Source organism: Urocampus carinirostris, chromosome 16 (assembly GCF_059441175.1).
Source record: "Urocampus carinirostris isolate Australia breed hairy pipefish chromosome 16, RoL_Ucar_1.0, whole genome shotgun sequence".
Taxonomy (NCBI): Eukaryota; Metazoa; Chordata; class Actinopteri; order Syngnathiformes; family Syngnathidae; genus Urocampus; species Urocampus carinirostris.
This window is the reverse complement of record NC_142364.1, coordinates 1,934,864-2,079,042: the sequence shown is the minus strand read 5'-3', so window position 1 is coordinate 2,079,042 and position 144,179 is coordinate 1,934,864. Positions and strand designations below refer to the sequence as shown.

At 42.3% G+C, this 144,179-nt stretch overlaps 5 protein-coding genes across 7 annotated transcripts in view; 1 reads left to right on the top strand and 4 right to left on the bottom strand.

Moving 5' to 3' along the window:
• Positions 1–24,870: 24,870 nt before the first annotated feature.
• LOC148349967 (metalloprotease TIKI1-like) lies at positions 24,871–74,279 on the bottom strand. Its single transcript, XM_088319649.1, has 9 exons — positions 72,663–74,279; positions 72,432–72,578; positions 65,419–65,560; positions 64,212–64,772; positions 42,362–42,508; positions 41,041–41,215; positions 31,889–31,979; positions 31,355–31,579; positions 24,871–25,417 (listed from the first exon to the last, which is right to left on the bottom strand). The coding sequence occupies exons 3-9, from the start codon at positions 65,527–65,529 to the stop codon at positions 25,267–25,269; spliced, it is 1,461 nt and encodes a 486-aa protein (XP_088175775.1). The 5' UTR covers positions 65,530–65,560; positions 72,432–72,578; positions 72,663–74,279; the 3' UTR covers positions 24,871–25,266.
• A 1,764-nt stretch (positions 74,280–76,043) lies between these two features.
• On the bottom strand, positions 76,044–85,121 carry LOC148349966 (uncharacterized). The gene is given in 3 exon segments (XM_088319977.1): positions 76,044–76,153; positions 76,156–77,997; positions 84,552–85,121. Coding segments are annotated over 3 exon segments (1,995 nt in total). The 5' UTR covers positions 84,595–85,121.
• A 17,081-nt stretch (positions 85,122–102,202) lies between these two features.
• hook3 (hook microtubule-tethering protein 3) lies at positions 102,203–135,617 on the bottom strand. Of its 3 annotated transcripts, none has more exons than XM_088355817.1 (24): positions 135,473–135,617; positions 130,111–130,196; positions 129,963–130,035; positions 128,162–128,212; positions 127,191–127,323; positions 127,054–127,121; positions 123,882–123,944; positions 121,894–121,977; positions 117,975–118,138; positions 116,903–117,043; positions 115,279–115,366; positions 115,055–115,168; positions 114,869–114,979; positions 113,363–113,447; positions 113,232–113,301; positions 111,136–111,276; positions 109,919–110,006; positions 109,761–109,795; positions 109,056–109,138; positions 107,695–107,795; positions 107,504–107,608; positions 106,897–106,968; positions 106,428–106,564; positions 102,203–104,096 (listed from the first exon to the last, which is right to left on the bottom strand). In XM_088355817.1, the coding sequence occupies exons 1-24, from the start codon at positions 135,527–135,529 to the stop codon at positions 104,081–104,083; spliced, it is 2,166 nt and encodes a 721-aa protein (XP_088211943.1). In that variant the 5' UTR covers positions 135,530–135,617; the 3' UTR covers positions 102,203–104,080. The 3 variants fall into 3 exon arrangements, with proteins under 3 accessions (XP_088211943.1, XP_088211945.1, XP_088211944.1); XM_088355819.1 differs by having other exon boundaries at positions 113,378–113,447; XM_088355818.1 differs by lacking the exon at positions 102,203–104,096 and having other exon boundaries at positions 106,424–106,564.
• Positions 135,618–136,771: 1,154 nt separating this feature from the next.
• rnf170 (ring finger protein 170) lies at positions 136,772–142,302 on the bottom strand. Its single transcript, XM_088355939.1, has 7 exons — positions 142,077–142,302; positions 141,304–141,478; positions 141,154–141,232; positions 138,658–138,772; positions 138,513–138,586; positions 138,313–138,444; positions 136,772–137,489 (listed from the first exon to the last, which is right to left on the bottom strand). The coding sequence occupies exons 2-7, from the start codon at positions 141,441–141,443 to the stop codon at positions 137,220–137,222; spliced, it is 810 nt and encodes a 269-aa protein (XP_088212065.1). The 5' UTR covers positions 141,444–141,478; positions 142,077–142,302; the 3' UTR covers positions 136,772–137,219.
• Positions 142,303–142,782: 480 nt separating this feature from the next.
• Positions 142,783–144,179, top strand: part of gpn3 (GPN-loop GTPase 3) — an 8,632-nt gene continuing 7,235 nt past the window's right edge. The window contains exons 1-2 of the mRNA XM_088319617.1: positions 142,783–142,953; positions 143,104–143,212. Coding sequence (XP_088175743.1) covers positions 142,906–142,953; positions 143,104–143,212 — 157 coding nt within the window. The 5' untranslated portion in view covers positions 142,783–142,905. The remainder of the gene's footprint in view (positions 142,954–143,103; positions 143,213–144,179) is intronic.

Below are 144,179 nucleotides of genomic sequence, written 5' to 3'. Positions count from 1 at the left end.
CAGAGACACTTTAGCCTGCGGGAAGCGGAGAGGAGGCGGACTCGCTATCAACGTGAACACGAGGCGGTGTCACCCTGGGCACAAAGATTTCCGTCTGCTGCAGGATGTCGAACCTTTGGCCTAGCGTGTGACGTCATCCGCTCCGCTGTTGCTAAACTACAACACGGCACCCCGAGGCCATCCTGTTCATCTGTTAATTAATAACAAAAGGATACTGCTGGAAGAGTGAATTTCCCTACGGAGATGAATCAAGTATCTATCCATCTACTTAGTTTGGAGAAAAAAAAATGGTGACTGATTTGAATCCTTTTGATCATAAAAAGTCAAAAATCATAAGCGACCTCGTCTTTAGTAAAAATCGCTGAATCAAAATACGTACGGTGCAAAACCTCACTTCAATATCAAAAGAAACGCGCAACATTTATGAAGAAATACAGCCACCGAAAATCAAATGAGGTTTGAATGGACAAGGACTCACGAACAGATTTTCAACTTTGATGGCAAAAATCGACATTTTGCTCAAGGTAAAGTGGCCGGCGGGACAAATAGTCGATTCAGGAAGGCTCGTGAATATTATCCGCCGGAAAATCATATACTTGTATGAATGCAAGCTTGAGAATGACGCTAATAGTTGGAGTGAGGATAATGGAGAGCGGTGAATGGATTTTGCTGTTTCATATAAAAATAAAATAAAAAAAACTTTCAGGAAAAGAAATCATGCTCGAAAGAAATCAAAGTGTCGTCATCACTTGTCTCGGTTGTTAATGGGGTCACCCGCAATATGTGGAAATTGCCACCCCCCCGCTGGCAAATGGAGTTGACGAAAGATAATGGATCATGACTGCGTGGTTGCTCTCTATTTTGGGTAGAAAGAATGGAAAAAGAGCTGCCTCGCTTGAGACAAATTTATATAAAATATCAGAAGAGGGGTCAGGATAGCTCAAACCACAGACTTCACAACCCATCGGGAGAAGATAGCGGCGAAATCAAAGATCAGACTCAAGTAAGTAATGGTTACTTCCATCTTTTTTTTTTCAGTTAATGACTTCCATATTTTGTATTGTAACTTGTTGTTAAAATCAACCTTTTTGGTTATCATTTTGTTGTAGATCGTGCCTTTGCATAGCATGTCCTTTGCATTATCAGATGTTGAATTGTCTTTTCGTGCTCTCCGTCCACCCTTGCTCGCAACAATACCGGTAGTTCTGCACGGATTGCAGCCGCGCAGGTGCTCTTCATTTTACGTCGAAAGAATGAAAAAAAGAGCTGCCGAGCGGGGCACAAATCTGCGCTTTTCGTTTGCATTATCAGATCAATATAACTCAAGTTGAATTGTCTTTTCGTGCGCTCCGTCCACCCTTGCTCGCAACAATAGTTCATCATGGATTGCAGTCGCGCAGGTGCTCTTCATTCTAGGTCGAAAGAATAAAAAAAAAAAAGCCGCCACGCGCGGCACTAATTTGCTCTCTTCTTGCCTGTTTTCAGCAATCATCAACTGGGGATAATGGATCACGATTAAAAAAAAAGGGGGCATTCCCAGTCTCTACAAAGTATTTAAGTATTTGCCTAAAACACACGAGTTTTGTGGTGGAGGGGGTTCCACAAAAATCTTTGCAATCATGAAAAACGCGTCGGGTCTTTCTCAGCGTTATCTCGAGAAATGCCGGCCCGCGTTCCTAAAATGCTTTTGAAACGATATACTGTTGTTTACCCTATTTGAGCCTCGGTTCTGCAGATAAGGGAGAACTTGACCCGAAACCGCGGGTTCCCTCTCCGTCTCACTTTTCCATCTCCGCGTATTTTCTTTGTTCTCTCGGTTTACGGCAAATTGGATAAAGTCTTGATTTATGCCACGTCTCGGTGACCCGCGCAATCTCTCAGATTGCTTTCGCGGGCTGATTGCGCAGATTTATTGCCCCTGTCCCGAGTCCATATGAATACCGGGCCGCTAAATTCCCCCTTTTCTCCCCGAAGAAGGCACTTAGTCGATTGGTGATCCTTAATCTTCGGGTGACGCGCCGGGATTTGTCCGACGTGCTGCAAAAAACGGGTCTCGTCTTTTACATTTGACAGGACAGTCATCAAACTGGTCAAATAGACGAGATGTCAAAAAAAATTGCATCCAAAAACATCTTGAAGGCGTAGAATAAACCTGGGATTGTCACGAACCAGAACAGGAAACGGGAAGCAGAACCCAATCGCGTAACGTTACTCACAGTTTATTGGCGAGAAGAGGAATGAGCGCACACTCGATCCGGGTATCGTTGGTCGCGGAAGTAGATTGATCGGAATGAGGAAGTGGTCAAGATCAAACAAATCGGGGTGAGAACAAAACAGGAGCAAAACACAGAAAAAAAAACACAGTTTAGCAGGAGTTTTGCAGACGCTCCGACAGCAGGCGACTCACAAGAAAGCGTTTAAGTAGTCAGGGAGCAATCTGTCAAGGCGTTTCAGCTGGTCTCCATGGGCAGGGCCAATTGGGCACCCTGGCAACCGTGACAGAACTTGGCACCACATGGCGGGGACCAATTGGGCGCCATGGCAACTGTGACAGAGATGGACCTGGAATAGACCTCTAACAGACCAAGAATAGACTAGATAAGACCCAGGTCCATAGGAATACCTTTGTCAATCGTTGATCTTTAATCTTTAAATGACACTCTGGATTCGTCAGATGTGGCATCGGTCTCCTGGTCATGATTTTGTAGGACAGAAATCAAACCGGTCAAATAGGCCTTGAAAAGATGTTAAAACGACACCAAAAATTGTATCCAAAAACATGTTTAAGACATACGATAAACCTATAATAGACCTGAGATAGACCTCTAACTGACCAAGAATAGACTAGATAAGACCTAGAATAGACCCAAAGTCCATGTGAAGACCACACCAGTCATTTCTGTGTTTTCTCCTCGAAGAAGGCACTTAGATCTTTCATCTTAAACTGACACTCTGGGATTTGTGGCACATCCAAAAACATCTTTAAGACGTACGGTAAACCTAGAATAGACCTGAGATTAGACCTCTAACTGACCAAGAATAGACTAGACAAGACCTAGAATAGACCCAAGTCCATGTGAAGACCACACCAGTGATTTCTGTGATTTCTCCCCGAAGAAGGCACTAAGATCTTTCATCTTAAACAGACACTCTGGGATTTGTGGGACGTGGCATCGGTATCTCTTTTTTAATCATAAATCCCTAAGCAGAGCCAAAGGTTTATGTTGACTTGATTATAACATTTTAAACATTAAATCTTGTTGAGGTTAACTTGCTTACGTTTGGTCATTTTAGTTATCATAGGGAAGTAATACAACTGGTCAAAAAAACCTGGAAAAGATGTTAAAACCAGACCAAAGACTGCATCCAAAAAGGTCTTTTTCGTCACGTAGAATAGATGTAACATAGACCTAGAATAGACATGACACTGGACTATACGGTTTGAACAACTTTCTAATTTAAAGCATAAAACTGGCAGGTCTTAAGCATGTGCCTCAGGGTCCACACAACCGAGCGGGAACTTCTTTAAACAACAAATTGAAAATTCAGATAAATAACATTCATCCATCACGTTGCGTCAGCCGAGGGTCTCCTGACCGCAACAGTTTTTGTGCCGACAATAGCGGATTTATTCCCACTTCGCTTCTGTTGCCTCTGCTTTTTTTGTTTTGTTTTTTTTCATCCGGCGTTCTCTCCGGAAGCAAACGGGGAATTATTCTCTTTGTTGTTCGCACTTTCGCATCCTGCTTTGGGTATTTGCCGACTCCCTACGCCGACTGCGCCGTCTCGCTTCTGAACTTTTACCTCGTCTCCTTAGTTTCCTCTAAAAACGACCAGTCTCTCCTGAGTTTGTTCACGGCCCAACCTCTACTGTAAGGGGGTCGGTCGGTCGGTCGATCTGTCGGTCCAACCTCTGTAAAGGGCTGGGTCGGTAGGACTTCCCTCAAAGGGTTGGTCGCTTGGTTAATCTGGCCTCAGGGTTTTGTCAGTCGGTCGGTCTGTTTGACTTCAGTCTGACTTCTGGAGTCTTCTGTAGTTGGTTGGTTGGTCTGTCTTTGTTTCAAGTTGTGTTGGTCTGAATTTTGTTCTGGGGTTCGTCAGTCTGACGGTCCGGTTTGGGGTTGGTCAGTCAGGACTCTACTCTTGGTCGTTCACACACCTGCATCCCCGAGGGTATTTAAAAACACCCGTTGGCCAACTCGGACGTCTCGCTGCTGAACTTTTACCTCGTCTGCTCGGCTTCCTCTAACACCGACCCGTTTTTCCTGGGTTTGTTCACAGCCCAACCTCTACTGTAAGGGGGTCAGTCGATCTGTTGGTCCAACCTCTGCGTAAAGGGATTGGTTGGTAAGACTTCCCTCGAGGGGTTGGTCGGCTGGTTAGTCTGGCTTCGGACTTGGGGTCTGGGTTTTGTCAGTCGGTCGGTCTGACTTCTGGGGTCTTTTGGTCGGTTGGGCTTCTGTAGTTGGTTGGTTGGTCTGTCTTTGTTTCGAATTGTGTTGGTCTGAATTGTGTACTGGGGTTGGTCGGTCCGTTGGATCTCTTTGGTTTGGGGTTGGTCAGTCAGGAATACTACTCTTTGTTGTTCACACACCTGCATCCCCGTGCCGGTGTTTAAAAACTCAGACGTCTCTCTGCTGAACTTTTTCCTCGTTGTTTGTTTACTGGACATCGGATAGGAAGGTTGTCTACGCCGATCATCGAATCGCGGAGAGATGGTTCTAAGTTCTGTTTTTGAACGAGGTCAAACGGTCATTACATTGAAATGAGATTCAGGTTGACTTCTTGCGATGGCGTACGCTTGGGAGCGCTCGTTTTGTGTTCTCAAAAGAAAAGCAAATGGCGTTTGGAGGAGTCTGCACATCAAAACTAAGTTATTCAGGGTGAGGGGAGGCGTCGAGTGAAAAGGAGATGACCAGATGGTCACTCTCTGAAATTAAATCAGCAACTCGAGAACTTTGACTGTCGGAAAGAATTATTGCCATCTCTTGCCATTTCACCATTCGTACTTTGCAGCTCTAGTGCGAGGCTAGTTAAAATAAAAACATTCCGTGATTCTTTATCCCATATTGCTGTGAGTGGGGACCGACAGAAGGCACTTTTGTGTTGAGGCAAGTCAGGTGTTGGTCAGTCAATCTTCTGTAGCCATGGGTCAGTCTGTCTTCTGTGGTTAGGTTATTCTGACTTGTGGTTAGGGGTCAGTCAGTCTGTCCGACTTCTGTGGACTAAGGTTAGTCGGTCGGTCGGTTAGTCTGGCTTCTTTGGAATGGGGTTTGTCAGATATATGGTCTGTTTGTCAGTCAGTCTTTCTTCTGTAGTCAGTCTGATCTGAGGTCAGGGTTCAACAGGTTAGTCTGACTTCTGTAGACAGGGGTCTGTCGGTCCGTCAGTCTGGCTTCCTTTGTATGGAGTTTGGTTGGTCAGACTTGTGGTCTGGGATCGGTCAGTCAGTGTGACATCTGTAGTTTGTTGGTTGGTCGGTCTGGCTTCTGTGGTCATGGGTTGGTCATTCGGTCAGTCCGTCTTCCGTGGTTAGGTTATTCTGACTTTTGGTCAGGGGTCAGTCAGTCTGTCCGACTTCTTTGGACAAAGGTCGGTCGGTCGGTCGGTCGGTCGGGTAGTCTGGCTTCTTTGGAATGGGCCTTGCTTAATCAGATTTATGGACTGTTTGTCGGTCTGTCTTTTTTCTGTAGTCGGTCTGATTTCTGAGGTCAGGGTTGAACCGGTTAGTCTGACTTCTGTAAACAAAGGTCGGTCGGTCCGTCAATCTGGCTTCCCTGGTATGGGGTTTGGTTGGTCAGACTTGTGGTTTGGGATCGGTCGGTCAGTCTGACTTCTGTAGTTTGTTGGTCGGTCGTTCTGGCTTCTGTAGTCGGTCTGATTTCTGAGCTCAGGGTTCAACCTGTTAGTCTGACTTCTGTAGACAGGGGTTGGTCAATACATCAGTCTGGCTTCCTTGGTATGGGGTTTGGTTGGTCAGACTTGTGGTCTGGGATCGGTCAGTCAGTCTGACTTCTGTAGTTTGTTGGTCGGTCGGTCGTTCTTGCTTCTGTAGTCGGTCTGATTTCTGAGCTCAGGGTTCAACCGGTTAGTCTGACTTCTGTAGACAGGGGTTGGTCAATACATCAGTCTGGCTTCCTTGGTATGGGGTTTGGTTGGTCAGACTTGTGGTCTGGGATTGGTCAGTCAGTCTGACTGACTTCTGTGTTCTGGGATTTGGTAAGTCGGTCCGACTTCTGTGGTTTGGTCAGTCCGTTGGAAGGTCTGACTTCTGTAATCTGGTGTACCATCTACTCTGATCTGATGAGGTGGATCAGGTCGTTGTTTGCATGGATGGTTGGTTGGTTGTCTGGCTAGAAACTAAGTCAGCGAGCTAAAATCATTGAACTGTCAAAATGAACTGAAGGATAGGAACTTGCCAAGCTGATTTCAGTTGGAAGTGAAAAGTATGATGAAAGTTGACCCACGATAAACGTGATAATCAGGTGTTCCTAAAAAATCAGCACCATTCCCGTCGAGTTCGCTAGAGAGAAGGAAATTGGCCGAGTCGGGCTCCATCCATTAAACATGGGCTTGTCTACTGGCACTAAAAGATTTATATTCCTGATAAGAGAACTTTTAATGAATATGACATTCCCTTCTGCCAAGGTGATTTCATCGGCTGCAACGGTCGGACTAGCAAATGCGCTACTCCCAGAAGGAAGCGGCTTTTTCCAAGGATTACAAATATGCCTCCTTATTTTGGCCAGCGTGCAAATGAGTGAAACAAAAATCCAATGGAAATGAAGATTTATGATAACGGAGTGTCGTTTAATAAACAAGCATTACTCTTCATTTGAAGTGGAGATTGTGCCGCTAGTCAGTTTTGAAAACCGGGATTAGTTGCTTGCTGTAGGAAGAGGTTTCCTCTTTTCGATGGATGCCGAAACAACGTTTTGCCCAAAATACTTACCAAAGGCCTTTCATCCGGAAACCGGAAGCAGAACCCACTCACGTAACGTGACTCACAGTTTATTGGGGAGAAGAGGAATGAGCGCACACTCCATCCGGAGATCGCGGAAGTCGATTGATCGGAACGAGGAAGTGGTCAAAATCAAACCGAGAACAAAACAGGAGCAAAACTCAGGCTAAAACGGAGATTCACAATCTTGGCAAAACAAGAGCAAAAAACACAGGCAAAACGGAGTTTCACAGGGCTTGGCAAAACAAGAGCAAAACCTGGCAAAAACGGGGATTCACAGGGCTTGACGTACCACAACAGAGTTTAGCAGGAGTTTTGCAGACGCTCCGACCAAACGCGACTCATACGACAGCGTTTAAGTATTCAGGGAGCAATCTGTCAACGCGTTTCAGCGGGTGTCCATGGGCGGGGCCAATTGGGCGTCGTGGCAACCGTGAAAGAACCTGGTGCCACACGGTGGGGACCAATTGGGCGCCATGGCAACCGTGACAGTATGAGGTTCCAGCTATATATACTGAACATACAGTACAGTAACCAAAGCCTTAACCCTGCTCACAAGTGCCCTTTGGTGGTTGAGTTACACATCAAACGCAAGTAAAAGAAATAAGGTCCTTAGCATAGACTGACAGACGCATACTTACATAGAAGGGATTTAAATAACAGTCTCAATGTAGCCTAATGTATCAGAGTACAGTTTCCTCCTTCTAAATTGACTCAAGTAAAAAGTACTCCCAGAAGAAGAAATTGTCCCAAAATGTAACGGAGTAAATGTAAAAGCGTTACTAGCCACCTCTTCCTAGAACAAGAATATAATGCAAATTAGGATTTATGATAACGGAGTGTTTATTTCATGTGCAGCGAGTTGGTGCTTTCAAAACAGAACCTGCTGCCTGTAGGAAGGAGTTTTCCTGTTTTTTAACGGCCGCCGAGACGTCTTTCCGCACTAAAGACTCAGGAGAGGTCTTCAACCCGTAAAAGAGACGAAAGGCTTCCTTCAAGCTATCAACCTGGAGAAGGCCGATCGGAGATAGAAACGGGACGGCCCCGCTGCAGTCAAATCACTCTTATAGGGAGAACAACGAACACTCTTCCCTATTGGACTATACTTTCAAAACCGGTTTCTAGCATTAAATAGGAGGATCTATGAGTTTGTTTCTCTCTAATCACTTTTTAGGAATTAAAAAAAAAAGTGCTTCATTTTTATTTGAAAAATATACAACATATAGTCAAAAAAAAAGATTGACCTTGAAGGGATGAGAAAGAGAGAGAGCAACAAGGAGGGATGGGAAAGAGCAAAGGAGAGAGAGAGCAACAGAGATGGATTAACGGAGAGAGGGATGAGGAAAAAGAGCAATGAAGCAAGGGAGGAGAAAGAGAGCGCATCGAAGAAAGCAGGTAAGAGAGAAAGAGGGTAATGAAGAGAGCTGTTGTCAGTCCGTCTGCGAACCTCAGTTAACACGAGGCAAGCCTTTTTCGACCCTGACTCCCACCTGGTTTTGCTCCAGTCTGTCCCCCGGCTTTGACCCCTCTTAGAAACTGACCCCGTCTACTTTTCCGTCCCTGGCCTCGGACTCGCTTCTGACCCAGATCACATTTTTTCTCTCCTGTCCCGGCGACTGACCCGTTTTCCGTTCCCGACACGGAAAATCCACTTCCGTGTTCAGAGCGACCCGGTAATCACCGGATCTTGGGCGCAACTCCTTCTCTTTCTTCCAATAAAGCTTGTGAGAAACGCAACTCAAGTGGGTCCTGTCTCTGTTCTGGTCCTGACAAATATGGCAGATTTGAACCCGTTTTGCAAAGAAGAGTGGGCCAAAATTCCTCCACGACGTTGTGAAAGGCTCATGAGCAATGATGGTAAAGGTTTCCGTTGGGGCTGCCAAAGGGGACAATGACTTTCGTGCCAGATACAGTAGGTTTTTATTTCATCGCTTTACTAAATGGAATCACTAGTGCCTTTTTGTATGTTGTCTGTGTCGGATATCCAAACAGTTTGATGATTTGAAACCTCTTCCAGGATTACATATGCGAAAACAGAAATTGGGAAGGGGGCGATTGAAGTGTGAAGAAGACGTCGGTTTTTCGGTCCACGGGCGAAGGGGACGATTTCATTCGGAGTAATCGGATACGGGGCTCCCGTTGTGAAAAAGACGGCACGTGCGGGAAATCCATGAGAATCGCCGCCGTCGTGCTGCTGTCCTTTCCGATGAAGTGCGAAGGGACGCCCCGCTCTTTCCTTCCGAGACATGCCGTTTGTCTTCGGAGACAGAAAAAAATAGAAAGAGATAGTGGGGGATGAGGCAGTCAGAGGAAGGGAGAGAAAGTAAAAAGAAGTAGGGGAGGTGAAGAGAGAGAAAAGAGTCAGGAGAGAAAGATAAAGGACAGAAAAAGAATAAGAGAACGAGAAAGACACAGAAAAAAGTAGATAGAGGGGCGAGAGATAGAGAGTAAAAGGTGATGGGGAGAATGAGAGAGAAAAACAGAAGGAAAGTGAAGGAAAGAGATGGAGACAGCAAGAGTATGAGAGCAAGAGAGGGAAACATTTAGAAAGAAAAGAATGAGAGAAAAGAAAGACAAAAAGAGAGGGAAAGAGGAAGAATGAGAAAAAGAAAAGAAAGAGAGGCAAAGAAAAAGAGAAAGCATAAGAGAGAAAGGATAAAGAGAAGGAAAAAAAAGAGTGTAGGGAGAGGGGCAAATAATCAGAAAGAAACAGAAAGAAAGAGAAAGAATGAGAAGAGAGAGAGGCACAAGGAGAGAGAGAGAGAGAGAGAGAGGTGGAAAAAATAGGGTTTTGCACGACAACGGGAATCCTGGCGCCACCCGAGCAATTCCGCGACAGGACAGGCGCATCAATCGATTCCAACTTCTGAACCGCTCGACTCAGGAGAAGAGCATCAAAGGCGCTTTCATGTCCAAAATGTCTGGACACACGTTCCGTGTCGTCGTCTCGCCCCAAAAATGTCAACTGAAAGAAAGCGTCCATCTGACGGTGTCAACACGGATAAAAAAAAATCCGCCTAAAAGCATTTGCCCGTCATTTGACGACCCTTCCTTTTGCCCCAAAATTCCCTTTGAAAATGAAAAGAACTCATAAGCCCGTCTGACACCGCTCTTGACCAATCGCAAGCTTTTTCCCTTTTAGCCTTCGATAGCAGGGCAGACATGACGTACTTTGGCGTCAAAACCCCTAGTCGGTCGTGACCGATCCAAACGATGAGTGACACGTCGGTCTGCCGATGAAATTGACAACGTACGAAAGTATAAGCATTTTGACGACGTGTATTCGATTCAGACTGGATTGCAACTCTTACGCGCAAGTGTGCACCATCAGGTATCCACTTCTAGCAGGAAACGTCAAACATGAACAACTCTTTCACAACGTCTAAAAAATGGCAAAAATCTAATACGCGGCGGCCGAAGTTTTAGAACTGTAAACCGGTCGTCTCCAAACGGCCACTTTTGGAAACGCCTTGACATCCCCTTCGATAAAATGTGCAAAATACTAACGTTTCGTTTTTCCGATCGTGATCAAATTAGACCTGGGACCAGGTCTAAGATAAGATGCCCATGCTACACTAGAAAAAAACAAAACAAAAATTGCAATACTGTACATTTCGTTTCATGTGAAGGGGAAAAAAAAGATCCGCCAAGTCATTTCAAAAATGGAAACGCACTTTTTAAAATGTCAACAAATTGAGTGTCGGGGTCAAATCTTTGAATATGATCATGGGAAATTGTGACCATTTTAGCCTTATAACTGATTCATGCCAGTTTGTTTGGTCGTCATGTTACGATCAATAAAAAACATTGATACACTTTTGTCATATAAAAACAGTGTTGAGGCTCCCTCTGCTGAACCAAAGCGGTACTACGACCCTCACCTTCACAATGAAATTGAACGCATCGATTTAACGTCCTTTGTGGCTCATGAATGAGTTGCCAACGCTTTTAATATTCGATTTGTTGTTGCAACACTAATGTCTACTTCAAATCTACGGCCTAATTTGAATATTATCAAAGAGATCTCCACATGTGTATTACAGAGAGAGAGAGAGAGAGGTAAAGGTAGGGAGAGAGAGAAACAGAGAGGGGGATAGGTAGAGAGAAACAAAAAGAGATGATTAGGTAGGGAGAGAGAGTGGGGCTGGTATAGAGAGAGAGAAGTAAAGAGTGAGAGAGAGCGAAAACGAAAGATAGGTATGTAGGGAGAGAGGTAAGGCGAGATAGAGGAGAAGAAATACATATATATCAAGAGATAGGGAGAGAGAGGGGGAGAGAGAGAAACAGATAGGGGGATAGGTTGGGAGAAACAAAAAGACGATTAGGTAGGCCGAGAGAGAGAGTGGGGTTGTTATGGAGAGAGAGAGAGAGGAAGAGAACGAAGGATGGGTATGTAGGGGGAGAGAGGAAGGGAGGTATAGAGGTAAGGAAAGAGAGAGAGAGAGATGATTAAGTAGGGAGAGAAAGAGAAAGAGAAAGAGAGCGAGAGCGAGAGCGAGAGCGAGAGCGAGAGCGAGAGCGAGAGCGATGATTAAGTAGGGAGAGAAGAAATACATATTTATCAAGAGATAGGGACAGAGAGCGGTAGAGAGAGAGGGGGGACAGGTAGGGAGAAACAAAAACAGATGATTAGGTAGGGAGAGACAGAGAGAGAGAACGAAAGATGGGTATGTAAAGAGAGAGGTAGAGGTAGGAGAAGAAATAGAGAGAGAGAGATGATTAGGTAGGGAGAGAGAGAGAGGACGAGAAGAAATACATATTTATCAAGAGATAGGGACTGAAAGAGGTAGAGAGAGAGAGAGGGGGGATAGGTAGGGAGAAACAAAAACTGATGATTAGGTAGAGGGAGGGAGAGAGAGAGAACAAAAGATGGGCATGTAGAGAGCGAGAGGTATAGAGGTAAGGAGAGGTAGAGGTAGGGTGAGAGAGAGAACAGAGGAGGATAAGAAATGCATATTTATCAAGAGACGAGGAGAGAGAGAGGTAGAGAGATGTATATATATTCTTAGTGAAATTGGTGAAGAAAAGCAATTCAAACAATAAGAATTTGTGGATCGGATTCCTCTCTCCAAATCATTCGCATCCTAATTAAGATGCGAGTCGGCTTTGCCCTCCCTCCCGTTTCCAAATGATACGTTTGAAAAGGAAGCAGGAAAAATAGACATAAATTAGCATCAATTGATATCACGTGAAATTATTCATAGCCGCTTGTTTACGCCCAGGCCACAAAGCTCGCATATGTCGACGCCGATTAGCATACGTAAAACATTTTCGCTCGGCTCGGAAATGAGCCGGTTTATCCGACAGCTATCGTACGAATGTGGAAAAAACAAACAATCGAAATTCGCTTTCGTTTTTATGGAGAGTTGTTTAGCATCCGCGGCTAAAGCGATGCTAATAGCTAAAGCGTAGCGAGCCGACCGATACTAATCGCTAACATAAGCAACCGTTCGTTATCGGCTCGTGTTAAATCGGCAACTTTACCGATTCCAAAAATACAAATCGATAATGTGAAGACATTAGCACAAAGTCAATAAACCTGGGTAACGCCGCTCGTGATTCCTTTGTACGCACCATGATAACATTAGCATTAGCATTCAAAGTACTGGCCATATCTGCTTCATTCTTTTGCATTAAAAGCTGAAGTGATGCTAGCTTCTAAAGCAAAGTGAGTTATCGACGCCATCTTGGACAGGCATTCAGGTAGGTTACCCTAGATGTGAAAAATGCTAAAACAGCTGAAGCAGCGAATTCGGTTTGGTTGACTTTGCATTTTCCCACCAAGACATTTCACGATCCCAGTCCAGAACCACATTGAGCGTCAACACAGTCACTACAGAAAATAAGGTAGGTTACCCTTGATGTGAAAACGGTCAAAACCTCAGACCCCACACTCTTGGTTTTGTTTTTGTTGCTGGAAAGACATTCTACATTCCCAGAAATGAACATCGATACTCTTATGGCGCGCAGTCCAATAACATCCAGAAGAATGAATGAAGAGCGGGATCTAACTCGGATTTCTTTGGATTGCGATCGTTAACGTTCCGAAAAAGACACCGCGAGCGATGCCGACAGCTTTTCTCGAGAAATTCCGGAGTGCGGAAAGGCATTGAAATTCTGCAAACCTCCGCACGTTCCGACTCCCGAGCACGGAGTAGACAAGTGGACGAAATTGAGGTTACTGCATGAATCAAAGTCACCCAGGTGACGCGAGGGTGAAACTGAAAGAAAGCGTCCCCCCAGCACAGCCACCGACCTTTCGACTCCATCCGATACGTGCGGAAAACAAAAAGCACCGGAGCAACTATTCAAACTTTTCCCTCCGCCGAGCCTCGGTGGAGTGTCGGCAACACAGGCCAGGAAATCGTGGGTTGCCCCCTGCCCGGTTCAGAGGACACCGCTTTCCAAACCTACTGGGATACGGTACAACCGTGTCGTACGGTAAGTCCACAGACCCGGACCGAAGATACTCACTGTACAGAGTTTATCAACACAGCTCAGGAAATCATGGGATGCAGTCGACCCAGTTTGGAGGATATTGCTGCCAAAAACTACTGGCATGCTGTATACCAAATGTACAGCACCAGATAGGAGAACCCTATGGAGAGTCATCAACACAGCCCATGACATCATAGGATGCTCTTTGTCCAGTCTGGAGGACATTGCTGCCAAAAACTACTGGAATAAAGCATGCTATACTAAATGTACAGCACCAGATAGGAGAACCCTACGGAGAGTCGTCAACACAGCCCATGACATCATGGGATGCTCTTTGCCCAGTCTGGAGGACATTGCCGTTAACACCTATTGGCATACGGTATCACTCAGACAAAAGAACATTCTAAACACAGGCCAGGAAATCGTGGGTTGCCCTCTGCCCAGTTCAGAGAACACCACTTTTCAAACCTACTGGGATACGGTACAACCGTGTCGTACGGTAGGTCCACAGACCGAAGATACTCACTGTACAGTCATCAACACAGCTCAGGAAATCATGGGATGCAGTCAGCCCAGTCTGGAGGACGTTACTGCCAAAAACTACTGGCATAAGGCATGCTATAATAAATGTACAGCACCAGATAGGAGAACCCGACGGAGAGTCATCAACACAGCCCATGACATCGTGGGATGCCCTTTGCCCAGTCTGGAGGACATTGCTGCCAACAGCTACTGGCATGCTATACTAAATGTTCAGCACTAGATAGGAGAACCCTATGGAGTCGTCAACACAGCCCATGACATCATGGGATGCTCTTTGCCCAGTCTGGAGGACATTGCTGCGAACAGCTACTGGCATACGGTATCACGATGAGGTCTGCGGGCAACATTCTCAACACAGCCTAGGAAATCATGGGCCACTGTCCATTCTGGAGGACTTTGCAGACTCACACTACCACAGCAGATACTACGATTTCAGATTTTCTTTTGAGTTGAAAACATTTTTTTTTAAATGATATGAAGAAAAAAAAGATAACAGATGGGGAAAGGGATGTTTCTGAAAGAGCAGTTGAGAAGACCTCTAGATTCTCAAGCAGGGGTCTCAAACTCACAGCCCGGGGGCCAATTGCGCCGCCCAGGATGATAGTTTGAGGCCCGTGCTTTACATGTTAAAGGGACAGTGTGTAGTATTTTCCCACTCGATGTCGCTGCATTCTGTTGTTTGTAGTCTTCCTTTTTTCTTTGCACTACGCATGAGAGCGACATCTGGTGGACAAATACGAAACACTGTTCCTTTAAGAAGAGCCGAATGTTTTTATCAGCTCTGTTTTTGTTGCCGAAGCCCATTCGGGCCAAGCTCATTTGGTTGTGACAACCCCCCAGCAAAAAAGCAACCCAACAATTGTGTTAGCAAAGCTGAAGGGAGAATGGTTCCAACCCGATTCCTCTCTTTTCCTTTCGCGATCCTCCCGACCTTCTCATCTAGAGTCCAAGACAAACAGAGAGCAGGTGACATCCTCAAATTTCATCCCGGGATTTGCGGGCTCCCTTTCTCTCGCAATTTCCACTCTCAAATTGATTTGGCCGGCAGGAAGAGCCCGGGCCCAGGTGCTCGTCATCGCCGAGTGGTCCGGCAGAGTCCCCGGTTCAACCAGAAAGACCGTAAAAAATAAAAAAATAAAAAATGAAATTGTCGGAATGGCATTTGGTAGCAGCATTGGTTGGTTGGTTGGTTTCCTTAAGCCGGCAGGTGGTAGGGTCACCATTTCCTGTGGTGCGTCTTGGGCAAATACGACCTGGTGGCACCCATCTCTCTCCAGTTTCCACCCACTCTCGAACCGGAGACCTTTGGCGTGTTTAACGGATGTGCCAACTTTTAATCGGCAAGACTTCCAATGCTCTCATTTTGTTTAGAAATTTAGAGAACCTTTTGGCTCAGGGGTGTCAAACATGCGACCCCTCGGCAAAATTAGACCTGTTGACAGATTAAATCGGGCGGGAGGGACCATGTTGAGAGAAGCGCACGAGAAAAATGAACTGTTCTTCTAAATACTCGCTAATCCCTTGGAGCTGGATTATTCTCTCTCTCTCTCTCTCTCTCTCTCTCTCTCACACATTCTGTTTATTTCTTACTCTCTTCTTATTGGCCCTCTTTTTTACCTTTCTCCCTTCACTCACGTTTCACTTTTTCTATCCCCCTTTTCGTTTTTTTCCTCTTACCCAAATTTTCTTTCTCCCTTTCCTCTTTTTTCTCTATCCTTCCGTTTCTCTCACTCACTTTTCTTTCTCCTCTCCATTGTCCCTGTATTCTCTCTCGTTCTCTTGTTTCCCCATCTTTGTCTTCCACTTTTTCTTCTCACACATTGTTTTCTTCTCTCTTTATTCTTTTTTACCATCTCCCTTTTCATTCTCTTCTTCACTTTTTCTCCTCTAACTGCTTCAATTTAGTTCCTTTTCCTCCCCACCTCTTTTTCTCCATTCTCTCTTCCTATTTATCATATGTCTTTATTCGTCTTTAATCAACTAGTTTTAAACTTGCGGGCGGCGGGCCATCTGCGACCCACTAGAGCAGGGATTTGGTTCTGGGGATGCATCAGTAAAATACTATTATGCTTTATCATTCAGCCTACAAAATGATCATCTCAGATGACGAGAGATCTTTTCTAAACAAAACATTTATTCCCAAACAATGGACAGAAAATACTTTCATATTTGACATGAAATGTGTCAACTAGTTCATTTCAACTCTTGAGTGAATGTACTTTTACACCTGAACCAACACACCACGCTATACAAACTATTTGAACCGGAGAGCCAGATAACTAGCTTCAAAGCTAAAATGTTAGCCAGATAGCTTGCTAAGGAAAACTTCACATCTTCTTTGTTCATTCGCTTTAAAAAAAATGGAATTGATAAATCAATCAAACGATGAATAAATACATTTAGCGGCAACATGCCCTCGGGAAGAATAGATCACGGCCGCGCAAGTGCAGTTCAAAAAAAGAGCAACCAAGACCGACAAAAGTATATCGTGCCAGCCCTCGCTCGCAGCAATGGTCGACCAGGGATAATGGATTGTGGTTGCAGCAGTGTATTTCATTTTAAGCGGGCCAGAATGGCACATTTTCCCACAATAATGCTTTTTTTGCCCCTGCTCACAGCAATATGCAAAGAGGAATAATGGCTCGCTGAATATTTTTTAAACCTGTAAAAAAATAAGTGGAAAGTAAAACATTTGTACTCCCTAATAATGTGATTTCTTGCGTCTTATTTGCTGCATTTTGATTAATTACAGATCGATTATCCCATGATCTGGAAATCAATATTTAGTTGCTCCGGCACGCCCCCTACCGAATCGAACGGGTGAGACTTCCACTATAAAATCATCTGCAATTTGGGCTTATTTGGTGAACGTGTCCCGGATGGAAATCTGCTTACATGTAAAGCAAAGAACCATGACCCAAATCCCGTCTTCCTCCTCAACATTTCACCCAACATCGTTTTTAAAATGAAGCTTTCGAGCACCGTGGAGATGCATTACTGCGCAAAACCAATGGAACATTTTTTTCCAGTACCTGAAATACCAAAGTGCGCTACTGCCGCCTATCGGTCACAAACTCCATTGCACCAGTCAGATGCCAGACACTATTTGACGACATTGGAAAGGGAAAAGAAGTCTCAGCGAACTTCTAATGGATCTTATTGATTCATATCAGATGCCCGAATCTCATTAAACGGGTAGTTAGGGTCTTATCCGAGGAGACGCAGTATTGATGAGCTCAGCTGGTGGCGCTATACCGCCAGCTCGTAAATACGCTTACGCCTTTAATGAGCGATCCCATAAAGGCTCATTAAAGCAACTTTTAATTGATTCGATTTGAAAAGCTCCGCATCGGCGCCTCTGCGAGGAGCTGGGATAACGGCGATGAGGAAGATGGAGATAGGATAGCCGAAACGCTTCTATAGGACTAAGATCCGCCACCTTACCTTTGGACGAGTGGACAAAATTCGAGTTACTGCATGAATCAAAGTCACCCAGGTGACGCGAGGGTGAAACTGAAAAAAAAGCGTCCCCGCGCAGCCACCCACCTTTCGACTCGATCCAATACGTGTATGAAACAAAAAGTCCAGAGCAACTATTAAAACTTTTACTGTCGTGGAGCCGCGGTGGAGTGTCAACGACACATCCCAGGAAATCGTGGGTTGCCCTCTGCCCGGTTCAGAGGACACCGCTTTCCAAACCTACTGGGATACGGTACAACCGTGTCGTACGGTAGGTCCACAGACCCAACCCGAAGTAAAAATCCACTTGAAATATATTGAGGTCCTCGAGTCCGTCCAATGTCTGCGGACAGGGATTCGAGTACACCAGCAACGGGTTACCCAACAATCTCAGGGACCAACGTTTCACGAAGAGCACTCCAACCTAGGATGTTAAGATTTAAGAACAGAGTTTGGGGAAACTGGAGTCAATAGACCAAAACTAAAGTTTAATAACTCAAATTCTAAAAGCAAAGTAAAGTCCTAATCCCAAAGGGGAGAACCACCAGGAAAAGTATGTGTGCGTCTGCGTGCGGAGAACTTTGGAACAATTGACAAGACGGGATCAAACAATGTCCAACTATTCACGTCTTCAAATTTAAATACAAAAGTCTGAGACTAGGAAGGGGAAGACAGACTAAAACAGTCGGAACCGAACAAGGAACTGACCTGGTGTCAAGACGGCTTGTGATGGACTCCAGAAACCTCTTGGGTGAGACAAACACCGGAGGATCACCAAGAACTCAATGAGACAATTGAGAAACACCTGGACAAACCAAACAAGGTCGGGGTCGCTGATAGGCCAAAACCAGGTTGAGGAGGACCAAAGCAAAGCGAGTAGATGATTGGATGAAGACCCAACAAAAGACCCACCGTGAAGGATTTCAAACACCGATCCGAGAAAATACTCGAAGAAAACCAGGAAAAATGGACGAGAAACCGACCTATCGCGTGGACTGGAGAAACTATTTGGCAGAAACAGAACACCAGGAACTGTTTGAGACACACCTGGACATGGCATACATAATTGAGGTCGCTGATAGGCCAAAACCCAGGAGGGGAGGACCAAAAACATAATTGGACCAGATAGTTAGTGAGATCAAACAAAGATGAACTCAGAACAAAGACACACAGAAGATCACACAAGGACCATTTGGACTTCTTCCAGGTTTGGGGTTGTTGGGTGGAACGCTAGCCCGAAAAACATTCAGAACTTCTCCTAGTGGATAGAAAACTGAGTTACTCAAAGCGACCGCTAGATAGCAGCATTGCACCTTTAATGTCCTGCTCGCTTGATCCACCTCGGAGGTGTATCATCTCCTCTTGGTTTTTGGACTTGAAACTCTCATGTATCCATACAAAACTACCATTTTAGTGACACGCTCACTATGATCCAAGATCCTATCCGTTTTTTGTGCTCTTGGTTTTGATTCCAACTCCAGTATTTGGTCCGATTCCTTCTTCTTATTTGTATGATGCGTTCAAGGGACCTCGAATTTTAACAATCGAGACTTTCACAAAGAGCACATTCCGCCACCTCGTCAATGTATTCACAGCAGAGATATAAGTTCAAGTAAAACGTGAAGATGATGTATGTTAGGGATTAAATATTCAAATGTAGCGTTTACAAATTGTTGGAATGAGTTATCTGACTCCATTCACCAAACACGACCTACATTCACCCATGCGCGCTCGTTTCTTGAGAGAAAAGATGGACAACAGACCGGCATTTCCACAAGGGGGCAGATTGAATTCCTTAAACAATTTAACTCAGTGAACTCTATCGAATATGGCCGAATTAGTGTCGCTCGAGTCTCTGTCAAGCCTCCCCTCTCGATCTCTCCGCTTCTCTTCTCGGACTACGGTTTTTTCCGCAAGCTGGTGTGCCGGCTCCTCCCGTGGGCGTGCCAGGGAAGCCCTCCACTTGGGCTCCATCATCTCGGAGAAGAGCGTCGCGATGTCTGTCCTTGTGCGTCCGGCCTTCTCCGTCAGCACTCACAGGAATTCTGTTATCAAAAATGTGTCTGATGCATTCCACACAGCCTAAACATCTAATGTACCTTGAAGAAGAACAGTCAGTGAATATCTTGCATTAAACTCAATAAATGTAACTTGTATTCAATCGTATCAAATCCTTTATCGTCAAATGTATAAAATCCTTCATGTATTTTTCAAGTTAGTTTTATTTGAAACGTGCCCGTTTTATGGATCGTACTTCGACATACAAGCTTAATTGTTTCCGGGATGGTGCTCGTATGCATATCATGTAAAAAGCAGTGAAAAATAGTGAAAAATACGGGAACAGTATAGAAAATGATGAGAAATTCAGTGAAAATATTTTTCAAAATATGTAAAAAGATCTGAAAAATGATAGAACAAATGTGAAATGTAGGGCAGCACGGCGGGGCAGTGGTTAGCGCTTGTGCGACACAGTTCATGTCATGGGAACCTCCTGCGTGGGTTCAAATCCAGCTCCAGACTTCCTGTGCGGAGTTTGTATGTTCTCCCCGTGCTTGCGTGGGTTTCCTCCGGGCACTCCGGTTTCCTCCCACGTTCCAAAAACATGCATGTCAGGTTGATTGGCCGGTCCAAATTGTCCCTAGGTGGGAATGAGCGAGCGAGTTGTCTGTCCCTGTGTGCCCTGCGATTGGCTGGCAAGCAGTTGAGGGTGTCCCCTGCCCACTGCCCGAAGATGGCTGGGATGGGCTCCAGCACCCCCGCGACCCTACTGAGGATAAGCGGTGCTGCTAATGAGATGAGATGAGTGTTTAAAAGAAGAGTACTGTACTGCGGGATATACTCACGGCATTGGCTCAGGAGGTGAAGCGCTCGTCACAGGTTCGATTACCGGCTCCTACGTATTATATGTCAAAGTGTCCTTGGGCAAGACACTGAACCCCTAATGCCTCTGATGGCAGGTAGTTGCCTTGCATGGCTGACTCCACTCTCAGTATGTGAGCGTGTGAGTGAATGGGTAAGTGTGAAGCACGTTGTAAAGCGCTTTCTTCATTGACTTGAAAATTGCTATAGAAATGCAGACCATTTACCATTTAAGTAACGGCTTCAATGTAGCCTAATGTGGCGGAATAAGAGTACACCTTCTTCCTCACAAATCTAATCAAGAAAGTAGAAAGTAGAGTTCAAAATACTCCTAGAAGTACAAAATGTACGGCATTGGCTCAGGAGGTAGAGGTAGAGCACTTGTCTTGGGATCAAGAGGACGCAGGCTCGATCCCCGGCTCCTCCGTGTTATATGTGGAAGTGTCCCTGGGCAAGACACTGAATCCCTAATGCCCCCAATAAGCAGGTCGGCGCCTTGCATGGCCGACTCCCTATTGGTGTGTGTGTGTGTGTGAATGAGTTAGTGTGAAGCACATTGTAGAGCGCTTTGGGAGCTTTTTGTTTTCCGGATATGAAATGATAAAAAAGGAATAGATAGGTTTCCGACTTCTGAAAAGCATCCGAGTCAACCCGAAATAGGTATAAAACACATATTCGAGGAGGTATGACCATATTCTTTTTGTTGTTGACATTTTTTCCTAACAGTGAAAAAAAAATGCAATTATTAAATTTAGACTAAATGATAGTACAGTGAATACTTCAAATTGGGATGTTTTGGCAGTACTCTGTAGACTTCACCGATGCATTCGGTTGAACTCTTCTTCGACCGTCCACTAAATCTGAGAATCAACAGTTCCCACTGCTGGAGTATATTAAAAAAAAAAAAACGAAACCAAGTATTTTTCTTGTGTAAATATACGAAAGCCGGGGTGCCTTATTTCACGGCGCTCGGCGAAAGCCTGCTATTGACTGATGGAGCGATAATGGCTTTGGAAAATAAACCCCGCTGCTTTCCGTTGACCTTCTCGGGGCTGGCTAAAATCAGACGTTGGGGTAGATTAGTCGTAATTGGAGCGCCCCCCCCCAAAAAAAAAGAGAAGTCGGCATTGGATTAATAACAGGAAGTCATCAAAGTTGTGAAACGCAGGAACATTTCCAAGAGGTATCAATGAAGCTTTTCATCGGCTTTGAAACCAGACTGCAAAAAACTTTATTGTTGTTGGAAACGCCGGACAAAATCCTTAACTCGTTCCGCGCCAGCCTTGCCGAAATGGATCTTTGACGTCTATAGCCGCCGACGGCAGCCTAGCCAAAATTGATCTTTGACATCGATTGCCTTCATCGGCATCCTAGTTTGACTGGAGCTTGGCATCTATTGCCGTCAATGGTAACCTAGCTAAAACGTATCTTTGACATCGATGGCAACCCAGCTTGAATGGATGTTTGACATCTATAGCATCAATGGCAGCCTAGCTAAAATGGATCTTGACATCGACAGCCTTCAATGGCAGCCTATCATGACTGGAGCTTGGCGTCTATTGCCGTCAATGGTCGCCTAGCTAAAACAGATCTTTGACTCAATGGCAGCCTAGCTAAAATGGATCTTTCACATCAAAAGCCTTCAATGGCAGCCTAGTTTGACTGGAGCTTGGCGTCATTTGCTGTCAACGGTCGCCTAGCTAAATTGTATCTTTGACATCAATGGCAACCCAGCTTGAATGGATGTTTGACGTCTATAGCATCAATTGCAGCCTAGCTAAAATGGATCTTTCACATCGATAGCCTTCAATGGCAGCCTAGTTTGACTGGAGCTTGGCGTCATTCGCTGACAATGGTCGCCTAGCTAAAACGTATCTTTGAAATCGATGGCAACCCAGCTTGAATGGATGTTTGACATCTATAGCATCAATGGCAGCCAAGCTCAAACAGATATTTGATGTCCATAACCGCCGATGGCAGTCCGTCTAAAATGGATCTTTTACATTTATAGCCGTTAATGGCAGCCCAGTTTGACTGGATGCCTTGACATCTATGGTCATCAATGGCAGCCTAGCTAAAACGTATTTTTGACATCGATGGCAACCTAGCTTGAATGGAATTTTGACATCTATAACATCATGGCAGCCTAGCTCAAACTGATATTTGATGTCTCTAGCTGCCGATGGCAGCCCATCTAAAATGGATCTATCACATTTGTAGCCTTCAATGGCAGCCTAGCGAAAATGGATCTTTGACATAGATAGCCTTCAATGGCAGCCTATTATGACTGGAGCTTGGCGTCTATTGCCGTCAATGGTAGCCTAGCTAAAACAGATCTTTGATGCCTCTAGCCACTGACGGCAGTCTAGCTAAAAATATATTTGCCATCAATGGCAACCCAGCTTGAATAGATGCTTGACGTCTATAGCATCAATAGCAGACCGTCTAAAATGGATCTTTTACATTTAGAGCCTTCAAAGGCAGCCCAGTTTGACTGGATGTCTTGACGTCCATTGCCATCAATGGCAGCCTAGCTAAAACAGATCTTTGACGTCTCTAGCTGTCAGTAGCAGCCCGGTTATGAGTAAGGGGAGCGATGGACTGAGGTTGACAGGTATGTACTATTTGTGCTATAAAAAGAGAGCTCAAATTATCCAAGCATTTAAAAACAAATAGAATAAAGAACTGCTTTGAGCAAAAACAGCATTTCCCACAATGCCAGTTGACCACGATATATTTGATGTGATGGCTCCATGCCACTACATTCCAGTATCTAGAAGTATTTTTTTGCTCTCTGTCGTAATGCTAGTTGCTAACATTAGCGTTACCGGGTCTAACTGCTATCAGTAGTGTAGCTAGTGCTAGCGGCTAATGCTAACGTCACGCTTGTTATGTATCATATCTTTCAAATTGGTTTAGTATTTGCAGGCTGGCTGCCAACATCGTCGAAGGTGTTGCCGGGCTGCTACGCTTCGAAATATATTAACGCGATATCATGTCAAAGTATATAACGCTCGGATATTTACAGCTAGGTACAGCTACAAAAGTTTGATTTTTTTCTGGAGTACCAAACGGGCTTTCTTTTCCTGTTGAGCCGACGAAGCAATTAACCTTCATTTCCTGCTTTATCGCGCTACATTAAGCGCGTGTAAACACGGCGCTAACACGGCTCTAACACGGAACCAAAACGGCACGACACACCTCAGGCCAGAACGGGAATGGGAAATTTTACAAAAAATGAATAATCATTAGCAAATGAGTAATGGATTTCTACATTACTCTAAAAGTGGGTAGAAAACAAGCCATACTTGTCTTAACGTCTCCTCCAAAACGATGCTAGTCGTAGATCGCTGTGCCGGCTGGTGGCTAAAACTGTCAAATGCATTGACGGGCTGCTTCCTGCCAAAATGTGTCAATTCCTGTATGTATGTATACAGTATATAGTCTTATTAAGTCATGAGTTGTACAAGAAAAAACTACGCAAGTTGATTGCTTTACGAGCTGTCTGTCAAAGTTGTCAAATGTATTGCGTTAATTCCTGTCAAAATAAAAAAAAACAGACCATTTTCTTTACTAAATTTAAAAAAAAAGAATAGATTCACTAAAACATGGGTAGTACAAAAAAATGGACCAAAAATCAAGTCTCAGCCAAAATGATGCAAGTCGTAGATTGCTGTACCAGCTTGCTGCCAAAATTGTCCAACTATTGCAGAGCTGCTACACGTCAAAATCAATTCCTGTAAAACAGAAACTAAAAAAAGAAACAAACAAACAAAATTTTCTTTACAAAACTGAAAAAAAGGAATTTTGTTTAAAGATGGGTGAATTTTGATTTGGATATTTTAGCCCTCCAAAATATGACACCATTTTTGGTTTCAAACTAGAAATTGTAGACAGTATCTAGTTACTGAGTGTAGCAGTAGACCGCCGTGCTGGCTGGCTGCCAAAATGCTCGAACGTGTTGCCGGGCCGCTACGCACCAACATCTTTATTAAAAGAATAAAAAATAAATAAAAAACAAACAAATAAAAAACAAAAGCTGGATGAATTTGATCACAAAACTCGAGAAAAATTGTTTAGCACAAAAATACGAAAACTGGGTATATCTGTGTATTTGAAAAAAGGGTACTTAGTTACCTAGTAGTAGAATGCTGTACCGGCTGGCTACCAGAATTGACATATGAGTTGCCAGGCTGCTACGCAACGCAGTGTCAGCCATTGAATTAAAAAAGGGAAAATGATGTTTTTTCCTGTATTTGACATAAGAAAAGGACGGTATTTAGTGATTGAGTATAGTAGTAGAGTGCTGTACCGGCTGGTTGTCAAAATCCAATAGGAGTTTCCAGGCTGCTACGCACTCCACGAATAAATATTGAATTTAAAAAAGTGAAAATTGTGTCTAACCCTGTCTTTTTTTAAAAGGGCTGTGTTAGGTTCCCAAACACAGATTGCTGTACCGGCCGGCTCCAAAAAGGGTCATACGGGTTCCCGCGCTGCTACGCGCTGCATTGCAGGAAATTGAATGAAAAAAAGTGAGCAACAAGAAAATATCAGTAACGTGTCACTCGGCAGATCACAACTTTAAAATACTTCAATAAAAAAATATTGAATCCCAAAAAGTCTTTAATACAGCAAATATGACTCAAACATTCAAAATAGAATTTCAATGACTGTGGTTCCTTCCCGATTTTGATCCAAAAATATATCCGTGACTTATTTATATTTTCATATCAACGAGGCGTTCTATTCGTTTTATTTAAGAACTCTAAAATACATCTGTATTATTCGACACTATTTACAATTTTTGGCCTTCGATTCTTCAGAAATAGAAGAATAAATTAAAATGTCCCGACGCTCGCTGCGATACGGAAGAGCTGATAACTTCACACCAAAATGTGTGCACGCGCATAGAAAGATATGAGCAGTCTGCCAAATGTTTGAACGTAGCCTCATGGCTAGCGTAGCATCTTTGCTAGCGTAGCATCATCGCTAGCGTAGCATCTTTGCTAGCGTAGCATCGTCCACGCGCAATGGACTAGCGCTAGCTGAGTGCAGAGAAAGCAGGGCGAGAAGCCGCTCGGCGGCGAGGAAGAAGGTAAATCCCGAAGGTGGTAGGGTTCGCCGCCACCAGGGGGCGACACTGACTGGACCGCAGCTCTGTGGAAACAAAAAAGTAGAGTTAGCATTTTTGATTCGAATCCAATGCAGGAATTTGTGTGATGTTGCTCTTGAGCGCCCCCTCTGGATTGACATGAAGAAAAAACATTTTTTTGTTGTATCGCTAGCATAACGGCCGCTAATTGCTAACGCTATGATGCTAAAACAAAGACAATGATAGTGATTTATTTGACTGATCCGTTTTTCTCTAAAACAGGGGTCTCGAACACGTGGCCTGCGAGTTGATAGAGTGTCTCTTGATTTTGTGATTGTTGGTCCGGTCGTCTTTTTGTTTTCACTCGTTTTTTGGTGTCATTTTTACGTCTCATTCATTTTCCATACTTTTCAGGAGGACATATTTTTCAAATTTGAACATTTTTTTCACATGCGTTTTTTTTGTCATTTTGTGGGGTTATTTGTTTGGGGGTTGTTTGTCTCGTTTGGAGATTGTTTGTTTTTTGGTCATTTTTTGCAGCCTTATTTTTCTGTTGTTTTTTTTCGTTTGTTTTCAAATGTTTGAATAATGTGTATTTTTTTCATGATTTTCAGCTTTTTTTTTTAGTTCTGTTCGAGTCAAACTTTTCACTCGCTTTTGTACTTTTTCCTACCTTTCAGTATTTTTGAGTCCTTTTTCAGTTAGCATTGATGATTCATACCGATTTCAGCTTTCATTTCAAACAATCAAGACGTCTTTCAGATGGAAACTTGCAGCCATTTTACCTTCTTTTCAACCGATCATTTTGCCAAATATTATCACCCAGGTTACCCTAGATGCGAACAAGCTGACTCAACACTTTTGCTTTTGTTAACTCAGCATTTTTCCCCAAAAAGACATTGCACTCTCCCAGGCCTGAACCACATTGAATATTAACACCACATTTTACAGGCAGTCGCTAGATGTGAAAACAGCCTCAAAAATCTGACTTGGTATTATTGGTTTTGCTCAATCAGCAGCTTTCCCAGAAAAGACCGTCTACTCTCCCAGACCAGAACATGTTTTGCCAGAATCACAATCTATCACAAGCAATTAGGCAGGTTAGTCTTTTGGTGAAAATGCCAAAAAACGGACTCAGCTTTTTTTGGTTTTGATGACTCAGCCGTATTTCCAGAAAGACATTCACCTCTTCCAGACAGAACAACACTCCGTTTCCACACATGTCTTACAGACAGTTAGAAGTGTCAATCTATTTGTGGAAAAATTCCCCCAACAAATTGACTCGGCACTTTTGGTTTCCAGAAAGACATTCCGCTCTCCTAAATCCACTCTCGCAGGCCAGAACGACATTGAATATCAACACTATACTTTACAGGCAGTCAGGTAGGTTATCTAAGATGTGAAAATGCCCTAAAAAAGCTGTCTCTGCAATTTTGGTGTTTACTGACTCAGTAGCTTTCCCAGAAAGACATGTTACTCTACTCTCGCATGCAGGAACACGTTGGACCAGGATCAAAATATTTTACAAGCAATCAAGTCGGTCACTCAAAAGGTAAATGAGCCGCACAAACTTGCGGGTGGTGCTCTAATAGCGCACAGCTATTCTTGTTTAATGTGAAGCTCTTGTTTAAAACAAAATTCGTTTTATAAAAAAAAAAAGAAAATGCAGTTTTTATGTGGAGCCCTGCTCGTTCTATTTGTTTGGACCGGGACCGCGCCAAGCTGAAAAAAGGGGCGGTTTAGGCAGTTGTTGTTGACGTCGGGAAAAATGGACTCTACTCAATGGTCTGATAAGGAAAATTGTACGATGATGGAGATAACGTGTCATAACAAGCTCAGGAGGAAAAATACTATGGAAAAAATGTGATTTTTTTCCCCTAAGGGCAACTCTAACGATAGCATTACGCTGCTAACTGCTAACGCTATGGAAATATATACCTAGTTGCGTTCTTTGAAGGAAAATGTATAAAAATAGAAAAAAAACTGCTTTAATATTTTGTGGTAATTGAGCCTGATATCAGTATCAGTGACTACTCTAATCAAAAATACCACATGAAAATGTTCAAATTGTCCTTTCCAAGGATGTATTTTCTTGTATTTTAGTTGCGGTTAAACGAACTCTGTCGTGATCCAGTACTTCACCTTCCCCTGGAGGGCAACCCACCGGGTTTGGAACTGAACACACCTCAGCCCAATCACCAAACCAGCCGTCGAGCACACCTGCCTACAGTTCCTGCCTCCCTGCATTTGGGTCCACTGGCGCAAACGTGACAGCTACCAAAGGACCCATTGGGAAGCCTCCATCTTTTCCGTTTCCTTTTTTGATTCGAAGGACTGTCTGCTCGCCCCTGTTCCCTTTTCCGGCGGTGAGACAGTCCTTCAGTCGCTCGTGTTTCTCTCATAGCGGCGAGAAGGTCCCTCGGCTGCTTCCGTTTCCTGTCCCTTGGTCCTTTCTGGCCCCGGCGGCGACAAAGTTCCTGTCCTGGCAGCGAGGTGAAAATCACTTGACTGCTTCTGCTTCTCGTCTCAGAGACCGGAGAAGATCCTTCGGCTGGTGAAAGGAAGGTCCCTCAGTCAGTCGGTTTCCTGTCCTGTTAGCAAGGTAAAGGTCCCTCGGCTGCTTCCGTTTCCTGTCCCTTGGGCCTTTCTGGTCCCGGCGGCGAGAAAGTTCCTGTCCTGGCAGCGAGGTGAGAATCACTTGACTGCTTCTGCTTCTCGTCTCAGGGACCGGAGAAGATCCTTCGGCGGGTGAAAGGAATGTCCCTCAGTCACTCGGTTTCCCGTCCTGTTGGCAAGGAGAGGGTCCCTAGTTCGGTTCCGTTTTCTGTCATGGCAGCGAGGAGAATGTCCCGACGTGGCTTTTGGTCCCTGTCTTGGCGGCAAGAAGGTTCCTGTCCTGGCGACGAGGAAAAGGTCACCTGGATGATTCAGGTCCCTGTTTCAGCGGGGTAGGACACGAACCCTCGGTCGCTCAAGTCCTGGTGGTGAGGAAAGAAGTCCTCGGCAGCTTCCGGACGTGTTGCGGCTGGGACGGACACGGACTTTCAGCTGTCCCCTGTCTCGGTGAAGGTCGCCCGGTTGCTCGGTTTGGAAATGTTCCTCATTGTTTGGGGACCTTATTTGTTTTTGTTCCTGTTTTTTGAAAGTAAATTCCATCCCTTGTTGAGCACACCCGCTTCCAGTTCCTGCTTCCCGTCACTCGGGTCCGCCCTCGAAACCCGACACGGTCTGATCGATCAAATGTTGCGAAAAGAACGGCGACGGGCGCCCGGCAAAAGATTTGGTAAGTATAAGTGACGCCCGTACGGCGTTCTCCCGAAAGGTGAACCAAAACCGGATTCTGGCCCGAAGGGATTCCCAGCCACTTATCGGGTCTCCATAGTAGAGAGCCATATGATACCTTTGCTTTTTTCAGCCGGCGGCGTCGAAGCAGGAAGTGCCGTTTTAAGTTTAGAGCGGTAGGATTTGAAACGGAACGAGACGTTAGGTATTTCAATCCTGAAGGAAAAAGACGCCGCAATCTCAGATTCATTTGAGTGTTCGTAAGCAAGAACAATGACATTGTCAGAGACCAGAACAGGAACCGGGACCCACTTGCGTAACGTTACTCAGTTTTATTGGGGAAAAGAGAAAGGAGCGTACGCTGGATCCAGAGATCGTCGGTCGCGGGGAGGAGGTTGCTCAGCCGCGGAAGTGGGACATCCTTGGCGAGCGACGGCGGCGTCGGGAACGGAAAAAGTCGAAATCAAACAGATCGTGACGGGAGAAAAACAGGAGCAAAAACACAGGACTGGCCAAAAAGGGCTTGCTGTGTAAAAACGGAGATTCGCAGATGGACCGACAAAAGGGGGCTGACTGGACAGAGTTTAAATACTGACAGGAAGCCAATCCGTCAACAAACTTCAGCTGGCGCCCACGGGCGGGGCCAATTGGGTGCCATGGCAACCGTGATAGACATGCTTGATTTATTTGCAAATCTTGGGATGGAAACGTCTTCTTAAAGGACTTTTTGGATGTGAGTTTTTTTTCACGTCTTTTTAACGTCTTGTAAAATGAGTTTTGGGATGATAGGTGGAGGTCCTTTCAACTTCCTTTCACCATCTCGAAGAAGACATTTTTCAATGAAACCTCGACGTCTTCTTCCTTTCGAGACGGAATCTCTTTAACGTCCTTTCGAGATCTTTAAGAAGATGTTTTTCGGGACAGATGTTTTCAACGTCACGAAAAATTGAAATGGAAACATTATTTCAAGTTCTTGAAAACATTTTTTGGGGGATGGACCCTGTGAGTCTTTTCATCGTCTTTTCCGTGTCTCCAAAAAGAGGTTTCGGGACGGAGCCTCTGTGTCATTTTCACCTCCTACAGATGGATTTTCAATGTTTTGAAAAAATACAATCGGTGACGGAATCCTCCAACATTCTTTTCATGCCTCGAAAAAAGACGTTTTGGGATATATTTCCAATGTCTTTTCAAGACTTTTTGGGACAGGACCTTGGCGTCTTCTCAATGTTTTTAGATGAAACCTCCACATCTTTTGAACATGATTTGAAATCTTTTAATGAATTTGGGATGTCTTTTCAACGTCTTCTCAACCTTCTGAAAAAGATAAAACCTTTCAACGTCTCATGTGTGGTCCCTTCTCAAGGTTTCTTCATTTTTCCTCATGTTGAGGTTTTTGAGTTTTCCCTTGCCCTCATGTCGGTTTTAGATCAGGGGATGCTGTCCTAATAGTCTGTAGTTTGCAATAGTCTGTGGTCTGTGCAGCCCTTTGAGACTCTTTGTGTTTAAGGGCCAAACAAATAAACATAACCTGACTTGAGGTTTTTGAGTTTTCCCTTGCCCTCATGTCGGTTTTAGATCAGGGGATGTGTCCTAATAGTCTGTAGTTTGCAATAGTCTGTGGTCTGTGCAGCCCTTTGAGGCTCTTTGTGTTTAAGGGCCAAACCAATAGACAGGACTTGACTTGACAGAGAGAGAGAGTGTGACAGAGAGAAAAAAGAGACAAAATAAGACAAGGAAAGAAGAGAGAAAGAAAGAGAACAAAAGAAGAGGGCAAGTGAGAGAGGAAGAGAGGCAAAGGGAGAGGGAGAAAAAGCACGAGAGAGAGAAAGAGGGAAAGAGCAAGAGAGAGAAGGAAAGAGAGAGCAAGACAGAGAAGAAGAAAGTGAGAACGAGAGGGAGAGAGACTCACGATAAAAAGAGAAGGCCAAAGAATGGAAAAAGAGATAGAGAGACAAAAGGAAAAGAAATAATGGATTAGATAAATCTCTCTCTCTCTCTCTCTCTCTCTCTCTCTCCCTTTCTCTTTAGATATATAGATATATCAATTTAAAAAATATGGTATAAATCAATGAATATAAATGAATCATTTTTCCAAGTTTTAAAAACGAATAAATGACATATAATAACAATATAGTGTTAGTAAATTGTTCCCTTTAAATCAAGAAAATGATCAAATCTAAAGATACAACTAAAAAAACTAAAATGAGACACGTCGTGTCCCTTTAAGAAGGAATCCTGCGATCGTCGCAATAAGTTAGAAGAGGAGTAAATGCAAAAACCCGTTCCTAACTACGGTATATTCCGATGAAGATCCCAGCGCGGCAGAGGCAAGGAAAAATACTATTGAAAAACTGAAATGAGACACGTCGTGTCCCTTTAAGAAGGAATCCTGCGATTGCGCAATAAGATAGAAGAGGAGTAAATGCAAACACCTGTTCCTAACTATATTCCGAGGAAGATACCAGCGCGGCAGAGGCGACGGCATTTAGGCTTAAAAGGCATTCTTGGTGTCTTTTCGACGTCTTGGAAAAGACTTTTTTAGATGGAACTTTGAGATCTTTTTGATGTCTTCAATGTCCTCTCCGCATCTTTTAAACGTTCGGAAAAGGACATTTTCGGACGAAGCGTCTTTTGCCCCGTTTTCTAGGTTTTGTAAAAAGCGTTTTCCGATAAAACCGGGACATTTTCTTCCCGTCCTTTCCAAGCGGACGTCTCCTTACCCGTCTTCTATCCGGACCCACAGGTCATTGAAATGCCGGTGTCTCCGTTTCTTCCGCTCGTCCCTCCTCCTCTTCTTCTTCAGCATCTTCTTCTCGGCTTTGCGGAACAGTTCCAAACTGTCGGGCGGGAGGACGGCGCCATCGGCGAGCTGGCGGAAGAAAGGCTCCGGGAGAGAAGACCCGTGGTCTTGGTCTTCAGGAACCGTCCAATCCGATCTGGATCTTCTAAGTGGTGATCGGTGGAGGAGAACAAACAGGTCATATCGGATTATTCTGCGCTATAAAAATCGTCATACATGAGGCGCAAAGCACTATAAGGCGAATGGAATACAAACTTCAATGAGAGCTACCGTATTTCTTGGCATCTAACCATTTTCTACACTTGGGACTTTGTGCAAAAAATGAAAAAAAAATTCTCCAAACATCGTGCACGACGGGGATAGAAATTCTGTTTTTCGTTTAAAAAAAAAAACCTTTGCCTTATATTCCAGGAAATACGGTCAAAATATGAGGTAGCACGGGCGGCTCACCTACCTGTTGATGGGTTGGCCGGCAGGGGTGTGCTCCACTTGGTAACCGTGACGACGAAGCACATCGATCACGGTGTTGTTACCCAGGAAGTGACCTGCGATGGAAAAGATCGGGGTTCGATTCTCGTCGATACGCAAAATGAACCGTGCTTAGACTAACGCAATCAAAATTTCGGCGTCGTTGCGAGAAAATATATTTTTTTAAATATTCTGTCAATCGGTCGATTCGAATCGCCGAACGCCGAAACAGAACAATAGTGTCGGGAACCCAGAACAGACACAGGACCCAATCGCGTGACGTTCTCACACAAGCTTTTTATTTTACTGGAAATGGGGACTCATGCACGTTAGGAAGCCGGTCTGGTGTGGAACGACAGGAAGCCAGAGACCGACGAGACCGATTCCAATTGCCCGAGTCGCTATTGGACAGATGGGGTCGATACCGGACAGGAAGGGACAAACAGGAAAGAAAACGAATCAGGATATCGAAAATTAACAGGAGAAATTAGACAGGAACGAAAACTGGAGAAAATAACACACAGGACAAAAAAGGGTGGAAGCTAAACTGTAACACAAAATTAAACCGGACAACAATCGACAGGAACAATACCGGACAGGAGATACCAACAGGAAAACAGGACAGAGACAGAACCCACGTCTTGTGGGGCAGAAATTCGTTTGACGGGCTGACAATCGAAGCAAGAGAGCGCTGAGCTTAAATAGACGGAAAGCCAATCTGTTAATGAGCCGCACGGGCGGGGCCGATTGGGCACCATGGCAACCGTGACAAATAGTTGAAATATGTACAGAGCGCGGGTTAAGGGTGTTTTCATTTGTTTGTTACCAAAAAGGAAGGAAACGGAAATAATCCATTATCACAATTTCCGTTTTCTCTCGGGCAATCACGGACATTCCGATACACGGTTTTATCTCCTTTAGTTTGGATGATCGTCATTTCCTACTCTTCTGGATTTAGCCAGTGTAACAAGCCAGAAACGGAGACAGGACCCAATAGCGTTCGTTTTTTACTCAGTTTTTGCTTCCACGATCCGATGATCGTCGGACACGGGTAGCGGTTGGCAGGAACGCGGAAGTGGCACTTCTGTGTCGAGCGAGGGTCATCGTAGGCGGCAAAAAAACTGGTCGCTAGCCGAGACGGGGGAGCGAGGGCGGTAACGGGTCCAGAAAAGAGGTCGGCAACAGGTATCAGGCAGGAGAAAACAGGGCAGAAGAATGTTGGATAGTACAGAGCTTGCCTAGCTGAAAGCATAGGTTTGCAGACGGTCTGACGCAGGTGCCACGAATCAGTAATCATGACAGCCAGGCCCTGTTATTTGTTTATGTCAGGCCAACAGCAAGGTTCCTCTCCTTTAGAGGATTGTGATTCCCTACTCTCCGGATCTACCCAGAAAACTGTTTTTCGTCCCTAGGAGAACATTGCCGGATTCCGCCCGTTTAACTCTGGGGTGACCGAGGAGACGCCGACGCCTGCTTGTAGGACCTCCGGTTGCGACGATCGCAATTCCTTGCTCTCGGAATTCCCGCCGCCGCAGAGTCTCGGGAATCTCCCGGGGGACGAGCACAGGGCGGATTTCCAGGTATTAAGACGCTCCTGGTCTTATCGGTCCGTCTTCGCGAGTCCTTTGTGGACGTGGAGCGGGAGCATTGAAGCTTCAGGTTGCCGTGTCAAGAGGGTCCCCATTCAGGGGACAAAAGCGGGGCCCCGGGCTATTGTCCGGGGCCGCTCGGCCGTGGCGCGGGAGTGGGGCGAGTACGACGAGGGCCGGCCCTTCCATCCAGCCCGATCTTGGTATCTTCATCGGAATATAGTTAGGACGGGTTTTTGCATTTACTCCTCTTCTATCTTATTGCGCAATTGCAGGATACTTTCTTAAAGGGACACAAAAGAAAAGAAGAATAGAATAGAAGAACGTCTCTCATTTCAGGTTTTTTCAATAGAATCTTTAGAGTTGATATTTTTCTTGATTTAAAAGTTACAAACACTATTTAGTTTTTTGTTATTAAATGTAATTTATTCGTTTTTAAAACATGGAAAAATGATTCATTTATGTTCATTCATTTAATAACATATTTTTAAAATTTATATAACTATATATATAATGAGAAAGGGAGAGAGAGAGATAGAGATTTATCGACTCTATTATTTCTTTTCCTTTTCTCTCTCTTTCTCTCTTGTTCCATTCTTTCTCCTTCTCTTTTTATCCTGAGTCTCTCTGCCTCTCGTTCTCACTTTCTCCTTCTCTTTCTATCTTGCTGTCTCTTTCCTTCTCTCTTTTGTCCCCCCCCCTCTCTCTCTCTCTCTTGCTCTCTCTCGTGCTTTTTCTCCCTCTCCCTTTCTTTCTCTCTTTTACCCTCTTCTTTTGTTCTCTTTGTCTCTCTTTTTCCTCCTTCTCTTTTTCTCTCACTTGTCTCTTCTTTCCTTCTTTTTCTTTCTCCGTTCATCTATCTCGCTCTTTCCTCTTTTCTTACATTTTGTCTTTTTCTTTCTTTCTTTTCTTTCCTTTCTCTTCTTTCTCTCTGTCACGCTTTCTCTCTCTCTTTTTTCATTTCCTTCTCTTTCTGTTTCTCTCTCATTCTCACTTTCTCCTCCTCTCTCTATCTTGCTCTGTCTTTCCTTCTCTCTCTTGTTCTTTCCCCCCCTTCTCTCTCTCTCTTTCTCTCTCTCTCGTGCTTTTTCTCCCTCTCCCTTTGCTTCTCTTTCTCTCTCACTTGCCCTCTTCTTTTGTTCTCTTTCTTTGTCTTTATTTTTCCTCTTTCTCTATTTCTCTCACTCATCTCTTCTTTCCTTCATTTTTTCTTTCTCCATTTATCTTTCTTGCTCTTTCTCTCCTCTTTTCTTCCCTTTGGTCTTTCTTTCTCTCTTCTTTCCTTGTCTTATTTTGTCTATTTTTTTCTCTTTGTCACTCACTCTCATGTCTCTCTCTCGTTCTCCCTTTTTCTCTCTCTCACTTTCCACGGTAAGGGGGAGCGAACCGGGGCTTCTCATAACACGACGACGCGTCGGATAAACAAAAGTGACGGGGCCTCTTTTTTCAGGCGTCGCTCATAACACGTGTTCCCGCCGTCGAGCGCTTCCACGGGGCCATTATCCCCGACTGAATGAAGCTCTCTATTCTCGCCGGGGAAAAAGGAGGTGTCTGCTTTCTGGGCTCGAGTCCAAATATTTGGATTGAAAAGTACGCGGCGAGCGAGCGAGAGCGCGGGGAAGGATTTCGGAGAACGCGTCGCGAGCGGATCATACTTTGCGTACAGCTTTCATTTTCGGATCTTCTTCCGTTCCGATATCTTTAGCTGTTCTCCCACGTTAGCTTAGCGTCTACAATCAGGCTCATTTTTCAGCAAAGACAAATATGACTTTGTACGATATGAGGATACAATTCTCTTTTCCCGGAAGAGTCGCTTTGGAGTAAAAGTCTAATATCATACTCATGCTAATATTTTTCTGACCAAAATTCTATCCAGAAAGCAGTACGGGGATTTATTATTGAAACCGTTTTTGTTTTACTAGAAACCCGAGTTAGAATATTTTAAAACCCCAAACTACTTCTTTAAGCAACTCCCAAATACAGATTTATGATGTCAGTTGACAGCTACGTACTAAAAGTTCTGCCCGTAATTCCGTCCAGGATGTCAGGACCAGAACGGAAACAGGACCCAATTGCATTACGTTTCTCACAAGTTTTATTAAAAGAGAGAGGAAGGGCTGCGCCCACCATCCGGAGTTCGCTAGGCGCGGGATGCAAGTCGCTCTGAATGTGAAAGTGGGTCTTCTATGGCGAGCGATGGCGGCGTCAAGGACGGAAAAACGTGGTCAGAAACGGGTCATAAACCCTGACAGGAGAGCAGACACAGTCGGGATCAAAAACAGGTCGTAACTGGAGAAAGACAGGACCAAAAACAGGACAGGGTCGAAAAAGGCTGGCCGTGTAAAAACAGAGATTCGCAGACGGACTGACAACAGGTGACAGATAGGAGTAGGTTTAAATAGTGACAGGGAGCCAATCAGAGTCCGAGGCAGTTGGCGCCAAAGGAGCCGGCACAGGTGATTCCCATGGGTAATCATGGCACAGGAGGCGGTACAGGTAAATATTTTTGATAACTGTTTTTTGTTTTACTAGAAAGCTAAGATCAAAATATCATAAAACCAAATGAAAGAAAAGAACTTTGTATTCCTGAAACTATTTTGCGGGTCATTTGCGGGGAAATATGAGTGGTATATTTTTTTCTTTGATTAAAAACTGAAGCTAAAAATATATAAAAACTAGAAATATAGGCTTCAATATATTAGAATACAGGATTACATTTGTAGTTTTTTCCCATTTTTTTTAAAGTACTACATTGTTAATCCGCTCCCAACTTTATATTTGGTCCTGTTGATTCAGGTGACATTGTATATATTGTATTATTATTATTATAAAATACATCGATTTTACAAGAACGCAACAAGACAATTGACAGTTTTTAATACGTAGATGATAAACGGGCAACATTTTGGACGAAAAAAAGCCCTTTTTGGCAGTTTGTCAAGCCAATCTAAAGTCAAATCGAGAAATACAGTCACGGTTGCCACGGCGCCCAATTGGCCCCGCATGTGTGGCTTTCCGTCTATTTATGCTCAGTGCTCTCATTTTTCCTTTGTCAGTCCGTCAACGAACTTTTGCCCCGCAAGACGCGGGTTTTCAACTCAGTCCTGTTCCTGTTGGTATTTCCTGTCCGGCATTGTTCCTGTTTATTTTGTCCTGTTTAATTTCGGTTTCCGGTTTTGTTTCCGTCTATTTTTGTCCTGTTTATTATTTTCTCCAGTTTTTCGTTCCTGTCTAGTATGTCCTGTTTATTTTCGATATCCTGTTTCATTATCAATCCTGTCCGTCCCATCCTGTCCATTATCGACCCCCTCTGTCCGATATCGACTCGGGCGATTGGTATCGATTTCGTCGGCCTGTGGTTTCCTATCATTTCACGCCAGACTGCTAACGTGCGTGACTCCCCATAAAATAAAAGGCTTGTGTGAGTAACGTCACGCGTTTGGGTCCTGATCCTTTTCTGGTTCTTGACAAATACATCAAATTCTGACAACAAATAAGAATTTTGGACGAAATACCCCAAAAAACAGATTGTCTTTTTACAAGGTAAGACATTTGCCGTGGAATGGAACGACTTTCTAATTTACGAATCTAGAAGGGAACAGTAACAAGGACGTCTGGTTCGGGACGCCCGGCTCTCGGGATGGCCGTTTTTCTCGATGGGTCGGACGGAACCGGAACCCGAAGGCCGTGTTTGGCTTGCGAACCTTAAACTAATAAAAGGAAACGGGAGCCCCTTAAAACTACATATGACTCGCTCATCCACTTAAGAGTACAGAACCTAAGCTAACGTCGGAGAAGCCAAACTAAACCGGCTCCTGTTTATTTAGCGCCGGTTGCCGAGCGCCAGTTGACGCCACGGCTGATGTCAGAATTTCCCAGAGTCTTTGCAAACGCGCCTCTCGGTTCTCCATCTTTCTTTAGCGCCAGATTTGGCTCCCTTTCGCTAAAAGCGGGCTGTTCCAGACGTGATCGGGTTTAGCCGTTTCGAGTCGGATCGAACGTCATCCGAAAAATGGCCACATAGTTTTTGCCTCCAAAATATTTCAAGCCCAATGAAGTCGGACCCAATTTTGGATATGTTTGCCTGAATGGACTTTATCTGTCAGAATTGCCCTACTTGGAACACAGCCCGGACAAGTTGATGGGTGGCCACACTCTTCTTAAACCCCCGACTTCAGTTCAAACTTTGTCAGATCGTTTGCGAGGCGTTGTGTTTCACTCGGTGAGCGTTCCCGTCCGACTTTGTCCCCGTTAAACCTGTTTCCTGCCCGATTCCCGTTTTTTGACCCGTTTCCAAACCCGACTACGCCCATTTTGCCTGCCGCCCGCCTACGAACTGTTTCCTGCCCGATTCCCGTTTTTTGACCCGTTTCCAAACCCGACTACGCCCATTTTGCCTGCCGCCCGCCTACAAACTGTTTCCTGCCCGATTCCCGTTTTTTGACCCGTTTCCAAACCCGACTATGCCCATTTTGCCTGCCGCCCGCCTACGAACTGTTTCCTGCCCGATTCCCGTTTTTTGACCCGTTTCCGAACCCGACTACGCCCGTTTTGCCTGCCTACGACCACTATTACGAACTTTGATCACGTCTCTGCTCCTGCGCCCCGGTAACCCGAGCCGCTTTTCCCTCTTGGACACCGCGATCGCTCGCCAGAGAAGTGCCACTTCCGCGTTCCGAGCGACCCGCTCCCCGCAATCTACGATCACTGGATCGTGGGTGCCAGCTTACGTCTCTTTTCAAATAAAACTAAGAAACTAACGCAATTGGGCTCCCGTCTCCGTTTCTGGTTCATGACATTATCTTAATTTGGGCTTCAATCAACCCCATTTTTGAAAGCTACATTCGCAGAAATTGAGCTAACACGTGTTGTGGAATTTGGATAATAACTCATGATAAGTATGTAGTCATCTGGTGAAGGTCGTGGGATGACGTTGTCCAGGGCAGAAGACCTTCACGAGATATCTTAACTTTATCTGAGAACACTATAAAAGCCAGTGTTGAACGTCTAGAACTTTGATTGTGTCCCGAATGCAATAAAGCGCGTTCCCTTTTTGTCATATCTCCTCTCTGCGTATATTTTGGGGCGACGCCCAATGACCACAACACACGTAGACTATTTTTGTACTAAATGGGGTCCACTGTTAACAGGGTTGAAGCCGACATTGTTATTGGAGACTACATTCAAGCAATTGTAGCCGAAAGACTATTTTTGGACTCGGATGAGGTCCAAATCGAACGGGCTGAACACAAGCTGTTTACTTGTAACCTAAATTTGAGCCGGCGTATGGTACTTCGGACGACATTTTGCCAACTTCGAAAGGGATGAACACAACCTAGTCTAAATATGCACAACTTTATGCTAGCATTACAAAAAAATGTCCATAAAACTGGCATTTGCGGCTCAATTATTTAGCATGAACTGCTAAAGTTGTCAGGATTACTGATGCGAATCACCTGTGCCTGCTCCTTTAATGCAAACTGCCTCAGGCTCTGATTGGCTCCATGTCCCTATTTAAGCCCCCTTTTGTCAGTCCGTCTGCAAATCTTTGTTTTTACACGGCAAGCCCCTTTTCGACCCTGACTCATGCCTGTCCCGTCTTTTGCTCCTGTTTGTCTCCCGTTACGACCTGTTTTGATCTCGACCACGTCTGCTCTCCCGTCCCGAATTACGATCCGTTTCGGATCCTGACCACGTCGGCTCTCCCGTCCCGGCTTACGACTCGTTTCCGACCACGTCTTGCTCTCCCAGTCCCGACCAGTTTTCCGTCCCTGGCACTGCCATTACTCGTGATGGAAGATCCACTTCTGTGTTTGTGGGCGCAGCCCTTCCTCGTTCCTTCAATAAAACTCATGGTAAACGTTACGCGAGTAGGTCCTGTTTCCGTTCTTGTCCTGACCAAAGTGACGATGCTATTTGTTCATAAGGCTAGCTTCTGCTTACAGTTTTTCAAGGTCTTTTTGTTTTTTCCAATACTAAACCAACCGGAGCCGCATTACTTCCCATGGGAAATCCTTTTATTACAATAAAGGGAAAAAATAAGAATAGAAATATGGGATTCGGGATTTGTAGCGGTGGGTCAGGTCTGGATTTTATTGCTACAAGTCTGGCTGTTTATGAGGGGGGGGGGGGGGGGGGGTTCCTCTGCATGAGAAGAACAAGAAACTTAAATTCACGCGGAAAAAAACAAGAAAGTTTCACAAGAAGAAAACAAAAAAAGAAAGTATTATTTCTCGTAGCTTCCCGGACCCTTCGTGATCCAGGGAACCGGCAGAGCGATACCAATGCCGATACCAATGCCGATAAATCCTATGTCAAAATTGCATCAGTCGGCCATTTTGCCCTCGAAGAAGTTTCATTCGTCACTTTAACAGCTGCAGGAAGGAGGGTTTTTTTTCTCCCAGACAATCACAATGACCAAATGACGCTACCTAAAAATATTTGCAATTATGGAGACGCCGGTCGGCGTTCGATCCGATATGCGGTTTCAGGCTATATAAGAACTATAGAATAAATGATAAGCATAAATATTGTTTTTATCTTGTCTTGTAAAATTCTTTCGATTTGATATCATAATTCAGGCAATAGAAAGAAAAAGGAATCCATAGTATGGAGCAGTGAAGGCGCCATAAGGAGCCCTATTGTGGTCTTTGCGTGTGTCCTTTGACCCGTCCCGGGATAATTAAGGACACATTTTACCTCGCTTTTCTCCGGAGTGCGGCTCAGCGGGGGGTTTTGCGGGATCGAACGCGGCCCGGCCCTCCCGGCCCCCGTCTCCACGCCGCCCCCCCCGTCCACGCTGACCCGAGCTGCCCCCATTTGTCTAGAACTGATTGGTGGGATCGCTTTCACTCGCTCTTCGGGGACCGCTCTCCTCTTTCGGCGGGTCTGCTTTTGCTCTGCTGTTTCCTGACGGCAGTTTTTTATAAATCTCAAATTTATGGCCAATAAGAGTCTCCTCTCTCCTCTGCGCCGCATCCACCCGCTACTCCACTCCGCCAGCTCGTCGTACAAAAGATACGTGAAGAATACTTTCACGAGTGAACGCATATTCATTGACCTACCATGGTATTTAATCGTATACACCAAATAGGTCAAATTCAATGAGAGAAGCTCAAGAGAAAAATGAGTTGCATTGCGTCCCAAAAAAATTGCAGTTTTACATAAATGTCCACTGGATGTCGCCACTTGCAAATCGCCAGCTCTAGCTGTATTTGCTGACGACTATTAATCAACCAGAGATCATTGAGATTTCCCAATGTAATCTTACTCAAAATAAAAGTCATGGGCCAGCTATTTAAGGAAATGCCAAAAGTACAAAACGAAAGTGACGGACTTTTAAAGAAGCTTTAGGTCTTTTCTATAATACACACAAAATTTAACAGCGTGGGTCAATTGTGAAATCAATCGTTTAGTGTTGGAATACTGTTTTTGTCATTTTCCAGTCTGCCTGAGTTCAATAAACCGAAAGTAAAAACGATCCATTTAAACTTGAGTAGACACTCAAAATAAGGAGAGAAGACAGTACCCGGACCCGGAGGCCACCCACCTGCTCCGAAGGCAAAGAAGAAACTCTTGTCGGCGTGTTCCTCCAGGAGACTTTTGACCCTCCCGCCCATCCGTTGGTTCCTCTTGTAGATCAGCTCCTGCCGGAAGTAGCTGTCGATTTCCTGCGCCGTTTCCCGCTCGCCCGGCGCCAGCGTGACGTTCTTGAAGTTGGGGACCTGCCGGAGAACCCAACTCGAAAACAGAATTCTACCGATCGTCGGCGGGAGACGCGCCGAGTACGTCGGGAAAGCGTAGCGGCGAGGGAGAGGAAAGGAAAAAATGCGTGCGAGAAAAGAAAGTGGGGGAAAGAGAAAGAGAGAGAGGAAAGTAGGAAGGAGGACTGAGGAAGAAAGGGAAACAATATTAGGGAAAGGAAAAAGAAACAGAGAGTATAGAGAAAGAAAGAAAGAAAGAAAGAAAGAAAGAAAGAAAGAAAGAAAGAAAGAAAGAAAGAAAGAAAGAAAGAAAGAAAGAAAGAAAGAAAGAAAGAAAGAAAGAAAGAAAGAAAGAAAGAAAGAAAGAAAGAAAGAAAGAAAGAAAGAAAGAAAGAGAAAATGAGGAAGAAAGAAAAAAATGCGAGGAAGCAGGAAAGAGAGAAAAATAAAGAGAGAGAGAGAGAGAGAGAGAGAGGTAGTAAGAGAGTGAGAAAGAGAAAGAGAGACAAATGAAGAGACTGAAAGATTGAAGGAGTAGAAGAGAGGGAGGACTCAGAGAGAAAGGAGGAATAAAGGGAAAACATATGAAAGAAAAAGAAAGTATAGAGAAAGAAATAAAGAGAAAAAAAGAGAGTGAAATGAGGAAGAGAGGGAGAATGAAAAAAATGTGAGGGAGGAGGAAAGAGAGAAAAGAGAGAGAGAGAGCAAGAGAGAGAGAGAAAGAGGTAATAAGAGAGTGAGAAAGAGAAAGAGAATAAAATGAAGAGAGTGAAAGATTGAGGGTGAAGAAGAGAGGGAGGACTCAGAAAGGAGTAAGAAAGGGAAAAAATATGAAAGAAAAGGAAAAAGAAACAGAGAGTATAGAGAAAGAAAGAAAGAGTGAAATGAGGAAGAAAGGGAGAAAGAAAAAAATGTGAGGGAGGAGGAAAGAAAGAGAGAAAAATAAAGAGAATGAAAGAGAGACAGAAAGAAAGAAAAAATGAGAGGGAGTGGAGAGAGAGAAAGATAGGAAGAAAGGGAGCAAAAGAAATGGAGAAAAAGAGAAAGAAGAAATAGAAATAAATGAGACGTAAATGAGGGAGAATGGATAAAAAACGACACGGCGATTGTATTTTTCGAGAATGGAGATCGGGTTGGAAGTCAAGGAGAAGAAGACGGGAGACTGACTTGCGAGGCTTCTTGGTTAAAGATAATGGAGTTGAGATCGCCGCAGTTGTAGTGCCTGATCAGGTCTTCGGTGGTGTACGGGACTCGGAGGCTGCCGGCTCGCAAAGACTCTTGCTGGAGCAACGTCTGGTTGAGGGCGAAGATCACCTGAAACGGGAGCAACGTGGTCACTTCGGACGAACGCCACGGGAATGCAAAGTGGAATTGCCGTCGAGCCGGCACCCGTCTATAGTACCTACAACTTCGGAGTGATGTAGCAGAATAGCAACGTTTTATGACAATTTCAAAGAAAAAGTCAAAGGGAGCACTATCTTTATACACTGGAAAACTTCACTCCACTCAGTTCACTCTCGCCCAAAGAACATGCTTTCCAAAATCACCCCAAATCACGAATTCCAATCAAACATGAATCCTCCGTTTCACCTTTACCCATTGTTAGGGAAAAAAACGATATCACAAATGGATCGTTTACCAAATTGTTCGAATGAGTTATCTGGTTTCGTTAACCAAACACAAACTTCATTCTCCTAACAATGCATGCTCTTTTCTTAATTTAGGGAAAATATTGACAAGAGACAGGCATTTCCACCCAGGGGCAGAGTTATTTTCTTTAAGTATTTAACGAAGTGAATTTCACCGAATTTAGCCGAATTATTGTCAAATGAGTCTAATTAGTCTTCGTCGAGCCTCCTTCTCACGATCTCCCATCTCCCGTCTCTCCTTCCGTCTTCCGTCTTTTCACACGTCGGGGCGTCGGCCACCCCCCATGGGCGGGCCAGGAACTCCCCACGTGCCCCCCCTATGGGCCGGGTCAGGTGCCAGCTTCACCACCTCCTCGCCGAAAGGCGCCGCCATGTCTGAAGGATACTCATATCAGCTCAAAACAATGCCAACAAGCGCCCCGCTATCAAAATTCCCCAGCCGAAACTCGGAACGGCGCGACCTGTCCTCCAACTTCAGCCTCCTCTTTGGAAAATCTTCATTGCATTCAATAACTGTCATTTGTAAAATCCCTTCTAGTCAATTCAATCAAATCAAAAATCCTTCACCGTAAACAACTCCCAGTAGGTCCCGGGGGTCGACGATGCTCTGGCTTCATCTAGAGCGCCCTCTTGTGGTTCAGAGTGAAAATGACATGTGAAGTGATATACAGTACCAGTCATAAAAAATACAACTCACTGATATAATTGTGTGTTAAAAATTTCACATATGAGAGTCATTGGAGTATGAGTCTGACTGCGACTTATGGTCGGGAAAATGCGGTATTTAGTGGTACTGCTGCTTTGACCCCCTTATTACAATAGGGGGCGCTGGTGCCTCTTTTTGACAAGCACCATTTAAATTCATGTAACTCTGCAACTGTCGAGCTCAAAGAGAACGTTCCAAAAATTCCTTGAAGACTCAAAGATGGCCATTGGCTGTAACCCTTTCCATCAGAGTAGTTCTCCAAAACACCCACAAGGTGGCAGCAACTTCTCACAATGTCATAACTCTCAGGCATGTGACTACCGTCCAATCACAGGCAAGAAATGACACATACGGAGACGGAGCAAAGCATAGACCACAGGTGTGAAACAGGCGGCCCGCGGGCCGGTTCAGGCCCGCTAAGGGATTGAATCCGGCCTGTGTGAAAACACTCAGGGAAGCGCAAGAGAAAAACAAGCTGCAGGTTAAAATATGTCCACTTGATGTTGCCAAAGCCAGGTGTCTCTCACAAAGACACTGCACTTGTATTTCTTTCTCTCTCTCACTTCCACCCCCTTTCTCCCACTCTGTCTCTGTCTCTTTCACTCTCTGTGTCTCTCTTTTTTCTTCCTTTGTTGCTCTTTGTCTCTTTCTCTCTCTGTGTCTTTTAACCTCTTTTGCTCTAACTTCCTTTTTTCCTTTTCTCTCTTTTCTCTTTCTCTCTTCCTACCCTTCTCGCTTTCTTTTTTCTTTTCTCTCCTTCTGTCTTTCTATTTCTCTTTGGATTTCTTTCTTCCTCTCCCTTTCTTTCCCCCTCTCTCGTGACTTGTCTTTTTATGGCTTTTTTTCTCACACTCTCTTTATTTCCTTTCTTTGTCCCGCCCTCTCTCCTTTTCCCTCCCTCTTTCTCTTATTTCTTTATATCTCTTTTCCTTTCTCTTGAATCTACTCGTCCGGCCGCCGACAGAACGTTTGTTCTATCGTGTGGCCCCCGAGATAAAATGAGTTTGACACCCCTGGCATAAACCGAGTGTCAGCTATGGAAGCTATCAATTTATGAGAAGAGAAAAAAAAGAGAGTAAGAACATGTGTGGAGAACATCTCTGACAGTGACGAAGCCTTCAAAAAGGTCGATAGGAGAAGATAAAGGAAGAATTTTGTCTGGGGCGGATCCATCTCAACCAGAGTCATCCGAAAATTCCAGGCGACCTGTACGAAAACCTCTCTTTAAGAACGGGTCGATCAATGAAGATTCTCTCCGAGGGGTTCCCCTGAAGAACCCCCCTGAGATTCACTTCACATCTTCTTAAGACCACAGAGGCACTTTGCCCGCCATCGCCGCCAAGATTGGACTTTTGTGAGCGTGAAATCGGCCGACGTCGGCTGAAAGGATCCCGGATCGCCGCTTTTGAGGGGTGCGAAGGTCCCCGAACCCCCGACCCCACCCCGCCCCCGTCCTCCGAACCCCGATCGCCTCTGCGCCTGATCTGACAAACGAGCAGAATCGGTGGGAACGGCTCTTCAAAGTGAAGATGTGTGCCGACATGAAGTCGACGCTCGCGCGATTCAGCGTGCGTCCCCTTACGCCGAGGAGGTCCGCCCCGCCGACTCTTTTGTCCCTGTCCCGGCCTCCGAGGTCCTCCGATGACACCTTCCCCTTTCGCGGAAGCCCGGCGAAGCGACCGAGAGAAGGCCGGCAGATGCCGTCTCGATGGACAAAGAAGCCCCTCCGTCGCCCTGTTCTTGCGCCCCATGCCGCTTTCACGGGCCGCTCATCAAAGCGGTCTTCTGCATATGAAAGGAACCCCCCCTTGGTCTTTATGCCACGCAAATTAGCCTATCGCCGCCCCCTCCTCGACCGGCTTTCACAATAACGAGCCCGCATCTGTGCCCCGTCGGCCGAGCGAGCCCCTCGTCTCTTAAATGACGACCGAGGACGGGGTACGGGGGGCTCGGATGAAAAGGACGGCGGCACAAAACAAGGGGCGACTTTCCGAGAAGTTCAGAGACACTGAAGGAGGACAGGTTTTCTTCCTCCGCGTATTTGAATGAACATCCGGGTTGCGAAACGAGATGGCTAAAAACATGCGCTTCAGGTTTTTATTACAAATAAAACCAAGACCATCGATAAAACGGAATGTTCTGGACTTTTGAGTACAGAACAAGGTTTCGTCCCTCCAGATGAAACGAGACACAAGAAAGCGGCCGTGTCACTCGGGTCAGGGTGACGCAACACACTCTTCTGTCCGACAACTTTCACTGGTTTACCCCTGCCGCATCATACGGGTGCCCAGCCCATCCCTTAGAACGTGTCCAAACATCCCACTCATTCCTATCACCAACAACAGCTCTAGCTTCCACTAGATTTAGACCTCTTTCCTGTACCATCCATCCACGTCCATGGCGGCCTTCCTCTCGGTCTCCTTCCATTGACTTCTGCTCTGTAGATCCTCTTCAACATTGGCTCCTCATCCATCCTCTCCATGTGTCCAAACCAACCCAGTACGCTCTTATCCGCACGGTTGCTCAGTTCCACGACGACTCCAGTTCTGTCTCTCAAAATTTCATTTCTCAATCTATCCAATCTTGTCCCTCCTAACATACTCCTCAAACACTTTATCTTAAGAACATTTCATTTCCTTCTCAAATCTGCGTTCAGGCTCCGAGTCTCTGCACCATACAACACAGACGGCACAATCACACTCTCATACGGTCCCCTCTTAACATCCACACTCATACTCTTGTTGCTCATCACTCTCCTCAGAGCACCCAAAATACCACCCACCGATCCGTTATCTTCTGCTTTCCGAGGTATGGCGGCGTGGGAACTAGCCTCGGCAGAGAAGCCCCAGCCTCCCTATCGCCAGCCACTTCCTCCAGCTCATCTGACAGGATCCCGAGGCATTCCCGGGCCAGCCTGGAGACACGGTCTCTCTGGTGTGTCCTGGGTCATCCCTGGGGATTCCTGCCAGTGAGAAACCTCAGGACAACTTCCGAAAGACGTGTCAGTGAGGCATCCTTATCAGATGCCAGAGCCGCTTCCACTGTCTCCTCTCAATGCAGAGGAGCGACGGCCCTTCAATGAGTCCTGCGGTTCTCGACCATAGGTAAGGGTAGGGACAGAGATCGACCGGTAAATGGAGAGCTTCGCCACACAGCTCAGCTCCTTCTTTACCGCGACGGGCCAGTACAAGGTTCGGATGACAACAGACCCTGCACCGATCCGTCCGTCCATCTTTGGTTCCATCCTACCCCCGCTCGTAAACAAGGTCGCACAATATTTGAACCTCCTACTTGGGGCAGGATCCCATCCCCGACTGTGAAGGGGCATACCATCTTTTTATGTGTAAGAACAATGGTCTCTCGGGGGAGCTGATTTTCATCCCAGCCGCCTCACACTCGGCAGAGAACCGCTACTGTAAGAGCTGAATACCACGGCAAAACCCAAACCGGACCCCTTTTATGCCACGGCTGCGCCAGTAGATTTCGTCCTCAACATTAATAAACAGAATCTTTGACTAAAGGCAGCCTTGACGGACACTGACTCCCAATAGAAATGATTCTGACCTACTGCTGGAAATGTGGACCAAACAGCCCGGATAAGACTGTTCAGTACCCTACACTCCTGAGGAAACCTCCACCAGACTCCTGAGACTCCTTTTCCAAGTCCACAAAACACGTCTAGACTGGATAGGCAAACTCCCATGCACCCTGAAGAAGCCTGCAAGGGTGTAGAGGTGGTCCACTGTTCCACAGCCCTGATGAAAACCATACAGAGCCTCCTAAATTCGAGATTTGACTTCCTGACGGACACTCTTCTCCAGTACCCCTGAATAGCCCTTACCAGGGAAATCTGAGAACTGTGATTACCCTGTACCCACTCTTTGGTCCCCCGTTTTAAAAGGGGGACCACAACTCCAGTTTGTAAATCCAGAGGTACTTTCCCCAATGTCCAGGAGATGTTGCAGAGGCGTGTCAACCATGATCATAACGAACTCTGGGCCGATCTCATCCACCCTAGGACCTTGAACCAACTTAATGACTTTGACTCGAAAATATGTAATTACTGTGGTGTTATCAGGTTTTAACCAGGTGGTGATTTTTAAACTAGGCTTATCCAACCACTAAATCGTCATCATAGTTAGAAATTGGTAAGCGATTTCCAGGACCTGTCCACAGGTAACTCAGGTGCTCTTCGGAGCTACCTGGTGCCCACAGGCAACGCGTTGGAACCTGTAATGGTTTTAAATGTCTGAGAATCATTTATATACCAAAATATACCAAAGACATATATACCAAATGGGTTGACCACTAAGGTTAGTGGAAAATTCCAAGGGCACCAGTTTTCACCGCAGTCCTCTACCCGAAATGAAACCAGCAGGTGGTTTGAATCAGAATACCACTAAGAACAATACATAAATATATATTTTTCAGTGACAAAAATGATCAATCATGAAGTAAAAAAACCTTATTTTCTAGACTATAACGCACACCTGCACATTCACGGATCCCTTAACTGTCACAAGGCCAGGAACGGAGACGGGACCCAATAGCGTTCGTTTTACTCAGTTTTTATTAAGAAAGAGCACAGTGCTTGCTTCCACGATTTCATGATCGTCAGACACGGGTAGCAGATGACAGGAACGCGGAAGTGGCAACAGGTATCAGGCAGAAAACAGGGCAAACGGGTCGATGGCCGGGACGGAGGAGCAAAACAGAAACGGGTCCAGAAAAATGTCGGCAACAGCTATCAGGCAGGAAAACAGGGCAGGATAATGTCAGAGAGTACAAAGCTTGCCTAGCTTAGAGCATAGGTTTGCAGACGGTCTGACGGGTTCTTTTCGGAAGACGGAAGTTTAAAAAGAGTCCAACAGCCAATCAGGTTCCGTGGCTTTTGGCGCCAACGGGGCAGCCGCAAGTGCCCCCAATCAGTCATCTTGACATTAACAGCCAGGGTGGTCGAGGCATCGTATCCTGGGGTGCGTCTTGGGCAAGTACAGCCTGGCGCTGCCCATCCTTCTCTGGGCTGATTTTTTGGGTAGGGGATTGCTCGCCCACATCAAACAGTACTGATTCCCACGGTGACCAGTAGCGGGAGAAGGCTCCCGATCCGACTCAAATACAGCACCTTCGTCATCTGGTCCTCGCTTTCGACCGAAGTCTTTGTTTTTGCCGGTTTTGGTGGACCCCGCCCGGACGAGCGGGGGGCACTTTCCCACTCCCGTTTCTTTCATCAGGTCTCATGCCCCCAGATCGCGCCCCCTTCAGTCTCCATAGAGGGACACCCCCCCCCCCCCCCTGGCTGATATCAAAGCAAACACAGCCAACCAAAGTCAATAATCGTCCATTGTCATGGAAATGGGACCTCTTGTGGAGTGGGAGGTCTCGGGGGGGCTTCCACGCAAACGCGATCAGGCCGGCATTCCCACATGTGGAGATTTGAAGTGTTGGCTGCTCGCTCAAAGAAACAAAAAAACAAAAGAGGAGGTCTGGTACTTTCTCCGGGCGATGATGTTTTACTTGTTCTCCAGGTGAGGTGAGGTGAGCTCAAAGGTGGGATCCTCCGGACTAGAAGTCCCTTTGGAGTATAAGTCGCACCCACCGCATCATTCCAAAGGAAAAAACATCAAATCCAACACCAAAAACCTACATGTCATCTTCCATTCATCCATTATCTAGACCACTTATCGTCAGTAGGGTCGCGGGGGTGCTGGAGCCCATCCCAGCTATCTTGGGGCAGTGGGCAGGGGACACCCTCAACTTCTTGCCAGCCAGTTGCAGGGTACACAGGGACAGACAACTCACTCTCTCATTTATATTTAATTTGGAATGTGGGAGGAAACCGGAGTGCCCGGAGAAAACCCACGCAAGCGCGGGGAGAACATGCAAACTCCGCACAGGAGGTTTGATCTCATGACCTCAGAACTGTGTCGCACACGCGCTAAACACTGCGCCGCCGTGCTGTCCCATCTTATCTTGAAAAGCAATATCAAATGAAATGAGAGGTTAGACTCTCGTTACACGTACATGCTCGTGGGTACGCTAAACAAACAAATATCTTCGCTCCAGATCACATACTTTTACCGGTAAACAACTCCTCCAAGACTGCTTCACTACCACAGTGCAGATTTAAAATGATTGACATGGGCCTAGAGCGCCCTCTTGCAGTCTAGTGTGAGAATAACATGTGAAGTGATATCAAGAAGCGATCCTAAAAAATGGAAACTCAATGATAAACGTATAAGTCTCGACCAAACTATGAAAAAAACTGCAACTTACGGTCGCCCCGGGATACAGCATCCTCCCTTACCATGTTTTGACTTCACAGTGTTTGTTTTGGCCCTTTCTTTGCAGCATTTCTTTCGCATTGGCAAAAACTTGTTTGCCCACGTCCTATAAAATGCTGGTCCGCTAAAGGTTACATCACAGCGTCACGAAAATAGAAAAACGCCATTCGCCGAACTACCTCCCACCATACCCTTCCTTTCATTTAGCCCGGCGATATAATACTGTGTTTTTCGTGCAGTTCTTTTGCGTTATGGGCGACCCCCGCCGAAAAGCCGGGTATTACAGGAACCGCAAACAGGAAAGATAGGGATGTGTTTACCTTCAGCTACACGACGCGTTCACAATTGTAAGCTCGGGAATCGAGTGCCGATCGTTGGCTCTGCGGCTTTACGGCAAAAATCCCCTGCATTTTGCACAGCCGCGATTCTAGAGCCACTAGGGGGTGCCAAAGAGCAGTAGGACCGCATCCGGCTCCAAGGAAGCCAATGTGCCTTGACACCAAACCTGGCTAAAGACACCCCCAAAGACCTAAAGTACGACAGTGGCCATTTTCAGGAAATTGACTTTGGCTGTTTCGGATCCTACCAGCCCCATGCGCACAGCAGGGTTTCTTGATAGATAGATAGTTTATTCATCCCTGTAGGGAAATTCTCACTTCCAGCAGTATCTTTGTGTTGAAAATAAAATAACAATAAAATAAAAGAAATAGAAAACATAAATACCCAATATAACGTGTTGATATAGAGTATTAGTGCTACATAAAATACACACTGTCATAAAAATTGGGTTTCATGTGGGCTTTTACTCCTCCGGGTGGAGTTAAAGAGCCTCGTGGCATGAGGAAGAATTCGGCTTTAAAAATCTCTAGCCAGTAGTGACCGATTCAAATGTGGATAGAAACATTAGTTAGCCAATTAAATTCCCAACGTAAATGCACGTGATTTTCTGACCCGTGTTGGAATGAGACCCCAAAATAAGCGTGTGTCATGTCACTGGCACCATTATAACGCCCAAAAATGGATTGACTTCTGGAAAATGAAGTCATACATTGACAACTCTTTCACAATGTCTAAAAATGACAATAACAAATTGAGAGTTTCTATCTTTCGTACGGTAACATCGGAACAATGGAGACGGGTTCCTTACAAGAGCCGTACGTCCCGGACCCCGCTCGGAACGGATTCATGCCATTTTCTGGGGGGGTTCGCGGACGGAATCACGTCGGATTTCTTCTCTCCCACTTGAAAGCAGATGAGAAAAAGAGTGTCCCGGCACGGTCTATTTCCCCTCCCCTGCACGCTACTCTGACGCTAAGCATCCCCTTCTATCAGCGGACCCTCTTAAAGCCTGACCCGAACATTCCTGGGGTCACTAATGACCTCTTTTTCTGTGTCTGTTTGTGTGTTCATCTGCAGGAGATTACCTTTAACTCGGAGTTTGCGGAAACCGCCCGGGACAAAAAGCCTTGACGTCCGCTCAAAGTCCACATTTTTTTGTATCGTAGGTTGGATTCCCGAGAAAATAATCCTCCGTCGTCCCTGCGAACGATCGGGCCACAAAATGACATCTCGCCATCCCATAAAAACAATAAACAAACTAAAAACGCCGGTCAAAATCAATGAATACCAATCAATACAGTTTTCTGTTATCACTTTTATAGATGGCGTTGACTGTAAACGGGTGTTTATATCGTGTGCAACACCTTTTCTCATCGGAGTTTTTCCTTTCCATTATGTATGTTACAGATCAGGGGTTGTTGGAAAGGTGGTTCGTGCGGCCCTTTGAGACTTTTTGCGATGAAGTAAGAGCCAAACAAAAATAGATGTGACTGTCACAAGCCAGGAACGGAGACAGGACCCAATAGCGTTCGTTTCCCTCCGTTTTTATTGAGAAAGAGAGCAGCGCTCGCATCAGCCATCCGATGATCGTCGGTCACGGGTCGAGCGAGGGTCGTCGTTGGTAGCGAGAAAACAGGTCGATGGCCGGGACGGAGGCGCAAGGGCAGTAACGAGTCCAGAAACAGGTCAGCAACAGGTATCAGGCAGGAAAACAGGGCAGGATAATGTCGGAAAGTACAAAGCTTGCCTAACGGAGAGCATAGGTTCGCAGACGGTCTGACGGCTTCCTTTCGGAAGACTGGAGTTTAAAGAGTCCAACGGCCAATCGGGTGCCCCGAATCAGTAATCATGACAGTGACTTGACTCTATTATTTGACATAAATGAAATGAAATGATCTGCATTTCTATAGCGCTTTTCAAGTCAAGACTTCCCAAAGCGCTTTACAATGTGCTCCACATTTCCCAATAGCGGCCTTGCAGCCATGTAAGGCGCTAACCTGCATATTGGGGGTATTAGGGGTTCAGTGTCTTACCCAAGGACACTTCGACATGTAACACGGACGAGCCGGGATTCAAACTGGGATCCCTTGATACCAAGACGAGCGCTCTACCTCCTGCATCCACCATCCGATGATCGACGGTCACGGGTCGAGCGAGGGTCGTCGTTGGCAGCGAGAAAACAGGTCGATGGCCGGGACGGAGGAGCAAGGGCGGTAACGAGTCCAGAAACAGGTCAGCAACAGGTATCAGGCAGGAAAACAGGGCAGGATAATGTCGGAAAGTACAAAGCTTGCCTAGCGGAGAGCATAGGTTCCCAGACGGTCTGACGGCTTCCTTTTGGAAGACGGGAGTTTAAAGAGTCCAACGGCCAATCGGGTGCCCCGAATCAGTAATCATGACAGTGACTTGACTCTATTATTTGACATAAATGAAATGAAATGATCTGCATTTCTATAGCGCTTTTCAAGTCAAGACTTCCCAAAGCGCTTTACAGTGTGCTTCACATTTCCCAATAGCGGCCGTGCAGCCATGTAAGGCGCTAACCTGCATATTGGGGGTATTAGGGGTTCAGTGTCTTACCCAAGGACACTTCGACATGTAACACGGACGAGCCGGGATTCGAACTGGGATCCCTTGTTTCCAAGACGAGCACTCTACCTCCTGCATCCACCATCCAATGATCGACGGTCACGGGTCGAGCGAGGGTAGTCGTCGGGAAATGTATTGCATATTTCGTCTATTCTTTTTCTATGATTATTTCTACATTCATTTTTCGGCAGTCCTTTTGAATTCTACTTTCTTCCTTTTTTAACTCTTTATTCGACGAGATTTGATGATTTCTCTTCTTTTTTGAATGATTTCTTTTTTGACAGCCGTTTTTCTCACTTTATTTTAGAACGACTTTGATTGCGAGTCAGCTTTGCCAAAAGTGTGGCTTGAAGACGCCACGTGTTTTGGGGCCAGAGCGCAACTTTTCTGCCTTTTCAGACTAAACAGGCCAGAAAATGACAGGGACGCTAATAGTTACGTCTGCGGTGTCCCCGTTTAGTGCTGAACTCATCCCGTTCCCGTTATAACTTCCACCAGGGTGTGAACATTGGGGAGGAAAATCAAAACTGTCATCGCCGTCGTGGTTTTTTTTTTTTTTTCTTAAGTCTACGCCTGTCGACCATTTGAAAAAGAATCAAATAATATATATACAGCGGTACCTCTACCTACAAATGTCTCTACAAAAGAAAGTTTCAGGTTACAAAGTACCTGAACGGGAAAATAATGCCTAAATTATTGGCAGCGCTACCAATGGACCCAACAAAAGTGGACGAGGAGAAAAGAAGAGGAAGAGACTTTTTCTCTAGAGAGGTGTGAAAACACACACCGCCGTGCAGGGAAAAGGAAGGAGCCATCGTCCCATCAGCTCAGTTTACAAAAGACATTTTGGCAAAAATTCCACAGTCTCGGAATTTGCAGAAAGGATTCGCACAAAAATCGTTCATTATGATGCTGTCTTTCGCAATTCCCACAAATTGCCAAAAGCCAGGAAAAGCAGATGTCGTTGGATCATTTTTTTAAGAAATACCAGAAAAAAAAAATACAGCTGAGAACCAGTAAACTAAGTGGCCGGTTCAAAGATAAATTATTTTTTGTATCATTTCCTTTATTCTTTGTTTTTTACATGATGTCTCTCTTGTTTTATGATATTTGTGCAGTAATCTCGTTCGATAATGGATCATGACAGCACAGGTGCTGTTCATCTTAGGTAGAAAGAACAGGCAAAAGAGCTGCCACACATGTCACGGCCTCCCTCTCTGTAATAGTCAAGAGAGGATAACGGATCAACAATCAGTTCATTTTAGACAGGCTACAATGGCAAGCTTCAGCGGGCTGAACCGGAAAAAATGGGCTCTTCTTCAACTGGAGATAATGGTTTCTGCCCGCCCAGGTGCTATTTATTTTCAAAGGAACGTACAAAGGTGCCGCACATGACACAAATTTGCTATCCCTGCTTTCAACAGTCGTCATCTGGGGATAATGGATCATCAGTCCGTTGATTTTAGGCCAGGCACAATGCCACCCTACAGAAGGCCGAACTGCAAAAAAATGGTCCCTTTCGGGCGCCTACTCTCAATAATAGTGGACCAAGGATAATGGATCACGGCCACAAAGGGGGTGTTTATTTTATCCGAAAGAACGGGAAAAAAGGACCAGGCATGACACAAATGTACTCTCTCATATAACATTTATAGCCGAGACAGGGAATTTTAAAAAAAACAGCGACAGACTGCTGTCACAGTCTTGTTCCACAGACAGACTGAGGAGATCATTTCTCCCTCATGCCATGAGGCTCTTGAACCCCACCCGGGGGAGTAAAAGCCCACATTAGACCCCACCCCCACATTTGCATATTACCCTATTTTTATGACAATATGTATTTTCCGTAGCACAATTCAAATACTCTATATCAACACGTTATATTGGGTATTTTTGTATTTTGTATCTTTTATTTTATTATTTTATTTTTCAACACAAGGATATTGCTGGACGTGTGAATTTCCCGACAGGGATGAAGAAAGTATCTATCCATCTATCTATTTAGACATATATCTATCTAGACATCTATCCATCTATCTAGACATATATCTATCTATCCATCTATCTAGACATATATCTATCTATCTAGACATATATCTACCTATCCATCTATCTAGACATATATCTATCCATCTATCTATCTATCTAGACATTTATCCATCTATCTATCTAGACATATATCTATCTATCTGGACCTATATCTATCTATCTCTCTGGACATATATCTATCTATCTAGACATATAGCTATCTATCTAGACAGACATATATCTATCTAGACATCTATCTAGACATCTATCTGGACATCTATCTATCTATCTCTCTGGACATATATCTATCTATCTAGACATATATCTATCTATCTAGACATATATCTATCTATCTAGACATATATCTATCTGGACATATATCTATCTAGACATCTATCTAGACATCTATCTAGACATCTATTTATCTATCCCAAACGCACGTACTTGTATATGGAAGTATATGCAAGTGTTACATTGCGATGGTCGCGTGAGATTGGACTGCACGGGAAAACTTCTCATCTGATATAATAATATATCATCAAAGCAAAATGGTGGCCTTTTGGACGGTGACGCCTCATCACACTCCAGTCATAATCACTTTTCCTTTTTTAACCGAAACAGGCTCCCTTAAATAGATATTTGACGCGACCCGCCAAAATAAAAGACGCAAGCCGCAATCTCTCAGCTGCACTCGAGATGGAAAAGAACCAAACTCTGGATTTTTTCTGGAAAGCTCCGTTCCTACACAGTTCTTCTGACTGTAATACGATTTTCGTACTCCTTTTTTCGCTAAAAGCAATTTTGGCAAATGACGACGGCGACCCGTATATTTTTACACACTGTCCCTTGAAAGTTTTGAGAAATAAAATGTGAAATCGAACAAGAGAGAAATCATATTTAAAAGGAAAAAAAAAAACGACAAGAAAATAAATCCAAACGGGTGAGCTTGCCGAAGCTGGAGGGTGAAAAACACTTCTATGAATAAAAACGCAAGCTAGCTCAGTCGTTTAGCGCTCGACTCAGCGTGCCCCGGCCGGGAGAGATTCCCGTAGAACGGGTTTGGCGCGGAGGTCTCCCGGTGTGGCGCGCCGCTGCATAAAACAAGCGCCTCCTGTGTGGCGCTCTCCCGTCCAATTCCACAAAAACCAAGAAAAATGCGCAGGGATTACATACGCGGTTTCTGGTCAGTCGGCGGTTTCAACATTTGACCGCGCGGCCGAACGCGTTTACACCCGCGTGTCTCTTTCACACTTTGAGAGTAGGAGCGACTGATCTTTTCTTTTTTTAAATGAACAAAAAGAAAAAAATGGTCATCTTCCCCTTTATTCCATTGTTTCCTCCTCTAGCCACTGATGTTATCCACCCAGGCTACAGCTTGAAACTAGTTGCTATTGTATTGTTCACTTCTCCTGTTTCCTCCAACGACAGTTAGTTGTACAAGTGAATTTCATCAAGACCTGTAATTCAGGCCTTTTCTTCAACTGTTTTCCACTCTAGCCACTCATGTTAGCCACATGGCTGCAGGCTATGGCTTGTTGCCACTATTTTTAGTCACTCCTGTTTTGTATACCAGAGTCACTCAGCTTCCACAGACTAACATTGCACAGTTTGGGGAAGTGGGCATCTTCCACTTTTTTTCACTGTCTCCTTCTCTAGCCATTCATGAAAGCCACTTGGCTGCAGAGTATGGCTCGGCACCACCCGCTAATGTTATTGTCAGCCGGTTTTGCTTCTTCCTTCAGTTTTACTGGCCATCTACAGCTTGACGCCACTGAGTTCTATGCTGTATGCGTCTTCAACTATTTTTTTTCCACAGTTTCCATCTCTAGCTACTCATATTAGGTACGCAGCTGCAGGTTATGGCTTGTTGTTAGCCACTATTGATAGTCACTCCTGTTTTGTCCATCAGAGTCGCTCGCCTTCCACAGACCAACATTGCGCAGTTCGGTGAAATGGGCATTTTCCATTTTTTTTCCACTGTCTCCTTCTCCAGCCATTCACGTGGGGCCACTTGGCTGCAGAGTATGGTTCAGCACCACCCGCTAATGTTATTCTCAGCCGCTCTTGCGTCTTCCTTCAGCTTCACCGGCCATCTACAGCACGACGCCACTGAGTTCTGTGTGCGTCTTCGACTTTTTGTTCCACAGTTTCCATCTCTAGAGACTCTCGTCAGCCACTTGGCTGCAGGTGACTTTAAAGAGGAAAATTAGCAGCTGTCTACACCAGTGCCATTTAAGTATACAATGGTCGCTGCTTGTGATTCTTTTTTATGCCTTAAAATGCAATCATTTTTTTTAATTTGAAAGTTTTAAGAAATAAAATATGAAAGGGAACCAAAAATCAACCTGCCTGCCTAAAAAAAAATTCAAAAGCTCGCCAAAAAAAACCCAAACAGGTGAGTTTGCAGAAGGGTGAAAGGCGAGCAGTGTGCGGTCAAGTCAGGGGTGGCGGAGGAGAGAGACTTTGGGTGTTCCCCGGGCCGGAATCCAGCCGGGTCGGGCTCCGGGTTTCTGGAGCAGAACCGGAGCGGGAACAAACGCGGCCAGTATGTAAGCGGAGCCTCCTGGACGGGGACGACGCGGCAAATCCGTAAGAAGATTGTGACACCGGAGCACTTCCTGTACAGCGTTTACGCCATTGACATTCTAGAAGAAGAATAACGCCGACGATCGGGAAATCCGACTCAAAGTGCTGTCTGGAAAAGGAAGACATTTTCTCTTTTCTCTTAGCCAACAACTGCAAATCCCAAATTCGAACACACACAACGGTGACAGTAAAAACAGAACCGAAATCAAATATGCTTTATAGCAAGGCATCCATCTTAATCATGTAATTCTCGAGTTTTCCATTGATCTGTTTATTTATCTATGTGTCGATGCCTTTCTTTGACCTACTCTATTTATGTTCTTGACAACTACAGTTTGGATGACTTTCAATCCTACGGTGATGAGTTTTGACGCACAAAAATGCGTTTATTCGAGGAATCGACTCCTTGGCCTGAAGAATTCTCGTGCCGGCGTGACGAGGGGGCCCTATCGTGGCTGCAGAGCCGAAGCTAAGGCTAAGTGGCTAGCAGCGATCGAAGCCTTCGGTACCGTCCCTAATCAAGGGAAATGTGAAATCTCTACCAAATAAGACCGACGAACAACATCAAAACGTACAGGGAGTGCAGTTTGCTGTGTTTTACGGAAACCTGGCTCACGTCTAGCATCCTGGACGCTAACGTGGAGCTACCCGGCTTCAGCGCTGTTAGAGACAGAAACACAAAAGCCTGCGGGAAGCGGAGAGGAGGTGGACTCGCCATCTACGCGAACAGGAGGTGGTGTCACCCTGGGGACAAAGATTTCCATCTGCTGCAGGGACGTCCAACTTTTGGCCTAGCGTGTGACCTCATCCACTCCGCTGTTGCTAAACTACAACACAGCACCCTGAGGCCATCCTGTTCAACTAAAGGATACTGCTGGAGGTGAGAATTTCCCAGAGGGGATGAATGAAGCATCTATCTATCTGTTTCTAATCCATTCACTCCTAAATGGACGGTTCATGGACTGCGTCAATATTGCGCTTTTCAAGGCATCTGAGACCTCCTGAATCGCTTTACAATGTATTTCACACTTACTGCTTGTGATTTATTTGACACGCTGCCAAACTGTCATGATTACCGATGTGATGCTTCAGCCGTGCCCGCTCCTTTGGCGCCAACTGCCTCGGACTCTGATTGGCTCCCTGTCCTTATTTAACCCCATTCCTTTCTATCCCCTGTTGTCAGTCCGTCTGCAAACCTCAGTTCTCTCGAGGCAAGCTTTTTCGACCCTGACTCACTCCTGTTTTTGCTCCCGTCTGTGTCCTGGCTTCGACCTGTTTTTTGATACGTCTACTCTCCTCTCCCGGCTTTCGACCTCTTTTTGTCCTCGACCATGTCTAATCTCCTTTCCTGGTTTACGACTCCTTTCCGATCCCAACCACGTTTTTGCTCTCCTGTCCCGGCGACTGGCCCGTTTTTCCGTTCCCGACACGCCATCGCTCGACACGGAGGATCCACTTCCGCGTTCGGAGCGACCTGCTTCCCGCCTCCGGCGATCACCGGATCGTGGGCGCAACCCTTTCTCTTTCTTCCAATAAAACTAAGAGAAACGTACGCAAGTGGGTCCTGTCTCTGTTCTGGTCCTGACAGACGATCGTCAGCAAAAGTGGGTTGCGAGTGGGTCTTGTGCAAAAACATCCTGTTTCTTCCTTCCATCGGAGGCTTTTATCCGGGTGCGCTCTGCTCTCGGAAATATACGCTACGCGAAGACCAAACAAGAAACGGATGCAAAAAAAAAGGGTCGCTCGGTATCGCGTATCCAGGAACGAAGAATGGACGTGTCGGAAACGTAACCCGGGAGGGAGGAAACGGAGCCGGGTCCCGCCACCTGACACCGGTGGCTCGGAGCGTAAAAAGCCCCGCCCCACACATGCGCAAACAAGCGCGCCTTTTCCCAGACACAAACAATAATAAACAGGCCATTACGGACAAACGGAGATTGTTCTGGGACGCGGATTTTTGCACTTCCTGTCAGCAGAAAAACAGAAAAAGGAACGGAAAATGTACAGAAAGAGCAAAAAGCTTCATCCGCTATCGATTTCCAATCAAGGCCATTCCTTCCTTCTTTCAAATAAAAAGAATCTAATATGGATATTTTCCTCTTAGTTGATATTGCCCAAGACGCACCACGGGAACTGATGCCCCGGCGGGTGGTTAAGCGATCAGTCAACCCCGATTTGACTTCGTTTTGATATCCTTGTTGATGTCGTTTTCTAAATTCGGCCGAGTGTAAAAAAAATCAAGTGAAAAAGAAACGGCAGCGAATCAAATAATCACCGAAATACCGAATGGATCGGAAGATAGTTTTGTTTTTTTTGTCTCGGTTGCCATGGCACCCAATAGGCCCCGCCCGTGTGGCTTCAGCTGCAGCTTGTTGACAGATTGTCTCCCTGTCAGTATTGAAACTCTCTCCCGTCAGTCCCCTTTTGTCGGTCCGTCTACGAATCTCCGTTTTTACACGGCAAGCCCTTTTTCGCCTGTCTCGTTTTTTTGCTCCTGCTTGTCTCCCGCTACGACCTGTTTTGCTCTCCACCACGACTGTTCTCCCGTCCCGAATAACGATCCGTTTTTGATATTGACCACGTCAACTCTCATTTCCCGGCTTCGACCCATTTTCTGATCTCGACTACGTTTTTTCGCTCTCTTGTCCCAGCTTACTAACCTGTTATTTTCTGCTCTCGAAACCGCCATCGCTTGCCACGGGAATACCACTTCCGCGTCTGAGCAAACTACTCCCCGCGACCAGCGATGTTTGGATCGTGTGTGCAATCCATTCCCTTCTTCCCAATAAAACTGTAAGTAACGTTACGCAAATGGGTCCTGTTTCTGTTCTGGTCCTGACATATTTATAATATTGAATTTTTGAATTGACTCCATTTTGAAATCGTCAGTCCTTTTAAAAAGGAGGAACGAAACACACTCAAAAGATAAGATCATGAAACAATTGTAAATAACAACATTTTTCTTTCATTGTATCATATTTTTAGTAGAACTTTTTTTGGCAGATGAATGCATTTAGATATCCATCCATCCATTATCTGGACCGCTTGTCCTCAGTAGGGTCGAGGGGGTTGCTGGAGCCAACCCCAGCCAGGAGGCAGGGGACACCCTGAACCAGTTGCCAGCCAATTAATTCATTCACACCTAGGGAGATTTCGGTTAGGCCAATCATCATGACATGCATGTTTTTGGAATGTGGGAGGAAACCGGAGTGCCCGGAGGAAACCCAGGCAAGCACGGGGAGAACATGCAAACTCCACACAGGAATGTTCGATTTCATGACCTCGGAACCGCTGTGCCGCCGTGCTGCCCTGCATTTATATATTTGATTATAATTATACTATCATTTTACAATATTGTGATTATAATAATAATATATTTAGATATGAAGCGGTGCAGCTAATGAGATGAGATGAGATTTAGATATGATCATAATTTGATTATATATATATGATTTTTTTAAATGTATATATAAATATACTTTTTTTCTATTTTCAATTTTTTATATACTTTGAATATAATATTATATTTTTTCAATATTTTGATTATAATTTTGTTGCGTGAAATATCTATACACGTTTTTTATAATTTCATACTTTGATGATAGCTTTCTGCAGACTTCATATATTTCATTTAAATTGTTATCGTTTGAAAATATATGTATGACCATTCTTGATGAGTCATTTATTTCTATATGTGAACGATAGAAGTCGCAAGTTCGATTCCCGGCTCCTCTGTGTTATATGTCGAAGTGTCCTTGGGCAAGACACTGAATCCCTAATAAGCAGGTGGGCGCCTTGCATGGCTGACTCCCTATTAGTGTGTGAGTGTGTGTGTGAATGGGTAAGTGTGAAGCACATTGTAAAGCACATTGTAAAGCGCTTTCTTCATTGACACGCAATAGAAATGCAGACAATTTACCATTTAAGTAACGGCTTCAATGTAGCGGAATAAGAGTACACCTTTCTTCCTCACAAATCTACTCAAGAAAGTAGAAAGTAGAGTGATTTAGAAGTACAAAATGTCCCAGAACTTACTCAAGTGGATGCAACAGTGGGACGGCATTAGCTCGGGAGGTAAAAATGGAGCGCTCGTCTTGGGATCAAGAGATCGCAGGTCCGATTCCCGGCTCCTCCGTGTTATATGTGGAAGTGTCCTTGGGCAAGACACTAAATCCCTAATGCCCCTGACAGCAAGTAGGCGCTTTGCATGGCTGACTCCCTATCGGTGTGTGAGTGTGTGTGTGAATGGGTAAGTGTGAAGCACATTGTAAAGCTCTTCATTGACTTGAAAAGCCCTATAGATATGCAGAACAATTCCCATTTACCATATTCTTGCAGGACATTATACTGTATTTATAGAATAATAGTCGCCAAATATATACGTACATACAGTATATTGACAGTATTCCCTTTTTTTGCAGACGACGGATGTACTTTCACTCGAATTTGATGACGTATATATATATATATATTTTTTTTTTTCAGGCGTAAACGAGCTCACCTCCCTGACTTTTGGCAGGGTATTTCTCGGTGCCCCGCTAAGCAAACTCCAGACACGCGTCCAGTTTCTACGGCACGCTGTGCAAAGAAATGTCTGTTTGCGTCCAAAGCCAGCCGGGAAGAAAAAAAGAAAAAACCTTCGCTTCTGCGAGTATTGAAATCTAAAATGGAAGTCGCGACCGTTTCCACAAAAATGGTCTCCCGGTGAAAAGGAGAAGCAAATGTTTGTGTGCATAAAACGCTCATTAGCGTCATTAGCATGCTCATTTCAATGCGATTGTTGCCGCTCGCTCCTCTTTTGTGGCGCGTCTTGAGGTTTTTACAAGCCAATTGGGACCGAGACCCCGGGGACCATTGTTACGACAACGCTAAGGCTAATCGCCCGTCCCCATTAGCATGTGACCTGCTTCAAATTTCAGGGAGAGAGAAGGTGCCGATCCTTTGGCTCGGAAAAGAAATAAACCATTCCGTATCGGGGTCCGCGGATCCCTCCAACCGCTCGGGAAGCGTTTTTATGGACAGCCTTCTCCGCTGTTGACGGTGCCTATACTTGGCGCCAATCCATTTCTTGATGTTGCCAACCTAGTTCTTTGTCTGACCCCCTGGACTGTGCCCTGGAGAATGATCTTGGTCAGTCCTGACGTGACCCTACCACTCAAGTTTTCCTCAACAGTTCTTGAGCTAAGTAGCTAATGCCTAGAGTTTTCCTGTAGCATGGCTTCTCCATGGCCTGGATTTTCCTTTTCAGTCTCAAGCGTAGAGAAAGATGGAAGTAACCAGCGCTTGATCTTTGCTTTCGCTTCGATGTTCTTGTCCCTCCAGATGGGTTTGAGCTACCCTGGCCATGATTTCTGGTTCTGACTCTTCTTCTGATAGGACAGCTCCGAGATATTTCAATTTGGTGACAGGTTCTAGCTCTCTGTGGTTGATGGTGATGTTTGTGGAGGTACCTTGGGGGTTATTGGTCATTCATTTCCATCATGAACTGGCTTGACGCTTTGTACGACCAGATTTCTAAATCCCTGTTCTTCTCCGCCGAACACCTTTTTGAAATCCACAAAGACGTGACAGAGGTTGTTGAAACTTGCTCGGATGAGAACCGTATCCTGTGGTGCTTCTTCTGTCCCTGAATTCCGCCTGTTCTTGGGTTAGGATGTTTTCAGCTCCTGGTTTCAGTCTGTTGAGTCGGACCTTTAGCATGACTCGACGGCTGATGAGACTGATGCTTCCGGAGTTGGAGTATAGTGGATGGTTTCCTTTCTCTGGTAGCATCAACCCCAGCCATTTTGTTTAAGCAAATAGCCCCGTCCTGTTTGCCAGATCCTTTGTCAAAATATCTATAGTAGAGGTAAGATCTCAAGTCTGAGGCTAAAAAGTCAATCATTACTTTGGGTTTGGGCCAGGACAAAAATGTGAATATTTAGGATTGGTCCGGGCTTAGTCCCTTAAATCAAGTTAATGTGTCAGACTCGGGCCTTAATGCCCGCAAGTCGAGTCGGGCTGTTTTTTCTTAGGGCTGATCTTTTGCCTAGTCTATCGTTAGTTTGCCACCATATGACTAAAATAGTGAAGAGATCAAATTGATTGCGTTTTCCGATTTCATCAACATCACAAGCGGTCTAGCGGTTGGGATTTCTGTGCAGTCACTGCTTTGATTCGGGTTCGATTCCCACTGCGTCGAACAGACCTACTAAATATGCCATACCAAACCAACAAGAACCTACAGGGACCAAACATGCCAAAAACAAATGAAAAAAAGAAATAAAACAAGACCATACCAAACCTACCCTACCAAAACCAAAGCAAACCTACCGTATGAACCCAAACCCACCAAAACCAAAACCAACCTCATCAAACCTACCATACCAACAACATCATCATTGCAGCCCCTATCAATCTCCATATGTTGCCTGTGCGAGTACGTGAAATGATTAAACCCTTCCTTTTTCATCTTTTGGGAGGTTTGGGTTGCCATTTGGACTGTGTTTGAAACAGTCATTTTCTTACTTTCACCGTTTTCATCCTAGAATAAAAGAAAACCGCAAGCACGCACGTAAAATCACTCTCCTCCCCTTCATCACCCCCACTTCCTTGCCTCAAGCATAATGCGCCCGACGGAAAAGTAATATAAAAGCAGATAATAGAGGCTCTTTGAACCGTGTTTGGCATTGTTGACACATAACTAATAGAGAACGTTTGAGGGACGACGCTCCCCACGTTTGTCCTCCTACAGAAACCATGTCATTTTCCACAATCAAACATATCTGAGGGAGCGCCAAATAGTTGCCGACCCCCCCCCCCCCACCCCGGTCAGCCCGACCTTCGCCCCCGCTCACCTGGGAGAAATTGAGTCCGTTGAGGGGATGGCACTGCTCCTCCACCTTCTCCACCGCCCCCGTCCTCTTCCTCATCCTGTCGGCCTCCTGGGCCAGGTAGAGGTCCAGGACCGGGACCCCCCGGGTCTTGATATCGGCCTCGGTCAGCGAGTTGACCATCAGCATGACCCAAACGGGCCTCTTGCGTTCCCAGTTCCCGGCGATGGCGTTGAAGAGGTAGTCGGCGTAGAGCCCCTTCCCTCTCTGGTCCGGGGTCATCCAGGACGGCATCATCAGCTTGACGTAGTCCAGGTGGCGCTTGAGGCGCCGGTAGATGTCCCTCGGGAGGAGGTCCTGCAGGTTTTGGCCCCTCGGCAGCAACTGGCAGCTGGCCAGGGCCGAGACGGTGTAGGGGTCGGTCAGGTCCAGTTCGAAGTAGACCACGTTGCTGTCCTGGAAGGCCTGCTTGGAGTTCTCGGGGATGAAGTCCCAAACCCGGGTGTAGGGAACGTGGATGGTGCCGTACAAGTAGGAGGGAGGCTCTCCGCGGATGGTCCACAAGAAGGAGTTCAGGTCGCTTTGCTGCGGGGGGGGGGGGAGTCCGGCTTTATTTCAAGGGACACTGTGTCATGTTCTCTACCAGTCTCTTCATCTATCGCTTTTTTTTCTTCCCTTTACCGTCTCTCGTTCCTTTCTATGTACCTCTCTCATTTTCTCCCTCTTTGTCCCTATCTATCGGTCTCTTTTCTATTCTCCCCTCATTTTCTCTAGATCCCTAACTCTGTCCCCATCTTTATCTATGCCCCTTTTCTCCCGATGAGGTCTCACTCCCTCTCCTTTTCTCTATCCATCTATCTCAAACTTTCTTCTCCTTTTCTTTATCCATCTCCCCCTCAACTTCTCTGACTTTCCATTTTCTCCCCCTCATTTTCCTTCTCAATACCTCCACTGCTGTCCCTTTTTCTTTAACTCGTGTTTTCTATCCCATTTTCTTTCCCTACCTATCTCCCCTTTCTCTAACCCCCAACCCCTTTTTCCTTCTCTGCATTCCATTTAACCCTAAACCCCTCGCGCCCTAATCCCCCCTTTTCACTCCTCTTCCTCTGTATTCTTCTCTCTATAGTTCTATTCATCTTTCTATATTCCCTCCTTCCCTCTTTATCACTTCTTTTCTGCATATCTGTTTCATTTCCATTCTCTCTCTTTCAAGTTTGACGTTTGCACTTACTTTCTTGTTGAGTCGACAGTCGCCGGAGTCGGTCGGGATCCTCCAGGGGTCTGCCCGGACCAGCAGAACCAAGAACGGGAGGATCAGCGCTCTCGGGAGTCCGCTGCGCATCTTCGCGGACCCCCTCCCTGCCCCTCCGAACCTGATACCCCCCAACCCCAAAAAAACTCGAAGTCAGAAGTCAAATTCAAATGAAAGAGAAAAAAAAGTTCTTCCCAAGCCAAGAAAGAAAAAAAAAAAGAAGTGTCCCGAACTACTCCGAGTGGGACAGGCGTCCGCGGCTCCGAGCGTGCATGCTCGACCGCGGCGCTGCTCAGTCCGTCTTCACTTGTTCTGGATTTCTTTCCCCCCCCTCCTCTCTTTGGTCACGTCACGCACGTCACATCGTGGTCTGTTTCCGCGCGTGGCCCCCACGCAGCAGCCGGGCGAGAGAACACCAGGGACTAAAAAAAAAAGTCGGACGATTCGCACTTCGAGTGGTTTTTGGATCGGCGGACGCGCGCATGCGCACCTCGGCGCCATCGACCCCCTGCCGCCCGCGAAGAGTCGTTCGGGAACGAAACAGCTTCACGGGCAGCGGAGTCTTCGAAGCTCGAAATCGGCTCTCTCGCTCTTTTTAATCTTTCTCTATTTCTTTTTCTCTCCATTTATCCATCTTTCTCTTTAATTCTTTTCTACTTTCTCCCAGTCTCTTTCTCTATTTTGATTCCTTCATCTCTCTCTCTCTCTTTTGCTCTACATTTCTTTACTTCTTGCCTTCTCACTTTTTCTCTCAGTTTTTTAATCTCACTCCCTCCATTCGTTTCTCTATTTTTCTTTCTTTCCATCTTCCTATCTCCTTATTTATCTTGTTCTTTTTTTCTTTGTCTTTCTCCTAATCATTAATTCTATTTCTCTCCATTTTTTTCTTATTCTTTTCCTAAAAATCTTTTTAAATTTCTTTCTTTCTATCCATCCATCTTTCTCCCCTTCTCTATTTCTTACTTTCTCCCATCAGTTTATCTCACTCTCTTTATTTTACTACCTTCCTCACTCCCTTTTTAATCCTACTCCATTTCTTTTTCTCTGTATTTGTCCATCTTTCTCTCCAATTGTTTTCTACTTTCTCACAGTCCCTCGATTTTGATTTCTTCACCTCTCCCTCCCCATTTTACCGCCATCCTCCCTCTCTTTTGCTCTACATTTTTACTTCTTGCCTTCTCACTTTTTTATCTTACCTCTCCATTTGTTTCGCTTTTTCTTTCTTTCTATCTTCCTCTCTCTCTACTTATTTATCTTGTTCTTTATTTCTTTGTCTTTCTCCTAATCTTTGTTTCTAATTCTCTCAATTTCTTTATCCCAATCTGTTTAAATTTCTTTCTTTCTATCCATCCATCTTTCTCCCTTCCTCTATTTCGTTCTTACTTTCTCCCTGTTCATCTAGCTCTTTCTCTATTGTACGACCTCTCTCTCTCTGTGTATATATATCCCTCTTTCTCCTTATCCATCTTACATTCTCAGTCTTTTCCCTTCTATTTGTACCATCACCCCTCTCTCCTTTCCCTTACTTTCTATCTTCCAGTTTCATTCTACCCACCTCTGTCTATTTCTTTCCCTCCATTTTTTCACCCTACTTGAAGCTGACTTAAGGAAAAGTGCAGACTTCCCCTTTTCAAAGAAAAGTGAGAAAAACTACAAGCAGCCTCCATTTCCCAAAGCGTGAGAGCGCCATTAACATGTTAAATAGCGAAGGGAGGCGGACACGCCATTCGAAATGGTCGAATTCAAGGTTTCCTATTTGAAGGGAAAGGCTTCCAACATTGAAACACAAACATGCACTATCGTAGCGAGGAATTCAAGCATTTTTAAATCGCTTTTGAGAACTAAAAAGGTCTTCGAAAATGATAGGACCGGGTAACCAGGACCATTTGCTTAGAACGCCCTCATGCGGCCACTTATTCCGTTGCAGTCAATATAGTAAAGCCATCGGAATTTGAGAAAAACAAGTCAATGCATACATAAAATAAACAAATATAGCTCGTAATTCCTATATTTTCTAATTGAAAGATCCTTTTGCACGTTTCACGTAGGAAAATAGATCGTTTATTCTACTGTAATCCTTCTGTAGTGAAAAAAAATTGCGAGTTAAATGGGAACCAATAAGAAATCCAAAATAGTGAAAAATATAAACACAGACATTAAACTAAAAAAAACCGCGTTAAAGATAAAAATAGTCCTTTTTTAATACTGATAGTAGATATTAACAAATATATACTAGAAAAAAAGGCATAAATACATACTATATACATTACATACTTACACGTATATTTTTTCCCCCAAAAAATTATTATTTCGCAAGATTTGACATAAAAGCTTGCGGGTGTAGACTGTAAAAATTGAGTTTATTGTTTTCACTCCGTCTTATTTTCATTATTATTATTATTATTATGTGCCATTGCTAATAGTTTCTATTTTTCCCCATCTTAAATAAATCTATATACATTTCTTTTCTTCAACAATGGCAGCTCTATACTGCAAAATATCGTAGCAGTTTGATTTTTTCCTTTTCTTTTTTGAATATTCTTGCTCCGCAGGCCGTTATTTTGACTGCCTTGAAATGTCTGAATTGGGCAGAAACGGGAGGGATTTTGTTTTCAGGGTCCCTGGCAAAAACCTGGAGCCAATTAGAGCTAATATCGTCCCGATCCAATTGGGCCCGTCCGGAAAATGATCGGTGGCCCCCGCGTCCAGCTCCGCCAGCTCCAATTTAGCCCGGACCACTTTCAAAGTGCGGGCCTCCAAAATCTTCTCCTTCCAATCAAGGGGATTATTGTTTCGACTCAATATCGACCGAGCTATAGATTACATAACAACAATCCGCCCCCCATGAATCCATATAGAGCGGAAGTGAACGACTGAGCGTTTCCAGTCAAAGACTGTTCGTCTTACCGCAAAATGGGTTGAAAGCCGGCAACGCAGGGGCGTTACCACAGGGGTTCTGGGGTGGGCAGACGGACACGCCCAGCCCACCCAGAGAAAAGGACATCGAGGCATATGAGGGCGCGCGCTCTCCCGTTCATATCCGATTGCGTACGTCGGCGGACACTCCCGCGCGCGGGACGACATGGAAGTCGCCTCTCGTTTTGGAAAATGAAAGAATTAGTGACAGAGAGAGTGAGTGTTTCTGCTAGCTTTCATTTATTTGAAACAATGGATAACACATCAGTGGGTTCAAACAAAAAACTCCCTTTTCAGCGAAGATGTATGTTGCATATGAAACATCCCGTTGCTCATTTTCTGGATACAGTCCGAGTCCTCCGGGTGAAAATGACCCGCCGTCACCAAAGCCCTAATAGAAGAAGATCAGTTACGTTTTAAACATCGAATTCCATATCGCCCGAAGATCAAACTTCCATCATCTCTCGATATGTGTTGTACAGTTCTCCCTGTTCACCTTTATTTCTATAACAATAAGAATTCAGTTGATTGAATTTTGTTATAAAGAGCCGATCATTAAGAAAGGAGTTTGTTATTCTTATATCTTCATTCCAATGACTTTTTCCTCCCTCGGACAATTGAAGACAAAACAGTGCGATAGGATGCAAAATAGGAAAAGGAAAACTTCTGCTTACGATTGATCAAAGACTCAACTCAAATATTGTAACATTTGTTTTTGTGAAAAGAATGACCTCTGATTGGATTTTCTACTTTATTTGAGCTCGGTTTTTCTATACAGATGACATGCGAAAGGGAATCAAAATTTTGTTTCTATTCTTGGAGCCAATCTAGAAGAAGCCATAATGAAGCGCACCCACGTGACCTTCTATCGGTCTCTCGGGAGCCACCCGGGCAACAGAGTGAGCTACACATATTTTGACTCTTCCTGCAACTATATCTACAAACAGCCTCCTAGTTTTCTTTCGTTTAAAGAAACGCGTTCACTTTGCCGCTGTTGGTGAGAAACCCAATTTTGGTTACTTGTATGTCAAGTACATTGAAGACAAAGTTGACTTTGACTACAGCTGCGCCAAAATTGAGGGAAACCATGTCACCGCTCCGTGTCATATACTTTCAACACCTCAGCTGGAGGAGCGTAAGGAAAACTCAAAAAGGGATTCTTTTTCTGGAAAGGAACAAAACACTGAGAAGACATTTCTGGGAGTGTCTGGATTGAGCGCTTAGAAGACAGAAAAGAAAGCAAATTCTCGCCGGCTCCGTTTTTCTCCGCCCGGTTGCGACTTTGATAATTAGAAAGAGGAGTGTTGAAATAACAAAGAGTGAACATCTGGCACCGATACCAACTGCCACTTGCATTTTCGCGCCTTGTTTGTGTTCTTTAGTTCTGTCTAAAGTGTCAAGACCTGTTTTTTTTTTAGCCAGGAAGATTGATTGAACACATACTGGAAAACTCAAGTTTGAAAAAAAAAAAAGATGAGAATATAGAAAAACAAGCCCCCCGCCCCTGCCCCAGAAAAAAAAAAGTTGTAGATGTAAAAACACGTGAACTTTATTATGTGAGCGGTGTCGTCAGCAAACTTGATGTTTTTGCCTATTTATCACTCGCACAAGTTTCAGATCGTCAGAAGAATTCGGATATCACGCAGAGAATAAACAACCGATTCCATTTATTAAGGCACAAAAAAAACAAAAACCGATCTGGCCCTATGTGAAAAAGTCATTGCCCCACCACCTGCACTGCGGTTGGCCTGACAAAAACACACACATCAGGTTTGATCAATACGTCTAGACTAGATTGATCTAGATATCGTTTTGTATTACAGCAATTTTTGACAACTGTGAACATTTGAAATGTACCGTAAATTCCGGACTATAAGCCGCTACTTTTTTCCCAAATGTTCAACCCTGCGGCTTATTCAGCGATGCGGCCAATTGATGTATTTTTCTTCTAACAGCCGCCAGCGGCGCTCGAGTACAAAAGGTAAGATTTAGACCGATGGAATATATGCGAGTGTGCTGCTAGCGTGTTTTTGAATAAAGGAGCGTAGGCCGACATCGATATGGCAAAGTCTCTTTCCCATACTGGGGAAGACGACTTTAATAACGTTGCTTATAAGGAGGAAGATGAGCACAGTTTACGGTGATTTTTACAAATACCGTATTTTTTTTTAACAGACCCGTTTCCTTGTGTTGCGAGCGTGTTCCTAGTAGCCTTTTGCTACTCTTCACAGACACGGTTTGGGATGAAAGTTATAATATTATTATTAAAGCTTTGAAAACTCTCAGTGTACCGTCTTTCTTTGTAAATATGTGTAACGATGGATAAAATGTATTTGCAACTGTATATTTTTGTAAAGTATTTATTTTAGAGACTTATTCTGATATGTTTTCCACGGGCGAATCAAAAAGAAGGGGCGAATACAACAGGGGGCTGATGGGAAGTGGAGTAAAGGTGAGATGTGTTTGTGGATGCAGCGGACGATAGTGGATATATATTTTTCCCACCCTTACCTTTGGAAATACCTTTTTTTCATTTGGATTATTTTCAACGGGACCCGGACTCTGCAGGTCTGCGTCATATTTTAACTACCGGTATCATTTTACGTTCAATTTGCCGGCTGTTGTTTTTGGACTGTGTACTTAGGGCTAGGACCTTAGCTTGGCCTTTTGGCTGAGAGTAAGTGTCCCGGCTCCTAGGCTTTGTAGCGTATTATGAACTGACCGGTAACGGATAATGGATAATGAATAATGAAGATAGAACAATAACCCTTAAAAACCCCAAAAACCCCCATTCAATTAGAATTGCGGGACTCAAAGTCGGGTTTGAGTTAATTTCGTGATTGTGTTACATGTTTGAATGTGGGCGCATGTGGCTTATATGCAGGTGCGGCTTGTGTAGGTACAAAAGCGGTTATCCTCTCAAAATGTGGTGGGTGCGGCTTATAATCAGGTGCGCTCTATAGTCCGGAATTTACGGTAGGTTCTTTCATGAGTGTATTTCATTCTTGGAATCCATCGATTACTTACATTTCTGTAATTTTTTTCTGATATTTTGGGTTACTCAAAGTGCAAAATGGTTTCAATTTTATTCGTGTAGAGTGAAAACAAATCAATGCTACTAGAATTTAGTCGAACAATAGATTGTTATCAATTCATTTTGCGCATGATGTTACATTCTTTTTGGTAATATACTGACAGAAAGAACCCCCCAAAAAGTGGTCCTTTTTTATTCTTTCCTTTTCCTATTTTACTTTTCTTTTTTTTGGCTTTAATCAATTTTTAAGCTTTTTTACTTCCGTGTTCTTTTTATCCCTTTCCCCCCCAACTTTCCAATTTCATCCCTTTTTGCCCGCCCTCCCTTTTCAACCCATTTCACGCATAATATGAAATGATAATTGACATAACGTGGATTAAAGCAACAATCTGAAGAGCAGTCGGCGAGCCCGAGGAGTGGTTTTTTTTTAGCGAGCTGAGCCGAAAAAGCCGCTTCTCTCAAAAGAGCCGCAAAAGACGCCAATTCCAGGTCACGTCGCGAACGCACGCTTACGTTTCAAAAATACACTGCCTAAAATTTAACGGACATATTAAATGAGTTGTTGGATTTTCTCGCTTTCTAAATATGGTTAAAGCGCCGTATTTGCAGTTTCTTTCTACACGACCTTTTATTTAGACAGCTGGTGATAATATGATTCTGTGACCATGGCGCTGGGATGCAAGACAATGAAATGTACATTCAAAGTCATGTTGTTTTGATTAGAGGGAAAGAGAGTGTACACCATGAGGGTTCATTCAAACACATTCAGATTTCAAATACATCTTGAAAATGCTCATCTCAACAAATACTAACACGTGCATCCGCAATTATGATTGTCTCTATAGTCATTGATAAAAACGGAGGGAAAAAGATGAGGCATGGCACTCCGGGATCAACCCCTTCGCCCTATTTGAGGTACGCGATTGTGACTTTTCCATCCATCTCTTGCAATTAATATTGTCCAGATAGCTCCCCGACGGCGTCCGGGATTACAACCATTTACTTTTTTCAATTAGGCTTAAAAACTTGAAGTAATCCTCACCACAATCACGTAGAAATGATGTGAAATATTCCAGGCGCCGCGGATTTCGAGAAATTCACCTCATCCTCAAAGTAGACAGTTTGAACTCGTATCCCTTAGAGTTGTGACGTCACCAGAGGACGACAGCAACCGAAACAATGGCGGAGCCTATTGAAAAAAAAAAAGGAGCCCATTGTAGTCAGAGAATGCATAGCGCTCATTTCAGCTCAGAGTGATTGGAAATTTGCTTACCGTGTCGCTGGGGGAGACCATTGACAGAGTTGCGTGCTTTGATCATCAAAAGCTGCGTGCTGTAAATTGTTTTACCTCCGCCTCCGTTGGAAGTAGGTGACGGTGACTTTTCCTTTCGTGTTTTTCACCGCATGTCTTGCAAGGAATAAAATACTGTTCGGATAGCTTTCCGTTAGCATCCGAGCTGCCGAAGACTTCCAGTTTTGTTTGGTCCAGGTCACCTTCCTTAGCAGCCGGCTAGCCCGCTGTGCCCAATGTTTTTTTCCCCCGGCTGGGTCGGCGTTTGTTGACGTCATCGTTTTTTGTCGTCGGCTACCGGTTATCCTGGCCGCTCGCTACTCGTTTTTGGTAGCCCGGCCTCTCTTTTTTCCACCAAACAGTCCCAGTTAGCCCTTTCTGGCAGTCGGCTAGCCCGCCGTGTCCCGACCGGAACTGGCAAAATATCGCTTAAAACACTCAGAACCTTTTTGACGAATCGACACGTAAACCAATATGCCGAGTGGCCTGCTCGGGTGCCGGTGTTCCTCAAGTGACGTCACAGCTCCGGAAGTCAAAGATGAAACGGACCGTCTTCATAATGTATTAGTTTGGAAAATAATTAGAGTAGGACAATGGCATATAAATGGACGATGCAAAAATTGTACTATTTTCTCACATATATGTCTTAGAATGGCAGTAACCCTTTAAAAGAGAACATTACAAAAAAAGAGAACGTAATAAATAAAAGATAAATAGGCAGAATAAAACACAAGAGTCCTTGCTGTTGCAGCAGAGCGTGCGCCAAATGAGCAATATACAGCACCTGGTATTTCCTAGGGGTCTACCATCAGAGTACAAACCAGGCCCTAACCCCGCTAAGCTTCCCGATATCAGGCGTCGCTATGGCCGTAAACGAGTCACTAGCCAATAAAGGCAAGGCAAAGTTTGCGAGCGGTGAGCGCACGACTGCGTTAGGCTGCTGTATACGCCACACGGCCGGCCATCGAAACAAACGCGACAGCTAGCAGCTTTAGCAGCTCGTTACATTGAAAAGAAATGAGTCGACTGAACCGGACTCGGAGAAAAGTCAGAAAAGCGAAAAGAAAAGCCGATTACCGGCGGGTGTTCTGTGGATCGTCACCAGAGAAAGCAATGGCGAGGCTGCATATCCGGTCTACAGCTACGGTTAGACTGACAACTGTCTTAAACCACCCCTGCCGAGCCTGTATCTCACCGATCCGTTACCCGTGGAAAAATGACCTGGAGCTACAACGCGTAGGGAAACAGTTACATTAACGAGACCTTGCTGAAGACACGGTGACCCGATGCTAACGAGCAGCTCGTCAGTTGCTCTCTAAATTGCTTTCTTACTCGGAGGGTAAAAGCCCCCCAATTTCCTTAATAGTTTTGTTGAATCAGTCAAGTACAAATGTGTTGAAATTTGTAAATAGTTGGTATTTGTTACAGTCGTATACTTTTGGTCAGTTAGTGATCTCCAAGTAAGTTTGCATGTGACAAGAGTCAAGTTCTCACAAAAACAAAAAAAAGCATAGAAGCGCACACATACAGATGAGACATAATAATGACATCAAAAGTAATCAAATCAGCAAATTAGCTGGTAGGTTTCTTTAATAAGTAAGAAAACGATATCAAGCGGACTGACCGATGCTATTTTGCCCAACACACGCGTGATCCAGAGTTCTGGCTGGACTTGAGAACCTTAGACCGCAAGCTGAGCAGGCAAACGGCTTCTCGCCAGTGTGGCTTCTCTCGTGTCTTATTAAGACTTTCTTCCAGGCGAATTTTAGAGGGCAAAATGAGCAGGAAAAGGGCTTCTCGCCAGTGTGGGTTGCCTCGTGGCAATTTAAGCTTTCTTTACAGCGGAAATTTTGAGCGCAAAACGAGCATGAAAAAGGCTTTTCGTCGCTGTGTTTTTTGGTGTGTCTTTCTAAGCTTTTCTTCCAGGTGAATTTTTGAGAGCAAACAGAGCAAGAAAAAGGTTTTTCACCGGTGTGGATTCTTGTGTGGTCTTCCACGTCTTTCATCCGGCGGAATGTTTTAGAACAGATTGAGCAGGAAAAAGGCTTCTCGCCAGTGTGGGTTCTTGCGTGTCTTTTTAAGCTGTCCTTCCAGGCGAATGTTTTAGAGCAAACTGAGCAGGAATAAAGCTTTTCACCAGTGTGGGTCCTTGCGTGGTAACTTAAGCTTTTATTCGAGGCAAATTTTTTAGAGCAAACTGAGCAGGAATAAGGCTTTTCACCAGTGTGGGTTCTTTCGTGGTAGTTTAAGCTTTCTTTATAGCGGAAATTTTGAGCGCAAACTGAGCAGGAAAACGGCTTCTCGCCAGTGTGGGTTGTTGCGTGTCTTTTTAAGCTTTGTTTCAAGGTGAATTTTTTAGCGCAAACTGAGCAGGAAAAAGGCTTTTCGCCAGTGTGCGTTTTAATGTGATAATTGAGGCTTTCTTTAAAGCAGAATTTTTGAGTGCAAAGCGAGCAGGAAAAAGGCTTTTCGCCGGTGTGGATTTTAGAGTGGTATTCCATGAGCTTCTTCCGGCTGAATTTCTTAGCACAAAATGAGCAGGAAAAAGGCTTCTCGCCAGTGTGGGTTCTTGCGTGGTACTTTAAGCTTTCTTTACATCGGAAATTTTGAGCGCAAACAGAGCAGGAAAAGGGTTTCTCGCCGGTGTGGATTCTTGTGTGGTTTTCCCAGCGACTCTTTTGGTAGAATTTTTTGGCGCAAAATGAGCAGGAAAACGGCATCTCGCCAGTGTGGGTTCTTACGTGTGTTATTAAGGTTTTCTTCCAGACGAATTTTTGAGAGCAAACTGAGCAGGAAAAAGGCTTCTCGCCAGTGTGGATTCTTGCGTGGTAATTTAAGCTTGCTTTATAGCGGAAATTTTTAGCACAAACCGAGCAGGAAAAAGGCTTCTCGCCGGTGTGGGTTGTTGCGTGTTTTTTTAAACCTTGCCTAGAGGTGAATTTTTTGGCGCAAACTGAGCAGGAAAAATGGTTCTCCCCAGTGTGGGTTCTTGCGTGGTAATTTAAACTTTCTTTACAGCGAAAATTTTTAGCGCAAACGGAGCAGGAAAAAGGCTTCTCGCCAGTGTGCTTTCTTGTGTGTCTGTCTAAGCTTTTCCTCCAGGCGAATTTTTGAGGGCAAATGGAGCAGGAAAAAGGCTTTTCGCCGGTATGGACTCTTGTGTGGTCTTCCAAGGCTTTCTTCCGGCTGAATTTTTTAGCGCAAACTGAGCAGGAAAAAGGCTTCTCGCCAGTGTGGGCTGTTACGTGTTTTCTTAAACCTTGCTTAGAGGCGAATTTTTTATCGCAAATTGAGCAGGAATATTGGTTCTCCCCAGTGTGGGTTCTGGCGTGGTAATTTAAACTTTCTTTACAGCGAAAATTTTTAGTGCAAACTGAGCAGGAAAAAGGCTTCTCGCCAGTGTGCTTTCTTGTGTGTCTTTCTAAGCTTTTCCTCCAGGCGAATTTTTGAGGGCAAAGTGAGCAGGAATAAGACTTTTCGCCGGTATGGACTCTTGTGTGGTCTTCCAGGGCTTTCTTCCGGCTGAAACTTTTAGCGCAAACCGAGCAGGAAAAAGGTTTCTCGCCTGTGTGGATTCTTGTGTGTTCTTCAAAGCGATTCTTCTGGTCGAATGTTTTAGCACAAAATGAGCAGGAAAAATGCTTCTCGCCAGTGTGGGTTCTTGCATGGTAATTTAGGCCTTCTTTACAGCTGAATTTTTTGGCGCAAACTGAGCAGGAAAAAGGCTTCTCGCCAGTGTGGGTTCTTTCGTGTCTTTTTAAGCTTTCCTTCCAGGCAAATTTTTGAGGGCAAACGGAGCAGGAAAAAGGCTTTTCGCCGGTGTGGACTCTTGTGTGGTCTTTCAACTCTTTCTTCCGGCCGAATTTTTTAGCGCAAACTGAGCAGGAAAAATGGTTCACGCCAGTGTGAACTCTTGTGTGGTAATTTAAGCTTTCTTTACAGCGGAAAGTTTTAGCGCAAACGGAGCAGGAAAAAGGCTTCTCGCCAGTGTGGTTTCTTGCGTGTCTTTCTAAGCTTTTCCTCCAGGCGAATTTTTGAGGGCAAACGGAGCAGGAAAAAGGCTTTTCGCCGGTGTGGACTCTTGCGTGGTCTTCCAAGTCTTTCTTCCGGCTGAATTTTTTAGCGCAAATCGAGCAGGAAAAAGGCTTCTCGCCGGTGTGGGTTGTTGCGTGTCTTTTTAAGCCTTGCTTCGAGGCAAATTTTTTATCGCAAACTGAGCAGGAAAAAGGGCTCTCGTCAGTGTGGGTTCTTGCGTGGTAATTTAAGTTTTCTTTACAGCGGAAATTTTCACCGCAAACCGAGCAGGAGAAAGGTTTCTCGCCGGTGTGGATTCTTGTGTGGGCTTCCAAGCGTTTCTTCAAGTAGAATTGTTTTGCGCAAAATGAGCAGGAAAAAGGCTTCTCGCCAGTGTGGCTTCTTACGTGGTAATTTAAGTTTTCTTTACAGCGGAAATTTTCACCGCAAACCGAGCAGGAAAAAGGCTTCTCGCCAGTGTGGATTCTTGTGTGGTCTTCCCAGCGACTCTTCTGGTAGAATATTTTAGCGCAAAATGAGCAGGAAAAATGCTTCTCGACAGTGTGGGTTCTTGCGTGGTAATTTAAGCTTTCTTTACAGCGGAAATTTTGAGAGCAAACTGAGCAGGAAAAAGGCTTCTCGTCAGTGTGGGTTCTTGCGTGGTAATTTAAGCCTTCTTTACAGCGGAAATCTTTAGCGCAAACGGAGCAGGAAAAAGGCTTCTCGCCAGTGTGGTTTCTCGTGTGTCTTTTTAAGCTTTCCTTCCAGGCGAATTTTTCAGAGCAAAGTGAGCAAGAAAAAGGCTTTTCGCCGGTGTGGACTCTTGTGTGGTCTTCCATGTCCTTCTTCTGGCTGAATTTTTTTGTGCAAAATGAGCAGGAGAAAGGCTTCTCGCCAGAGTGGGTTCTTGCATGTCTGTTTAAGCTTTCCTTCCAAGCGAATTTTTTAGCGCAAACTGAGCAGGAAAAAGGCTTCGCGCCAGTGTGGATTCTCATATGAGACTTCAAAAGACGCACTAGTCGAAAGGTTTTCCCACACTCGAAACACTTGTGATCGCCTTCTGACTGTTTGTCGCCATCAGTGTCGGATTTGTCGTCATCAGAGCTGCAGCTTAGAGGCTCCTGCCAATTGTTTTCTTCGTGTTTAACTTGATTCTCGGCGGTTAATGAGGTCTCCGTCACGGGCAACTCTGTCAAAGGTTCCTCCTCTTTAACACAAACAAGCTCCACATCCTCCTCCTCCTTTTTAATGCCGGGAAACTCTGGCTCCTGCGGCACAGGAAGAAGCAATTCTTCACTGACATCTGTGGGACACAGGACACACGTGGTGTTATATCGTCCAAAATACACCACAAAATACCAAAATAGACAAATGACAAAACGTATAAATATATGAATAGAGGGGATTTATCAAATGTTGGTGGGGCGGTACGTGAAAGCGCGACTGAGAATGCGCTCACTGTCTATCGTCTTGACGTTCATTTTCAGGTGAAGCAGTTTTTGAAGTAATGATGAAAAGGTTACTAGACAAGAATCAACTATGGAATATATTTACAAACGAGTTAGAACTGAAGCGACTATTATATCCCTCCAAGAGGACCTCATTGAACAAAATTGAAATGATATATATGGTACAGATGATGTGAAAAGTGCGTTTGACGTATTTTTGGAAATATTTACCAACAAGTCTAACAAAAACGGTCCAATCAGACAAACTAACAAGAAGAAATCTGTAAAGCATCCATGGATAACTAAGGGTTTATACAATGCCTGTAAGAAGAAAAACACCATATATAGAACATTGATCAAACTAAGAATGGAGGAAGCCGAATCCAGATATAAAAAGTATAAAAACAAATAGACATGAATAAAAGTGAGCGTAATAACAAAAGTAATCATAAAAGGTATTAGGGAAATATGAAATAGTATAAAAAGGAAAGAATGCAAGTCATGTTTTATTGATAGGAACAGTGAAAATTATAATTGAAATCAAATTGTGGAGAATTTCAATTGTTTTTTTTTGTAAATGTTGGACCAGAGCTAGCTGCAAATATCCCACAGTGTAGTAGTTAGCAATTTGAGTCACCGATACAAATTAACTCTAAAACCATGTTTTTGTCTGGGGTGACGGAATCAGAAATTTTAGACGTGGTTAACAACTGTAAAAGCAAAAGGTCCATGGATTGTTTTTACATCGATATGGTACTGGTTAGGCAAATTATACATAGCATTGTCAAACCATTGACCTACATATGTAATCTATCATTTCTAACAGGCAAATTTCCAAATTAAATGAAAATAGCAAAAGTCATACCAATATACAAAAATGGAAACAAGCACATTTTTACAAACTATAGACGGGTATATCTCTGCTTCCTCAGTTCTCTAAAATATTAGTAAAACTTTACAATAATAGACTAGAACAATTTGTAGATAAACATCAATTGATTCATGAAAGTCAATATGGTTTTACAGCAAACAGATCAGCAACAATGGCTATTATTGATGCAGTAGAAGAAATGACCCATAGCAAAGTAAAGAAGAGATACGCAGTTGAGGTATTTATTGACTTAAAAAAAGCATTAGATACCATTAATCGTAATATACTATTGAAATAACTGGAAAAATATGGCATCGGGGGCGTGGCTTTGCAATGGATTCAAAGCTATTTGACGGTGAGGAAGCAATACGTGAAAATGGGAGAGTTGACATCTGAATACTTGGACATCCTGGGTCCAAAGTTTCTTAATTTATATATTAACAATATTTTTAATGTTTCAAAACTTAAAATTAGTAATATTTGCAGACGACCACATTCTATATTGAAATGATCATTATATTGATGTAGTAACCTGTATTAATCGTGAATTAACCTAAAAGTATGGATGGATATAAATAAATTATCTTTTAATTGAAATAAAACTAAAGTAATATTCTTTGATAATCGCAACGCAAATCCAAATTTAGAAGTATAAATGAATGGTGCTGCAATAGACACTGTATCAGAAATGAAGTTTTTAGGGGTCATAATAAACAATCAATTAAGCTGGAAAACACATCAGACACATACAAACTAAGGTACCTAAAAATATTGTAATAATTAATAAAGCCAAATTCCTTTTAAACGATAATGCATTGTATTCATTACATTAAACACGGGGTAGGATATCGAGATCATCCTAATATTTTATTCCTGCAGTCCAAATTATTAAAATTGGATGATTTTGTCAAATATTTCACTTCCAAACTGCTATTTAAGGTCAACAAAAACAGAGCCAGGAAACACCCAAAAAGGGGGAAGTTATAACTTAAGGGGTTGTGGTAAATTCAAAATCCCACCGGTGAGAACCACCAGGAAAGGTATATGTGCGTCTGTGTGCGGAGTCAAACTTTGAAACAATTTACAAGACGAGGTCAAACAATGTCCAACTATTCACATGTTCAAATTTAAATACAAAAAACATTACTGGCAGAATACAGAAATGAAGAAAATGGGGTATATGACTGATACTGGAGATTGGAAATATTGTGTAGCAAATGGATGGTTTACAACTATAGTTAACATTGTTATTGTTACTACTATAATATCATAACTGTTATTGCCATTGTTGTTATTATCATTGGTGTCTCAATGATAATTAGTGACTAGTGGCATTTTAACGTAAATAGACGGGTACTACGATGATTAGTATAGAACGCGTGACTATTGTTATTATAATTATTGATATCCGACCTATGTAATATGTATATCCGTGAGATTTTGTTATATTAGACACAAAAGAGGAGCTATCTGTAAAATGTAATTCATAAAGAAGATGACGAGGTAGGGAAAATAAGCGTCTGCTTCTTACTAGCCCTTTTCGAACATGTTATGTTAACATCATTTTTGTTGTCCAGTCATTGCTTTTGTCCTGTTTTTATTTTCTAATGTTCAAAATAAAGTTTTTCATTCATTCATTCAAGTCGTGTCACATTTATTCGCGACGCCTTCGAACACAAAAAGTCTCTTGGTGACAACATCCCCTGATGTGAAACCAAATCAAGTCCAGTAAAAATATTGGTTCCATAGTCGCTTACATCGGTAACTGATTATGAATGAAACTGAAGTGTCCTCCTCAGTGGAAACTTGATTTCATAGTCATCAATAACGTGGTGAGAAATATCAGTTTATTCATGTCGACGGTGCTACCAAATACTAGAAATGTTCTGTAGTTTACGACGCCGGTTTTTAGCAAACTACAAAAATCGAGGCCAATAAATCAAAAAATAAGCAAATAACAAGCAGCCCCTTCCCCTAACTCCTAAATAAAAACTCTGAATAACCCCAAACCCTGTTTGAGATACAGACTTGTGACTTCTGGGGTAACATCCTGTGACGTCAGAATGTCAGCACAATGATTTTAAAAATAGCTTCAGACGTTTCTCATAACTTTTATTATTAAGAATAGTAGTAATAACGCTTAGATTTGTCGAATACCTATTCAGTAACACATCACAAAGTGGAGGTATTCCTCTGTCGTTGGATCCCAAAGGCAAAAAATACAATTGGTTTAAAGTGTGTCGTTGCAAACAGGATAGGCAGGTGTAACAGGACCCAGGTGGATGGTCTTGCTCCAGCTGCTGTTACACATTTGTTTTATATATTTGGTTTTTTTTGGGTTGTTGTTTGACACCATCTGCATGATAAATGTCAGTCTCACACGACACCGTTTCATTGTTGACATTAAGGATCATTTATTGAGCAAGTCTCACTAAATCACGTGAGGTCCCGCGAGACTTGAATGAATGAATGAAAACTTTTATTTCGAACATGAAAATAAAAACAGGACAAAAACAATGAGTCAACAACAAACTAATGTCACATAACATGTTCGAAAAGGGGTAGTCAGAAGCAGATGCTTATTTTTCCTACCCCTTGATCTTCCCTATTCAGATTCAGATTCAGATCTACTTTATTGTCATTCTAGTACACATGTATACAGAACGAAATGTCGATGCATCTGACCCCCACAGTTTCCTTGAATGTACAGATATAAATAATGTTGTATTGTATTTTGGCTACGTATAGTATTTTACCATAGTGCCGATAGTGCAAGAAGAGTAGCTAACCAGATGCGCAAAATGGGCAGTCAGGTTAACAAGTCAGGTACACAGTAACATTAACACTGTAACAATAACGCTGTAATTACAATAGTGCAGAGAGCAATGTGCAAGGAGTGGCAAGCTATAAAAAAAACTGCCAGTAGTGCAAAAGTCAGATTAGCAGCCGTTTAGATTTAAGTTAACTATATGTTTGATTGACCATTTAACAGTCTAATGGCCAGGGGGACTAGACTATTGCGGAGCCTGGTGGTCCTGCACCGCACACTGCAGTACCTCTTCCCAGAGGCTAGCAGAGTGAACAGTCCATGATGGGGGTGAGAGGGGTCCCCGGTAATGTTTTTAGCATGGGATAGGCAGTGCTTCTGGCCAATGTCCTGAATGGAGGGAAGTGTAGTCCCGATTATTTTCTCTGCTGTCCTCGTTACCCTCCTCACACTACCCCAGTCGGTAGCGCTGCAGCCTCCACACCACACAGAGATACAGCTGGTCAGGATACTCTCTATGGTGCCCCTGTAGAATGTAATGAGGGAGGGTGGGGGCAGGTGGGCTCTCCTCATCCTCCGCAGGAAGTACAGGCGCTGCTGTGCCCTCTTAACCAGTGATGCAGTGTTTACGGACCAGGTGAGTTTGTTTGTAATGTACATACTTTAATAATTTTACAAATCCTCCTTTCCTCTTATGTCTAATATAACAAAATCTCACGAACATACTTATTACATAGGTCGGATATCAATAATTATAATAATTACAATAATCACATATTTTATACACTCATCTTCGCAATACCCATCCCTCAACGTCATAATGCGCCTAGTTACCAAATGTCACTACGGCACCAATGATAACATTATAAATAAACATAATATTTATAATAACAGTTCTGATATAATAATAGCAACAAAAACAACAAGTTAACCATAGTTTTAAACGCAGTATTTCCAATCTCCCTCATATCCCATTTTCTTCATCCCTGTATTTCGCCAGTAATGCTTTTTTGTATTTAAATTTGAACACATGGATAGTTCGACGTTGTTTGATCTCATCTTGTAAATTATTCCAAAGTTTGACTCCACACACAGACACACACATACTTTTCCTGGTTGTTCTCACCTTTGGGGTTTTTAATTTATTACAGCCCCTCAAGTTATAATTTCCCTTTTCGAGTGAATAGTTTTTGTATGTTTTCTGGCACTATGTTTTTGTTGACCTTAAATAAAGATTGTGAAGTAAAACATTTTATTAAATCATCCAATTTTAATAATTTGGACTGCATGAATAAAATATTGGTATGATCCCGATATCCTACCCTGTGTATGGTTCTTATTGCACGTTTTTGAAGGATAAAAAGGGGCTGTAGTGAACTTTTGTAGTTATTGCCCCAGACTTCTGCACAATATGTTAAATATAGCAGAACTAGAGAACAATATAATAAATACAATGCATTATAATTTAAAAGAAATTTGGCTTTATTAATTATTGAAATGCTTTTAGATACCTTAGTTTGTATGTGTCTGATGTGTGTTTTCCAGCTTAATTTATTGTCTATTGTGACCCCTAAAAACTTCATTTCTGATACAATGTCTATTGCAACCCCATCCATTTTTACTTCTAAATCTTGATTTGCCTTACGATTACCAAATAATATTACTTTGGTTTTATTTCAATTTAAAGATAATTTATTTGAATCCATCCATACCTTTAGGTTAATTAGTTCACGATGAATACAGGGAGACTTTGCCCAAGCACCCTTCTCTGACCTGGACTAGTTTACAGGCTGGGGGCGTCGCTGCTGTCATGCACTTTCCGGACAAATTTTCAACATGTTACCTAGTGTTTACTATGTTTGTGTACTGTAATGCTAAATGTAATTCACACTGGTCATCCTGAAAGGGGGATGACCACTTGTGAGGTCCCTTCTCAAGGTTTCTCTTTTTCCTCACGCTGAGGTTTTGAGTCGTTCCTTGCCCGCATGTTGGTTTAAGATCAGGTAATGGTGTCATTGTAATCCTGTGCAGTCCTTTGAGACATTTTTGTGATTATGGGCTAAATAAATACATGTTAATTGACTTTGCCATCTAGTGGTGATATACTGGTATTTCTCTTACTTTTTCTGCTACACAAAACTCAATACCCTGAAAAATAATAACACACTTCCCATAACAGTCAAATACGCATTACACAACATGAATCCCAATATACAACATTTTAACTCGTCAGCAACCCTCGTTGCGCCACAAAGGAAAGTCAGATTTAAATTAAAATTGTTTACACCGCGTGATCCAATGCAACCAGGGTTTTATTCACCAGGAAAAAATCACTTTACATATGGTTATTATAGAACATCAAATAAAGGCTATTCGTGTACAATTAGTTGTGACAGTGGCTAGCATAGCCTACATTGATTCGTATCCGGTGTGGATGACTTTAGCATCCGCGTTCACAAACGCATTTTCTAGAATACGGTCACGCTTTAATGGTTACATAAACTCGCTTTATTACTTTAATAAACTCATCATGTAGATTCTATATTATAGAATACGATCGCTTTTGTAGGAAGCGCAGCCACGCGAGGGAATGGAGTTCCAGGGGAGTCGGATTTCTGCAGTAGCCAAGATGGCCGCTCTTCTTAAAATACAGGATGGAGCTATTATGTATGACCCTGTACTCTCCCAATTGCATTTTACGTACAAGAAGAGAAAATAGGATGTCAAGAATATGATACGAAAGGCAACAAAGTAGAAAGTAAATAACCAACCTGCGTTGTTCAACATAACTTGAAGCGGCTGACAAACAGCCATTTTGTACCGGTAACTCGATATCGTCTTTGGGACTTGGAAGCTCCTTTTGGAACAATCCTTTCCCCCTCTAGCCCTTTTTAAACTCCAAATGGATTTTCTTCCATGTCTAAAGGCGCCTCTTTACGCGAATAAATCAGATATTGGTAGCGAATTCTCCTCCAACAGAGTCTCGTCGTGTGCTTCGTGTCCGCACTGATGAGCGGAGGGAGGAAACAGACGCTAGGGAACCGCCTAAAACCAGAACACTGATGGCAATTTCAGCTTTTTGACAGGACCGGCTCTCTCGGCTCGACTCACTCAAAAGAGTCGATTCTTTCAGTTCCCGAACGCTGCGCCCTGTTTTGTCCGTTTTTAACGATTCTTGACGAGGAGCCATTTTAGGTTAAGAGCTTTCGCGGTGCCGAGATCCCAGGTGCGATTCCCGGCTCCTCCGTGTTATATGTCGAAGTGTCCTTGGGCAAGACAAAATCCCTCATGCACCAATAACATACCCGTCAACCTCCACCGCTCCATGCCAGTACAAACTGTTGTATTTTCCCGTACAAAATAATCGTACACCATATTTTTTTCCGGAATGATGCATGATGGGAAATCACCAGGTGGCAGACGCATGCGCACAGTAGCATCAAACCGCTCGCTTCGTTTGCAACAAAAAAACAATACCGAGATAGAGGCTTCCACGGCGAAGTCTTTTGACTTGATTGATTTGCTGCTTTGTGATAGTCTGTGTTTACCGGATGGTACCCATCATTGACGAATTGGCGTTTTTCTGTAGATTTCCTTGTACGTCGTACTCGTCTTAAAATGCATAAAAAACCTACTTTGTACGGCAAAACCGTACAGGTAGACAGGTATGGAATAAGCAGGTAGGCGCCTTGCATGGCTGGTATTGGTGTGTGAGTGTGAATGGTTAAGTGTGAAGCACATTGTAAAGCACTTTGGGAGGTCTTCATTGACTTGAAAAGCGCTATAGAAATGCAGACCATTTACCGTGAGTGTCTGGCTGGTTGACGGTGGCAGTTTTCTCCTCCCGAGTCTCGCCGTGTGCTTCGTTTCCGCAGTGATGAGCGGAACTATGAATCAGACGCTAGGAGGCGCACAAAACCAGGACAGTGATGGCAATTTTAGCTCTTTTTGAGAGAACCGGCTCTCTAGGCTAGACTCACTTAAGGGCCGATTCTTTTAGTTCCCGAACGCTGCGCCCTGTTTGTTCCTGTGTTAAACGATTCTTCGGGGGCTGCTGTTCATCTTAGAAATTCCCTATTTCCCTTAACTGACTTCAGCACATATTTAAGCAATAAACAAACTAAAGGCTAAATCTCAATATATCATGCAAAAAATTTCACTGGCACATTTCTAAGTGTCACTGCTCCATTGAATCAGGCACTTCCCAAAGTGAAGCAAGCCACAACCGAGTCAATTGAACATGCGAGGCCAAAAGATTTTTATTCGCTGAAAAGTAGATGATAAGGGACTGAAAATCCATAAACATGCATGGGTTAATTCATCTCATCTCCTCAACTGCTGTTGTAGAATTCAACATTGGAGAATTTGTCGGTTCGATAGATAAGTAGATAAGGGAACAGATAAACAGAAGCCAGCGTGGAGGGAGAGACGTTTATTGCAACGAAGTTTCTCTCAGCGAGCTGTTTACAAGACAATGGTTTTAAAGCAGTAGTGACGTTTACGCTTGATTGAATACACCCCAAAAGGCGGTCCCGTATCCCGAATGAGTACGTGACTGTTCCTTGCACGCCGTCTGGCAACGGTATCTTCAAGGTTACGCGACCTTTTACCCACAAGCAAGTCCTCCTAAGTTTCTACATGTGTGCAAGTGCAAATGCAAGTGTATTTGCCACAACATAATCCCCCCTTTTTTTTTTTTTCCTTTGAATGGAAATTAAAATTGAAAAGGAATACAGAGTAGTGGCAAATTATTACCAATCGTAGATATCAATACAGGACAGAGTTTACGCGAATCGAAAATAAAATAAAATTCTGGCGGTCAGCCTGCTGTGATTACTCTAACTTTCATTGTTCATGTTTCATTAAATAAAAAAAGAAAAAACCCCTAACACTCCAAACATCTGACCTATGCACTAACCCCCCTTTCATTTATCTTTATCCGTACATACTGTATTATACACGTGGACCGTCGACGGTTGATCGGTACGTGATAAAGGTAAATGAATAATTAAACTGATCAGCGATAACAAATTTTGGTAACAGCCGTCGATACATTTCAAGATGAGTGCATGACTGGATAGTGATAACATCGGCCTTTGGCCTGACCCCTGTGAACAATTTGAAGACCATGCACTGTCGTATTCGTCAACGGGTGTCGTGAAGTCAGATGTTGGAGTGAGTGTTATCCCAGCAGGCATCACGCTCAGTTTCCATGCAGCCAAAAACCCGGAAGCGACGATGACCATCCCAGGCAGCAGCTTGTTCCCCGGCAGTGTGACATACCAACAAAAGAATCGCAATTAGAAACCAATATATTTGTTGCTGTTATTCCTAGTGCTACTTGATATTGTTATTAGTGTAGATTATCATTTGTGTCTCTTTCCGCAGATGCTCCATTATTTAATGTAATGTAGACTGACTATTAACGTTGCCAAATAAAATTCAAGGTTTTGAATTTAGTTGAGTCATCTGTTCTTCCTCACTCAGGAATAGGCTTGGATATTTAATCACTAACTGTGCTCATTGAGCTTCTTGCCACTCAAGTATTAGCTACTACTGTCATTTGTTCTCCAAAAGTCTTAAGAATTCCTCTTCTAAGAATAGGTATGGCACAGAAACACAACAAATACATAATTATTACGATAGTTAGCACGAAAATTTCTCCCCTTTGCTAACATACTACCCCAGTACCCAAATGTATACGAGAACCAATCAAAAGAGATACTGTTCTTTTCAGTATTTACTGTCACGTCATTGCTCAACTCACGAATTTTTGACAGTGCTTTTGTGAAGCTTCCTGCTTCGGATGTATTTAAAGGTATATACGTACAGCCTTCCTCCTTTATCATATGACACACGCCTCCTTTACTGGCTAAGAGAAAATCGAGGGCCTGATGATTCTGCCAGGCCATCCTAGATGTCTCATGTAATTGCTCTCCTACTGCACTAAAGGCCTCGTTAATGTAATTAATAAACGTTGTTGGTTGTAATAAATGTAGTTAATCCATTTTGCGTTCTTATTCTGAGTTATCCAGATAAACACCGACTCTAATCCAGACTTAATTTCATTGCTAGCTATAAATTACTCTGGAATTACTCTCGGTTTTTCGATGTTATTTAGCCATACCCGTCCACCCGGAACATATGTTTTCTTTACTCCGGCCAATTGTCAACAAAGATATTTCATTCAATTACCTTTTCCCCTTTTCATTTCTTCCTTTTCTCATTTGTATGTCCCTCTCTTGTTTTTCCCTCAACGCCTACTTTCTTTTCGCCTTTTTATTTCTTCCTTCGCTAACTCTCATCTTTCTGTATTTGTAACTTCCTTACTTGCTCTGCCAACAATCCATTTTCTACATAACTTTACCTTCTCCTACGCCCTCTAACACATGCTTTTTAGCCCACTAGTTTAATGGGAAATTGACATATTACCATCTCACTTAATCTTTCAATTTATTTATTTATTTTTTCCAAACCAATTAAATCTACTATCCTAGCTCCACCTACTTCATTTGAAAACGACGTGCATTGATCTACAACGAATCATCTTACTCATTTGTATTCCACTCAATGAATATTTCCTCCATATTCAATGAAAAAAAAGTATTTACTCACGCTTTTCCACTATTCTCGTCCAACAATGCTTTTCATTCTCAAATTACTCCATCTAATTCACTCAATTGGATTTTTCCTCATCTTCACATTCCTTTATTTTCCAATTTTTAACTGAAAACGAAACATTTTTATTCATTTTCTGTCACTATTCCATCTTTCTATGGTGTGGTTCTGGCATTACCTCTATGAATCTGAAATAACTCAAACATAGTTTTTCTAAACTTACCACTCCTAAATTTATCGTTTTCCAATTGAAAAAACAGAAAAAATTTGGACCGTAAAAAATATTTATTGGAACCCCTTAGGCCCCTATGCGTTATGTTGTATACCCTTAGCGTCAAACACTGATTTCCCAAAAAACGAACATTTTCGATTCCTGACGCGATGTGCTCTCGGTTCCCCCCAAAAACAATATTTTTAAACGGTCTTACTGTTGATAACAAAACGTTTCTGTCGTTGCATTGTGCACTTAAATTCGCTTCCTTTTTCTTCTTTGTTAAAAACGCACGCGCTCTCGTCCGCGGCAATTTTCCTTCGTATTTTTCTATTTTTTCTTTTCAGTTACGTGGGCCGCTTAAACGCTAGTACAAACAAACATATAAGACAAAGAAAAAAGAGAATACAGGAAAGGATACAAACATTTACACATTGAACAAACATAAAACATATGACAAGACAAATGGCCCTCAAAAATTTAAGTTGTTTAGTCAAATTAAGTCAGTGCACATTGAGACCATGCGCCTACACAACTACCGAGTTAGGGTTACGGTTTTCCTCTTCTACACAATATCCCGAATTTCACGTACTGGCCGTGCACTCATTATTGGCTGTCGGCGTTGTAACCTCACTCTTTAGTGCCGTCGCCGTGGGTGTAGGTTTCTCTGGACTTTGGTGTGTCAGTACCCTTCTCGCCTGTATCGTCACATTAAGATTTAGCCTATTATTATTATTTAGTATTATTATTTAGTCTATTATTAACTTTAGTCTGTACTGTCGTTAACATATTTGGTTTCTGGTAGTCCGTCGGCACTCTGACTGGTTGCACGTTTCTCTTTCGCCTGACTTATCCCATGATACTCGGAATTTCAGTAATTCAAACTTGTCTTCTATCGCGAAATGCACTATTCATACACGTCCTTCTACTCAATCAAGGAAGCAAGGTTTAGGGCGCTTTGAGGAGAGGGATGACTGAGAATGGGCGCCAAGAGTGGACTGAGAGTGTGATCGTGGCCACTGTGTTGTGCGGTGCAGAGTCGATTCAGTTTTATTAAGACGACAGCAGTGTGTGTGTGTGTGTGTGTGTGTGTCGTCGTATCGATACTAATAACTACAAGGAGTGGAATGGAACTATGACGACTATAACATGAAACCAAACGAGACGTCACGCTCTATAGAGAATTTACCAACCTATTTCATCATCGCCTACAATCAGCTTAAAATTTTTCCAACATTCTGCTTCTTAAAAGAACCTAAAAAAAAATCAGTCATTAAAAGCGCAATTAACCACCAGTCTCTCGTCCCAAAAACAATAGTTTTAAGTCAATGGTGGGCAAACTTTTGTCGTCACGGCCCGGGGACACATCCAATTTTTCTCATTTACAATTATGATGTTGTATTTCATTATATTTAATTCCTGTTTATTTATTTTGTGTAATGGTTGCACATCAAACTGAAATATTAGCGTTTGTTCCTTGTTATTTTTCCATTGTTCCTTACAAAACCGCTCCCCAGTTCCCAAAGGTACGACGGTGATCGTTTGGGTACACCATTTTTCAGATCTTTCCACAAACACTATTTATGTCTGGACTTGGGCTTGGCTATTCTAACACATTTATATTGTTAGTTTTAAAACATAGAATTTTAGATTTTGTTTACGTACGAACCCCTACTGAACACCAGCATACCTTCAGGGCAATTGCAGTTGACTCAACAAGGTCCGTTTGCTTTCGGAACGGACTAATCCCGTTTCAATCCAATTGATTCAAATTGATAATGTGTTTCGATTTACAATTGTTTCATCATTCCATATTTACCGCTAGAACCAATTAAACGTATAAGTAGAGGTACAACTGTGTTATTGTAGTTGTGCAAGTATTTAGTATTTCTGTCATGTCCAGCATGGTCGCTGTGGCGACCGTCTAATTTGCATGTGTCCTTCTTAAGGGCTTGCCCGTTCTGAGTAAAGGACTGTTTTATGAGTATTCCTAGTTTGAGTTCCTGTTTGCCTGTAAGCCTGTTTTTGTTTTGTTTTGTCCCTGGGTGTTGGACAATTTTGCTAAATAAAGTAACTGGTTGTTACGCGATTGAATTCTGGTCCGCTCTGCACTTAACTCAACCATTCCTGCAGTAGTATCTTATAATATTTACTAAATAAGATTAAATAAGATTTTCGATGTTGGTTGTAGTACACTTCAGGCTATATTTTTGCAGGATTTCTTTAGCAGCGCTAGTATTAATGCTGTTGTAGTTTTGTGGCAGTATTCTTGCAGAATTTCTGTAGTTGGTCTTTTTAGAATTATATCCGTACCATATACTATGTCCTGGTTTTCAAGCTCTATATTCCGTTTTCTAGTAATTTCATAAAATTTCTGTAGTAGGATTTAAATTAACCCTAGAGGTTTAATTCTGACCCAATTGTGGAAAAATGTATCTGATAATGTTACTTCCGGCGCCGTCACGAATGGCAGCCGCTCCAGCAGCTTCCGTGTTATTTTCGCTACCTTTGTGATTTATTTATTTGTTTATTTATTTTGCTTACTTTATCAGTGCCTTGCAACACTTGGATTACTTTCTATCCTATGGATATGATTTCCAACTCGCAAAAATACGTACATTAAACAACACCACCTTCATTGGACATTACCGAATCTTACTGCATTATGTGTTCTGTGTAGCACTATTTAGTAACTCTATATAACATGCTAAAGTGGGCATTTGCACGTCACATTGGGTTTTCGTATATTGTATTCATTTGGCTTTATTATTTTACTGTTCTCAGCTCAGGGATGCTGCTGGAAATGTGAATTTCCCTCAGGGGATGAATAAAGTATCTATCTATCTATCTATCTATCTATCTATCTGATTAAATCGTTCACCCCTGTGTTCAGCATCTTTTTCTATAATAAAATTTTATGTATTGCGTGGTACGTATCTTCTTATTCTAAAGCAAAAATACTGTTGTATGTCTTGCACAATGCTGACAACTTTTTTTGCACTACAATGACTATTTTTCACCAAATGCATATTTACACAGACCTCAACTGTATGTAACATTTTAAATGCACATTCTTGTGCACATATTGTATTAATTATAACTATAACCTTATCTTTTCCGTTCCTTTACCTAACTTGAAGATGGAGTGTCATGCCAAATGTAATTGTCAGTTACAATGTGTGCACCCGTTTTGTAACTATGTCCGTAAAGTTATATTCCTTCTTATCATAAATGATGCGCATATATGTAGTGCCTTCCAATACCCTGAGGAACTCCCTAACACTACATAATGTGTTGTTTTTCATACTTTTGTCGCAAGTTTTTCATACCCAATTTTCAGCAAATTATCCTTATTTAAATAACTTATGTTGTATGTTTGTCTTAGTGTTCCTTTTTCTTTTCTTTCAGAATTAAAGCAAAACAATATACTAGGTTAACTTTTTTGTGGAATTCAGGGGCACTTAGAGTCTCGTTAAGTTTTATCGTGCTCACGTACTGAGATGTTTTAGTGCAAACAGGCGGCCCGCGACCTTGGCGTTATCAGCACCAGGGGGGGTTGAATCCGGCCCGCGACAACACTTAGTGAAGCGTAAGAGAAACACAAGCTGTAGGCTGAAATATGTCAACTTGATGTGGCTCTCACAAACGCTGTACTTGTTTGATCTGAGGGTCCAGGGTTCAAGCCCACCCTCTCTTTTTTTCTCATTTTCTTTCTCTCTAATGTACTAGTCTGGCCAAAATTCAGTGTGGAATCCATTGTCCTAAAAAACTGCCAACTCGAACTCAATGTCAAAAATTTCTAATTGTCTTTTCATCCCTCTGTAATCATAATCTCTTATTGTTGATTCGATATAAAGCAATACCTACTTGTCACTTATGAATTATCTTGTTGAATCGTATTTATTTTATATTACTATCTTTTTTTTTTATTCCGCGCAACAATCTTCGTTTTTACTTAATTGTCTTAGTTCCCTTTGTTTTTCATTTTCTTTTTTTTTTTTAAAAGAAATATTTCATTTAGTGACTGGACTAGCTTCAGCTACGTTATTAATGATTTCTAGTCTCCAATTTTTTCCCCGTGATACTATATCGTCATCTTCAAAACTTCTTTCAATTTTTTTATAATTCGAAATCATTCATACCACTGGTAATCTATCTACAACCTTTTTATGTATTACGCCTCTTTTGAATATGTCCGTTTATAACCAACGAAAAGATGGACACTAAAATTATGGATGGTTTCCAGTCGTCTTCTTTGTTTTACTCGCCTCTGCTCTAGCAAAACTACACGTCTTAAAAATTCTTACCCTTTTTACATTCGCATATTCAACGAGAGATGATTAATTTTGTTACTTAAACATTCTTTTTAAACTATTCTGTATAATTATCTAGTATACACTCAGTGTTCTCATTTCACCCTGTTCCTGTGTCCCAGATGCATCATCCATGTTGGGGACGCAACCTTTTTCTGTAAATTGACATTATCATTTAATTCCTCTTTAACAAAGATTCTTGGTTTTGCTGTATGAGATTTTATTTTTCTGCACGCCGATCTTAGCTAACGAGATCTCGTCGCTTCGAGATTACGTCATTGTTGTTGGTAATTGGTTAAGTCCGTCTTTTTCATTGGACAAAACGGCTTTTTTCCTTCAATTTATTGAAGAGAGCCTTTTCGTTCTCAATTAAGGTTTTTTCCTGCGAGTTTTTATTAGAAATGTCTTGATAGTGAACCTAAATCGTTTAATTAGCTTTTTTATAAAGTATTTAGCAATTTATATCCAAAACAGGGATTGCTGGTGTGACTACGCGATTGTAAACTGGAGTTACTGGAGTTTTCCATAACATAACATGAGCATCACCTAGAGGCAGTGAAAAATAGTGCTTATGTGGGTACTGTGACCCCCCTTAATTATCCTGTTAAGCACTTTTATTTTGGTTGCACTCCACAGTGCAAAGACTTCTTGCGGTCAATTTATACACACTGTCCCTTTAAAAAATTTCGAGTGCATGTTTCTCATGAAACCATATTCTAAAAATTATATTTTACACATTTTGTCATCTCTCACATTTTTCCTTTTTTCCTGTAATATTTTTAATTTTGGTACTTTAGAGCTTATCTACCTCAGGGCCAGTGAGCCCTTCATGAGGGAAAATGTACTTGTACTTTCCAAATCACCAACCGTTTTGGCATGTTATACAGTAGTGTCACACTTAACCGGGCCGCTGTCTCTAGGATGCGTCATGGTCTGCAACGTCGCTTTTTGGATCTCCGGTTGCACTTTCGGAACCGCAATTTCCATTCGCCGCTGCGATTTCTCGAGCTCTGCTCCTAGTAACAATCATATCAGACAATTTATTATCACACACAGCTTTGTCACCCACATCTTGTTTTCCTAATTTGAACGTTACTGTCCTGTTGATCTTGCTTGGTCTCGTTGACGGTGGCAGCAGGGGTCAGCAATAAATGATTGGTGAAAAATCAATGCCACCAACTGCGAAAAATCAATGGAATGGTTGCCCAAATTCACAAATCCATCCACTGCAAAATTCAAATAATTAGCAACCATTGCGAGCCCGCGACCCACCAACTGCGAAACCATTCGGGCCCCCTGCTAGTCGACTGCGCCAACAAACGTGCAAATCCTCCCGCCGCGCGAGCATCCCGCATGCGGTCAAGGGCACATACACGCACAATCGGGACAGTGCATGTATACGCGTAAGCTACCGTGTTTCCCCCATTATAAGACCCACCCTGAATATAAGGCCCAGCTTTTTATGAGAAATGAAATTCAACCTTGTCAACAAATTGCCTAGAAGCCCAACTTTTTTTGTTTTCTAACAACCGCTTCTGGGACAGCAAATTTGTTTCCCACATCGTTTCATCTAATGAAAATCTCTAACATTTTCACTCTCTCCGATGTTTCTATGTTGTACACATTTTTGTTCATAAATGAATGTGTAATAAATAGCAAAACCTCTTATTACTAAGGTGTCTTACTGCGCATGATAATGTTGGCGTGAATGTTCTATCATTCACTGTTCATCTAACATCAGTTAGTGTTCCGACAATTCGCATATTAATTTAGGAGGAATCGACAAATTATAATTATAAAACAAGCCCCAACATGACGGTAGCTGATGTGATCACCAATAACTCAGAAGATATTTTTTGTACTAAAAGTAAAGATTAAAGGACCAGTTTGTTCGACCATATTGACACGGCTAGTATACCATTAAATTACCAATTAATGGCTAGAAATCCAATAAATACCCATTAATTGGCCTTGCCGCAAAAAAAATTAATTTTAATTTTTTCGCACTTAAATATTAATTTTTTTCCAAAAATCAATTAATGATGACCCCCGGGTGGCAGCGTGAGCCCTCGACCTGGACTGCGGCCAGCGTTGCCCTCACGACGGTATACGGTCCCTCACGCCTCGGATGGTTCCTCTTTCGTCGACCTTGATGTACACGAGATCCCCTGGGACGTCTTTTCAAATGGTTGTTCGACCTTGGACTCCTGTCTCTTAACCAGCTAGTAGACGACAGCCGTCAATTGTCACATTCAATCTCTCAGTTCAGTTTGTAGTTGCTCAAGTGGCCCAGATGCGGTGCTGGTCTGCCTGTTACAGGGATGTGATTTGACCAAAGTGAAATTACCTGAAAATTAGGTGGGGGTCTGGGGGGCGCGGGCCCCCAACTGGGTCCAGGGCAGTGCCTCGGTGGGGGGACAAGTGGGGCGAAGTCCCCCCCGGAGCTCATGGGTTTTCCGTGTTTTTAAGTACTTTCAATGCATTCAGATGACAAAGAAATAGACAAAACAACAACATCAATTTTCAATGTAGTTCGAACTATCCCATATAAAATTACAGTTTAAGTCAACTCAAAATCAGTCACATTAAAAAACATTGGACTACCTTTGCTTTTAAAAACTATCACTGAGAATACCATCATATCTAACTCATGTGATTACTAAGTTAACACATAAATCATGTTGAAGAGTTCAATTTCGTGAACAAATAATTGTATCATGACCAAATGAAAAGTAACTCATTAGAACATACCTCTAATGTCTTTGTTATGGCAGAAGAGTTTATCTATAAATGAAAGTACTGTAGTGGGTTGTACCTAATTCACTTACGGAACCATCGTTTAATGTGTAGTTTTTGTAAGATGCCCTTCACGACCTTTTGAACAAACAAATTTATCTGATATAAAGTCAAAGGTATTCCCCTGTTACCTATTCTCCATGCCTCTGGAGACACAATCACCGATTTCCTGGAAAGCAGATTCAAAATACAATTTTAGCAGTATTTCTGTGTTAAAAATAAAATAATTCACAATCCAAACGTATCAATATTCCTCAGATTTGTAAACACTACGTCAATCAACAAGATTCTAGCGTGATTCAAAGCAGACTTGTGTTGTTAGTTTATCACCGTCGACGGCCTTGGCCGTCTGGCTCAGTCCATTGTGACGTTCACTCGCAGTCTGCCGCCGGAATGTTTTCGTGAGCTTATCAGTACCAAACTGACCTTGGTGCTCAGCTGTCTACCCCTTTCTCCTCGTAACTGGCTGCAATCAGCACTGTTTGAGGACAGCCTGGACGTGCTCCAGTGTCCCCACGACCCTTCCGTAGACAAGGGCGCAGACATGAGTGAACGGATGAGTGAACGTCTTTGTTTGTTCTTTGCTCGTTTTTCTGTCCATCTTCAGCCCTTTTCAACGATCGTCTGACTTCTGAATCCTGTTAAATCGGTCATGTTTACAAACTCGGATGTTTAGTCTAGGTTAAATGACTGAATGAATGAATGAAGACATCACCTTAGCAATTAAATTCTTAAATTTTTCATGGTCTTCCTCAAGATTGAGTAATCTGCTCTTCATTGTATTTTGAAAAAGCTTGCCATATACTGATTACGTTTATCGGAACAAGATCTCACAAATCAAAAGGCCACACGCAAACGGAGCACTTGACTTGACGAATTAAGTAATCCCTCCATTTTTTTATTTTTATGACACCACTTAACATAACGTTACATAAAGTAAAGGGAAAACAATACACACGGTTGAGCTCAACTCACACGGAGATAGACAGAGTGGTGGGGGTAAGGAGGGGGGTAAAAAACAAAAAACAAAAAAGACAAAAAGAACCAACGGTTTGCGCTAATAACCCACAAAAACCAAGAAGCAGTCACTCCATCATTCATCCATGCATCCATAACTCCACACCCAACGCCAAACAAAAGAAAAAACAAAAAAGACAAAAACAACAAAAGTTCTCCTCCGCACAGCGTCGTCCTAGCCCTTAAACAGTTAACTATAAATCACCCGCGTACAAAATAAGATATTTTGTTTCCTTTTTTACAAAAATACAGAATATAATTTGCATAAACAGTCAAATAAATATTACATTTCAAAAGGGTCTTCAACAAACGTTTAGGACACTTTTACTTGTATTTATTTTATTATATAATTACCTCTTTTTAATATTAAATATAAAAGCAGTAACGTTTGCTCATTGGTAACATTTTTTTAATGACTGTTATTATTTAAATAAAGAGAAATCACATTTAAGCAAGCGATGTTATCTGCCATTGAAATAAAAATCACTCAGCGAAGCCCACGACCCTGAGATTAAGAATCTCATGCTCTACCGACTGAGCTAGCCGGGCGGGGGAGAACACACATCCACAGACAGAAAGACACACGCACAATTCTCGCTAGCTGGCACACACCAACATTCCCAAATGAGACATCTCCCACACTTAAAACATGTCATCAATTCCCACACATTCTTTGTATCGCCTGTTCTATGCGAAAGTATTTTAATAATAAAACATCGATTACTGCTCATTTTTTAGCGTCGGTCTAACAAAATCAGATTTTAGAAAATGGCGATCTTTCATGCACCACACTTCTTGTTAAATGCAAGGTCACATGTCGGACTCCCAAATCATAAATCCACTAGGGAAACAAATAAATATTTCCCGTATTAACAATATATAAATCGTCTATTTTGAACTGTCACTAGCCAATGACGACGTCTTATCACAGCTTTACACAGATCTCAAGACAATCATAAATATAAAAAACCTGACGCCGCCGCCCATCTTTTATCCAGATAAAATTAGCCTTGTTATGTTTTACACGCAGCCAGTCCCATAAAAACAGGATTATCTGAGCTCATAATTCCCGTTCGGACAAAAAATCTCAACTCAGTTTACATATCTCATCCGTCCTAACTTGGGGGCCAGACTTTAAGACGGAAATCCACGTGCACGTTTTCTCATAATTTAGCTCCAACAGTGGCTCCCGTACTTCCCACGAATCCCGGACGAGCAAACTGAAATAAGGAAGAGAAAAAAAACTTTCCTTACCTCAGTCGCCCGCTCGAGACCATTCCATTGAGAAGTCCTTTCCCTTTTCCGTTTATCTATTTGCCAGATCATCACGTTGGGCGCCATTGATTTGTTGTAGAATTCAACATTGGAGAATTTGTCGGTTCGATAGATAAGTAGATAAGGGAACAGATAAACAGAAGCCAGCGTGGAGGGAGAGACGTTTATTGCAACGAAGTTTCTCTCAGCGAGCTGTTTACAAGACAATGGTTTTAAAGCAGTAGTGACGTTTACGCTTGATTGAATACACCCCAAAAGGCGGTCCCGTATCCCGAATGAGTACGTGACTGTTCCTTGCACGCCGTCTGGCAACGGTATCTTCAAGGTTACGCGACCTTTTACCCACAAGCAAGTCCTCCTAAGTTTCTACATGTGTGCAAGTGCAAATGCAAGTGTATTTGCCACAACACTGCATCGCTTATCCTCAGTAGGGTCGCGGGGGTGCCGAAGCCCATCCCAGCAATCATCGGACAGTGGGCAGGGGACACCCTGAATTGGTCCCCAGCCAATCGCAGGGCACACAGGGACGGACAACTCACTCGCTCAATCACACCTAGGGACAATTTGGACCAGCCAATCCACCTGAAATGCATGTCTTTGGAATGTGGGAGGAAACCGGAGTGTCCAGAGAAAACCCACGCAAACACAGGGAGAACATACAAACTCCGCACAGGAAGTCCGGTAGCTGGATTTGAATCTACACAGGAGGTTCCCAAGACCTCAGAACTGTGCCGCACACGCGCTAACCACTGCGCTGCCGTGCTGCCCCTAGGTTGATTCACTTTAGCAAAAATAATGATATCCAAATGTTCTCCACGTTATACAAGCTACAGCCTAAGCATTAATTGTTCTCCATTGTGCATTGTTTAGATTTTTTCAACTGTTCTTTCGAATGGGTCACACTGCGGCACTTGTATCCAGACGATGTCATCAGTCATGCCCAGGTACGCAGCCAGACTGGCAGTGTTGATATAGCCGTTGTTTGAAATGGTACTTTGTCTCCATCTTGCGGTGGAATGTTTTTACCATTTTTTTTAAAAGGGGAAAACCGTGTTTCTGTGATGGCATCGTATCACCGTAGCATGTTAAAGGAAACCGTACTCATTATAGCAAAACCATAGTACTTGGCAGGTATGGCCTCTCGCAAGAGTGGTTTCTCCTGTGTCTTTTTAAGCTTTCCTTCCAGACGAATTTTTGAGAGCAAAGTGAGCAGGAAAAAGGCTTTTCGCCGGTGTGGACTCTTGTGTGGTCTTTCATGTCCTTCTTCTGGCTGAATTTTTTAGCGCAAAACGAGCAGGCGAAAGGCTTCTCGCCAGAGTGGGTTCTTGTATGTCTGTTTAAGCTTTCCTTCCAGGTGAATGTTTTAGTGCAAAATAAGCATGCGAAAGGCTTTTCACCGGTGTGGATTCTCATGTGAGACTTCAAAAAACGCTCGAGTCGAAAGGTTTTCCCACACACAAAACACTTGTGATCGCCTTCTGACCGTTTGTTGCCATCAGATGTGCAGCTTAGAGGCTCCTGCCAATTGTTTTCTTCATGTTCAACTTGATTCTCGGCGGTTAATGAGGTCTCGGTCACGGGCCACTCCGTCGAAGCTTCTTCCTCTTTAACACAAACAGGCCTGACATCCTCCTCCTCCCTCTTAATGCCGGGAAACTCTGGCTCCAGCGGCACAGGAAGAAGCAATTCTTCACCGACATCTGTGGGACACAGGACTCACGTGGTGTTATACCGTACAAAATACCATAATAAAGAAATGACAAAACGTATTAATATACGAATAGAGGGGATTTATTTAGAATTTGAATAGAATAGACCTTTATTGTCACAACAAAACTGGGTGTGGCACTCCACAATGAGGATAAAAGAACATAGAAGATAAAGGAACAAATAAGATAAGGTTATAATTTAATACACTCTTAAACCAGTCCAGCATAATATAGCATACCTCACCCAAGGCCCTATTTGTTGCTTATGCCAACAGCGACTCACTCTTACAATTTCAATAAAGTTTACAGACATCACAAACAACCTTTACAGACATATTTTCACATACTATCATTCTCACACTGTGTTCCCAGTATCTACATCTCACCTGCAAAATAGATGATAAATGCAAGTCTCACACGACACCGTTTCATTGTAAACATTAAGGATCATTTATTGAGCAAGTCTCACTAAATCACGTGAGGTCCCGCGAGACTTGGCCCCAGCACCCCTCTCTGACCTGAGAGACTTTGCCATCTAGTGGTGATGTACTGGTACTTCTCTTATCTTTTCTGAAAACTGACAATACCCTGCACAATAATAGTACACTTCCCATAACAGTAAAATACAGATTAAGCAACGTTAATCCCAAAGTATAACATTTAAACTAGTCAGCGACCCTTGTTGCGCCACACAGTAAAGTCAGATAAAAAAAATGTTTCTACCGCGGGATCCAATGCAACCAGGGTTTCATTCACAATAAAGATACATTACAAATGGCTATTACAGTACCTCAAATAAAGATTATTTGTGTACAATTAGTTGTAATGGTGGCTAGCATAGCGTACATTGATTCGTCTCCGTTGGTGGCGACTTTTACATCGGCGTTAACAAAACGCATTTTCTAGATTACGATCGCACTTCATTGATTTAATTAACTCGCTTTATTGATTTAATAAACTCTGCATTCAATATTATATATAAAATACGATCACTTTTGACGGAAGAGCAGCCACGCGAGGGAGGTGGGGGGTGTTCCAGGGGAGTCAGATTTCGGCACAACAGTAGCCAAGATGGCCGCTCATCTTTGAATACAGAATGGAGCTGTTGTTACCCTTAATCCTCCGATTTACGTACAAGAAGAGAAAATAGGATATCAAGAATATGATACGAAAGGTTAAGAAATAGGAAGTAAAATACCAACCTGCACTGTTGAACATAACTCGAAGCGGCTGACAAACAGCCATTTTGTACCGGTAACTCGATATCGTCTTTGGGACTTGGAAGCTCCCCTTTCAACAATCCTTTCCCTCTCTAGCCCTTTTTAAACTCCTGACTAATTTTCTTCCATGTCCAAAGGCACCTCTTTATGCGAATAAATTAGTCAAATAATGGTGGCGAATTCTCCTCCTCCAGAGTCTCGTCGAGCGGAGGGAGGAAACAGACGCTAGGGAACCGCCTAAAACCAGAACACTGATGGCAATTTCAGCTCTTTTTGAGAGGATCGGCTCTCTCGGCTCGACTCACTAAAAAGAGCCGATTCTTTCCGTTCCCGAACGCTGCGCCCTGTTTTGTTCAGGCTTTTAACGATTCTTGACGAGCCATTTTAGGTTGAGAGCTTTCGGGGTGCCGAGATCGCAAGGTTCCATTCCCGGCTCCTCCGCGTTATATGTCAAAGTGTCCTTGTGCAAGACACTGAATCCCTAATGCCCCCAATAAGCAGGTCGGCGCCTTGCATGGCTGCACGGCCGCTATTGGTGTGTGAGTGTGAAGCACATTGTAAAACGCTTTGGGAGGTCTTCATTGACTTCAAAAACGCTATATAAATGTAGACCATTTACCATTTAACGTGGGTGCCTGTCTGCTTAACGGTGGCGAAGTTTTCTCTTCCCGAGTCTCGCCGTGTGCTTGGTTTCTGCAGTTATGAGCGAAACCAGGAATCAGACGCGAGGGAACCGTTCAAAACCAGAACAGTGATGGCGATTTCAGTCGCAGGGTTGTTCCCCCCCCCCCCCCCCCCCGTTTTTAATGATGTATGGCCAAGAATAAGGCAGCATGGCGGAACAGTGGTTAGCGCGTGTGCGGCACAGTTCTAAGGTCATGAGATCGAACCACCTGTGTGGAGTTTGCATGTTCTCCCCGTGCTTGCGTGGGTTTCCTCCCACATTCCAGAAACATGCATGTCAGGTTAAATGGCGGGTCCAAATTGCCCCTAGGTGTGCTAGTGTGTTCCTGTGTGGTCTGCAACTGGCTGGCAACCGGTTCAGGGTGTCCCCTGCCCACTGCCCGAAGATGGCTGGGATGGGCTCCAGCACCCCCTGTAACCCTACTGAGGATAAGCGGCGCAGATAATGGATGGACGGTATTTGCAGGATTGTAGGGAGGATCACGACACGTTCTAGGGATAATTAGAAAAAAGAAGGTCTTTTGTAATGCCCCAAATACTGTTTTTTTTTTCCAAACGAACTTATAAAAAACAATCACGCCATATTTGAAAACAAGCTTTATTTACAATGTTTCCTCCAATTGTTACAGTACAGGAAGCGCATTATCAGATAGATGCTATCCATCTAGCCATTTGCCCCCGGATTTAAAAACAAAACCTTTACAAAACACAGAGCGGAAGACCTGATTTATATACATTGTAGGTTGGTTTGTATACAAGACCTTAAAAAAAGATGAGATATTTTGTATACAGGTTGCAGTCGACAAATACCAAAAGGGGTAAGGGTTTTTTTTTTTCACGCGGCAAAGCACCAATTGTTCTGTTAGCAAACTAAAAGAAAGAGAGGAGAACCATCACAAATGAAAAGAAAATGTGCCTACAAAGAAGAAAATGAAGAAATTGGCGTCATTCCAACTTTGCCAAAACAGAGCCATTTTGGAACATAAACAATGATAAAATACAAGTTGGATTGACTCAATTCTATTTCATCAAGTGGTAGCAATAAATAAATAAATACATATAGTAAGCAGACTATACATTTACTGTAGGTGGCAGTGTGTAATGAGTCACTACTAGAGGTGGTTGTGGCAAGCCATAGGCCGATATGGCTGACAGGGGTGGCGAGAGAAGAAAACCGTTGAAAACGAGCAATGCAAATGAAGGATTGTAAAACCTTCAAGTCATTTCTGATTGTTTGATGTGCAACCACTTGACAAAATAAAATGGAGTACAATCGATGCATTGTTGCCATTTGCTCTTAAGGGTATACAGAAAATCTCCATTCAGATTTCCGTAAAATATTTTTTTTTGTACCCGATAACGTTATAATATTTGTAAAATTGCAACAGTTTTACACACGGAATCATGTTCAAAGTTTTTTTTTTTAATCCATTGGACTGCAATAGGTTATCATTAAGACCGTTTCAATAAACTCACACAATATGAAAAATCAATACAAAGAGTTAGAGGAAATTCAAAACAGAGTTCAAAATGTTCTGATTAAAAAGAAGTTTAAGACCTCAAACTGGCGCAAAAAAAATCAAGCCATCCCTGTTTTTGTAGAGGACAAATGGTTCAAAGTCATTTATTGTTATTACATAGTAGTAACACTGTTGTAATAACACTAAATGGCAATCACCTTTTAATATGAGGACACGCCATCAGGTTTCAAAAAGAGCCACGTTTTCGTGACTCCACCCCCGTCTTCGTATAAGACAATTTTTTTAAAAGTACTTATTGTAACAGCATCGTTATAACAACACATGGTCTTTGTTATGAAAAACAAAAACAAATTGCCACAACGTTAGGTTAACAAAAAAGAATCTTATTTAAAAAAAAAAAATCACCGGTAACCAAGGCACTCTTTGTAACATGCATCCTTAATCGTGATACCCGGAAACAAACAACGGAAACGAGCGTTAAAAAGCTGCACAAAATGTAGAGAATTGACCAAGAAAAAGGGAGAAACGTTGCTTTAAGGTTTTCATTAGTCTCCATTTTTCACAGATAATATGCGGATAATAACTTTTGGCTCAACACTGGACGACGTAACTATATACACGAATATCACGTCACAAAATACTTAGAAAAATACTTCAAAGTGGAAGTGGGACTTCGATGTGGGGTATAAAAGTCTGCTTATCTGGTAAAAGGAGTATTTGGTAGGGTTTTTTAGGTGGGTTTTCTTCTCAAATACTGATCATAAGTTAGAAAAAGTTACAGTAACAGAGGCGATGAACAAAAAAGTGAGAAAGGAGAGGAAAATGAAGTGGAGTAAAAGAGTTCCCCCTGCTGGTGGGTGTGCAGATCGGAAGGTTGTTAGTGCGTATGAGTTAACTCACTGTCAAGGCAAAGTCATGCAAAGGGTCGGCGGGCGAGGGGTCTTCATGCAGCGGAGCGCGGGTCCCGTCGGGTCGGTCATGCCGGGACGTTGCTGGGCGAAGAGAACGGGAGGTGTCGGTTATCGCTAGCGGTTTTTCTTTTTTAATTAAACGTTGAATAGAAGGAGTCGTTTTAGCCCTGAAATTTGGGATTCGCGTCAGGCTGCAAATCAAGTTACCGTATTTTCTGGACTATAAGTCGCACCTGCCAAAAGATGCGGAATTAAGAAGGAATAAAACAGATATTCGTCGCAGGTGAAGTACAAGTCACATTTTTGGGGACAATGTATGAAATCGAATCACACACAAAAAAACCTACACGTCGTCTTAAAAGGCAATTTCTGGGTCAGTACCATATGAAGTGATTCGGATATCGCTAAAATAAAGAACATGCATAACAAACTTTCAGCTTCACTCCAAATGACCACATTTGATGTCGCATTCCTCCTTAACTTCAACTGGGGAGCCATTCTTGCGGTTTGGTGTGAAAATGGCATGTGATATGATATACAGTACAGGTGGAGTCGCACCCCAAACTAGACAAAAAAAAACCAAAAACCTGCGGCTTATAGTCCAGAAAATACACGATTGGTCATGATCAGGCCGGACTTTTGAGGCCCCATCTTTCCTCTATGCGACCCAGACGTGACGTGGGGAAAATGACTTCTGTTTTGCATATCTATGCAACTGGAAACAGGAAGTCCCCTCCAAACCCAAAATGCGGTGTTCGTGATCAAGGTGAAAGGCATCTCGAAAACAGAAAATGATGTTACTAATATCTTATTATGAGCTTGTAAGTGTTAAAAGTAGCCACCAAAATTATTGAATACACTGATGTCAGTGATTTCTCATGCTACTTAGAAAAAGTATTTCCAAGAAAATCTCAATGACCTCGTGAGATCTTTTCACAACTAGGCGTTTTACGGGGCGAGCTGGTGCCCACAGATTTGACAAAGTAAGAGCATGGATTAGCTGCATTATCAATTAGCGGTGTCAAGATGACATCCCGGGGGGCACGTTTCGGACCTTCAGCTATTCGTTAGAGGCCCCGCAGAATACCACGTATTAAAAAAAAAGATTTGCTTTGATGGGCAGGGCACCTGTATGATGCCGCAGGGGTAAACCAGCGAAAGCTGTCGGGCCCTGCTGTTAGACAGAAGAGTGTGTTGCGTCACCCTGACCCGAGTGACACGGCCGCTTTCTGGTGTCCCGTTTCGTCTGGAGGGACGAAAACACGACCGACTTGGATGCCGAGGTGCCTAACTTGTTTGGGTGTTTGTGCAATTGGGTTGGCCATGGTCCAAAAATGTTTGTGTGTGTTTTTTGCTATTTTTTTCCCCTTTTTTATTTTCTTTGTTTTGTATGTGTTTGTCTTGCTGTCAGTCACCCCTCTTGAAGGATATGACCAAGGTAGATAGAGATAGATAGATATTGCGTGAAGTTAGAAAGTTTTGGGGGGGTTCTGCTAAAAAAATAAATGAATAAAATATGGACTCTGGTAACCGAGTAAAAAAGCAGGTCTAAATGACCGTTTCATTTGGAATATTTTTACATTTGTTCTCCACGTGGCCTTAAAAGAAAAAACTTGACGCATAAAAAAATCTTCCCACGTCACATCCGGGTCAACGCAGACAGACGAGTTAACGATGTTAACATTTGAAAGTTGGGGAGTAAAAGCGAGAAAAAATGAGGACAAAGCCATTCCAAATGCAAATGATACAGAATTATAAAGGCATTTGTAAGATGCGCACTGATTATTATACTGACACGGAGACCAAATAAGGTAACAGCATGAATCGTTAGCATTGTAAATCATTGGTGTCCAAATGACGGTCTGGGGTCCATTTGTGTCCAGGACAACCCTTTATAAGAAGTCTGAAACATAAGTTAAAACCTTTATATCCAAAACTGTAGCAGTTTTTGGCCGTTTCTTTTAAAAAATGGATTCTGGTTTCAGTACAAACACAAAGAAAACAGTCAATCAAAATAGAATCAGAAATGATCTAGGTGCCCGTCTTCTTCATGTTTTTAGCACGTGGCCTAAAGATTTTCAACCCTCCTTTAAATATAATAAAACGAATCTTCCCACGTCACGTAAAGAAGAGAAATGTACAATTGAAAAAGGGAAAGGACTATTCTTTCTTACGATTCTGCTTCTGGGTGATACACGTGTTCCAAATATTGACTTCTAGGAGCTCTCTTTGGAACGGGATCAACGAACAAGAGGTCCTTTCGTCCTGGAAATTTGCCGACACGATTCGATAAAACGCTTCGGTAAAAAGCGGAATCGCGGATTTGTCAGGAAGAACGAAAAGGAGCGAAAGGGGCGGCTCGGGAGCCGAGTCGGGTGGATTTGGCGGCGGGGCGTTCCCCGGTTTCTCTACCTGGCGGTAGCCGGCTGGACATGGCCCGGGTAGGAGCGTCGGGAAGTGGTGGCCTGCCTCTGGCGGGCCAGGAAGGACTGACTGGAAACCGTGTTGGCTAGTCGGTCTTCGGCGGCCTTCTTCTGGAAAGTCATTCCCTGGAAAGACAAGCGGGGTTTATACTTAAGCACGACTATAGAAGCCCAAAGGATACCCCTTGGCAAATACAGGTAGCCTACGACCATATTGTCTATTGCAGAAATGGTCGTTTGGGCTTCCGTAGAGGTAAGATGGCGGCCAAACAAGTTAGCTTCTTCAAAGTTGCGTCACATATTGAATCATTTTTTTAAATATACAAGTCTTCATGTTTATGAGATAGGATTCGTGTTTTCACTTAGATTTTAATGAAAATCGTTTTATTCGACTGAATGGAGTAATTTTACTATATATTGCACACTGGGGTTTTCATTTCAAAGAATTTTACCCTTACCATATTGTACCAGGCTGACACAATCAGTTTCTCCTCGTGATCCCTCTGGCTCTTTGTCTTATCCATCTCTTTCTATTGTGGAAAAAAAGAAGAGAGCAACCATTGGTTTTAAAGGGACAGCGTGTATTATTTGAACACAAGATGTGGCTGTATTGTGCAGTGCGACTAAAGGAGACTCAAAGTGACCGAAACGCAACGTTTTGCATCTTTTTTTTCCGCTCAGCATTTTGCAAAGAACAAAAAAGAAAAGATAAGAAGAGGAATAAAAGAGAAAAGAAAGCAAGAAAAAAAAGTATATAAGAGAAAAATGAGGAAAACAAGTAGAAAGAAGCAAAAAAAGATAAGGAAAAAAGAAGAAAAGCGACGAAAGGAAACAAAGGAAAGAAAAAGAAAAAAAATAATAAAAAAGGCTAGGTTTTGGTCTTTAGAGCTCCCCGTAGCAGCAAGACGGTTTACAATAATGTCAGCTTCACCAAGTTGTCCCTTATGTTATGTCAAACAAATGCAAATTCCTCCACCTATGAGTATAAAAGTAAATGCACATTTATATGATAATTCATGCATTTTTTTTTTTAATAACTCAATGTAAAGCCTGACTGACAAATACCTCCAAGGAATGCAACATGCGCTCCTTTTCCTGCAGCTGGTTCTTCAAAGCTTGGACTTCCGGACCGGAACCCTGATTCTGCTTGGGATCCAAGGTACGAATCACCTGAGAAAAACAAAAAAGACCCACGCGGTTTTCACCAGGTGTTCTCGTATGGCGATTGTCCATGGTTCCGAAAATGAAATCCTCACGCTCTTGGCTTTCTCCAAGTATTTCTTATAGCGCTCCTCCATTTGTTTCATCTCCTCGTCTTTCTTCTTCAAGGCCTCCTCCAGTTCATCCACACGTTGAGCTGAGGTGACACGTCATAAAGCATGTTCCAATAGAGAAGAAATACGAATTTCGGGGCAAAATTCAAACACTTTTTGAAAGCCGCTTTTCCGATTTATCCGGTACCGTTCAAAGAAAAAGTCCGGTGTGAATGGTATGCGTTTCACAGAGCCACAAATGACCTGCAATGGACAATGCCGTACAAACTTAAGTAAGCTGCTGTTCATCATCAGGAAGACGGAATGCAATGGCAAAGCGAAGCCGCTGGAGCTGAAGCGCTCGTTTGATTGGCAACCGTTTCAAACATTTACAAGCACTCCGCCCAAATTTCAATCACTTTTCAAACCTTGAAAATACTCAAAGTTGCATTTTCAAGGATTTCAAGCAACCGTACAAACCCTGGGATTAAAACCGTGGGCAACAATCGCTAATGCGTGGGTCTAAAACCCCAAACGTTTTGGGACCCGTAAGATGGTTTGTGAATTTCAAGCTAGCTAATTAGCAAAGAAGGGCTTCATTTTTCCACGCTTACGTTTTGAGATTGATGTACATCTGTCCCGGAATAGGATTGGCTAGCTACTTCCTTGTTTGACCGAAGCGGTGCCCCCTGTCATGATTGGCCCATCGCCCTCACCGGTGCTCCCTCGTTTGGCTCCGGCTTCTGCTCGTTTCCCGATGAGTCCCCCCCCTATTTAAACTCGGGACTCTCGTTCACTCCTGGTCGGTCTGTCAGTGAACCTCCGCACTTGCAAGGCAAGCATTTTTGACTCTGGATCCCATCCTGTATCCTATCCGGTATCCTGTATTGATCCAGTTTGACTTCTCTGACAGCCCACTAAGGACAGCCAAGGTGCCTGCGGACCTATTCTGAAAATAGCAGTGCCAGGTCAATGTTTTTTTCAGGGAAAATGATTTTCATTTAGTGGTTGACGGAGTTTATATAACCGATCAATGAACCGTTTAAAAAAACATGGTAATAACATGATAAGTTGTAGTTTATTCCCCCCAAAAAAAGAGTGCTCTTTCCACTTCTTAGTGACAAAAAGTAGCTCTCAGCTTGAAAAAGATTGGAGACCCGGGTTTAAATGAAAGCTGATTTTTTTTTGTATGAAAACTTGTTGGCGACCTTTTTGAGCACATCACCCAAAATCCGGACGCTTTTCGATCCTCGAAAAACAGGACATTCGATTCAAAAATCTTCAATGATTTCGAGCAACTGTACGAACCACGGGAGCGGATGCAGCGCTCGCAACCAAATGCAAAAACGGCGCTCTAAACTCACAGCTGGTCGTATATTTGGGCTCCAGATCGTCGATGATGGCGTTCTTCTTGAGTAGCTCGTTGTTGACTTCTTGAAGCTTCTCCCTAATGAGTAAAATAGAGCTTATGTTAGAAGATCATATTGTTATCGATCGGATTGTTTTTTATTGTCATTGATATCTGCGTTGTGTGAGGCTTTTAATAGAATGACATATTATAAAATAATACCCCTTTTTTCATTTTTTGGGAAACTCTTTTTGACATTGGAAATATTCTACAGGGACAAAAAAAGGTTTAAAAAAGATAAAGGAGGATATATTGTTTCACATGACAGTGATAAAATATAATTCAGTATAATGTGGTCAAAAAAAATCTATAATAATCATCAAATATTGAAATATGAAAATCAATTAAAACAACATATTATATAATACACATTATTATAATACAATCTTGTACATTATAATACAAAGTATGAATATGAGAAATGAACACACACAAAATATGTAAATAAATATATAATATGACATTTTTGTAAATTATGGTATAAAATAGTACATTTTAAAGAAACAAGACAATAATATCATGTAAAAAAATACACAATTCCAAAATAAAACGTATAAAATATGTGTATGATATAATCTACTGAAAGTTGTGTTGATTACGGACATTGCCACGCATCCCAATTTGGAAAACAGTGCGGTGAAGCTGTAAAACCACCACTTACATGTGCTCGGCATATTTTTTCTTCATGATTGAAGACTGAAACGGAAAAAGAAATCCGGTTACAAAACACAAAGTCTACAAATTCAGTCGGAATATTTCATGATCTTCGAAATTCGGCAAGGAAAATATGTGCAACGAGAAGATCAAAACGTGACGTACGTCATCGGCTTTGGAGCCTTGCTCCTGAAGATTTTTCTGCAGCTCTTCGATTTGACTCTGTTCCTCCATCAAGCGCTGATTGGTCAGCCTGCAAACACGCCGAACGCGGAGAGCGGTTACACCACTGAGGAGATCATTTCTTCCTCATGCCATGAGGCTCTTTAACTCCACCCGGGGGAGTAGAAGCCCACATGAAACCCCACTCCCACTTTTGCATATTACCCTATTTCTATGCCAGTGTAGCACTTTTTAAATACTCTATAGCAACATGTTATATTGGGTATTTCTGTATTCTATATCTTTTATCTTATTATTTTTTTTTTTCAACACAAGGATACTGCTGGATGTGGGAATTTCTCTACCCGGATGAATGAAGTATCTATCTATCTAGACATCAATCAACGTAGTGCGGCTCCTCTGTGAACGCGACAAGCGTCCCACTTGTGCGGAAGAGGAAGTGACGTCGAACGCGATGCTGCTGTTGTTTGCGGAAGTACTCCTGGATGGTCTCGCCGTTACGGATCGAGCGAGTTCAAAGTAGTTGCGCTACCCGAGGCTGAACGGGTATGAATTTGATTAAAAACATCACTTTCCCACCATTGTACGTTTCACCACAATGTGTTGATCTCGTTGCTGCGGGGAAGATCGAGGAAAGCGAGAGTATTGATGAGTGAATCGATGGTTCGCTAGTGGAGGAAACTGAAAAACGAATTCAGACACGTTTTTACCCATGTGTTTTACTTTGTAATCATCCGTTATCCTCAGTAGGGTCGCGGGGGTGCAGTGGGCAGGGGGACACCCTGAACCGGTTGCCAGCCAGTCGCAGGGCACAAAAGAGACTGACAACTCACTCGCTCATTCCAACCTAGGGACAATTTGGACCGGCCAATTAATCCGGTAGCTGGTCTTGAACCCTGAACCTCCACATCGAGGGGCCGCACGCTAACCACCCATCTGCCGTGCCGCCCTACTTGGTAAATAAACCACAATGAAACTCAGTTTTCACTCCCGCTGCACTTTGAAATACGTACACTTGTATGCTTGCCTGTGTTGGTGTAAGGGGGCGGAGCAGAGGGCACCCACACCCAATAGTCAGGTGCGCCATATGCATGCGTTAAATACAGAAATAGAACCAGCTACGGAGACAGCCCCTTTTAAAACAGTGCCCCTTATCTTATGGAAATACGGTAATAAAAATGTGTATGTTCTTCACTGACCTGTTTTCCGTCTCCAGTTCACTTTTCCTTCGGTTGGAATCTTCCAGCAAACTCTGTAGAAGTGCGATTTTCTCGTTATCCGAGCCCTCTTGAGCCAGCTTCAGCATTTTGTTCTCGTGCTGAAGGCGAATTAAATGCTCCCTGCGTGAGAAGACATTAAAATGAGATGAGTGGTGGTCATCTCACCCTGGTAACTAAGCAACCATCCTGCTCGATAAGAATAAAACCTTTAGCAACAACAGCTAATGGGATCTGTTGACAAGGAGAAAAGAGGATATCGAGAAACGAAGCCCTCTCGGAAAGCGGCAATCGGGCTAGACAGATCAGTGTGTGATGATGTGCGATAATTCCCCACTAGAGGTCACTGTAGCTTACAATAGTGCTGAAGCATGTGTACTCGAAGAAGACGCAGACTACAGATATTGGAATTTAAGGACATTAAAGCTGATGTAAATGACCGCCAAGACAAAAAGAAAACAGGTGAGCTGGGTACACCTGGAGCACCTGAATAGAGCCAAAAGCTGGAGTTAGTCAAAGGTGGTGTAGGTGGCTAAACTTGGCAGTTAGCGGGAGAAGGTACACAAAAAGTCAGTAAATGATTTTACACAGAGCAGCTAACAATAAACATTCCAGATAACCATAACTTACAGCAAAAAGGCACGCATGAGTGGCTAGAGAAGGAAAAGTGGGGAGCACAAAAGTTACAGAATTCTGCGACATTACAAAGCCTACTTCCATATTTTCTTGCGCGAGTAAGGATTAACTTGAGGGAGCGACAGAAAAAAATAGAGCACTTGGAGCAAATGAAAAGATCAAATGGCAAGAGTTGGTCAGAGCGGGTGTATGAAGCTAGTGGGAAAAGCTTCTAGAAAGACTAGTAAGAATTAGACCTAAGATTTATGGCCCGAGCCCAAGCCCGAACCCGAGGCATTTTCGGGCCGGGTCGGGCCTGAAATGTCAGTCATACGGTCGGGTCCTGCTTTTTTTTTTTTTTTTTAATTAATTAATAATTATAAATATATGTTCATTAAAAATATATACTTAAACTATGTATGGATACTAGACCAAGGAATACTTGTTATAAAATAAATAATTTGGATAAAACGGAGAAGGAGCTGTAATCGCTATTTAACGGAGCCAGAGCATGCTCTGTGCACGTGACGTGAATGTTGTCCTTGTAGTGGGTTGTACATAATTCACCCACGGAACCATTGTTTAGTTAACGAGTTCCTAGGGGGACTCCTAATTCGGCCGGTTCTAGCGACTCCCGTGTTTGTTTTATTATTGCAAGTTTACATGTCATTAAAGCAGCTCCCGTTGGCACCTTTGTTTGGCACTCCGCCTACGACTCCCGTCTCTGCTCGCTACATTCCTCTTAATAATCTTCCCCTCCGCAAATTCGCATGATTTTGGCCTGGTATCCCCGATATGGAGTCGGACCAACAAGAAGTGAAGGATAAACTAAAGAGAGGAAAACTGACGAGGAAAACACACTCTGGTAAGAGTGAACTGTGGAGCACTTTCAAATTGATAGTCGAAAATGATACAGAGACTTGCGTTGGCTTCGCTGAGTGTCAGTTTGACACTCAGCGAAGCCAACGCTAGAATCTTAAGGACGTACTGCTGCTGTGGATTATGGCCCAATGATCAAGTCGTCAAAATGACGGACGCCCTTAAATGTTTTCGCTACCTCTAAAAAAAACCGTCAATGACAGATTGTCGCTTAATGTAACATCTGCAGTGCAGACACAGAAATATAAAAGATGTAAATGTTTATACAGTTTTATTTAACTTAGGCCTAGATGTTGTAACAAAAGGCAGAGTTTAATTTGTTATCATAAATCACCCCTCCTTATAAATAAAATATGTAATTTCGGGCTCCTCTCGGGCCGGGCCAGCAAATCCAGTTAATTAGTCGGGCTCGGTCCGGGTCGGGTTTAATACCCCTCGGGCCTGCGTCGGGCTCGGGTGCTTTTTTTTGGCCCGATCTTACCTCTAGTAAGAATACAGAGACTCCTCGCAACTTCGCACTTCGATTATTGTTGCTTAGCGGATTTTGCAAAATGAAGGTGATGAAGTCGCAGGTCTCAACGTACCGAATCTCGGGCGTGGTGATCTCAGCCGCCAAGGAATCCGAGCCGTCGGCGCTGGCTAGCGGGAAAAGACCTGCGTGAAAAGCGCGGCTGGTTACGGCCGATTCGGGCGCCGAGCGTTTTGAGCAGCGTACCCGGTGTCAGCTGACCCTCTTGTGCTTGGACGCAATGCAGCTCTTCGATGGTCTCCTTCAGGGAGTCTCTCTCGGTTCGCATACGCTATGGGAAGGAAACAAATGGGATTTTTGGGCAAACGGTTGAATTGTAAATAGTACCCTAGACCCTGGGATATAGTGTGCCTGCTTTACAACCTTTTCACTCTGCGGTGTGGCATAACATGTTGTTTCAGCACCTCTTTACTCCATTTTCAGCGATCAATTATTTTCCGCGTCCGAAAACGTATACAATTCAGACTTTGCAGTATTTGTGCAACCGACAAGTCTTCGAGATGTTTGTCTAACATGGGTCGACACCGTAAAAACATTCTTCTGCTATTGGTTTGCATCACAGAGTCCTTAAATTGCCGATACCCTGTTAGCTAAACTACATCCCACGATGCCTTTCTACTGTATTCATACGCTATGAGTCCCAAGACGAGCAGTGATGCGGAAGGGAGAAGCAAAAACACAATTACCATGGAAACTAAGCTTGAAATTATGAAGATAAAAGGAGGCAGACGCATCAGTCACGTCTCTAAGGATAACGGCTGTGACCAATCGACAGTTGGGACTATTACTCGAAATAGTAAAGGATTTTAAACATTTTTACTATAAAGGATTTTATACGATTGACTCAGTTTAATACAAGATTTTCACCGAGTGGGCTTTAGTTCAATGACAGGGCAGGCTTTTCGAAATGCATAATATTTTGTCTAGTTCTGTTGATAAGAGGACGAGTGAGTGTGCTAACACAGAATGTTCAAGACATAAAGGCGCTATGTTGTGAGAACGTTGGGCGCAAAATAACAGTTTGGCACGCCCATGGGAGGAGCAGAGACGCCATCTTGCGGGGAGACGTGGCCAATAAGAGAAAGCTAAAGGACTTGAGAAGGAGGCTCCACACAGACACCAACGTCACTTCAGCCGTTTTCGATAAAATACACTTAGTTAAACTGTTGGGGAAAATAAGTCTGCCCCCGTGTGAAAATGTCGGCTTTCCTGTTCATTTTTCCCTCAAGAAACGAGCGCGCATAAATTGTTGGGTGAATGTAGGTTGTGTTTGATTAATGGAGTCAGATAATTAATTCGAACAATGAGGTAAACGGTACACTTTGGTCATTAATTCCCAAGAATAAGGTGGTGTTTAGGGCAAGTACAATTTGAGTTAGGCTTCTCTTCCCCCCTCTGCATCCACCTACTACAAGCCGTAGTCACGTCACACCAAAGGTAAATAACGTTTCAGTTTTCCTTTACATGAGTATTTATTTATTATGTTACTTCATATTACGCATGTATATTAAATCATACTTTTTATTTTTGTCATTTCTATCTTTATATCTGGGGGACAGAGGGTTCGGAGCTAAAAACTATAAGTGTCTATCCCCCACTATATTTAAATTTCCCTTTGCGATTCCCATCTCAGAAGGGATTCATGTCATATCCTGGGGTTCTACTCTAGATTCATTCTTAAACTATACGTACGTCTTTTTCTTTCTGCAGAGAATCGACTTTCTCTTTGACACGTTTGTACTCAAACTCCATCTTGTCAGCCTTTTTCGATTCTTCCGACAGTCTGTTCTGAAGTTCCACCACCTGCACAGAGCCAGGATATTGTGCAGGTTACAAATATATATCCATGATTATATTATATATGCAAGACTGACTAACCTGTCTTTTGTACGTCTCCAACTGACCCTTAGTAGCATTTGCCTTTCGGAGATCTTCTTCTAAACTGATGTTAGTCTGCATTAACACTGTGTTCTTCTCCTCCAAAAGCTTACTCTGAAATAGATGGAAAAGGGGAAAAATAATTTCTTCATTGCCATTGACGACCATATAGGTCGCAGTTCCCTTTTTTTTTTCCATTATTTTTTTTTTTCTGTAAAAGATACCTGTCTCCTGAGGAGTCCCATGTCCTCAAGTTTCTTCTTGTAGTGTTCTACTGTTCCCTCAAGCTTTGACACTTTGTCCGATGAATGCCTGTTGGGAATAGATTGTCAGGGGTGTCCAAACTACAGCCCGGGGGCCAATTGGGGGTTCAGGAACCTATGGCTTGCGAGCCATATATACCTCTTTTCCTGAGTAAATATGGCTCAGAGACAAAATTATACATATGCAAATCTCAATTAGAGAGATGAGTCTAGTGTGTGCATAGCTGACGTAGCACTAATACTACCAATAGTTTGGTCCAGTATATAAAAAGCATACTCCTCACTACAGTTTACGGTCAAGGTGTCACGCCAACAAACCCCGTTTTGGCTGTATGAAAGGAATCCTTTAAATGGAAGCTCATTAAACAATTTAAGTTCACTGTTCAGACCATTAATGATGGAAAAAAAAAAACTGAAAAACTAAACAGCCAAAAACGGCAGCCAATCGCACGGACCAATTTGATTGGGTGAGCAGCAGGGGTAGGTGGACCTATTCACAAAGCGCACAAACTCAATTTTCTCTGCCCGAGGCCCGTATGCACCATGGGTAAATCTTTCAGTATCCTGGTTTGCAGTAATCTGTGACATTTTTTTTACAAAAGACTCTGCTTGCACCTTGTTTTGAAACCAATATTAATGAAAGAAAGAAATGTTGAAATGGGCCTTAATAATCTTGAAAAACTGTGGGAGACAAGTTTAAAGTTGTATATTTGTGGATGTGCGACACAGGCCGTGGCATCAGTCTTATTTCACACATTTTATCAAATCACCTAACGTCACGCAGTAAAATAAAATACTTTGGGACATTAGATTTTGTCAGGAGAGCAGTGTTAGGGAAACTATAGTTTGAATCTGCCTTTGTATGATTTTATCTTCAAAAGTACCTTAATGACACCAAAGATTATATCCAGGTGCCGTTTATATTCTTGCAACAATTGTATCCTCTTGGGGCCCGCTAACTATAAATCAAAATGTCCTTCGCTTTAATGCCGGGAAGCCTGCTCAGGAGTTCACCTCCCTTTCCACATTCATTTATTTTCGGAGAGACGCATTTTACCTTTTGTGTTAGAAAGTTTCACTTTCCTTACTGCTCATCAATTATGCTCACACGCCATCTAGCGACCAGCATCATTCACTTCATTTAAACATGCGATTTCTGTCTAAACCAATCAGAATATTTTCTTGTATTCCTGTGACCTCACTTAAGCCAATCAGATGTGTTGCTCTATGACTGTGCTTTCCAATAAATGCGTCTCTGGTCATAGAGGGAGGGTGGTTCCTTCCTGAGACGATATTGGAAGCAGATCTTGGGAGTGCGCGCCTCTGATGGAGGGGCTATCAAAAACCTAAATCTCTGACTCTGAGCGTGTTCTTTTCTCTATCCAAATACAATCTCAAGTTTTGACCTTGACAAGCAGCAATTTGTCTTAAAATATAAGTTGCAGCTCTGTCTCAATAAATAAAGAAATAAATTAAATAAAAAAAATGTTGCCTTTATGGCTGTTTGGGTCGAAAAGGTTCCCAACCCCGGTTAGACACTCCATCAAATCTTAAACATATAAACTAAATAATAGAGAAAAGCAACCTGAGCACGTCCATCTCGTCCTTCAGCGACTGAGCTTCATCGGCCAAAGACGTGAGCTCTTCGTTCTGCGACCTCACATCCAAGAGTTCTTTTTCGAGCTCCTCGCAACGGATGCGGTAGTCATCTTTTGCCGCTTCCAACCTGGAAAAGAAGCGTTATATAAACTTATGACTCTCTTTACGAGGGGTGCACGATTAGTGTTTTTTTCCTACTGACAAGATAACCGATAAAATCCTGCTTCAGTAGAACAAGAAGCATTTTTACTGCATAGATTGTTTAGAAAAAAAAAATCATGTGATTTCGGTTTACAAAATATGGTTCACAGATCCCTTCACTGCCTATGTTGTTTGGGAACAACTGAGGACGCGACTCTGGACAGCTTTCTCCACTGCTGATGGTGACCAGCAAAAAAAGGTTTAGCACCAAGCCTTCTGCAGAAAATCTGCCCAGCGCCTTGTCGCAATGTGACTGAGCGACAGGGTGTAAAAACGCAGTGCTGCCATTGCAAGCAATTAAAAAAAATTGGCTCGTAGCAGAAAAATGCTTTGGTAGACACAAATTGCGCGTTAAAATAACCCCCTGGAAACCATTGAAGAAGAACCGGCATCCTGTCATTGCAGCCATCACAAAAGTAGCAGTACTGTTATTCAATACTGTAATTTACCAATTCACTAATATGAGTATTACATTTAATTAAATTTAAAACTCATATCTGTGATTTCATCCATCTACTTGTCGATTCAATATCTTAAAATAGTACAGCATCGGCATCAGAATAAGACTAGTTATTTTTTGTCTAATTAAGTGACTAGCAGGAGTTTTTTTTTTATCAAATCCTGCCTCTTCTATCATGCTTTGTGTTTTTTTGCTGTGTCATTGCCTTTTATAACTAGTGTATATACGGTTCAAAAGTATCCAGGTACACATTCATCAGAGATCTAGCATCTTGATTTTGCTCTAAAAATTGACCAGATCAACGAATTTATGCATAAGACTGTCCATCCACCAGGGTCTCCCAAAGTTTTATGGGGAACACTTCTTTTTTTGGATACCTTTTATGGTAAGTGCTCACCTGAATGTTTCTTCCTGGAGCTGCTCCAATTGAGTCTGTAGCTGGAGGTGCCTGCGTCCAGCTGGGCTGTTGATGTCCTCGATGGAGTCCGAATGGTTGAGTCTTTCCATTAGGAGCTGGTTTTCTGCAAGCAAGCTGCTCTTTTCCTCCTGGAGGGCTGCTACCTGAAGAGAAAATCATTGCGGTTACATGTAAATACATTATGATATAAACAATGCTGGGGCTGAGCCATTAGTCTTACTTCTGGACAAAATCATGACCTAGTCACTAGAGCAGGGTTCGGGAAACTATGGCTCGGGAGCAAGATAGGCCTCTTATCATGAGTACATATGGCTCGGAGATTAAATGCTCCTTACGCAAATTTCCGCTGTAAACTTCCGATTCGGAAAAGACCACAGTAGAGTTTGGTGCGTGCATAGCTGAAGCAACGCTGATAACATGAAATGTTCAGTCCAGTAAAAAGGGAACAATCTTACCTACAGTGTACGGTAAAGGTGTCACACCAACAGACCCCGTTTTGGCTTTACATCCCTCACAAATTCTTTATACGAGAGATCATTAAAAAAATGTATGGTTACCTGTTGGGACACCATGATTAAAAACCCACAGAACAAAGTGTAATGACCCAAAACGCTCGCCAATCGCACAGACCAATCTGATTGGATGAGCAGTAGGGGTGGGTGGAGCTATGCACACAGCGCACTTCTCTCTACCCGGCAATCGTCTGCACCGAACGTAAATAGGTTTGCAGTATTTTGTGATATTTCTTCAAAATAATTAAGCATGCATCGTGTTTTGAAACTATTATTGAAGAAAAAAATGGAGTTCAAAATGATACCTCAATGATCTTTAGGAAAGGTCATTTAAAAAAAGTATGGTTAACTGTTGAGACACTATGATTAAAAACTCACAGAACAAACTGTAACTACCCAAAACGCTGGAGCAGTGGGGGTGAGTGGAGCTCTGCACACAGCGCACTTCTCTCTACCCGACATCGTCTGCACCGAACGTAAATAGGTTTGCAGTATTTTGTGAATTTTTTTTCAAAATAATTCAGCTTGCATCGTGTTTTGAAACTACTATTGAAGAAAAAAAGTTTAAAATGATACCTCAATGATCTTTAGTAATTGATGGAGGAAGAAAAGTTTAAAAAGGTATATTTGTTGATATAAGAAGAAGGCTCTGGCATTATTCTGATTTCATCAATTTTATCAAATCATCTTACGTCCCAGATAGAAATAAAATGCGCTGAAAAATGAGCTTATATCATGAGAGTGGGTTTGCCGGTTTTGTTGAATTTCAAGGTATATGGTGTGGTTCTCTCAGGAATGTGTTTAAAATATATTTGCTTTTATTGCTCTGGGTCAAAAAGGTTCCCGGCCCCTGCACCCGAACAATATTTTTTCAAAGACGTTTTTAGCGCCAAGCATGCCCGGATGGACTCCGATGAAATCAAACACGGATCCAAAAAGGAACATGCGGCTAAAAATTCATATGCCGTTTTAGGTAACGTCGCTTGAAGAGCGAGATCCCCTGGCTCAAAGAGGGTCGCTTCAATGCAATAGAAAATAGGATGATTATCAATCTGGTAACGAGGCAAAAACACAGCAAATCCTCAAAATCGACAAGGGGGTTACACATAAAGTTTGATGTTGTCTTCTCTGTGTGATAAGACAGGCTATCAAACTCCACACCAAGCAGAGCACCGGACGGGATCTAATTTTAGTCCATCGCAACTTTGCGGCACGTCCCGAAATATACATTTAGTTTAATATGTACAGCCATATTCAACTAACAGTAAACATGAGTAGTTTTGGAAGAGGAAATCACGCAATAAGGTAAAATATTAACCAAAATATATATTAAAAAAACAAAACAACATATTTGTATAGACAAATATAAATTTTAAAAAAATCTGTTAATACGTATCAAAAAGTAGATATTAAAACAAATAAGTCAAATGTATTTATTTTTATTAAAAAAAAAATGAATTCATATGTATGAATAATTAATGAAATGCTTTGTATAAACAAACATTTAAATAAATCCATACTTGGATAAAGAAGGAAATGATTTTTATAAACGGATACATACTTGAAAAATTAATAAGTATTTATTAATGTTAACAAATACATATTAAAGTAGATTCCAATTAGAACAAAAAAAATATTTTTGTAAAAAGATATTTAAATGCATTTATTTGTAAAAACAAAGAATTCAATAAGTACAATTTTTTGTTTTTATCAAATGAATAAATAATATTGGGCATTTCTGTAAATGAATACAGAGTTGAAGAAAGAAAAAAACACAAGCAAATGTACTTTTAAAAATGCCTATAAAAAGAAAAAATTACTACTTGGTCAGGTCAAATGAAAAATGTATTCTATATATTTTTAAGTTACAAGAAATAATTACCCAATACAATGCAGAGTATAAAAAACTGATAATAAGCACTTGATGTGGATATATGTTTGTCTTCTATTCTAGGCCTAAGACATGACAATTCTAAAGGCAAGCAATTAGAATTGGAGCGCTGACACAGGACACAAAGCTGCACTTTTGCTCAGCGTTCCTGGATTCCGTGGCGTGCATTATTATACGCAAACGAGCACGGACATCAAACATACAACACGGCAAGCGGAGAAAAGAAAAAGGAGTTCAAAATAACTCCGGGACTCTTGTTATTATCATTAGACACACCACACAAAATCAAGTTTGAATTTACCCTTTCTTCCAGGTCATTTAACTCTAACCTCAGTCTATCCCGCTCCTCCTGGACCTGGAGGGCCTTTGAAGCAAGGCACAAAGCATATTGAAATCGTCAGGAATAGAAAAGAAACGCAAAGCACAAAGAGACGAGATCGTTCTTTAAACCGGGAATGGGTAAACCATGGCGCGCGGGCCACATGCGGACAGTCGGCCTTTTTTAACCGGCCCGCAAAACCAAAATGCTCAAAATAGAATTGCACGATATGTCATAGTAAAGTACTACAAATAAAACATGTTTTTGCTGCCAACTTTGTTCCCAATGTGTCTACAACAAAAATACTACTACACGTTGACGAAAATAATACTAAAGTTAATATAAAACTTAAAATCAAATTTAGACAGGGACCTAGTATATTATTCAACTTTCACTCTGAAAATGAAAACTAAAAGAATACTACAAAAATACTACTACAGTAGTACTTTAATACAAAAATTCCACTACAGTAATATTGCAACAGAAATACTACTATAGAAAGAGTACAAAATACTGCAGAAATGCAACAAAATGATTCCTATGGAAATACTTCAAAAATACTTCTAATGGAACACTAAAAAAATACTATAACAGAAATATACTACTACAGAAATAACAGAAATAATCCGAAAATACAGTTACAGCAAGACTACAAAAATAAAACAGATGCACTACAAAAATTCTGCAAAGGAAAAACTAAAGAACTCCCACTAAGGAAATGCTATGCAAATACTACAAAACTACAGTAATTATAAAAAAAGGACTACAGCAATACCACAAAAATCTGACCACACAAACACAACAAAAGTATTTAAAACACACTACTACAAGTAATACTACAAAACCAAAGATGTAGTAAGTGCTTAAAACAGGGATCTAATACATTATTTCGCTTTAATTGTGAGCTTTTCAAAACCAATTAAGTGAAACAAATCGATTTTAAAAGCAATATAACATGTAAATGTCTGCATGTATATTCATTCATGAATAAGAAAATTGGATATGGGCCAAATAGGTCTAACTCCAATAGTTGCCCACCCACTGCTTTATGCCGTCCCTGGAGCTGGCGGGAGATATGACCGTACAATCAAATAAATCCATTAAAACATGGTATAAAGAAGAGAGAATATATCTTCAAGAAAAAAAAAACTACAATTGGCATTCCATGACACTAACCTGCATATCGAGTTCACGACACCTCTGAGAAATCTCTTCCTTTGTGGCCAAAGCTTCGTTCAGCTCCTCAACAGACTTCTTCAACTGAAAACAAAGAAAGCGTTCATTTCATTTCCAAAAACCTTATAACATATGTAGAGTTACGTTCCTAGGAGGCCTGCCTGTTATTAGTTCAAATCGAATTGCTTTTATTGTGGTTAATTTCAACGTTGTGAAAGGCTCTCCAAGGTAAACATGTAATAAAGACTTCCAAGAGAAAATTAAAGATGATGTCACAGCATCATAAAATGCAAACATGCTATTGGACGGACTCACTCCCACAATGCTTTTTTTATTTTTTGTTCAGTTCAGAATCTCCTGTACTACTGTTAAAAGATAATAACTCTGAAATTGTTTAATTGATGTTGAAAATGTCAGGAAAAAATGTTAAAACTTCATATTGTCACATCATATTGTCATATATAACAAAATTGTGAATATGCTTGTTTGATGTTGAGATTGTCGTGTTTGTTTGCTGCTGTTGGTGTCTGTGGATTTGTTCAGACCTAAAAAACAATCGATTTTGGACTGGACGGATGTTATATAACGAAATTGTGAATATGCTTGATTGCTGTTAAGATTATCGAGAAGGGTTGTTCAAACCTCACATTGTTTGTTTGCTGTTATTAGTGTCAATAAATTTGTTCAAACCAAAAACAAAAAAAAAACTTGATCTTAATTGCTATTAAAAGTGTTGTTCAAACCTCATATTGTTAGAATATGATATAATGAAATTGTGAATGTATTTAATTGCTGTTAAAAGTGTCAATAAAATTGTTCAAAAAAAATAAAAATAAATAAAAACCTCAAGCTAGTGTGATATAACACTGTATGTTGTGTACTGTACTGTATTTATTCGCTCTGGGTCACAATGATACTAAATGGAGAAGCAAAAACAAGACAACCATTAAAAGGAACCTCGCGGTGATTTAGAAATACAAAGAGGACACACGCATCACCCTCGCTAAGAAATACGACCATAAACAATCAACTATCGGGATTATTTTTAGGGATGATGAGACAACAAGACGTTTTTCAGTAACTGGAAAACAAAAGAAAACAGAACAAAGGAGATAAAAATGAGGAAACAAAAGAAGAAAGGAGATAAGAAAAAGGAGAAAATAGAAGAAAAAAAAACAAGTCAAAAGAAATAACAATCATGGGGACAAAACACAAGAAGGAAATAATGAAACAAAAATGTGAAAAGAATTTTTTTTAAAAAGCGGAGAAAAACATTTTTTTTTTAAAAATCAAGGAAAAGGGGAGAAAAAAAGAAAAGGATTTTTGGAGGGTGTCTAAGATTGCTTGATTTGAATAATTTGCAAATATATCAAGTCAATCTTTTTGGCACCCTCTCAAATTTGGATTTAATTAATGCTCTTTTCAGATCATTTTAGTAATTTTTTTTTTTTTTTTTTAAATGGAAAGCTTATGTAAAAAAATAGGGCGTGCAACATTTCCAAAAGTTAACAACTTGGGTTGTAGGGGCACCACTTCTTGTGGTGTGTCTTGGGCAAGTACAGCCTGGTGGCACCCTTCCCTTTCCAGGCCATTAAATGTTTGCACCCGGTCTTTTGTCATTTCAATAAAACGTGAAAAAAACACTTTAACATTGGCGGAAACTCAGGAAAGTATAACTTGATTCAGGTTTTGGACATGTTCAATAATGATTTACTTTCGGCACTTGGGATTGATGTGGTTCATTATGGTTCCAAGCGATGCGCATAGACTTTTTGTTAGAGGGGACGTTGGTGGTATTCCTGGCCTCTACTGTACTGCTCATTAACATAACAGGTTTTCAAAAACAGCTTACACTGAACAACAAAGAGACATCCGACCGCCGAGTCAATAATCCGGGCCAGACATTTCCTCAAGCAGATTCTCGTCTAATCGACACGCGTGATCGGCAACGGCGCGACGCATTCAAAGACAACGTAGGATTCGCATACCTGTCTGTCGAGATCCGCGTAGGAGTCGTTCCCTCCCCTCACCGGAGTCTCTTTACTCATCAGCTGAGGAAAAAAAAAAGAAAAAAAGGGTTATAGACTTGTTCTCAAACGCTGCTCTGAACCCGGGTGACCCGATCAGAATTCTGGGTGTCATGTTTGATCCTAATCCAGGGATGTCCACTCATTTTAGCTCGGGGGGCCACATGGCAGATCAAAACTCTCACGGGGGCCGGATTGGTAGAGAAAGAAAGAGAGAACAGAGACAGAGCCAGAACAGAGAGAGGAGAACAAGAGACAGAATAGAAGGCATTGAGAGAGAGAACGAGAGAAATGAAATGAAATGATCTGCATTTCAAGAGCGCTTTTCAAGTCAATGACTTCCCAAAGCGCTTTACATTGTGCTTCACATTTCCCAATAGCGGCCGTGATACGTGCAGCGTGTAAGGCGCTAACCTGTTTATTGGGGGTATTGGGGTTTCAGTGTCTTACCCAAGGACACTTCGACATGTAACACGGACAGGCCAGGATTCGAACTGGGATCCCTTAATCCTAAAACGATCGCTCTACCTCCTGAGCTACTGCCGCCCCCGAGAGTGAAAGGATAAAGAGAAATGTCTCCGAGGAACTAGCATGAAAAGTTAGCAGATGCTCCTGAATGCGGCAGCGAGACTTTTGACAAGGATAAAAACTTTGCCCATACAGTCTCAATTTTAGCGGATTTGCACTGGCTCCCAATCCGTATGCGATGTGACTTTAAAGGTGGCGTATGTAACTTCAAAAATATTCCAATGGCTCACGCCATCTTCTGGCTGAAATCGTCACGGCATCTCCTTTTGTCGCACAAGTATGTGACATTCTTAGACGCGCTCCTGGCCTCAAGCCGAAAGCGCTCGAGGCCGGGACACCGATAACAAAAGTAAGGTAAAAGCAGATAGGAGAAGTGCAAAAACGTATATAAAGGCTCTTTGAACTCAGCGGGGCCTGGTTAACACATACTTAATAGAAGATGTTTAATTTAAAACTTTAAGGACACCTTAAACTATGCAACCCACCTTAAAAGTTCTCTCAATAACATACAAAAGTTTGTCCCCTCTTATCTTTCGGATTTATTTTCCCCTGTGCTCCTGCTTGAAAACCATGCTTGGAAAATGCCGGTCTACCCAAGAGCCAAGAAGAAATCTGCAGGCTAGAAAACGTTTTCCATTTGGCCTCCGGTGCTGTAGGATGCTTCTTCCCCTGACATAAGATCAGCTACCTCAGTGGAAATGTGTTAATCACATCAAATCTCTCGCTTTTGATTAATGCTAGGGTTGGGACGATATGCTCTGGTCACGATCCGATTGTATCAAGATACGAAGGTGCAGATTGGATGTATATCACGATCCTTGATAATTGCAATCCCACAAGTATAGCCATTCATTACAATTTCCGAATGCGATTTAATTTCTATGCTAAAAAAAGGAACAAGCAAAAAACAGACGTAGCATAATATTGTGCTTTCAATCTGAAAATTAAAACATGCGATCGAAACAACACAAAACGACTACAACAGTAATACTATAATACCACAGAAATACTACAACTAAATCACTAAAAAATACTAAATAAATACGATAAAAATACTAGTATGGAAATACTACAAAGTTACTCCTGAAATAATAAGACAATACTACTATGGCAATACTTCAAAAATACTTTTACAGAAATACATCCAAAAATACTACTAACATAGTATCATAATATCAAAATACTACTATAGAAATATTACAACAGAAATACTAATAAATTCAGCTTCAGTAAAAATCCCAAAATACGTAACAAATACTATGAAAATACTTACGAAAAATGGGGAAAAAAGCAAGGAAAACAGAAAAAGTCCAGAAAAAGAAAGAGAAAAGACGTTTTTTGGGGATCTCTTTGATCGGTCTTGTGTTGCATTCAAATAATGTTCAAATCTATCAAGGCAATCATTTTTGTCAACACTGTACTTCCAAGTGTGATATAGTTCTGTATTGTGCAACAGACTCAATAAATCACCCAAAATGTTAGTATTATGTGACGAAAGATAGCTTTTGAAAAAAGGAAATCTCACGTGACGTTTTTGGGCCGTACAACCTTTGCAAAAGTACATTAGTCAATTTATAAGCAAAATAGTAAATAAATATTGCCGTAAACTCAGCCAAGTGTAACTCCATGTCAGGTTTTGGACATGTTCGCTCATGATTCGTGTGCTGCACTTGGGATTCATGTTGCTCACTATTTGTTTCAAGCGATGCTCACTCATTTTGTGGGAACGCTAAGACTCGTGGAACATTCGAAAAAACATTGATTATTACATGTTTATTGAGAATATTGACTATATCTTGTGTATTGTTGCCAAGGTAACATCTACCTTGTGCAGTTTGCTGTGTTTTACGGAAACGTGGCTCAAGTCTAGCATCCTGGACGTTAAGGTGAAGCTACCCAGAGCTATCCGGCTTCAGCGCTGTTAGACAGACACTTTAGCTTGCGGGAATATCTATCTACGTGAACAGGAGGTGGTGTAACCCTGGGCACAAAGATTTCCCTCTGCCGCAGGGACGTCGAACTTTTGGCCTAATAATAATAATAATAATAATAATAATTTCCTTGTATTGTCATTCTGTGTAACAATGTACACAGAACGAAATGTCGATTGCACCTGACCCGTTGTAGCGAGCCGATGCAGCCGCAGCCAACAGAGGGCGCCGCCGACCACTTTTTAAGTCTTAGGAATGACTCGGCCGGGGCGCGAACCACCGACCTCCCAGTCTCAAAGCGGGCGCCTTACCATCTAGGCTAGCGTGTGACGTCACTGTTGCTAAACTACAACACAGCTCCCGAGGCCATCCTGTTCATCTGTTCATAAACAACAAAAGGCTACTGCTGGAAGTGTGAATTTCGCTACGGGGATGAATCAAGTATCTATCTATTTTGGCCTGGTCATCCTGGGAGGAGAATTACCTCTCTTGTGGCCCTTTCTCAGGGTTTCTTATTTTCCTCGTGCTGAGTGTTTCATTGCACGCGTGCAGGTTTCATTTCCCATGTTGTGACTGTGGCGTGTCTAGTCCTTTGAGACTTTTAGTTGTTAAAGGAGTCAGACATAAAAGCGATCGGACAAGGGATGACGGTGGAAGGTTACAGCCCGCCGTACCTCTTGGATGGCCGTCATGACGACGTGCTGGACCGATTCCTCCATCATCATAATGGTTTGGATGTATTCTGAGTGATACACGGAAACAGCGTCAGCTGTAAGAACCTCAGGAATATCCTTGGCGATTTTGTGTTCACCTTGCTTCTGTTCGCAGTTGACGGCGCAGCCTAGAATGAGTTGGAGCATTCTCCCGAGTTCTGCCGGGTCCGAGTGCTCGCCGATGAGACTGACGTTGGGTAGCGTAAAGTCGTTGATGTGTTGGCCTAGAATCTGCAGACGGGAGATCGGATCGACATTGTTATTTTTCCCCGTGTTCATCAAATACATCATATCCACTACACAGCATCATCTCCAAACGGAAGAGCAGCTTCAGCGACAGACTGCTGTCACAGTCTTGCTCCACGGACAGACTGAGGAGATCATTTCTTCCTCATGCCAAGAGGCTCTTTAACTCCACCCGGGGGAGTAAAAGCCCACATGAAACCCCACCCCTACATTGCATATTACCCTATTTTTATTACAGTGTGTATTTAATGTAGCACTATTTAAATACTCTATATCAAAACGTTACATTTGGGTATTTACGTATTATATTCCTTTCATTTTATTATTGTTCTATGTTCAACACAAGGATACTGCTGGAAGTGTGAATTTTCCTACGGGGACAAATAAAGTATCTATCTTTCTAAATACAACGTTACGATGAATTCAAAATCAACAACTTCAATAAACAATTGAGCAAACAGAAAGGAAAAAGGGAAACAAAATACAAATCCGGAGCTTATTTCTGTACCCGTCCCCTTGACAGTCCAAACACTTATTTTTAATTTTATTTAGTCTTATATGCTGTTGTATTGCTTCTCCTTTATTATCAGCTGTAAAAGACTTTGGTACACGGGAGGATAGTTGTAAAGGGCTGAATAAATGAAGTACATTTACTTTTCACATTATTCAAATCATGTAACCGGGGAATTCATTTTTTTGCGTCGTTCTTGGTCTTCTTTCTGTAAATCTGTCAAGTAATATCACAAAATGTTGCTGATCAATAATCCAATTGATCTCATTTTCTTGAAATAAGCCACATAAAAAACAAAAACAATTTTCTTACCTCCTGGTTGAACTCCAAGATGCCTTTGAGAACTTTCTTTAGATTGCTGATCTGAAACAAACCAAACATAATCACATTCTTTCAAAGTCCCGGTGTGTTTCATATAGCGACTCCTGGTGGTTGAAAATACTCATGTCATTAAAGTAAAGCACAGGTATTTCAAACATGAGTTTAGGTTTTAGAAAAAAAAATTGTAATTACATTTCACAACCTGAAGAAACAGACATGTTTGGCCACCATTTTACAATTAGGAAACCCTGAATAACATTTTTGGGTGATGGTCCGAGGATAAGGGAATCTATCATTCGTTTCCACCGCTTCATTCTCAAGCCACTTATATTAGCCACTTGGCTGAAGGCTATGGCTCTCCGCGAGCTGCTATTGTCATCGGTGGCTGTTCCGTTTAAATAAAGCGTACATCGTCTTTCAGTTTTTGATGATTGTTTTTTTTTTATCACGGTTTCCCCCTCTAGCTTTTCCAAATTGACTTTTGGCCGCAAGCTATGACTTGAGTGAGCTGCTCTTGCTTCATCCTTCAGTGTTACTAGTTTCCACAGCAGGTCACGCAAGCGAATGTCGTGGAGTTCCACGATTTAGGTTCCAGGTACTCGACGATATTTGCTCCTGCAATTTGTATCTGGCATTTTTTAGTAGCTTTCCTTGCTAGCTGCCAAAGTTAACCGCTTACACCAACTCCTGTTAACCACACTTTTCAGCCACTTCAATTGGATCCAGCGCTTTCAGTCTTTTGTTGTCGCGGGTGGGGGTTAACAGCAGCGTTCATATCCAATGACTTTGTAACTCGGTCTTATTCCTGCTAGTTGCCCCAATGTATCCACAATTATCCCACATTTTTTGGGCTAGCGCTTTCCTAATTTTCCAGATCAATGCACGTTCGGTAGGGCAGACCAGTCTTCCTATGACATGAAGTATGATACAAATCCCTCGCAAGGCGGCATTTTTGTGCAATATACAAGTTTTGTTTGAATTTCCAATCTTGTACGTGCATCATGAACTTGCCAAAAAGGCAGCCATGATGACCCGGGGCCATACACGCGTAAAAAATGTCCATATTCTGTACAGCTTATTTGAATAAATACTTGATCCCTGCAGTCATTTGATTGTTATGAACCTTCAAATTTTAAAGAAGTTACATTTAAAGCCCAATGTGTCGTATTTGGGCGGCACAGCGGCTAGGTGGGTAGCGCGCAGCCCCACGGTCCCGAGGTCCAGGGTTCAAGTCCAGCTACTGCAGGCTCCCTGTGTGGAGTTTGTATGTTCTCCCCGTGCCTGGGTGGGTTTTCCTCCCACATTCCAAAAACATGCATGTCAGGTTAATTGGTCGTTCCGAATTGCCCCTAGGTGTGAATGAGCGGGTGAGGTGTCCATCTCTGTGTGCCCTACGACTGGCTGGAGACCGGTTCAGGGTTTCCAATGCCCACTGACGAGCCCCTGCGACCCTACTGCGGATAATGGATGGATATGTAGCATTTGACCACTAAATGTCCCAGTGTTGTCCGGTACCTGCGAGGGCCAGTGATGCGTGACAGCAGAATGACAGACGAACATAGTGCCGATTTCAGTGGAAATTCCACGGTGTAAAAGAAATACAAATGTCTCGACCTATGATTTGTTTATAAAAATTAACAGTGGTATGATAGTTCGTGCATTTTGCCTAGTGTTCAAATCAATGTTTTTTTCACAGTTTTTCCAGGAGGCATTTAATAGTACACGCTGTCGCTTTAAGGCTTCAAATCTAAATTCACACAAATCTACCAAACACAATGAATATAGAACTTACTTTTAACCTCCAGTTGTCCCCCACATCTGGCTTGATTCGACTAATCCACGCATCATTGAAATACACTTCATCTCTACAAAAGGAAAGAGAAGTGAATAAAGATATAGTCAAAAAAGAGAATGCGGTAATACAAGAAATATCGACTTACATTTTCTGCAGAACCTGAGCCATAACAACACCGCTTGTCATGTCCTCCACCGTCTTGCATTGAGCCTCCACACCGAATGTTTGGACCTAAACAAACAAATACAATTTGTTTTTCAAAATAGGATATTTCATAGTTATATGATGACTTGGTGTAAAGTACCCATGTGTAATATCCAGCCACTAGATGGCACTGTGGTGTCTGGTAAGAGCAAGGGCCAGTGATACGCAACACATCCACCCACTACTCTAATGTACCAACTTACATCACAACAAAGCTAAATTCGATTATATTTTTCCTTTATGTGTATATTTATCCAAAATGCTATTGAATCTTTTGCAAGCATATTACACATATGTAGTATTTATAATGTACTATTTAGTTATTTAGATGTTCTGACATAGATATTGGTCCTCACTTTACAAAGCCCACCAAATAGTTTGCATACTTTTTTTTTTTTTTACATATCGTATTTTCCGGCCTATAAGTCGCAGTTGTTCCTATAATTTGGCCGGGGGTGGGACCTATACTCCGGTGAGACTTGGATGTGAAATCATGAAAACATATCATTAAGTTTTACATTTTTATTACTGGTACTGTATATCACTTCACATGTTATTTTCACAGGAAACAGCAAGAGGACACTCTAGGCCTGTGTTGATCATTTCAACCTTGCATGCAATGTGGTAGCGATAACAGGAAGCAGCTTTTTGTCCACCTTCCGAGTGGGGGGAGTCGTTTTCCCGGTCATTTTGACACCCAGGATAAATATTTCATTGGATTAAGTGATTTTGAGTGACCCTGTTAGTTTAGTATGCATGTAGTTATCTTAATAACTAGGAATCTTTTACGTCGTTACAGATGTATTCGAGCGGGTCTAGGATATGCATGTACATTAAAAATTGGATGATTCAGAAAATTTTTCACTGCACAATTGCTATTTAAGGTCAACAAAAACATAGTGCCAGAAAACATCCATAAATGATTCATTCGTAAAGAGGGAAATTATGACTTAAGGGGCTGTCGTAAATTCATCATCCCAAAGATGAGAACCACCAGGAAAAGTATGTGTGTGTCTGTGTGCGGAGTCAAACTTTGGAACGATTTACAAGACGAGATCAAACAATGTCCAACTATTCACATTTTCAAATTTAAATACAAAAAACATTACTGGCAGAATACAGAAATGAAGAAAATGGGGTATGAGTGATACTGGAGATTGGAAATATTGCGTCTCAAACTATGGTCAACTTTGTTGTTATTGTTGCTTATGTTATATCATAACTGTTATTATTTCTATTGTTGTTACTATCATTGGTGTATTTAATAGGGAAGATGAAGGGGTAGGGAATCCAAGCATTTGCTTCTTACTACCCCTTTCGAACATATTATGTCACATTATTTTGTTCTCGAGTTATTGTTCCGTTTTCATTTTAATGTTCGAAATAAAGTTTTCATTCATTCATGTACGTGTAACTTTCGTATACCGTACACTTATTCAGCCTGTTGTTCTCCATTTGATTATAATTGTAAATTACCTTTTGAGATGACATTTTGTGTTGGATTTTATCGAATGAATTTCCCCAAAATGCGACTTATAGAGCACGTGCGACTTATACAGGTCTTTTCCTTCTTCGTGAGGCTGATGCGACTTAAACTCCGGAAGGGACTTATAGTCCGGAAAAATACAGTATATGACGTGACTACAGCTAAGCTGAAAAGCCTTCAACTCATCAAAAACTGGTCACGCGAGAGGATCTGGCAGGAAAATATTTCAAGACCGAGTCCAGGCGACACCCTTTCATTACATAACCCAGTTCAGCAGGAAATTGGGAAAAAAAGGAAATAAAACACCAAAACAACACATGGAAAACCAGGAAAGCCCTGTGAGGAACTTCTTCACAAAGCCTTGCCACTTGAGCACGAAACATTCTTTTGGATTGACGGCGCCTGCTGTGAAATAAACCGAGTGCGTGACGGCAAAACTTATTTCTATATATGAGTGTTGATGTCATAGATCACTTTGTTTTTTACACTTTAAAATCATGGGTCTCAAACTCCATGGAGTCGCTGGCCCGAATGGGGTTTTCCACAAAAACAGCGCTGATAAAAAACATTCCGTTGTTCTTTAAGGGACAGTGTTTTATATTTGTCCACTAGATGTCACTGTCATGTGTAGTGCAGGCAAAAAAAAGAAAGACAAATAGAAGGGAAACTATTTTTAAAAGGAATAACAAATAAGAAAGAAGAATATTTTTTCATTTTTCTTTTCATTCTTTTCCTGAGTTTCACTATTTAATTTCTCTTTTTTTCTTTTCTCTTCTTTTTTTATTTTATTTTTTTACGTAGCTTTTTTGTTGATTCTTACTTTTTGTCTTATTTCGTTTTCCCCCCATTTTTCTCTTTTGTCCCTTTTTTCTATTTTTTTTCTTTCCTTATCTTATTTATTTTCTTCTCAAAAGTAATAAGGTGCGTTTCGATCACCGAGTCTCCATATTTGGTCCCCTTCCGCTGTGCTTTTAGCACTAGTTATCAGCGGCACAACAAAATCCAGCGACATCTAGTGGGCAAATAATACACACTGTCCCTTTAACCCTCATATGAAGGCGGGGGCCTCAAACCATCATCCTGGGGGTCGCGAGTTTAAACCCCTGCTCTGGTGAATTTAGCTTTCTAAAAAAAGAAGTCAGAGTCATCTTTAAGCATTCAAAAACCTCTCCAAGTATACAAGGAATGTATGCACGAGACAAAAATGAGAGTCATCAACACAGCCCAGTAAATCATTGGCTGCTCACGGCCCAGTCACTGCCCAGCGTAAGCACACAAGACTGATTTCTTTATTATTATTTTTGCACAATGTTGCTGCTAATGTCATTGCTAATGTTGTTGAACTATTTTTTGATGTACTTATAACTTAGGCCAGTCAACAAGCCCCACTTTGCATAGTGAGTATTGCCTATTTATAGTAATATTATACATTTTTTTCTTATTTCTTGCTTTCTGGTTTCTTATGACTTGTCTATCATGGAATGCCATTTGTAATCCTGTTGTAAAGAATGTACACGACGTTCCCATCAATAACCGATAAGAAATTTCTATTCTACTCTATTTTTTTTTTAAAAAACAATCGGAAGTGTGTCTGTTCAACAGTCAAACAAATCAAAAATTTAATGAAGTGTCGCGAACTTTCTGATACTAATTCTCCTTTGAACTCATAAAACACAAGGAATCTATTTTAAAATTCATATAAGAAGCGTTCGACTGTAATTACAGTACATGCCGATGACATAACTTGAGCGACTCAATCGATGACACATACATGAAAAATGACAGTGACAAATTAACACTGGCAGAACCTAATTTGTGTGTAATTGCCAAACAAAGCAACTGTATGTCACGACAGATATTTGTACTACTAACCATGCATACAGTGTGTGTTCAGAAAACATGACATTTCACTACTCTGCTGCGCTGTATTATGTTGATAGCGGTATTACATGTGCGCACATATACGTATGAGAACTATACAGTACGATGTATTTTTGTTCATTTCATTTTCCTCGTTGTTCTCGTTCACTAAGTTGAAAATTAATTTGAAAAAGAAAACTTGGGCATGGAACGTACAAGATAAAAAAAAAAATCACATTCATCTTTCTAAATCTGCCATACAATAATACGTTTCATAGAATTTATTTTTCTAAATGCATTCAAAGGAAACGTGTGTCATATTTATTGCCTCCTATTGGTACAAAAACAAACATTCTGTTTTAAAACAACGACATTGATTTGAATAATAGTCAAAAATACATGAACTATCATACCAACGTTAATTTTTATACATGAAAAATCAATTAGCGGTCGAGAAATTCTTATTTCTTTTACACAGTGGAATCCACAATTAGGTCGATGTCATGTTTGTTTGGCATCCTGAAGCTCTGTGGCACTGGCTCCTCGCTCGCACCAGTAAACATAGCTACATTTAGTGCTCAAATATGAAGCGCTGGGGCTTTAAAGTGAGAATACACACAGTATGGATTGAACATGGTTTCTGTTTTGGACTATTTACTAAATACAGCACATGAGTGTATTATTCCCTGCTAATCTAGTACAGTAGACCACGGGATCAAATGTTCCCGCCTTATGACGTTTTCCGCTTACAATGTGATGTTTGGCCTCTCATTACATTTTCCCCACTATATGACATAAACTACCAATGACTTTGCAAGTCCAAAAAACATACCAAATTCAAGCAAAAACATGAGAACCATGGAAACAAAGCTTGTGGAAATACTGAGAAAGCCCACGGATCGCTACCATCGACGATCGGGGGGAAATGATTAAGAATCCACCCTGTACTCCACTAAACCTTCTCTCGTCACAGAAAAGCTAAGTTATAAGATTATTCTATTTTTAATATTAGCAAAGACTTCATAGGATGCTAGTTCCATATTTTGACGATAATTGCGCGATGTTATTCAATGTTTTGACTATTACACCATTGTCGTTATCAGCCAATCATGTTGCTCTTCTTTCATATCCAAACCTTTCAAGGCTGATTTGTTTGTAACTTTGAATATTTAATAATAAGAGGGGTCTCGGAGGAGGACTTTAGGACGGAATGAAATTCTCTTATCTGAAAGCCCCTCTCCCGGTGCTCCTTGCAAGTTTAAAATCCATTGAAGTCTTCTCTCCTTATTGTGAGAGTCTATTCAAGTCTAAAGTTAACCATAAATACTAAATAAAATGATCCTTTGAATTTGTGTATATATCAGACATTAGTCGTACTTACTAAATAGTATTTGATTACTTTTATGAGAATTAATATTGGTTTCTAAATCCTACTATACGATATTTTCACTCTGCGATCCCCAACTCGGAAGGGAATAACGTCGTACCCCGGAGGTCTACTAGAATCATGCTATGGTATTCTGAAATGATGCCATCAAAACAAATGATTTCAATTAAAAAAAAGATAGATTTTTCTAATTATGAGTCACAACCACGGTTACTAATGAATAACTGAAATATTTAAGCCAAAAAAGTCCAATGATGAGCGATCGATCCCAGACACAGATTTTTGGAGGAATTTCTTACTTGTTTTTGTCATGAAACTAGGCAAAGGAATCGGCACCCGGCCAGGAAACGATAAATCGGCTAATGTGCACCACATAAGCGACGCAAACGGTGCAAAAAAAGAACAAAAAAACAGCTGTCTAGCTGCATACGTAAGCGAGTTCGTGTCATGTTTTCCCTGCAGACGCCCACCGTTAGCTTGAATGCTAACGTTAGCATTCTATGCTAAACTAGCTAGCTAGCCTTCGGAGGGGGGAAAAGGGAGGAAAAAAAACAAAAGTCGATGTCTTACCCATGTTAAAAGGCTTTCACAAAGTTCCATTCGATCTAAGGTGCCCGTTGTAGACATTGTTAATAAAAGGAGACGGAAAAATGATGAGAAATAGAGCGTAAAGTTCCTAGCGACATCAGACGCTTCCGAGGTCGCCTCTTTATCGGGTGTCTCACAATCCGACACCGGCGCCTACTGAGGTGGGCGGAGCTTGTGTGTAGTCATATTTTTGCTGTTTTTATTTTTTATTTTTATTAGGATGTTTGTCTTAGAAATATTAGCATGTATTTTCAAAATGAAAACAATGGAAGTATTCTCAAATAAAGAATTTTTTTCGCTGGTTTCACATTCCGACACTGGCGTCTGCCTGGGTGGGCGGGGCTTGTATGCATTTATATTTTTGTTCTTTTTTAAATACATTTTGTTATTTCTTTAAAATTATGATCTTTGACTTAGAAATATGTGCATGTATTTTCAAAATAAAAACAATGGAAGTATTCTCAAAAAAAGAAAAACATTCTCGCTGGCTTCACATTCCGACATCGGGGTCTGCCGGGGTGGGCGGAGCTTGTGTGCACTCATTTTTGCTCTTTTTAAAATATATTTTAATTTCTTAATTTAAAAAAATGACTTGCATTTATTTCTAGATATTTCAACCGCTTTTGAAAAAGAAAAACATGGGCTATCCACAAAAGCAAAGAAAAAAGCGTGCTTGTTCCACATTCCCTTGTGTGTACTGTACAGTAGTCATATTTTTTTTATCTTTTATTAATTCTAATTTTTATCATGGAATTTGTCTCGAGAAAAAAATGTATTTGATAAGAAATGCATTTGTATTTGTTTGAATAGAAAAACAATTACATCTGGTGGAATCAAAACAAACAGGTTCTCGGGTATCTCACAATCAGGAGGTGAGATTTGTGTGTAATCATATTTTGCCCCTTTTTCTTTTTTATTGTACATTGTGTTTCATGGAATATGTATATTAGTTTAGAGATATTGTGTCGTTTTTATAAACTTGAAATGCGCAAAAACTTTCATGTGTCACAATCTGACTGGGGTCAACCTGGGTGGGTGGAGCTTGTGTAGATTCATGTTTGCTCTTTTATGTTTTGCTGAATATTTTATTTGTTTAGAATTGTTTTGTGTCTGTTAAAAGAGAAAAACTTGGGGGGGTATCTGCGAAAAAAAAAGGTTTACGACATCTTAAAATCTGACATTCAACAAAGCGGGCAGAGCTTGTGGGTATTCTGATTTTTGCTTCCCCCCCCCAAATTAAAATGCTTGTTTGAGAAGGTGTCACAAATAAATGATTTCACATAGCTCAAGCATCATTTATTCATCAAATATAGGTTACAAAACAAACTAGTTTACCAGTATACAATCAGTAAGCGTCGGCCCACAGCAACATAACAAAAAAAAACTGCTAAAAGGGTATTTATCCGCATAGAACGTGCGCATTATATTCCGTGTTATAATATGGCTGCATGTATTCAACGTTTTTGACTTACAATGTTTAGGTTGAGCTGAGAAAAAGCAAAACCAAATTTTATACCGATTTTGAACAAAAAAATTCGAAGTGCACGTTATACACGAATAAATACAGTCATCCTTATTTTACAGGAATTGGATATTGGACAAAATCAACAAAGGCATGCTGAAAGAGTAATGGGTGGTAGAAAAACCAAGCGAGCCATAAAGCATTCTTGCTGAATAGAGGCCCAAACTCGTATTTATTCTCGTTTTGTGGATTAAGGGAAATGAAGACCTAACCGTTGAGTCTCTGCGTGACCACCTCCCTGTACATGATGGAGATGTAGACAAAGAGGAGAAGGATGACAAAGAAGTCATCCATGAAGCCCAGCAGACCGAAGAGCGCCTCGGGGAGGATGTCGAGCGGCGAGGCCAAGTAGGTGAGCGCCCCCACCAGGCACAAAATGATACGGATTCGGAACATCCAGAAGAGGCCGCCCATGGAGAACATCTCCCGGAAAGCGTGGCGGAGGAGGGTGGGCACGTCGCGGAGACGGTCCATCAACTGAGGAATAAATGGGAAGACCGGGACGTTGTTTGCAGTGGATTTCAAAATTTGGGGCTGGGAAATTGATCACATTATTTAAAGGGAAAAATTATAATAAAGAAAAATAACAAAAAACATTTTTAAAACCTAAATAGATTAAAGTGAATGTTAAAACTTTTTTATAATTAATTTACAACTTTTTTTCTACTGTGATTTTCTTATGCTAATGGTCATAAATTAGGATGGGCAATTGATCAAATTATTTGAAGTAATTAAATACATAAAAAATAAAAACTCAAATGAATGCGCAAGCTACGAGTCCTTGCATTGATGCCGGTTTAAAATCAGACCAGCCGGCAGAGATGTGAAGCGGCGTTGTTGCTGTGATAGACTTTTTGGACAAATTTCAACAGATTACCAACGTTTTCTTTTGTTAATGTGGAATATGTTTTGTGCACCGTTACCCGATGCTAAATCTATTCCACTCTGGTCATCCTGCAAGGGGGGGGGATTAGCACTGTTGAGGCCCCTTCCCAAGGTTTCTTATTTTCCTCGTGCTGAGGTTTTGAGTTTTTCCTTGCCCGCATGTTGGTTTAAGATCAGGGGATGGTGTCATTGTAATACCGTGCAGTCCTTTGAGACATCTTGTGATTAAGGGAGTCACAAATAAATGGGACTTGACCAATTTCTCCTTCCCTGAATTCTTTTTTTTTTTTTAAATCAATAAAACGGTTTTTAAATAAATGTGTATTTGATTGGGATCATTCTTTAAAATGCATTCGTGTCGTAGTTGTCTAGTCCAACAGATCAAATGCAAATGTTCACTTGGGGTCCAACTCACGGATCTGGGCTGTCCCGAAAAGCGACGGTTATAATCGTTGATGTCTCTTAAAATAAGTTGAGGTTCGGCCTCGCCGTCCTGGACCCTCTGAGGAGCCGTTTGCTCGTGGAACAGCGGGAAAAGCAACGTAACCTGGACACAAAAGCGAGTTTTGCATTTAAAGAAAATAATAAAAGGAAAGAAAAATCATTCAGTCTTACCATCTGTCTGCATATGGGACAGTTAATGGCGCCCAACCAGGCGCCGTACCTCCAGTATGCTATAAGACAGGAACCTACAAGGGGAGAATACACTTGGTATTTGATCCGATGAAATGAAAATTCAAACTCGTTTAATTCATCGTACCACAAAACAGATGTCCGCAATTGGTCTCCACAGGTAGAACAGCTTGTTGTAAACATACGGGGCAAGACATATCTCTGTAATATTGCTGCCTGGGTTCCGGCTGGGGATTCTCTTCCTGGGAAACACGACATTGAATGAGGCAATACAACCATTCTTCTTGAAACTAGGGCTGAAACAATTGCTCCATAATAAACCAAAACAAAAATACAGAGAGCACTCGCTACATCGAGCTTCGGGTATTGCTGGTTCACTTTTTCGCCGATTTGGAAATGAACCGATTTTGTCATTAATATCATTGTATGGTGCATCGTGTTCAGCGGGGACTATATTTGCCATTTTAATCTTGCGTGTACATGAATGCCTATTTGATATTTTAGATCTTGTGTAAATCGCGAATATAGTCGTTTATGAAACAAATTTTTCCCCATAGAGGTGTTGGGTATAAATGAAAGTCAAATGTAGCTTCCATTTTCAGTTGCAGGAAGTTCTTCCCATTACAATTGACCACTGAGGAACACTACCTTCATATTATGGGCCATCATAAATGTCCGTTATTGAAATGTATTCCTTGCACTAATACACGTTTTACAGTATCCTGTTCAAGTGTAGCATGCACCTGTCCTCTCATGTGCGACCCGTAGAGGGTGTTGACGCTTCATCGGATAATGACCTACAAATCAATGACGGGGAGAAGAAGAAATGCGATGCCAAAGTGAAACCAGCGCAGAGCAGAGTCAACGTCATTTTTAAGCAAACTTGGTGAAAAACATTTTGTGCAATTTGAAACATTTACAAGCGTTTTACCCAAAATTCAAGCATTTTTTAATCCTTGAATACACAACATTAAAATTCAAACATTTTTTAAGACTTCAAGCAAACCAGGGTTCCTAAAGCTTGAATGTAACGTTAAGCTTTTGGAACATTAAGGACTCTTTTTGATGCGTTTTGAAATCAAATTCAAGACCAACTCCACAAAATAAACCAAATTCAGACAAACAAATGTTCATATTTCTAAGACTTTCGAAAATTGTTTTTTGGCCATTTTAATGCAAATTAAAGCCTTGTTTTAGCATAATGAATTCAATGCCTTTGAAAAATTTTCAAGGGTGCACGGCAAATGTACACGTACCCTTCATTTTTGATTGAAAATCAGTATAAAAAGGTTTTCACTTTTTCTAAGCTAAACTTGGCCATTTCAAGTGACAAACATTTTTGAATCCGTGCAGCCATTATTAAAATAATCTACTGACAACGTCAGTTCTTTTTTTATTTTAATTTTATGTCCTCCCGAGGTTGATCTATCATCAGTTAGTCCCTCGTCATGCTTTTTTGCATTTATTTACATCTTTAAAGATTTTTTTTCCCGTTTTCCGCCATTCTTTAACATTCGTCTCTGGCACCGTGAATAAAAATTGTGTGATAAAGAGAGAAAATCAAATATCTTTTCATATGTCATCTATGTCACTGGTAATCCAGTGCAGAGTTTTTCAACCTATTTAAAGCCAAGGCACATTTCTTTCATTGAAAAAAATCCCGCAGACAACCACCAGTCGATGCCAGTGCATCCGCGGTAAGAGTAAGTCTAAATGAAATAACTTTCGCTAGAACGCAAAGGCAAACAAATAGGATTATTTACCGCGACACTGTCCCACAAGTATTTACTGTTGTTGAAAAACAATGATCTAGTAGTTAGGATTAAGTGTTTTCCCCGCCATGTCGCTGGTTTGATTCCTGTTGTATCGGCGATAGTTGGTCGTAGAAAACCCCTCACCAAAGCTTGTGTGTTATTTTGGAGGTTAAAAAAGGGTGTTATAAATGAAAATGATCTGCATTTCTATAGCGCTTTTCAAGTCAATGAAGACCTCCCAAAGTGCTTTACAATGTGCTTCACACTTTTCCCTTTTACACACTAACTAACCGATCGCAGCATTAGCCACTGAAAACGAGTGCTAAAAGCAAAACGGATGTGGACAATATACGAAGACTCAAAGGGACCAACACGTACCTTATTGCGTTTGAAAAGAGAAATAAGAAAATAAAGAAAGAAAGACATCAAAAGAGAAAATAAGTCCTGAATAGGACAAAAAGAAGAAAAAAATGAAAAAAATAAATAAGACAAAAAGAAAATTCAATTTTCATTTTTGTCCTTTTTCTTTTTAAGTCCATTCTTTCCTTTCTTACCTATTTCTTTTACTCAATTTTCTTATTTTACTTCCTTTTCCTCTGCTTTTCTTTTTATTACCGTTATCCTTTTTTGCCTCATTTTCTTATTCTTTCCTCCTATTTTTTATTCCTTTTTCCCTCAATAACTATCATTCAAACTTTAACTGTACAACAAATACAAATGAATATTTCTATTGCAACGGTTTCCGAACCAAAGTCAAGGGAGTCAAACAAACAAACAGAAATGTAACAAAAATACAGATGTAACAAAAACGGTATATTAAAATTATTAAAAAAATAAATAAAAGTAAAATCAAATCAAAGTTGCTCAACCTGCTCAGTCTGTAGCTGCTGTCGGACGGCTCGCACATGCTCCTGATTTTCCGGGTGAATATTCTGTCGCTGATCCTCTCTGAAACGTCATCGATGAAATCCAATGCGGTTATCAGCATCGACGTTCATTCTGATCCATTTTTTTCTTACCTGCAAAGCAGCGTGAGGATTCCAGCCAGGACAGTGACGGTGAGGACCACCACAAACAGAACTTGGTTGCTCACACCTTCTATGAGGGTGTCCTCATCCTGGATGAGGTAGTCCACGTCCCCGCACGGATTGTCCTCCATCACCCACGATCATGACATAATCACAAACTCCATGACTGGATTAAAAAGGTAAACCATAAACGTTACAGAATTGTCAACGCCGCTCAGAAAATCATGTGTTGCTCTGCCAAACCTGCTGAAAACATTAGGGACTATTCCCTTAAACAAAGACTAACTAGCTCAGAGACAGTTTTTTCCCTTGAAAGAAATATCCACAATACGGCGACTTTAAGTGGTTAACTAATACATGCTGTCCCTTTAAAGAAAAAAGGTGGAAAAGAAGTCTTATTGAAAAGGTGGGCAAAAAAGTGAAATCGAAAACTGAGCAAAACGAAACCAAGTACAGCAGTAGTGGATATTTACCCTGCACAATAACTCTTTGTTCAAAATGACGAAATGAATGAGAAAAGAATCAATTAATGACTGAAACAATAAAGTTGCTATTAATTAAGAAACCATACAATCATCGTGAGTTTATCCTGGAGTGTCACGTTGATTCTCGTTGTAAACAATGCGCTCCACAAGAACAATTCCATTAAATTCAAATTAGCTTTTGTATAAACGAGCATAATGCACTTTATGAAGACCTTTTATTGATCGCATTTGTTTGCACCGGATCACTTTATTATAAACAATTTTTAGCATTCAACTCACTTGCGGAAACTCTTGAAGGAGCCGATTTGTGCTGACGTTAAGTCCTAATATTGTCAAACATTGCCTTTCAATAAATGCAAGGCGTCATGAAGTTAAGATGTGTTAAATAGAGGCATTTCTTAATATTGTTAACATAAACCAGCTGAATTATTTCGATTTGTTAGCAAAAGTAGCTAGCTAAGCAAAAAGCGTCCTGAGTCTTCGCGATGATGTTCCTCGAAGGAGATTTTCTACTTCTGAGACGCCTGTTTATGACGTCAACGCGTTATTATTTATTTATCTTAAAAAATGTCGGTGTTTTAACGATTTTGCCCTAGTTTGTGTGTTTTTTTTTCTTTTCAAAAACATCTCTATAATACATGAATTTCTTACTGGGATTACATTTTGTATTCAACTGTGCTAAATTAGTCATTGTGCATTTTTAGCACTTCCGGGACGCAAATTGCGTAAAACGTCATCGCTCGACTGTTTAGAAATAGAATAAAAATAAATTGCGCGTCAAAATGCACCGTTTTTATCGTCAAACAATTAGTATGCATACCTTGTATTGGTATTTCATCTTTATAAGTGTATTCTACGCCATCTAAAGTATAATTACGGTCTAAAATGATTATTTTCCAAATCCCAAATTCCTTAAAACGTTTCTGTATATCGCTGCAGCCCTGTCAGTTCACAGTTATACCGCTAGGAGCAGAACCTTTCCTCAACAACAATACAAAATGTATTAATCGTTGCGAAGAAGTGCCGGGCCCCCAGTCTTACAGAAAATGTAGTTTCTTTAATAAGATACATCTTTTTCGAAAGTTTGTATTCATTTACTTGTGGCAAAATGCCTCGTTATGCACAGATAGTGATGGGCCCTGCGGGTAGCGGGAAGGTACGTCAACCTGCAATATTGATTTAAAAGCTATTTTGATGTATATATTCGTACTGACGTCATATTTGGCGTGTTAGCTGGTTAGCTAGCACACAACAATATCAATCGCCTGTGGCTTATTTTGTTTTGATTTTGTTTGTTTTTTGCCAGAGCACATACTGCGCTACGATGATTCAACACTTTGAGTCCTTGAACCGTTCTGTTCAAGTGGTCAACTTGGATCCCGCGGCAGAGCATTTTCATTATCCTGTGATGGCAGGTAAGACAACCTCTATAGTATATTGGTTGGAGAGATGCTATAGTATAGAGTCTATAGCATCTCTCCAATACAGGGGCGTTCAAACTCTTTCGAGCTCGGGGGGCCATGTGATCGAAAAAAAGACAGAGACGAAGAAGAGAGGGAGAGAAAGTGAGAAAAAGAAAGAGAGAAAGACATGGATGGTGATAAAGTTAAGATAAAGGGAGAGGGATAGAAAGAGTGTGAGAAAAAAATTGGAAAAGTGGGAGAGTGAAAGTAAAAAGGTGAGCGAGAGATGGAAAGAAAAAACAAATAAAGGAGAGAGGAAAAAAAAGATGAGTAGGAAGGGAATAGAGTAGAATAGAATATACCTTTATTATCATTGTTACCAAATGGGTTGAACATATTGTGACAACGAAATTGGACGTGGCACTCCAGTTCACATTTTACAGTGAGGATAAAAAACAAAAATGAAAAAGGCTAATTTAAACAATATTTACACAAGAGAGTGTGGGAATGTTGCGTGTTTACATATAGTTTTGGCATGGTATTAATTGGTGCAATATGCGGTAGGTAGTGCAAAATAGGCAACATTGTGCAATGTGAGCATAGGCATGAATACAATTTGAAATCTGTATGAGGTAGTGTGTTTGCAAGATTTTCAGATTTTTTGTGCGGTCTGTGTTAAGGGTGGTGATGGCTCTGGGGAAGAATTTATCTCTGAGTCTGTTTGTTTTTGAGCAGGCAATGTCCCTCAGACTGGGTAGAGAGCAACCAACCCTCTGAAGTGTTTTCCTGAGAGCTTGACTAAGAAAGAGTGGGAGAGAAAAGGAAAGTGAGTAGAAAAAAAAGCGGGAGAGGGAAAAATGCACAGACATAGAGAGAGATTGATGGTAAAATAGAGAGGAGAGAAAAAAGGAGAGAGAGACTAAATGTGATCCAAAAAAAGAGTACACCCACAGTTGCTTTGTGAGTGACGCCTGGCTTT

Excerpts from the sequence above, each read along its gene's own strand:
- rnf170 (XM_088355939.1), bottom strand. The coding sequence starts at position 141,443 with ATGGAGGACAATCCGTGCGGGGACGTGGACTACCTCATCCAGGATGAG. Across the intron at positions 138,587-138,657 it reads TTGCGGACATCTGTTTTGTG|GTTCCTGTCTTATAGCATAC; the intron begins GTACGATGAATT and ends CTCCCCTTGTAG. Across the intron at positions 138,445-138,512 it reads GTCCCATATGCAGACAGATG|GTTACGTTGCTTTTCCCGCT; the intron begins GTAAGACTGAAT and ends TTTTGTGTCCAG.
- LOC148349967 (XM_088319649.1), bottom strand. The coding sequence starts at position 65,529 with ATGCGCAGCGGACTCCCGAGAGCGCTGATCCTCCCGTTCTTGGTTCTG. Across the intron at positions 42,509-64,211 it reads ACGGACTCAATTTCTCCCAG|GTGATCTTCGCCCTCAACCA; the intron begins GTGAGCGGGGGC and ends CTCCCGTTTCAG. Across the intron at positions 41,216-42,361 it reads TTAACCAAGAAGCCTCGCAA|GTCCCCAACTTCAAGAACGT; the intron begins GTCAGTCTCCCG and ends GTTCTCCGGCAG.
- hook3 (XM_088355817.1), bottom strand. The coding sequence starts at position 135,529 with ATGTCTACAACGGGCACCTTAGATCGAATGGAACTTTGTGAAAGCCTT. Across the intron at positions 114,980-115,054 it reads TGGAGACGTACAAAAGACAG|GTGGTGGAACTTCAGAACAG; the intron begins GTTAGTCAGTCT and ends GGCTCTGTGCAG. Across the intron at positions 110,007-111,135 it reads GAACTGGAGACGGAAAACAG|GCTGACCAATCAGCGCTTGA; the intron begins GTCAGTGAAGAA and ends GCGTGTTTGCAG.